The 144,179-nt window shown below is 42.2% G+C and overlaps 3 protein-coding genes across 3 annotated transcripts; 2 read left to right on the top strand and 1 right to left on the bottom strand.

Annotated features, from left to right (window-relative positions):
* Positions 1-29,090: 29,090 nt before the first annotated feature.
* Positions 29,091-44,270, top strand: E2F8 (E2F transcription factor 8; the record flags this gene model as incomplete). Its single annotated transcript, XM_082660101.1, has 13 exons — positions 29,091-29,105; positions 31,511-31,789; positions 32,136-32,292; positions 34,198-34,512; positions 34,732-34,893; positions 36,544-36,681; positions 37,527-37,577; positions 38,174-38,377; positions 38,682-38,769; positions 39,018-39,549; positions 43,087-43,219; positions 43,337-43,731; positions 44,088-44,270. 13 exons carry the CDS (start codon positions 29,091-29,093, stop codon positions 44,268-44,270), a joined length of 2,652 nt encoding a protein of 883 aa, XP_082516227.1.
* Positions 44,271-66,817: 22,547 nt separating this feature from the next.
* On the top strand, positions 66,818-86,482 carry CSRP3 (cysteine and glycine rich protein 3). Its single transcript, XM_082660882.1, has 6 exons — positions 66,818-66,953; positions 75,957-76,096; positions 80,335-80,503; positions 82,229-82,361; positions 84,451-84,544; positions 86,153-86,482. Exons 2-6 carry the CDS (start codon positions 75,985-75,987, stop codon positions 86,227-86,229), a joined length of 585 nt encoding a protein of 194 aa, XP_082517008.1. The 5' UTR covers positions 66,818-66,953; positions 75,957-75,984; the 3' UTR covers positions 86,230-86,482.
* Positions 86,483-94,800: 8,318 nt separating this feature from the next.
* On the bottom strand, positions 94,801-142,903 carry ZDHHC13 (zDHHC palmitoyltransferase 13). Its single transcript, XM_082660488.1, has 17 exons — positions 142,813-142,903; positions 127,918-128,063; positions 125,002-125,124; positions 123,336-123,413; positions 121,931-122,075; positions 120,447-120,511; positions 118,886-119,048; positions 118,525-118,650; positions 115,586-115,719; positions 112,381-112,493; positions 107,476-107,594; positions 106,543-106,605; positions 105,748-105,841; positions 104,024-104,107; positions 100,081-100,238; positions 97,700-97,797; positions 94,801-95,394 (listed from the first exon to the last, which is right to left on the bottom strand). The coding sequence occupies exons 1-17, from the start codon at positions 142,837-142,839 to the stop codon at positions 95,256-95,258; spliced, it is 1,875 nt and encodes a 624-aa protein (XP_082516614.1). The 5' UTR covers positions 142,840-142,903; the 3' UTR covers positions 94,801-95,255.
* Positions 142,904-144,179: the final 1,276 nt, after the last annotated feature.

The raw sequence follows: 144,179 nt of genomic DNA, 5'->3' as shown, positions 1-144,179 counted from the left end.
AGACACAGAGAGCTAGCAAGATGGAAGTCACAGTCTTTTCTGACCTAATCAGAAGTGACATCCCACCACCTGGGCTCTGTTCCCTTTCTCAGAAGCAAGTCTCTAGGCCAGCCACACTCAAGAAGAGTTGGGAATCACACAGGGCTGGGACCACCAGGAGTCACAGCTGTCATGTTCCTTCACACCCCCATCCCAAAGCTAAGCTCCACGACAGCAAGTACCTTATCTGCCTTGTTCACCTCCCTGCCCCAGAGACTGACACATAATAGATGCTCGACATATATTTTTAAATGAATGAATGAGGTAAGCTCTAAGCTCTGTGTTCCCAGCGCTGCACTGTAGAATGCATGCTTGTTAAATGAATGGGTGAATGAATGATCTGAATGTCCCTTGGTGAACACTTGACACTGTCACTATTAAAAATAAATTTAACAGACTGAGTGGCTTAGTGGGTACCATAAACAATTAAGATTTTTTCAGTCCTAATTGCCCATAAATCCTGTTTCCCAACTGTGTGTCCATGAGGCCATTTAGAAGATGCTTCAAGAACTGAGGAGTCCCTCTGGAAGACACGTGGCAAGAGAGCCCACTGCCTCTAGAGAAAGGGACAGAAGGCAGACCTTTACCCTCTTGCCAGGCCGTGGAGGGGGCTCGCGAGAGTTTAAATTTGCGTAATTGTTTCCCCTCCGCTGGCTCCCCTCCCTGCTAGGGCTGATGTCCTGGAGACGCCTTTCCCAGTGACGAGTATATTGTCAACCCAGATAAGATCTGTGCGCCAGGCTGACTGGCAAGCCTCTTAAACCACAAAGAACGCCCCAGGTGAGCAACTTTGGGGACCTGGAGGAGGAGACTGGTAAGAACGTGTTCTCCCCGCCCCCGCCCTGGCTGTTAATTGCAAAGGAGAGTGGCAATAAATTATACTGAAAACAGATGATCACCTCGAGCTGCGTTTATTAAAGAAATAACAAACGGCACGATGCCAGCATGGATGAGCCTCACTGTAGCCAGTGTATTTATTTCACCCAGAAGAAGCCTGTCTGGGCTGCTTTTAAGCCTGATAAACTCATTATGCTAAATTTCAGCCCCCATAGCACTGAGGCTTTTCTATATGTTAATTCATTTTAGTAAATTATTTTGTTTGGCTGAAGGAATGCATGTCTCTATCATTTGATAATTGGGAGGGTTACTCCATGTGATTAATAGGAATCATAAACGAATACTGAGAGTATAATAAAGAGGGTCGTGGGGAGGCGGGAAAGATCCTCCCCCACCCCGTCCCCTCCCTCCTTTTCCTCTCAGAGTTAGGAACTCCGGACTTGGAATAGGAGAGACTGCCTTTCTTCTCCGTCCCCGCCACCCCCCCCAAGATCCAATTCTGATACACAGCATGCTTCTCTCTGGAGCTCTGAAATGTGCCTCTGTGTGTCTGTAGGTAAGAGGAGAGAAAGGGAGAAGTCGAGAGAGGAGCTGGAGAGACACATAAAGACAGAGGCAAGAATTTGAGGGTTATTCCAGGCCAGAGGCTCCCAAATGCCCATCTGCATCCCAACCTATCTCTTCCATGTTGACCAGTGAAGTTTTCACTAGTCCTCAGTGAAATGAGACCTATAAAAACAATGTAGTAGCTTTCCCACCAAGCCAAAATGCACAGCAATTTTAAAAAATTCTGGGATCATCTTTCACATAACTGGAGTGTTAAAAACATCCTTTTGTGACATGAGTATTGGTCATCCTGTTCTCCCTTTCCTTACTTAGAAAACAAAAAACTGGCCAACTCTTTTTTTTTTTTTTTTTGGCACTTTTCATTTAGAAATTGATCAGTCTGTGAAAACCAAGGTCCTAGAACCTCTGCTTTTAGACCAGAGCCTTTCAGCCTCAAGACTTCCAAATCTGATTTTTCTGGGCTATTTCCTTGTTTATTAAGTGGTGAAACTGATTAACCTAGGTATTAATCCAGCAATTCAAAAGTATCACTTAAGCACTACTCTGTGCTATTCTTAGCAGTGATGATAAAGTTGATGGTGCACTTTAACAAATAACTAGTCAATTCCGCTGAAGGAGTGTTAACCCTGTAAATGTGGAGGTTTGCTGTGCGTGACTAAGGCGACGACCACAGTGCCCGGTTCTTGGTAAGGGATCATCGAAGTGTTTGTTGACTGAAGGAAGGAACGTATCAATACCACACGTAGTTAACAGATATAAAGGCTCTTGACATATTCCAATGTTGTTGCTGTCCTTGCTTCTGCCAAGAAATGGACCTTTAGGCCCCACCAGGGCCAGCTGGAAAGCCCTACGTCATCAGTGCCCCCAAGGAGCCTCATCAACTGGCACCCCACTATCATTCCAGACATGCCGGCCACCTGGGGCACCTTGGCTCTTCCCCTCCCTGCCACCCCCAAACCCCAGACCTGCTCCCTGACCCCACCCAGCCTTCTCACTTCTGACCTTTCCCAGCCCTGCCCACCCTCACCTGCTCTGGCCTCGGGGTCCACCGTCCAGCCTCAGGGTTTCCCCCCCCAACGCCCTCACCTACTGGAATCTTCTTCCGGGACCAGGGCACGTGGTTTGGACAAAGGATGTCGGGGCTCTGGCTGCCTCCTGCCATACATGCCTCCTCTCCCCTAGGAAGCCAGTGAATCTAACAAAGTACAAGTCCCGAGGCCTGGCAGGTGCCAGCAAGCTAGGCTGGGATCGTTGTTCCTCCCAAAAGCTAGAGGTTGCATACCCGGAAGCTGCAGAGCAGTAAAAGCTTCCAAACGCATTCATTCACTCAGCAAATAAGTTCAATTTGTTCCTGATAGACACCAGTCACTGTGCGAGGCACTGGGCATACAGCAATGAACAAATAAGCAAAACCCCTGCCCCCATGATGCTTGACTTCTAGCAGACAGACACAAACGCATATACGATATAATGCCAGGGAGTGAACGGTGTCATGAAAATGAAGCAGGACAAGGGGGTAAGGTGGCAGAGAGGGCCTCTCTGGGGAGGTGACATTTGAGACAGAAAGGCATTCCAGGCAGAGGAGAGGGAACAGCAGGTGCAAAGGCCCTGAGGCCCAAGCATGCTGGAATGTTTTAGGAATGGCCAATGTAGTAAGCCCTAGATGGGCTGCAGAGTGGAAAGAGCAAGGATAATGGGCCGCCAGTTCATGTGGCTCTGGTGGACAATTGTGAGGGCTGTGGATTTATTCTGGGTGGTTAGGGAACCAATAAGAAATTTTCTGATCAATCAAAAGCAAGGGGAGGCTGGAGCTAAGGCCTGGCCTGACCAGACACATAGTCATAAAAGAGGCAGCCTGTCTTCAGAGAATTCCTTCCAGCCTCTTCCTCCTCCTTTACCCTCCAGCCTCACCTGACACCCTTCTCACCCACCCCCATGAAGTCTCTTGTTGTCTCTCATTCCCACTTCTCACTTGGTCACCGACCCATCAGCAAACAGTGCTGGAGGTGGGGGGTGACCATCATATGCCAGGCACTGCACCATATCCGAGGTTGGTTATTCAGATAAACAGCCAGAAGAAAACCTGGTTTAGCAGAGACAGTACCAGATGCAGGACCACAGGAGCTGGTTCTAGTCCAGCTTTGCCATGTAATAGCTGTGTGACCTTGCACAAGTTACTTAATCTTTCTGGGCTGTCTCTGTCTTTAAATGGCAACTGTAACCACTGCTCTGCTAACCGCATGTGGTAGTGAGGAGCCGGTGTGACAGTGCTTCAGGTAAACTATGGAGTGATGTACCCTTGTCATCTGCTTATCATGGGGATAATGGAGGATCATTTGTTTTTCTCAGTAAGTCAATCATCAAATATTGGTTTAGAGACTTCTCTGATGTGGGCCAGTCTCTGAGCTAGGCCCTGGAGCTCCATCAGTGAACTAGACAGGCCTGGCCCTGGCCTATGGGGCGTTTACTCAAATAGTATTTGCTTTACAGCTGTGGTCAGTTTATCAGCGCTCAGGGAGCTCTGGGGGACAGTATCCATCCACAGGGTCAGGGTTGGCTAGGGCTCCTCTGAGGAAATGTCTGTGTCACCTCTCTTAAAGACCACATTTGCCATTTTGCAGAGTGGCCCGTGGAACAAATCACCTTTCTCCATAGAAGCGCCCATCCCTGAAGCCCAGCAGTAGACAGCAAGCCAGGCGACCAGGGATTCCGTCCTGGTACCACCATGCCAGGTCAGTTTGTAACTTTGGACACATCCCTTCTGCCCTCTGGGTCTCCAGGTTCCCAGTCAGTCACAGGAAAGGCAGCAGAAGCCAAGTTTTCTTAAACCTTCAGTTGTCCTGGAACCATCCTCATGACTTTTGCCCCATATACCCCTTCCACCTTCAATTCACTTAATTTTATTTAACAGTTACTTATACAGTGTTTAGTATGAGCTGGTAAATGTTCTAAGCGCTCTATAAGTATTAACTCATGTAACCATCCAAACACCCTTAGGAAATGGCTCCTATTTTACAGATAAGGAAGCTGTCGCAGAGTGAAGTCTCCGCCCATCACTCCACAGCCAGTGAGGGTGGAACCGGGAATCCCACCCAGGAAATCTGGCTTCAGAGTTCATGCTCTTAACTATTATAGTATGCTGCTTCTCTAAATAGTTTTTTAAACCAATTCATCTTTATGTCAACTTCTTTTTTAAAAACTTTGTATCGTGGCCATCAATTGAAAAGCTATATGACTTGCCATAAATAGAAGAGACACATTAAAATGCATGGCTAGGGCTTCCCTGGTGGCGCAGTGGTTGAGAGTCCGCCTGCCGATGCAGGGGACACGGGTTCGTGCCCTGGTCCGGGAAGATTCCACATGCTGCAGAGTGGCTGGGCCCATGAGCCATGGCCGCTGAGCCTGCGTGTCCGGAGCCTGTGCTCCGCAACGGGAGAGGCCACAACAGTGAGAGGCCCACGTACCGCAAAAAAAAAAAAAAAAATGTATGGCTATTACATTTAAAACTCAGTATTTCCCCCAATGAGGTATCACCTCACAGCAGTCAGAATGCCCATCATTAAAAAGTCTACAAATAATAAATGCTGGAGAGGGTGTGGAGAAAAGGGAACCCTCTTGCACTGTTGGTGGGAATGTAAATTGATACAGCCACTTTACAGAACAGTATGGAGGTTCCTTTAAAAACTAAAAATAGAGCTACCATATGATCCTGCAATCCCACTGCTGGGCATATATCCGGAGAAAACTAACTCAAAAAGACACATGCGCCCCAATGTTCACTGCAGCACTATTTATAATAGCCAAGACATGGAAGCGACCTAAACGTCCACTGACAGATGAATGGATAAAGAAGAATGTGGTATATAAATCTCTATATATGTACATACAATGGAATGTTACTCAACCATAAAAAAGAATGAAATAATGCCATGTGTAGCAACATGGATGGACCTAGAAATTATCATTCTAAGTGAAGTAAGTCAAACAGAGGAAGACAAGTATCATACGATATCACTTATATACGGAATCTAAAATATGATACAAATGAACTTATTTACAAAACAGAAACAAACTCACAGACATAGAAAACCAACTTATGGTTACCAAGGGGGAAAGTGGGGGGAGTGATGGGAGGGATAAATTAGGAGTTTGGCAGACACAGTATACAAGCTACTGTGTATAAAATAAACAACAAGGGCCTACTGTGTAGAACAGGGAACTATATTCAATATCTTGTAATAAACTATAATGGAAAAGAATATGAAAAAGAATATATACATGTATATATATATATGTGTATAACTGAATCACTTTGCTGTACACCAGAAACTAACACAACATTGTAAATTAACTCTACTTCAATTTTTAAAAACTCAACATTTCTCCATGTGACTCCTAAGATCATCTCAGACCACCAGAGGACACCTAGGAACACCTAGGAGGATGCGCTAACGGCCTTTCCAGAGCCATTACACAGTGATCTTCTGTCACTTCAAGGCACCTGCAGGCTTCCTGGGGAGAAGCTTAGAGGCAGATGGCCTTTCCTCTCTGGCCCCCCTCTCCCGCCCACAGGATGCCACTCAGCCACGCACACTCTGAGGACTTCCAGGGGATTCGAGGCTTTGATGACTCACCTGCCTCCTCCCCCGCACGTGAAGCACCCATTCAGGGGTTGGTGATGCCCCAGCCCGAGGATCCCTTTGCACGCTGCCTTCTCAAAAGACAACCCACTGGAGGTGTGTCCAACCTCCTGCCAGAGTAATGGACAATTCGCCATTGTCCACGCTCCACGGGGACCCTTCAGGGAACGCCAGCCCCAAGTGCAGGTGCAGGGGTAGGCGAGGGTGGGTCCTGCCATTGCTACCTGGGCCCCTGCCAGAGAGGAATTCTCAGGATAATGGGCGTAAACCACACTTCTGCAGCTGCACCACTTTGCAGACCGGTGTTTGTCCCACCACTCATCCCCCTGCCCTGTGCCAGGCTCTTTATTATAAAACAAGGATGTCTTGTATTGACAGTGGAAGGGAAGAAAAGTGGGGAATGGATGGCATGGGACGAAACTGTCCCCCACTGAACAGTTTTCTTTAACTTGGAGTACAAATTCATGCGGGGAAGATATAAAGGTTTGGGGAACCAAATTCTGTGAATGCCAGTGAGCAGGGGGCTTGGAAGCTTGTGGTGCCCCACTGGTCCTCGATCACAGGATGTGGCTGAACCACAGAGGTGAGAGAAGCTGACCTGAAGCCCCCAAAATTAAGTGAGTGTGTGAACTTCGGCAAGGCATTTATTCTCTTTTGGCCTCCGTTTCTTCATCTTCGAAACAGGGATCGTATCCTGGGCCTGCTCAGCTCAAGGGGCCATTGTTGGGACTGAAGGAGATGGTGGCTCAGCACATGTCCCGGGAGAAACAACGCTCCCCGTGGATGTGGGAGGCTGAGAGGACGAGGCGCTAACCACCAGCACCAGCTGACATCTGGTGTCAGGGGCAAAGATGGTCGGTTTCAGGTTCATCCTCTGAATATGAAGGCATGGTCCTGCCCACCTCAGTGTCTGTAATAATTTGTCAAATGGGGCATCGTTTGACCTCTAAGATAACCAGACTTCTCAGGAGGGCAGGATGCCAATGAAATGAAGTCTTGACTTAAGCAGAGTTGAAAATAGGTTCCAACTCCTTGTTTTGTTCTGGAATGAAAGAAAGGTTTGATTCCCATTATAACTAGTTTATCAAGTGAGATTTGACTTGTCGGGGAAGATGGGGGCACGGAGACAACCTTAAATCAGTTCAAATTCCAATAGATGGCAGACACTTGGGTTAAGTTAAGCTTCCAAGCAGGAGGATTGTTTGCCCTGGTTTAGGTTTAGGGTGTGTTACATTTGGGGTTCCCTGGCCTTTTGTAATGGGGTTTGGCTGAGCAAGTGACATTCGTCACACTGTGCTTTTCCAGTATGTTTGCAAGTCACTATCCATTTGGTAGATGACATTCAGATTTGGCTATGACTACTAAGGGAATAAGCTGCAGAACTACTTACCCAGACACACAGAGGGAGCACCCACCCTCTGCTTCATTCATTCACTCACCCATTCATTCATTCACAAACATATATTAAGCTCCCACTGTGCCAGCATTCTCCCTAATGCTAGGAAAATGAAAGTAAGACTTAGTATCTGATCTCAAGAAGCTCATGGTCAGGTGAGGAACAAGCCTGTAGAGAAATATGTTACAATGTAGCATGTCAAGAGTGATGGTCAGAGACTTCCCTGGTGGCCCAGTGGTAAAGAATCCACCTTGCTATGCAGAGGACACGGGTTAGATCCCTGGCCAGGGAACTAAGATCCCACATGCCGCAGGGCAACTAAACCCACATGCCACAACTACTGAGCCTGCGTGCCTCAACGAGAGAGCCCATATGCCGCAAACTACAGAGCCCACACGCTCTGGAACCCACACGCCACAACTACACAGCCCATGCGCCCTGGAGCCTGTGTGCCACAACTAGACAGAAGCCAGCGCACCACAACAAAGAGTCCGTGTGACACAACGAAAGCTCCTACATGCCTCAACAAAGCCCTCACATGCTGCAACTAAGACCCAATGCAGCCAAAATTAAATAAAATAAATAAATAAATAGTAAATCTTTAATCTTTTTTTTTTTTTTTTTTTTTTGCAGTACGCGGGCCTCTCCCGTTGCGGAGCACAGGCTCCGGACACGCAGGCTCAGCAGCCATGGCTCACGGGCCCAGCCGCTCCGCAGCATGTGGGACATGAACCCGTGTCCCCTGCATCGGCAGGCAGACTCTCAACCACTGCGCCACCAGGGAAGCCCAGTAAATCTTTAAAAAAAAAAAAAAAAAAAAAAAAGAGTGATGATCTAGGCCTATGCACGGAGCAGGACAAAGAATCGAAGCAGTGGTGCAGTCCAGAAAGTCTTCATGGAGGAGGTGGCCTCTCGTCTGTACTTTGAAAGATGAGCAGAGGTTCACCAGCTAAAGACACTTACTACATTCTGATTCTTACATATTTACCAGTGCAAGTGTTTATTTCTACACAAGCATGTGTGTGCGAGTGAGCACACATGCAACACAGAATATCCACACAATGAGGTGGGACTTGGTCCGTTCACTGCTACATCCCCAGAACCTAGAACGATGAATGGCAGGTATTTGTCAAATGAATGATAGAAGGACATATTCTAGTCAAAGAGCACAGCATGTTCAAAGTGCGGAACCAAGTTAAAAAGGACAAAGAAGACGGTTTCCATTGATGATGGAAGAGAAATCCTGTAGGCTGGATGGGTAGCTGCTCAAACCAGCGGGCAGAGGGTTTACAAAGGAGGAAGTTACCTGACAAGGAATGTAGGGGACGTAGCTGAGGCTTTCAAAGGGCCATCTTTTTAAGAAGGGTTCAGATTCCCCACCCCACCCTACCCCCACACATACTCGATTTTTGCACTAAATTTGCCTGGAAATTGGCAGGCAGAGAAGGCTGGCACCAGCCATAGGGCAAGTGCATTAACCAGACAGTGAGAAAAACAAAGCAGAGAAAGGACTGTTGACACCAGTTGAATATTTAAGAACAAAGCCAACATGTGCGGAGCTGTTACAGGGTGCTGGGTTTTGTCCTAAGTGATTTTCCTGCACTAACTCATTTGTCCACCTGTGTAATCTATGAGGTAAAGTGTTATTATTATCATCTCCATTATTACCGATGAGGCAGCTGAGGCACAAGTTAAGAAACCGGCCCAAGGTCACCCAGCCAATAGGTTGGTGGTATTTCTTTACTGAGGCATCTGAATGGAAAGCTCTGTTCTAGCCACCTGAGAAGTGCTGTGTCACACAAAGCTGGCTGTGCTACCCCAGGGAAGTTTGGCACAAGGCTTGCTCAGGCCAGGGACGCAATCGATTGTGGTTTCCCTTGACCTGAAGAAAATCCTGTGATAAAAAAAATTCACCATGAAATAATGCCATTTGCAGCAACATGGATGGACCTAGAGATTGTCATACTGAGTGAAGTAAGTCAGACAAAGACAAATATATGATATCGCTTATATGTGCAATCTAATAAAAGGGAACAAATCAACTTCTTTACAAAACAGAAATAGAGTCACAGATGTAGAAAACAAACTTATGGTTACCGGGGGTAAGGGAGGGGGAGGGATAGATTGGGAGATTGGGATTGACATATACACACTACTATATATAAAATAGATGACTAATAAGAACCTACTATATAGCACAGGGAACTCTACCCAATACCCTGTAATGGCCTATACGGGAAAATAATCCAAAAAAGAGTGGATATATGTATAACTGATTCACTTTGCTGTACACCCAAAATTAACACAACATTGTAAATCAACTATACTCCAATAAAAATTAAAAACGAAAAAGTAAATTTTTAAAAATTAAAAAAAAATTTTTTTTCTCTGCCAAAGGAAATATGAGGAAAAAGAAAATTCACCACCTGCAGCCCTGGTCTGGCTTCCTGATCTTGGAAAGCGCTTCCATCCTTCCCTCCTCTCACAAAGGACTCAAAGAAATGTGTCCTAAAATGTGATGAACAGTCACCAAGGGACATTAACAAACTAGGAGAAACTTTCACCCTTGCCGGGAGTTGAAAAACACAAATTAGAATTAGATAGTCTTTTCACCTGTCAAATTAGAAAAGATTTTTTTAAATGATAACATCTAATGCTGGCAGGTATGGAGTAAAACAGGCATTTTTACATCCTGCTGGAACAGTGCACATTGATTGTACTTCTCTGGAGAACAGTTTGGCCGTGTCCAGTCAATTCTTGCTATTCCCTGTAGTTACGTTTTATAAAGTCACCGCGAACACAGAATTACAGTGAATACTGAACCGTAGTTCCTAGGGGGAATACAGGGTTAGGTTACTGGGAGCCTCTGGTCACAACACTTTTGTCAACCAATCGATACGTACCTTGTTTTACATGTGTCTCTATTTAAAAACACCACTTCAATATACTATATATTGTTGATTCGTTAATATTGAACTCACAGCCAACAGCACTATAAGCCAGGCCTGAATGAGGCTCACCAAACACACGTGTTCTCTGTGTAAAGCACATCACAGCCTTCTCGTGCTTACAAACACTAGACAGCACTCTAGCACAACACGTGGGGGACATTTTAAACAGCAAAGTCACCAACAGAAAGCACAGAAAATGCAAAGAGCATGGCCCTGAGAAGACCATGTGAAGGACACTATAGTGTAAGGGAAATGAGGAGGCAGAACATCTCAGCTGGAAACGTGCATGATGGAGACTCAAATTTTTCCACTCCGCGCATGTCAGCAAATGACTGTAAAAGCCCAGCGAGCATTGATTTCGAAGCTGCAAATCAATCTTAGCAAGTAGGTGAATTTGCAAATCCGCGAAAAATGAGGATCCACAGTATCTATTAAGAACCTAAAAAGCTCAGCTGCCTTGAAAAGGACACAGGTGACACAAATACAGACTCGATTTCACAAGTGCCTTCTGACCTGATCCTATTGCAGCTGAAAAAGATCCCTCTGAAACAGAGGTGGGGCCTGACTGGTAAGTACTGTGCATTTCGGGCTGAGAACTGCAGTAAGGAGAATTAAAGGCCCCCCACTTGGATTTGGGGAGGGGCAGCATCACAAAGCCAGGCACAGGCTCCTCTGCCTCCTCACAGACTCTAGGCTCTGTCCTCAGGGAAAAGTTCCCACTAAGGACCAAGCCCTTCTCAAGTCTGTGCCAAACCCATGGTCCTTGTAATGGCCTGGAGATCAAGGCCCCTTCTCCCATTCTGACTTACCTCCTGCCCCCTCTCACTTTGACTTGTTTCTGTCCCACTGGTCTCCTTGCTGTTTACTTCAACGCACCAGGCAGGGTATGATCCCACCTCAGGGCCTTTGCACTTGCTGTCTGCCCCCCCTAGAACTCTTCCTCCCGAGAGTCAATTGGGTCTTTCCCTCACCTCTTTCCTCTCTGCTCAGTGGGGCTTTCTCTGCCTGCCCCCACCCATCTCTCCACTCTCTCTCCCATTTTATTTGTCTTCATAGCTGTTATCATCTGACTTATTCATTTCACTTGTTCATTTATTGTTATCTCTCCCCACAAAAGCTGAGAAAAGGGGGTTTTATCTTTTTTTTAACCCCATATTCCTAAAAGAAGGCCTAGCACATACTAGGCACTCAATAAATATTTGTTGATCAAATGAATGTCAGATACTAGTAGTATAGTAATAGGAATTAACATTTTTGCACCACTCACCGTACTTGGGTGCTTTACACGTTTCTTCATTGGTGTCTCAAAGCTTTAACAGGTGAGCACTCTTTTGCCCATTTTATAAGTGGAAGCACCAAGGCACAGGGAGATAATACACTTCAATTAAGATCAACCAGTTATTGAGATTGGGCTGCAATAAAGGCCAGATTTTTCTAATTCTACAGCTTCTACACCAATGTTTTTCAAACTATCTGTGGTGAAGGACCAGTTGGGTGTTTTTTTTCTCAGTCCATCCCAGACTGATAATAGAAAAATAAAGTGGAAAAAAGTATAAGATACCCTCTGCACTTGGATGGCACAGCAATATTAAAGTTTTAAACACTTGCAGTGTTTGTATTTATCTCACCACAGACTGGTAGAAACAGTTCCACCCAGACGGTACTGAGCAGCTCTGCACGTACACCTAAAGAACCAAATAGTCCTGAGTTTCCAGGTGGCCTGGGGACTGGGGCTGAGACTCCATGAGAAAAGTTCGTAATCCCTTTCCCATGTAGGGAACCTGAAAATTTCACAAATCAACCTTCCTTCATTTGACCCCTGCAGTTCTGTGAGGTGGGAAGTAGCTTTTCTCATCCTCAAGATTCAGGTAAGAAGACCTGCTTTTCCCTCTGCCCAGAAGGCCCCTTCCCTGGGCTCTTCCCTCATCAGCCCTGGCGTCTCGGCTCAGCATCACTTCCTTAGAGCGCCCCCTGGCCAGCCACCCCCTCCAGCCCCACCCCCCACCCCCCACCAGATACCACCTCTGACCCGCTCTGTTAACACACCCTATTTATTTCCAGCACGGTACTCATCACTACCAGAAATTGTCTTTCTTTTTCCAACGTGTTTACTTGTCTACTTTCCCTCTTCCCTCTTCATGAAACTCCAGGAGGGCAGAAACCTCCTCGGTTCATCGGTCTCTCCCTAGTACCTGGCACAGAGTCAGGCTCCCTGAAAAATGTGTTGAAGGAACGCAGTAAAAAAAAAAACAGAGTGGTTAACTAGCTTACCTAAGGTCAAAATCAAGCAAGTGTAGGAGCTGGAAAGCAAATCCATTCAGTCGTTCATCAGATAATGTTTCCGCGTCTCCTCCTGAGTCAGCCATCGGGCTGTGCGCTGGGGTCGCGGTGGTGGGCAAGAGACGCAAAGTCTCTGTCCTACGGGGGCTCACAGGGCTCAATTTCCAAACGCGGTGCTCCTCCTCCCTGCCTTTCTGGCCCTTTCTAGTTTCTTTCACCTGTACCTGCTTTTCTGCCTGCAAACACTTCATCAAGTGTTATCGTGTAAGCAGGGAACTTTTTACACCTGTTTTTGCCAGAAAAAATACATTTGAATTGGAAATAAACAGTGAGTAATTCTTTAGGATAGTATGTCCCATGCAATTACAGGCATACTTATTCTAAGAAATTATTCATTGTTTATCTGAAATTCAAATGTAACTGGATGTTCTGGGGTTTTCCTTCTTTTCTTCCTCTAAATCTGGTAACATGACACATTTTACAGATGAGGAAACTGAGGCTCAGTGAGAACAACTGACATAAGTGACAGGTCACAAGGGCACACAGCCAGTGGGAGAACCAGAACTCGCCTTATCTGCTGTCCAACAATTAGCTACATCCTCATCCTCTCTCAGAGACCCTGTGCTTCTGCGCCCAAGCCAATCCCTGCATAGCTGTCTAAACCCATGCACTGTGAAGGTGATCTTGCAGTTGAGATGTCTCCTTGGCCTCCAGCAAGTTTCTATGTCTATATGTAATCATTTTTAGTAAATCTTTTTCTGATTACAAACATACAGATGGGCAACATGTTCACACAATTTAATACTGCACACCAATGGAAAAGAACCGACTTCTGCTACACAAAACAACAGAACAGATTGGTGAGTTTTTATGTATTTATACACATCAGCTTAAAGAAATAATATTGAACAATAATCCAGACACAAAAGAAGACATCCTGTATGATTCCATATATATATAAAGTAAAAAATTAGGCAAAACTAATCCATGGTGATAGAAGAGTCATTCCTAGCAGGAGAGGGGTTACTGGGAAGGGACCCAAAGGAATGTTGGGGGCTTGGGTAATGTATATCTCGATCTGGGTGGAGATTACTTATGTATATAAATATGTAAATCCAAGCTGTTTGCTTACAATTTACATATTTTCCCTTTGTAGGTTATACTTCAATGAAAAAGTAAATACAAACAAGAACGTTAATAGATGCCCATTGTAAAAACTGAATAAAGTACAAACAAGTATGAAAAAAACAAAACCAAACCATCTGTACTGGGAGAGATCACCACTAACATCTTAGAGCGTATCCTACCAGATCTTTTCCCAGTAGCATTTCCTAAGAAAGGAATTTGGGACCTAAAACCAATCACTGGAGGTGCTAATTTATTTAGGAGCCTGAATTTCCTGGACATGTCTTTCACTTACCCAGAAAGCCGTGAAACGAGTAGATTTAATTTGACCATTTTAGAAGAGCATGGAACAATTAACAGCAAATAAATGGAATTAAAATCAAATTGAATACAGCCTTTCAATGATATGACTTAGAATCTGATTTTAAATACAGTAATGAATATAAAATGAAAGCTTAGCATGTGGAAGGCTAAAGGGCTCTTGAGCGTCCTGTGACCCAGAATGTCACCTACTGGTCACAGTCTGTAATAACATCCCGCCACCCCATTATCTAAATGTATGGCCTTCCTACTGAGAAGCCTCAAAATAATACCTCTTTTTTTTTCTATGAGTTTATATATCTCTCCCAAGAGCTTCCCAGACACATTTGCTTCCATAGTGAATTGCACAGTTCCTAGCACGTAACAGTTTGTTGAATGAATGAACGAAAGGATGGATAGACGGTTGGATGGTGGATGGATGGATAAACAGATGGACATTATTGTGCGTTGTTGTGAAATGAGGAAATAATCTCTGCCCTACCCAGCTCACAGGATTTTTTTGGTTTATTTTGTTTTTAATAAAAATGATTTGATACACAGAGTGAAACGATTACCATAGTCAAGCTAATTAACATATCATCTCACAGTTACCTGTTTGTGATGAGAACACCTGAATTCTATTCTCTTAGCATATCTCCAGTATTCAACACAGCACTGTTAGACTAGCCATCGTGGTCTCTAGACTTATTCATCCCACGTAACTGCAACCTTGTACCCTTTGACCAGTGTCTCCCGATTCCCCCCACCTCCGCACCCCCAGTAACCACCGTTCTACTCTCTCTGTGTTCAACTATTTTAGATTCCACATGTAAGTAAGAGAATGCAATTTGTTTCTTTCCTCAGAGGCTTTTTTGGGAGAGTGAATAAGACAGCCCTTGGGGGAGGCCAGATGAACGTGAGGGATTTTTATGACAACCCAACGCCAGGGGGTGGAGGAGTCCAGTGGTGACCAGAGTGAGCAGTGAGGCTGCAGAGACAGGTACTGCGTGAAAAACAGGAAGCTCAAAGAAATGTGAAATGTCTCGAACCAGATACTCCACAGGCACCTGACAGCTTGTAGCTATTTTCCCTTTCCTCCTCCTCCTTGCAGCCCAGTTCACAAATCCCTGCACAGGACCCGAGGGGCTAAGAGCAGAGATTTGCTCTTTTGGGGGCTCACTCAGAGGGTAGGTAACGTTCAATGTTTGTCTGCTGTCAGTTTTTGAAACAGGCCAGGGTCACTGTGCTTGCGGACGTGAGCTGGCCCGTCAAAGCCCTCCCTGAGTTAAGAAAAGTGGTTTCTGAGCCACTGTCAGGCTGCCTGATGGCAAGGTGCCCATCTGAGCGTGTCCACTGTGACAGCGCTTGACAAGCATCACGCCGGCCTTGCTTTTAGATGCCGCCCAGCGGGGGCTCTGGTCTGCAGAAAGGCAGCCTGATGCAATTGAAAGAGTACGGACAAGAGGTCAGAAGACTGGGCTCAGCCACCTACTACTTAGGTGACCTTGAGCAAGTCTGCTTGCCCTTGCCGGTATATAAAAAGTCTCATTAGGACAGTGTAACAAGATAATGCCTGGGAAAACACTGTAATCTAAAGCACTGGACCCAGGTTAAGGTGTGGCTATTAATAAAACCCTGGATGAACATCATGCCTGAGTGACCTGCATGAGCGCAAACTACAAGTTGTGTCACCTGCATTGATCTGGGCCTGGCTGCTTCTTATGGAATCCAATCCTGTTTCAGCAGCTACATCACAATTATGGCCCACTAACACCTTCCCCCTATTGGCTTTTTTTATATGGGCTGCGCCCCTTGGAGCACCATCCACTCCTTATGTGGGCAATTTTTTGAAACTAAGTGTAAACTTTGTGTTACACATACACTAGGTAAATTTAATCTTATTGCTCTGGTCTACCTATATAAGCTATTAAAATATTTTTAATACTGCTTCGGCTACCTATCTCCCTGCTGACTTGGTGAGAGCCATACATTTCAACAGTGTACAATCCATGCATTTGTTCATTCAATATACATTTACTGAGCACCTGCTATTCTCTAGACACTGTGTTAGGAACCAGGAGATTCAGAGGGTATATCTGATGGAGGGTAGCAAATGCCATAGTAGAGAGTAGGGCATTCCTATTGCTGTCAGCAGCATGGGAAGTTTTCTCAGTTCAGGAGATGTGGCGGAGGCCACTAGCCACTCGCCTCTTCTTTCTGAGCAAACCACTGGACTATATTTTCCAGCCCTGACAATTTGTGGTGCTTCTGCATTAATGACCATATCTTCCTAGGCAGATGAAGAGATGAAGTCCACTGTGACAGGCTTCTAATGGTTTCTTAGAAACTGCAGGTGGCAACAGCTAGCCTGCTTTTATCTGTCTAACCTCTTCACCCCATCCTCATCCCCTCGTTACACACACATTCATTCCACAAATATCGGTAGAGTTCCTACAATGGGCCAGCACTATGTTGGGCACTGCTGCATTCTCTTAAATCCTCTCTGAGTTCAAAAATCTCCACTTTGGGGAGCAGGTGCCTTCTCCATGTGGGTGGATCCCCTTCCTTAGCCCTTTCATCCCAGCCAAAATCAAGGTCTGAGCCTCTGCATCCTCACACCCCCAGCTTGGTATGGCCAGGCTCTGTGTAAATGTGCCAAGAAAGGAAGGAAGGAAGGAAGGGAGGGAGGGAGAGAGGGAGGGAGGGGAGTCAAGTCACTTCTGTCTTCTTGGTCTCTTCATTAGCAGAGCACTGTAGTGAGTAAAACTTGGATGCAGATACAGATCCAGACTTGAGTCCCAGACCTGCGACCAACAAACTTTGTGACTTTAGCAATGGCCTGTAAAACAAGCTGAATAACCCAGAAGACCTTTGAGTTCCCACTCAACTCTAATATTCTGATTCTTTCTATGCTAATCCCGAATTCCTGGATGAATGCTCCTCTCTCTTCTAATCTAGCTTTACAGAGGAATAAAAAAGTTTCCCCAAAGAGGCAGAAGAGAGGGAAGAGTTTCACCAATTTTCCTTATAATGAAATATCTGCTGGCAATAAGCAGTCTGAAGCTAAAAAACAAATGCTAAGTGTTATAACTGCAGAATATCCTAAAATTCTTCCTTGCCCGTAACCTGATTTCTTTTAGGCTCAGCCTAATTCTGTCCAGACTCAGGCTCCATGTTAATTGCCAAGACCGGCTTGAATTATTCATGGAATTTCTACACTGGAATGGTTTTCAAGATGTTCTTTGCAGATGTATTCATCCTTTCACGGCTGCAGGAACTGAGCTGTTTGGATTGGGGAGTTCCTTCACTTTCTTGGGCCTCTGTTTCTTCACCTGTAAACTAGGGAGGCAGTTCCCCCCAGCTCAAGAATGTCTTTGGTTCTGTGGTTGCAGGTGCCTCAGCCAGAGATTCCACATGCAGCTCACAAGCAGCAGCAAACCACAGAGACAGAAAAAAAAAAAAAGAAGGTTGCCATCCGACGATTAAATGCAAAAGGAATTATGCAATTAGCAAAGGACGTTGATCACACAACATGGGAGTCTAATTGCAGCACATGCAAATGTTTGCTAAGTTAGATAAATATGGGTTTGCAGTCACACTGGTGCACAGATTGAGTGGTAAAATTAAGGAAAATATAAAGTTAATTATGAGATGGGAGTGATAAACGTAGTGTATGTGCACTAGGCCCGTTAGGATTATTAACCAAGTAATCAGCACACACCAAAAGCGTTATGAGTCCCAGGCCCATAGTTGGACTACCGTGTACTGGTTACCATGTGTCACAGGACATGGAAAACATGCTTCATTTTTACATAGCACCTGTCACCTGTCACCTGTCACCTAGGGAACCCCAGCACTCAGGTCCATTGGCTCATCAATATGCCCAATGCACATGGCCAAGGTGGGCCAGGCTTCGTGTGCTGGCTCAAAGAAAAGCTGTATCCTGTTGGTTCTCAGACTCTCCTGAACCTGCCGCCAAGTCATAAATATATAAGCCCATGAAGTAGCTCTCACAAGATGTGCATATCAGCCTGCTGGGACCTTTCAGGGATGGGTAAACAGTCCTGGAGAGGCAGCCACAGTGAGAGCCCAGGTTCTAGAGGCAGACAGCTTGGCTTTGAATCCTGCGTCCTTCACTAATTCTTTGACAAACTGGCTCAGTTCACTGTGTCCTGGTTTCCTCATGTCTGTCATGGGTACAATAATATCACCTACCTCTTGGGGTAGCTGCAAGGATTAGAGGAGTTATGACCGATAACAGAACACTGTCTGGCACATAATAGACACTCAGTAAGTGCCTTGTTTCTTACCCTCTGGTTTCCCCTACTCATTAGATCATTCATTCAACCAAGTAAGGGCCCCGTGGGGTGAGGCACTATGCTAATGATAATGACCATGGGGGTGGAGGTGGGGTGGGAGACATACACACACGGGCTCCGCCCTCACATCGGCATTAGGGAGGAAATGTTGGCACACAGATAACTGCAGTGAAGCCACACGTGAGGTGCACTGCTGAAGTGTTATGAAATGCTCGAGGGTGCATCTTTCCTGCAAGGCAGCTGGAGAAAGCTTCACTGAAGACAGGCCACTTTGAGGTAGGCCGTGATGAGATTTTAACAGATGGTAGGCTGGGTGGAAAAATGTGTAACATTCTAGGCAGAGGATATGTCATGGGCAAAGATGCCGAAGTCAGGAAACTCAAGGCAACATCAAGTCATTGCAGGAAGTGATGGGTAAGGCTGGGAAGGAGCTCTGAGGTCAATCGTGGCAGGGGTGGGGTGGGGAGGTCTTGATATCAAGCCCTGAGTATCAACCTCGTCCTGTGAACCATAAAGAGTCCTTGGGACATTTTAAATAAAACATTTTAGGACAAAGCAGTGTTAAAGGAAGATGAACCTGGCAAGGGGAGCAGAAAGGATAGAAAAGGGAAAGGCTGGTGACAATGGGAGCTGGGAGGCTACTGCAATAGTCCAAGTGCACGGTAATGAGGATATGTATGAAAAGAAATGCAAGGGAAGGACAAATTAACAGGACTCAGTGACCAAGAGGATGTGCAAAGCACAGATAGAAAGGAGGAGATAAGAGAAGGTTTTGAACTTGGGGAGCATGGACAGAAAAGGAGGCTTGCTAGTCAAGCCAGGATTCTGATTCCTAGTTCCCCAGCATATTATACCAGTGAAGCTCTACCAGTGGGAAGCAGCATAGAGTAGAAGTTCTGAACATGGTCTTGAGAGCCCACATCCCTGCCCTGCTGCTTGCTAGCTGTGTTACCCTCAGCCAATCACCTCCCAGAGCTTTCCTCATTTGCAAAATAGGGATAAGAGCAACCTACCTCTCAGGTACACGGTGAAGATTAAATGAGATAATGTGCCGATAACGTGAAGCACCTAGAGAGTGTCTGCCCCCCTGGGGACCTCTCAGTAAATGCTGAAAAAAACAAAACCAGGGCCTCAAAGTAGAGACTATCCAAAAAAAAAAAAAAAGCCCTAAGTAACTCTGCACTAAAATTCCCCTGAACATGGTTTGTTCACGCTTTGAGTATTCAGAAGCTCTTTCCAGAACTTGCAGAAACACCAGTACACTATCACTGTGCTGTAGTCCCACAGAAGCATTGGTTGGTACATATTCGGGTCAGAATAAAGATAAACCTAGCTCACTGTACTGATTTGGAGGCGGAAGGAGAGAAAGCAGTGAGCAACAATCCCAGATCCTGCTGATGGAATCAGACCATGAATTTGGGTAACTTTCTCCCGTTTTCATCAAGGACCTCACCATTTCCTTCTCTTGCCTCTCAGGCAATGCCAGCTTTGACACGCTATTTCTGATGTCCTGTGACAAAGGTTATGGAGATGATCCCAGGGGCTGCTGACCAGTCAGTGGGCATGTGTGGACTTCCAAAGCCTGCTGAGACACAGCTGCAGGAACATCCCTGGGCGGGGGGCCAGTGGTGGGAGGCAGGCCTGTCTGAAATGCTTGGTCACACCTGGAGAGCCGCAGAACCAAAGGCAAGGGCGCCAGTAAACCATCCCAGCTCTTGGGGCACTGTTATTCATTCAACAAAAATTCAACATGCAAAAGCAAACTGGTTCTACCAAATGGGCTGCTGGAGTTTGGAAATTCTAGACCTGAATCTTGGCCTGATCCGTTTCATCACAGAGCTGTGAGCTCTGCTCACAGCTAACGTCTTCCTGCAAGCAAAACTGCTCTTCAACCAAACTGCGGTTCGTTTTCCAAAATACCTGGAACCCTCTGAGACGACCTTTCCGGGTCCAGAAAGACAAAAAGACAGCGAGCTATGAAGTGGGGGATTGACCCCACTCTGTCAGACTTCAAAGTCTGTGCTTTTTCCAATTTCCAAGGGAAGCCTAACACCAGCATAAAATTATACAATGTTGGGAGATTTAAGTAATTAAGTCTGCTCTCCCTGTATCACAGGGGAGATAACTACAGTTCAGAGGAGTTGAGTGACTTGTTTAAGATCACATAGCACATAGCAGTTCCTACTGTGGAAATCAATAAGCTAGCAAGAGATCTGATCATATGAATAAGACTATTTCCTTATAATCAAATCACAATTCATGTTTTCAAACATTATTATTTTTACTTATGTTGCTTTGGTTGGTCTCACACAATCAGTGACATATTTATGCTACAAACATTACCAACCCCTTTCAGAGAAGGAAACTGAGGCTTGAAGAGGTAAGTGGTCTACGCTAGGGCACAGAGGTAGAAGGCACCACAGCCAGGGCTAGAGCCGAGTCCTTGTATTCTAAGCCAGTTGGCAAATTCTGTGCCCAGGCCTAGGTGTACAGCCTTTAAGATGTCTGTGTGCTGGGAGCAGAGAGAAAGGAGAACAAAGAGCAGGAGAGGCAATATGTACTAATAGAGCCCATAAACTAGACAGGAAAACTTCAATTATGAGGTACTTATTAATTCTAATAAGAGATAAGAGTATGTTATGTTCGAGCATTTATTTCCTCTTCAAAGTATCTTTCTCAAGCATTTCTGTAAATTATGTCCTAAAAAAAGGCCTCAAGTTGTTATGCTTCCAGGACACTGGACATGCCCCCCTGAAGTTGTGCACTGAACCAGCTGCACCTCCTGCAGGGGGCGGCAGGAGGAAGGGGAAGAGGGTGGGAAGATGCAGACTCTGTTGGTCAAGAGGAATTTCCTGGCCAAACCACCTGGTTACCGGGAATCTTTTTCCCCAGAGTGATTAAACCCCACAAAGAAACAAAAACAAATATTGCTTTGTCTGGATTTGTGTGGGTTACAATAACATGTAATAATAACTGTTATCGAGTACTTACTGTAACGTGCTAAACACTGTGCTAAGCACGTTACAGTACTCGGTAACAGCTATTACCTCATCTAATCCTCACAACAACCCTTCAAGGTGGGTATTTTGATCCCCATTTTAGTGAGGAAGGGAAAGTCAGGCTCAGAGAGGTTAAGTAATGTGCCTAAGGTTACACGGCTGTAATGATGAGGTAGGCTTTGAACCAAGGTCAATTTCACTCCAAAGTCCTAACTTGTATCCACACCCTATCCTCTCTCAAGGAAGAGGACTGACTAGAAGATGCCTCTCCATTCTCCAGACCCCGAGTTTCTCTAAGAGGCGGCCACAGATGCTATGACACAGATAGGACATTATTATCACAAGGATACCAAGATAACCAGTATCTAAAAATTTTGGTTAGCAAATACCTTTCCCTTTTTTAATAAAAAAGTAATGTTTCATATTATTCAAACTAACCTTAAAACAATTATACATTTTTATTCCAAAGACTGAATTTGTAATAAAGTTTAGCTCTATATTTATGTGTTTATTTATTTATTTATTTATTTACTGAAAGAGTTAAACTTTAAAGCTTAGCTCTATTTTAAACACATATGTAGAACTATCCATTTTGTGGGCAGATTCATATGCAATTACTCCAACCACTTTCCATACTGAAAAATACTGTGAGCTTTTATTGAGCATTTGCAATTAAAACTGAGAAGACAGTTATGCACTTCTTTCAGAAGATCCTAAGTATTTTGTCAACAAAATTAACTATGTATGTCCTATCCAATCTCTGTACTATATGATGAGGCAGTGTAGTAAGCCGTTAAACTCTACCATAATATGTCTGGATATCATGGGTATATTAGATCAAGTCAGATCCTGAAAACCATGACTTGAAGGAGAATTCACATGAGCCAGTGAGTTAGAAGAAACGTGTAAGGGGAAGAAGTGGGTTCTTAGAGCGCTTGGTGACTGCCTGTAACCCAGTGGGGGAGATGCCCCCAGCCCAACTTGGCTGATTAAGAGCCTGTTCTGTCTTCCTGGCTCCTGGCTCCAAGACTTGGCAACAGAGAGCCGGCAGAGGTTTAACTAACCCACTTAATCTGACTTCAATGATCATTCCAGAAGAAACCGGGTTGCCTCCAGGGACTCTGAAGCAGCAGTCTGAAAGCCTCAGAGAAGCAGACAACCTGTCCAAATGAAGTCCATGTCCCTGGAAAAGAAAAAGAGAGAGAGAGAGAGAGAAAGAAAGAAAGAAAGAAGGGTGGTGAGTAAGTGAAAGGTTGGTTTTGTCACTGTGATGCGACGGCAGCCGCCAGGTCCTATAGCAGGTGCCCAGAACAGTCCCTAGGCTCAGAGCAAGTGACCCATACACATGAGCTGAAAGAAGGAAAGACCAGAACTTGGGTTCCTAAGGAAGAAAAATACCTACAGAAAACTTAAAAAAAAAAGTACTATAGAGGTAGGACATAGAAAAAAAGACATTTGCTAAACTGAGGGGTGGCAGAGAAGTCTCACATTTACAGGAAAAAAATAAGATGATGGTAGTAATAATAATAGCAGTTAACACTTTGTGCCAGACACTGTTCTACTCCTTGACTGTAAATTCCAGTAGGGCAAGGTCTTTTCCTCTTTCACTCACCTGTACACACCAAGCACCTAATTCAGGGCTTGGGGCCATAGCAGGCATTCAGAATACTCTGTTTTAGTGAATGAATAGATAAAACAGAAGTCATGGGTCGGGGAGGGGGGTGGAAATAGTATTTAGCTAAGTTAAAAAAAAAAAATTTAAAGGATGGTAATTATGAGCTCATTTTTTCTAACATTATTGAGCACCAAGTATGTGCCAGGCATTGAACTTGGCCCTGAAGATAGAGATTAAACGACAAGGTATACTCTGGGCAATTATTTAATCAACCAATACTTATCAAGCCCCTGCTCTGGGCCAGGCATCCAGATGAGCACTGCGGGGAGAGAGATATAAGGGAGTTCCTTTCCCTGCCATCCAGGAGCTCACAGTGGTGTGGGTGGGGTGTGTATAACAAGAGAGGCATACACAGCATTATGATCAGGACAGGGTGTGAGGAACCTGCCTGAAGGGGCCAGCACTGTTACCCTTCCCTACCAGACTTCAAGCAAAGGGTAGCCATCGCTGATCAGGGAGGTTATGGGATTCCTGCATTGACTGGGACTTTCTCAGGTACTAAATTCCTGCCCCCACTCCCAAGAATCTGTATATATTTTCAGTACTCTAGAACCTGGAAAATGGGCTCTTCCAATCCAAGATAAGCGCTAAGCCTACATGATCCTCAGCTCTATGACAATTTTAAGATCAGATGATGCGGTAACGCAATGAGGACAGCACTCAGACTCCAATTCTATAAAAAGGGTCCTCAGTATTTTGTGTTCTGTTATCCCCAAAGCATTTTTAAAACTTAGATGCAATAATTGCTCAATAAATGGCAGCAACTGTTGCCGCGGCAGCTGAGTTCAGGGCTGCAGATATCCGCTCAGGGCTCGGAGCCGAGTGGCGTTCCCCACAGGAAGTCACAGGAGAGCTGGAGCAAACCTCACACACAGCCCAGCAGGCTCTGACCAGTTCTGGCTCCACCGTCAGCACAAGCCACCTCCAGGCTCTCCTACCCTCCTGCACCCCTTGCCGTATCTACCCTCTTTAAACCTTGTCCAAAGTGGACTCAGCATGCTTCATTTTCAGGAAGAGTAACCAACTAGTTAAAAAGCCCAGGGAGGGCTGAGAGCTGGTTGGGAGCAGCTGCAACCTAACCCAGCACATGGCGATCTGTGCCACTGAAAGCTGTAGATGACTCTTTTGTAGTGGTCGTGCCAATGTGTGCTGCAGAAAAAGCACAAGCCCGCACTGCCCCCACTGGGTCAGGAAGTAGAGCGGGTGATAGATAGAAGCACATGGGGGGTGGAGGCAGTGAGAGAGCAAGAGGGAAAGGTCTAGGAGCCCACTGGCTAGAGCAACTTTTTTCTTAGTTCCTTGACCTGCCCTGGTCAGCAGGGAAGAGGCTGCTTTTTTCACACCCCGTGTGTGAGGTTCTGATGATAATGAAAAGGGCCGTGATTCCAAAATCCTGAATGTTACCTTTGAATCTAGACACCTCAGGTGACTCCCATCTTTCCCCATTACCTCTGATATCTTTTTACGTTGTTTAATGCTGAACTTGTTACCCAATATCTCACCCTCCAAGTTGTGCTAGCATAAGGGTAGCAGCAGAGAGTCGAAAGACTGGCCTACTTCAGTGAGACACAGATTATACAACATGGTGAACAAAAGACCAGCAACAAATGCACGAATATTCCCTTGGATTATATAACTGGAAAACATGTCTGATAGCAATACAAGAAAAAAAGATTTCAAATCTGCCCCTTCATCCTTCCTTTTTGGTTGTGCAGTAAACATAAAAGTTTTCAGTTAGTCTTGTGTCTTTCCTTTCCACTCATGCTGAATTTCAAATCAGACACACCATACAGTGTTGAGTAGAATTGTTTTAGCTTGCTTTCTTTTTTCATTTCCTTTACATGAAAGGGTTGTTAAGACTTTAAAACTATATCATTTCCCTCTTAATAGGGCCACTTTTCAACCCAGTCAGTAAACTGGATTATAATTTGCATGTTTCAATAAGACACGACAATTGTCATTAAAACAAGAATTACAGATCCCTCTTTTTCTATATTTTGTTATGTTGGGGGAGGGGTTATGTAGTCAAGAGTGGTCTAATGTGTCACCAACATTGCTTTTATAGGGACTTTCAGAAGCAGTGGAATGGGATATATGAACTGGGAGCAGGTAGACCTGGATTATAATCCTGACTCTATAGCTAACTTGGCTATCACTTAAACCTTTTTGTGCCTCAGTTTTCTTCTCTATAAAATGGGGCGCAACTATCCTGTGAAGGAAGTACGGACTGGCCCAAGCACACTGCAGAACATGGCTTTCAGTGGAAAGCCCTCAGGAGTAAAGAGACTTGGCTTCAAATCCCAGACCAGCCACTTACCCCGAGACCTGGGGTTTGTTACTTAAAAATGTTCTACTTCGGGCTTCCCTGGTGGCACAGCAGTTGAGAGTCCGCCTGCTGATGCAGGGGACACGGGTTCATGCCCCGGTCCAGGAAGATCCCACATGCCACAGAGCAGCTGGGCCCGTGAGCCATGGCCGCTGAGCCTGCGCGTCTGGAGCCTGTGCTCTGCAACGGGAGAGGCCACAAGAGTGAGAGGCCCATGTACCGGAAAAAAAAAAAAAAAAGTTCTACTTCACTTTCTGGATGGTAACTCACAGTTAACACCTGTGCTGAGTATTGAATGAGATGACATCTGTGCAGCCTCACCAAAGGCGGCTGCTCCTTGCATTATTTGCCTTACAGGTACTCGGCACTCAGACCCCTGGGGCATGAATGCCCCCGTAGACCACAGATGTGAACGCGTCAGTCACCGGTTCTGAATACAGTGGCATCAGACCTTCCCTTTAAAGAGGATTCCCGGGTTGTAAAAACTTAAGGTAGGTTGAGCAGAGCTGGACAGGCACACTCCTGTACATGCTGGTGGGAGAGGGGGAACAATCCGTGAAACAGTGGCTAAAGCAGAAGCACCAACTGCCCCCCTTTCGTTGATGTGTATATAAACACACCCTCCTCCGGAAAAGGTGTACCGGGGCTCAGTAAGAACGAGCTGCTCAGTGCTGTCGGGGGTGGGGCCCGGTGGGGCCCTGCCCAGTGACCTCACTTTATTTTAAATCTGAGAGCTCTAGGTGGCCGCTGGCTTCTGCACAGCACCGCGCCCAAGGTCGGCTTTCAGGTGGAAGCGAGTTCTTGAGCGTCACTTGCCTGAAGCCGGGTAGGACCCGCTCCCTGGGTAGCGGAGAGGGAAGGACCGAGACACCACGGCGCTAACCGTTCGGGGCAGCCACCCTGCGCGCCCTGAGGTCGCGTTCAGCGGCAGAAAGAGCCACCGCTCGCCACCGGGACCCCCGGTCCTACGGCCTGTCGCTACAGCACGGCGACCTTAGCCTCAGTATCACTGTATCCCCGCCCTTATATCGCGTCCGGGAATATAAGAATATCCCGCGCTGCAAGTCAGCACTGGGTGATTCGTTGACAAATATAAATAAGTTACACGCTAGAGGATTGCGGCCCCGCGCTTTGCTGGAGCTTAAAAGATGAGAAATTACAAAAGAGGAGGAAGAGCTCAAACCAGTCGATAGATGGGCGCCCTGATCTAGGCGCTGTTGGGCAATAAATGCGGTCCCGCAACTCCAGCACAGGTCCCCAGAAAAGGGAAACGCTTTAAAGCAGAGAACAGCGGAGCAAGACAACGCGGGCGCAAACAACCCAGGCACAGGCAAAGGCAGCGCTGCCGCCCCGGGCCTCGGTTTCCCCGTCTGCAAAACAGGGCGTTGCACTACAGTGTCTCCCAAACCTCCTATTAATCTAGAACTCTGCAATAATCCATGCTGAAGCTGCCCGAGGCTCGGAAACCGGAAAAAGAGGGAAAAGCGAGGGAAGACGACAGGGAGGGGGAAAGGGAGGAGCCGGGAGGAGACCTGGAGAGGGAAGACGGGGGACGCCGGGAACAGGCTTGGCGGGTTTTCAACCTTATTCCTCCTCCTCCCACACCTGCGTTCTCAAGTCTGGGCCGAGACCCCGCGCCCATCAAATCTGATCACCGGTTGGCAAGCTTCTCCCTCCACACCCCAGTTTCTAGAGGCCATGAGCAGATGGTGGGCAACACAATAATGCATGCCATGGGTGGAAGGGGTAATGGTCCTGGCTGGGATCCCCAGGGCAGGTGAGCGGATCTGGGGCTGGGCAGCGGGTGGGATGGACCCAGGCTGGGGATTGCGGAGCGCCCGCGTCCCAACCCGCGTGCCCCGGGCGGACTAAACTTCATTCCCCAACTTTGAGCTAGGGGAGGGGGTGTTTACCAAAAAAAAAAAAAGTTGCTTAACTTTTCCCCCAACTCTGTCGTGGAGGCAGGACCGGAGGGCGGTGCCTGCACCCTGATTCGCCGCCGGCTCCAGTCTGGAGGCTCGGATTGGCGCGCGAGGTCCGGGGCCGGGATGAGCGGGCGTGGGGGAGGGGAGCGGCCCTCCCTGCCCGCGGGATCGGCTCGCGCCGGGAGCGGGTTAATTTCAAATCGGGGGCTTGACTGCTCCTGGACGGTCACGTTCCCTCTGCCCGCCCGCCGGCCCGCCAGTCCCGGTCCCGGCGTTTCCCTCCGGCACCCACCTCTGCGCAGCGTAAGGACCGACTGACTGCCCGACACGCGGGCTCCCGGGCCTGAGCGGGGAAGGGGTGCCGAGGAGTCCCCGCTCAGCTCCCGTCGGCTCCAACCGTGAGGTGAACTGACAGGTCAGCGGGGCGCAGAGGGACGCGGCGCTCGGCCAGCCTGGCACCGGGAGAGGGCTCGGGAAGGCAGCGGCGGCCGTTTCCCGCCTCTCGCTCCTCCCGGGGCCGTGGAGGGAGGAGCTGAGCTCCCGCGCAGAGGGGAGGGGGCGAGCGAGGGGGAGGGGCAGGGATGCTGTGGTTCCGGGCGCGGGTTTGCCCGCGCTCAAGCCCCGCGCTGATAAGGGGCGGCGCCGACCACGGTCCGGCTTTCCGCGCCAAATTTTTAAATCGAAGGCGGAAGGTCCGGACCCGCCCCTGGCGCCGCCAACCAATCGCAGGCCCGCGACCAGCACTCTGATTGGTCGGGAATCGTTGCCCTAGAAACCGCGAGGATGCTGTCCAGGAACTGCCTGGCGGGCGGCGCGCTGAATGGGACCGGTGGGGGGAGGGGCAGTTGGCCTGGCGCTAGGGGAAGTGCGCGGGGCGCGGGAGCCGGTGGCGGCAGGGGGACTGTACCTGGTTGCCTTGCTGAGCAAATGCAGCCTTCCATGGTAGGGTCCAACATTGTGGCGTGAACTAGCCGCCTGAATAGCGAGTACATAGCGCTTTAAGGAAGCCGCATCTGTAAGGAAGTCTTTTTTTTAAAAAGTCTTAATCATAAGGCGCTATTTAAATGCCCAGAATACGTTTGGAGCTTAAGGACTGAATTTGTAAGTTACCTATCAAGCTGTTTCCCAAGACTTTACTGCTGAGCCTATGCACGTGTGTGTCAAGGGAGAAAATCAGACATCTAGATGCAGACTTTTATCCAGATACTTAGGGTTGTGGCTGCTTAGCCTGAACCTGGGCTCATGCTCTGAGTCCCGAGCTCTGATCTGTGAACAGGTGGGTGCTTGTGCTTGCTACAGTCCATTCGGTGGGGTCTGGAGAATGGTTTGCCTTCTCTAAAGGTGGGAGAGGGCTGTCACTGGAAATTCTGTGGGTTGCTTGAAGTCTCATGACAGCAGATCGGTTAGCTGAAGGAATTTACAGGCGTTTGATGGAGTTCTCTGCCCCGTGGGGCTGTCTGTGGTCGGGAATAAAATGTAAATGTAGTTTGTCAGTTTTCTTTAGCCTTTGTTTCAGTAGCCTGTGGCGTCCATGAAGTTATTTTCAACAGACCTACGGCTTTTATTTTTAACTTTTTCTATTTCCTTTTTTCTTTAAGGATATTAAAATTTTTAATTGGACTACCTGGACTACTTGAACCATCAGGATATTGGGAGGAAATCCAGATTTTTCATTTTTAAAGAAACTCTAAATGTATGAGAAATTTACAGAATGGAGAACGAAAAGGTACCTTTTTAGCTTCAATACTCATCCTTGCAGTTTTAAATGCAACATCATCCTGATTTAGCTCCATGATTTTTCAATATCCAATATCTTACTAATGCCGCATCCTTTTTTGGTTATCCTTTTTTGGTTAGCCCCTATAAAAACCCAGAAGGAAGGGAAATTTAATTTTTGAAGATGGGAATATTACCTAGGATTACTCTTTCTAGTTTTTTATGATTTGGTAGAAATTTCAAAGAGATAAAGTAGAGAGAGAAGGTATTTTTAAGAATAATAAAATTTGTTAGTTGCTTTATGATATTTCTGAGGATTCTTGAACAATAGGAATTCAGAAAGGGCATTTGACATGATTTGAGATTGGATTTCCTGTTAAGATCATTTTCTACCAAACCACCAGTCTCTTTTAACTATAGGGGACACTGTCAGTGAGGGGTATCTTGATTGATGTCCAAATACTGATAGGTTAAAAAAAAAATGAAATATGCAAATTTCCTAAAAGTTTTAGATAGTAGTCAAATAAGAGAATTGCTATTGCTTCTGATGGTCAGAGGCAAAGGACAGCAGCCTTGAGAAAAATCCCCTTCTTGGATCAGCACCTCTCAAGTGCACCATCAGGGGAGGGTCCCCCCCTTGGGTCCATCACACTGACTTCCATGTAAGGGTACCATAGTTGGATGGAGGAGATTCAGATTCAAGTCCTGTGTGACCTTGCTCAGCCTGGGTGTCCTCTTCTGTAGAATAGAACTACAGGATTGGATGAAAACACAAATGGAAAAGCACTTGATAAATCCTAAAGAGTCACAGACATATAAAATAGTCCCGTTAATCTTTGTTCCTAAAGTCACTGAAGAATTAGTGAGTCAGGCTTCCCTGGTGCGCAGTGGTTGGGAGTCCGCCTGCCGATGCAGGGGACACGGGTTCGTGCCCCGGTCCGGGAATATCCCACATGCCGCGGAGCGGCTGGGACCGTGAGCCATGGCCGCTGAGCCTGCGCGTCTGGAGCCTGTGCTCCGCAACAGGAGAGGCCACAACAGTGAGAGGCCCGCGTACCGCAAAAAAAAAAAAAAAAAAGAATTAGTGAGTCTCTATTCTTTCGCTTATTGCCATCCTAAGCATTTTCTTATAGATATAGATGTATTCTCAGTGTTTCCATTAAAACAGAACAGTTAATGCACAGCAATGCAAGAGGGGGATTGACTGGTCATTGTACATTGTAAATTGTAGACAAACATCTTTTGTTGCTGTTAATAAAAACATGATAATAAACATCCTAATCAAACTTTTTAAAAATAAAAATAAAATAGATACAGGTGGTAGGAATGTGTGAAGTCACCCGTGGCCAAAAGTAGAAGAAATATAGTCTCCATCAGTCTTAAGTATGAACAGCTATTAATAATGTACCCCCTTGTTTCTCAGTGGCAGTCCAGCCTCTGCTAGGAACCAGCTTTGTGGTCTTAGGTAACTAATTTTACTTCTCTGGGTTCCATTTTCTCCATCTGTAAAGTGAAAAGGTTAAATATTCAAAGAGCAGACTTCTCTGGTCGGAAATGCTGCTCATAGGCACTCTGGATTTTGCTCTCCAGTGGATTTTGCCAGCAAGTCTGACCATATGCTAGCCCTCACCCTTGTTTCCTTGGCTCTCTGACTTTTCTGCATCAGTGGTATTTTATTGAGTAGCCACTGCATGCAGTCATTGTGCTAGATACACAGATGAATGGGACATGGTTTCTGCCGTGGAGACGTTTACTTATTACAGTGTCATAAGTCAAAGTCACTCCGAGGAGTTTGGGATCACTTAAAATTATCAGTCCTATTAAGGGAAGCTAAGTGAAAGGTATACGGGAATGCTCAATCTTTGCAACTCTTCTCTAAATCTAAAGTTATTTCAAAATCAAATTTTTAAAAATTATAAGTCTTGGGCTTCCCTGGTGGCGCAGTGGTTGAGAGTCCGCCTGCCGATGCAGGGGACACGGGTTCGTGCCCCGTTCCGGGAAGATCCCACATGCCACGGAGCGGCTGGGCCCGTGAGCCATGGCCGCTGAGCCTGTGCGTCCGGAGCCTGTGCTCCGCAACGGGAGAGGCCACAACAGTGAGAGGCCCGTGTACTGCAAAAAAAAAAAAAAAAAAAAAAAAATTATGTCTTAAAGTTTTCTTTTTAAATTCTTGGAACATAAGATGAAAAGTTTAAGTCCATGCTTTGTTGAAAAGTTAAAAATGGGAAATTTAGCTATTAGAATGGACAAGTGTCAGTGTGATCATTGGAATATAGTCACTAATTTAATCAACTCGACAACCTCACTAGGCATTTTTTTCTTAGCACTATTCTATTTATACAATTTCTAGAGTCAAAAGCTATCTGATAAATCCTTTTATACAGTGGATTTAATAATTTACTTGTTTTGAACCAGGAAAATCTCTTTTTCGAGCCACATAAAAGGGGACTGGTGAAAACACCTCTGAAAGAATCCACCGCAGCAAATATAGTGTTGGCGGAGATCCAACCTGACTTTGGCCCTTTAACCACACCCACCAAGCCCAAGGAGATCTCCCAGGGAGAACCGTGGACACCAACAGCCAACCTAAAAATGCTAATCAGTGCCGTGAGCCCAGAGATCCGCTACAGAGATCAGAAAAGGGGTTTGTTTGACAACGGAAATGGATTACCTGAGGCCAGAGATTGTTTACATGTAGGTTTTCAGAGGCCTGGGTGGAGACTGGGGGATTTGGGGAGCGGGGGTCGGGGGAGCAGTGTGAAGCTGTTGCAGAAGCACTAGCAGTGTAAAGCATCACCCCCCTCAGAGCCCTGGAGGGGTCTGGACCCCATCAAATACAACCCTGGGAATTCTGAACCTGTGACTTACTTATGAACTTCTTCCCTTTCAGATCTGTCAAGCAATTTATCCTGGCTCCACACCTTTTCTTTCCAATTTTGTAGCTATTGAAGCAAACCATGTGTATAAGTGTTAGTCATTGAGCGCAGATGCCCCCAATAAATCTTTATGAATAAGACATTATTTACATCTTTCTTTGTAGGAACACTTATCTGGAGACGAATATGAGAAATCCCAACCCAGTCGAAAAGAGAAAAGTTTAGGACTGTTGTGTCATAAGTTCTTAGCTCGATATCCCAACTATCCCAACCCTGCTGTGAATAACGACATCTGTCTTGATGAAGTAGCCGAGGAACTTAGTAAGTATGCAAAGAGCTCACCGAAATGGTTAATCATTAAAGGGACTTCATAGACTGACTTCTTCAGACCCACACTCATCTAGCCAGTGTTTGTAATGACACAAGGCCACACAGAAGTTGTCCATCTGTAAAGCCCTATTAATTTAAGAATAACCACATACAGTTTCCAGTCTCAGTTAAGTCTTAAAACAGAAGCAGAAAATCACAATGGAGATTGCTCTGACTGCATTTCGAAAGCTCTGATGCTTTAAAGGGAGGCACCATTGTTCTATGACTTGTTTCATAAACAGCTACAACTCTGAACTTGGGTCTTGTTTCTCACTGGAGCCAGGCTGTGGAATGGTTTCTTCACAGTTTACAATGAGGATCGGCCTCTGGGCATGGGAGCAGGGCTTTAGCCCTCCCTGCCATTCAGCGCTACTCTGAGAACCAGTGCATTTTCTGAATGTTTTGTTTTTGCCAAAAGTTACTGTGTTCCCCTGCCCCCTTTCGCTCCTCTCTTCATGGACTCAAATCTAGTTACAGCTAAAAAGGAGTCTGTGGCAAACTTGGTATACCTTTGGAGTCATGAAAATACGATAATCTGGATCTGTGAAGAGATATACAGGATATTTTAATATCTAGCTATCACCCTGGGAAGAAAGTTTTGTCCTTCTCATACGTGTTTATACATATCAACTTTATTTCATATTTTAAGAATATGCTATTTAGATTCATCTCTTCACATACACTTCATTGTAGCTATGGAGGATGTACCCTTTAATTCAGCAGGTATCTACTGATCACCTATTATGTGCCAGGCAATGTTGTAGCAGCTGGGATGGCATTGGCGAACAGAAAGACAAAATCCCTGCTCCTGTGGAACCTGCTTTCTAGTGGGGTCAATAGATAATATGCAAAGGACATAATAAGTAAGTAATTATGATATATGTTAGAAGGTAATATGTGCTGTGGAAAAAAGAAAATGTAGACCAAGGTAGAGGGGGATTGGAGTGCTAGGGGTGTGCTTTGCAATTTGCAATTTAATTTTAAATGAAGTGGTCAGGTCAGGCCTTGTTAAGAGGGTGACATCCGAGCACGGACTCAAAAGAATCGAGGTGGGGAGCTATGAGGACATCTGGGAGAAGGATTCCAGCCAGAAGGAGCAGCCCAGCACAAAGGCCTCAGGCAGGGGCATATCTGGCAAGTTCCAGGAACAGCAAGGAATCTCAGCACCTTGTACCTATCATATGACAGCCGTGTGTGTGTGTGTGTGTGTGTGTGTGTTGGGAACTAATATAAGAAATGGAGTGTAGGGCTTCCCTGGTGGCGCAGTGGTTGGGAGTCCACCTGCCAATGCAGGGGACACGGGTTCGTGCCCCGGTCCGGGAAGATCCCACATGCCGCGGAGCGGCTGGGCCCGTGAGCCACGGCCGCTGAGCCTGTGCGTCCGGAGCCTGTGCTCCGCAACGGGAGAGGCCACAACAGTGAGAGGCCCGCGTACCGCAAAAAAAAAAAAAGAAATGGAGTGTAGAGTGTGGGATTTAGAGCACTGAAGACTTGATTTTGCCACTTACTGGCTCTGTGCTTTGAGGTGAACAGCTTAGCCAGCCTGAGCCTCTATCTCCTCATCCTTAAAGTGTGGATAATAATGCCTACCTCACAAGTTTAGGGTAAAAATGTCCTAAACCTGTATGGCGCAGTGGAAGCCCTCAATAAATGTCACCTTTCTAATTCATATTAACTATTTGTGCCCTTGGAGAGCAGGGACATGCCTTTCTCATCTTCACACTCTTTGTTGAGCATAAATAAAGTTAATATAATCCAGAACCTACTGTCTAGTAATCCCTGGAAGGAAAAGGTATTCAATTCTATCCACATTACAGAATCTGATCCTAGTAAGGTACAACTGCTCGTTCTTTGCAGATGTTGAGCGCCGACGCATTTACGATATCGTCAACGTCCTAGAGAGTCTGCACATGGTGAGCCGGCTTGCCAAAAACAGATACACTTGGCACGGCCGACACAACCTCAACCAAACCCTTGGGACTCTGAAGAGCGTCGGGGAAGAGAACAAGTACGCCGAGCAGATTATGATGATCAAAAAGAAAGAATATGAACAAGAGTTTGACTTTAGTAAGAGTTACCGTATAGAGGATCCGATCATCAAATCAAACACTGGCCAAAACGGACACCCAGACATGTGTTTTGTCGAACTTCCTGGAGTGGAATTTCGGGCAGGTGAGAGCTGCTGCTGAAAAGCTCAGGCGGCAGCGCACCTCTGGGAGGTCTAAAGAAGAGGTTCCTTAGGGAACCACGCTCAAAGCTTCTGCTGCTTTTAACGTGAAAATGCTGCACATCAGCCATGGGATCAGGTTGTGGTATTTTTAGCCTGGTTACTTTAGAAAGCACTTGTCCCTTCATGAATTTTAATTCTCTAATCCTCTTCCTTCTCCAAAGCCTCTGTAAACAGCCGCAAAGACAAGTCTTTAAGAGTGATGAGCCAGAAATTTGTGATGCTATTTTTGGTGTCAACGCCTCAGATAGTGAGCCTGGAAGTTGCTGCCAAGATTTTAATTGGGGAGGACCATGTGGAAGATTTGGATAAAAGCAAGTTTAAAAGTAAGTGGCACGACTGCCATGGACTTTCGGACCTACTCTTAAATAATAAAATCTCGGTTATTAACTGATTTCTAAATACATTTGTTATATAAACAGATCATATCTAGTTAGGCTTTCGTATCTTCACTTCTCCCCAGAAGCCATGATGATACTGCTTTAGCTGACTTGTGGGATTCAAAGATACGTATATAATTACTCTTATCTGACACTTTGGCTTATACAGTTCCTTAAATGTTACCTCCTTTATTACTGTAACATTGTCTCCATTTTACACATGTAGAATCTGTACTGTCTGAAACCTAAATGAGCAGTAAATTGTAAAGTGGGACTGGAACCCAGGTCTCTGCTCTTTCCACTGCCTCTCATATTTGAGGGTGAAAGTAACTTCTAACACTGTCCCCAGAAGTGACCTGCAGCACAGATGGTTCGCCGTTTTGAAAGTGGTTTTAGCCAGAATATCTGCTCTAAGTTGCAAAGAGACCGTAGATTAGGTCCCTAACACAGCTCTACCCTTGCCTCTAAGAACAGACTTTGCAGGAAGCCCCTCAAAAAGGAGTAGAGAGTGTGGAAGGGAGTGCTCAGCAGACACCTGAGGGCATTAGCGACCTCCAAGTAGGGCATGAGGCTGGCCTGGACATGGGTCATTCGGGGGACCCGGCTGACTTGTGAGGAAGAGCTGCCCCGAGCCACAGCAGAGGCTGGGGGAATGCCTGCGAGCTACCACACAGATCCCTTCCCATCCCTGGGAAGCTGTACTGGTGAAGTATATTAAGAGTATATGAAAGTATATTCAGACATCTCCAGTGTCCCTATAAAGACAAAATGAATAGAGATTAAGGCAATAATGCTGGCAATGGGCTTGGGAGATCTGTCATCTCAAAAAACACATCCCGATACTACCGATGGGCTGCCCGCTTTCTCTGAGCCACCAGTTTTCAGCTCTCCATTTCACTGGTTAGTCACAGCCCTGGAAACTATTCCAGGAACTACAGATGTGTAATTTCCTGAATCCCCAGGGGATTCAGAACCTTCTGGCATGGCCATGAAGAAGGGGCTCAATTTGTAACTTTGTACTGTCAAGCTGAAGTAAAGGCAGACTTTATGTAGCAAAACTTTTCAAGATATGTAAGATTTATAGAATTAACAAATCTCTACTTTTCATATTACATATGGACAGTATGAAAATTTATAAATTTTGATGGGCTATAGAATATTTTATGTTATTAAATAAATCTTTTTATAAACTATCACAAGCAGGAAAGCAATACATTTATCATCGATACTGTATTTCTATTTGTTCATAATCCTGAATCCTCACTAGGAGATGCCCAGCAATGGTAAATTTTTATTAGAAAATCTGTAACATGATTCCCAATAAGGTGATATCGTTGAGTCACTTTTCCTTTTCCAACATGTACTTTTGTCATTTCAAAATTCAGTATCATCAGTAACTGCGTCTTTTCAATATTTAAAACTATTTTTTGTTGTTTTAATTAAAGCAGTGTCCCTAGCATAACTTAAGAGTCGCATTTTTCTCTGACACTGATGGTTAGGATAGCTCTTTGAATGTACATGAAGTCCTTATGAAGCAAAGTCCTTTGATCTTTCATTATTCCATTAAGGGTTGTATATACTTTTTTTCCCCCCCAGCAAAAATTAGGAGGTTGTATGATATAGCTAATGTTCTGAGTAGCCTGGATCTTATCAAGAAAGTTCACGTTACAGAGGAAAGAGGCCGAAAACCAGCTTTTAAATGGACAGGCCCAGAAATCAGTCCAAATCCCAGTGGTATGTATTTGTTTTCTTTCATTCATTGATCCGTTATTTTGAATTAACGCACATTTGGAGATATTCTCCCTTTCCCTTCCTACCCACACTCCCACATGTAAAGAACATATATAAGTGATTGAAATGACAATTAAAGATGAACCGATATGGAAAATTTAGCTCTTGGCTCCGTCAGCAGCCAAGGTCCATAACAACTGCACATCCTGTGCAGGAGGCAGAATCTGTATGTGAAAGGATTTGAGAAAGTTGAAAGCATCACGAAGCATAAGATACTACTGCTGTCATTATTATGCTGCTCAGTGACCGTAACAGAGTCTGTGCACATGGAGAATATGAAGTGAATTCATTCCAGTATCAATATTCTAGTCTCCTTCTCAACTCTGGGATTCTGACATTTTGTGTTCCACCAAGATCCCCACACAGAAGTGCTGGAAAGTGGGAAGAACATGGGCTGTGGAAGCAGAGGGAGGCTTAGGTTCCAGTCCCAGCTCTGATACTTATCAGCCTTGTGGCCTTTGGCAGGTTACTTCTCCAAGACTGTTTCCTCACCCACAAGCGGGAAGAGGTTATTGTGATTTTGGATATAACTACAGAGAGAGGTCCTTTGGTACAGGGATTCACAGTGTAGGCTCTGGGCTAGACTGATCAGGTTCATATCCCAGGCCCACATTCTACAAGCTAAGAGACCGTGAGTCAGTTAATGTATGAAATGTCTCTGAAATGGGGATGCATTTCCGGAGAAGTACCTACCCAAGTTGTAGAGAGTGTCTTAGCCTGTTCAGGCTGCCATAGCAGAGTACCATCAACTGGGTGGCTTATAAGCAACAGACATTTACTTCTCACAGTTCTAGAGGCTAGGAAGTCCAAAATCAAGGCACCAGCAGATTCAGTGTTTGGTGAGGACCCGCTTTCTAGACAGCCGTCTTTTCATTGTAACCTCACGTGGTAGAAGGGACTAGGGAGCTCTGGGGGGTCTCTTTTATAAGAGCACTAATCCTATGCAAGAAGGCTCCACCCTCATGAGCATCTCGCAAAGGCCCCACCTCCCAATACCATCATATTGGGCATTAGGTTTCAGCATATGAATTTGGTGGGTGGGGGAGTGGGGAGGGACACAAACATTCACTCCATAGTAGTGAGGGTCACCATATTTCATCAGATTAAGTCTCCACTGATTCTGAGATGCACAATGTTTTATATATCAATAAGAAAGAAAAAATCAGTAACAGTCACACTATAGCACACCACTGGTTATAAGATACAACAGCTTTCAGAGATGTTAAAGTGTGAAATATTATCTCAGAATTTATTTAATAAGATAAACAAGGTTTTGTAGGTGAAGCCCTTAAAACGGTATCTGGCACATAGTAGGTGCTCTATTAACTATGGCCAGTTTAATTCCTAAAATCATTTTAGAATCACACTCTGACCTCATACCCCAGAAGGAGGCCGAACCAACCGTGTATTAACACACTGCCCTTTCCTGTTTCAGGTCTTGGCCCAGTGCTTCCTTTTGCTCCCTCTGATTTGGAAGGGAGGCGGTCTTCTAAAGAGAACTGTGCCAAAAACCTCTTTTCCGCACGTGGGAAACCAAACTTCACTCGACACCCATCTCTCATCAAACTGGTAAAGAGCATAGAAAGTGATCGGAGAAAGATAAATTCTGCTCCCACTAGCCCTATCAAAACCAACAAAGGTATGTTTACAATCACGTCAGGGCTCTGTTCGGAAGAATTCCTTTTTATCCGACTTTTTAGCTTACTTGATCCCGCGGGACTTGCTAGAGAATTGTTTCAACTTCCATAGTCCCAAACCCACTTGAAGACTAGCTATATATGAATTAAAGGATAAAAAGTGATTTGTGGGGTTTATTGTTTAATTGCTGGGTGATTTGGGGGAGCGGTGCATGTTCCTTTGACCTCAGTGATGTTTCATCTGTGTGAACATGTATTCTTTTGCTTTGACCAATCCTCTCCCCCACCTTCTTTTTATTTTACCAGCTGAGAGTTCTCAGAATTCTGTGCCTTTCCCCAGTAAAATGGCTCAGCTCGCAGCTATTTGCAAAATGCAGTTAGAAGAGCAATCAAGGTAGGCAACGCTCTTTAGTAACAGGATGCATTACTTTACCTGCATCGATAGGATTACTTATTTTACTTTATTTTAAGAATAGGCACTAGCCTTGGCAACTGGTGAGAGAATCTTTTCTATACGGAATCATTACAGAAACTATCTGCTAGTTTCATAAAAGCATAGCTTCGATCTGGGGCAATCTGAAGTGGTAGAACATTTTAGAGAACATGTTTCCATCGTATCATGTTTTAAATCTTGTCTTTTAGTGAACCCAGAAAGAAAGTGAAAGTACAACTGGCAAGATCTGGGCACTGCAAACCAGTGGCCCCTCTGGACCCTCCAGCAAATGCTGAGCTAGAGATGACAGCACCGTCCCTCATCCAGCCCCTGGGGGTGGTCCCCCTCATCCCCAGCCCATTGCCATCGGCAGTGCCCGTGATCCTACCTCAGGCCCCTTCGGGCCCATCATATGCCATCTACCTGCAGCCTGCCCAGGCCCAAACGATGACGCCGCCCCAAGGCCTGAGCCCCACGGTCTGCCCCACCCCCTCTTCTAACGCCACGAGATCAAAAGGTTCCACGGATACCACCACAGAGAATGCAGCCAATGATGCACCGAAGTCCAGTGCCTCCGCCAGGCCTGGAAGCTTGCTGCCAGGGCTAGAGCGACAAGGTACAAAGAACCGAGACAGGGAGCCTGCTGGAGAAAGAGGCTCAAAGAGGGCAAGCATGCTCGAGGACAATGGTTCCAAAAAGAAATTTAAAGAAGACCTAAAAGGACTTGAAAATGTCTCCACAGTAAGTACAGCCTTGAACCAGGCAAAGCTTTAGGAGCTCCCCAGTTGATTAGGAGAGAATCTGGTGGCTTGTGAAATTTACCAGAGCAAACAGCAGTCTCTCAGAAAACAGGGAACTGTTCCTTAGCATCCCATAATCCAAACAAGGCCTCAGACAGCTAATCCCCTTACTGGGATGATGGCAGGGACATTTTTAACCTCTGGAGGAAGGGATTATTTGCTCTCTTTTTAAAGCACTGCGGTGGTTGTCCTTAAGTCCATTTCTCCCGTCACACACTGGAATGCAAACACCTGCCATGAAAGTCTTAAATAATTTACAAGCAGCCGTGACCCCAAATGAATGGATGGACACATAGGGTCCCTTTAACTCCTGCTTTCTGAGTCATTACTTGATGTTTGTTTGATGTCATGTAACTGGCATCCGTTGCCTAGAAGAGAAATTGTTCCCCCTGTTTTTACTTTCTACCTAAAATTTAAACCAAAATTTCCATTTTGTGCAAATAGAAAAATCAAACTTAGCTTGGCTAATTTTAGGTATATTTGATGCATTGGTTTCTAGAGATTTTGATGTTCTAGACAATTTTCTTCCTAGATGGAGTTTTATTCAGGAAGGAATGAACATCTATTGGATGCCTACCCACATACCATACAGCAGAAGTATTAGGCACTTTCACATACATTATCTCGTTTTCCTCCCTTAGGACAATTATATATGAAAGACAGCATCACCAAATAAACAAACACCACTAAACGTGGAAGCAGAAGTTAATCTCTCATTTTGTCCCTGCTGTTAATTCAAGTTATTTTACTTCCCTTCATCTTGTTTTTCCACATCTATAAAGAATTTGTTCTGCCAGTTTTTCCTGATCGTCTATTGGGTGTAAAGAGAATATGCTTTGCATCAAACCTGTGCTCTGGATCAAACCAAACCCAGCACCTGCCTTTGGGGGTGGTTGCTTTTGAGCACTTGCCCCAGGGCCATATTACAGTTTTTGTGAGGTTAAGTGCATTTATTACATGATGTTTTACATAAAGGGGTTTGTGGTCCTTTTAAGGCATCGTAGAAGCTGAAGGGTATTATCTGTAACTGTTATTAAGGAGGCTTTAGAGTTTGTCAAATCTTCCCTAAGGATGGCCTCATGGTAACCATTCAAAACATCCATTATCTTAGCATAGTATCATTTTGCATCTAATGTCCATGCGAGGGGGAAAATCACAAGGCTTTGGCTTGATTCGATTTTCTGGGAGGTCCATAATCTCTTTGAGCCAATGGGTATGATTTAATAATGGTCTCCTATTGCTCACTTAGTTATTCAGGATTAGGGTTTTCACTGGATAGATTTTTCACGTCCCCTGCTTCTTTGTTCATCTCTGACTTCATTTTGACCATTTCTTTTTAGCAGGGACTGAGCAGAACAAAGAAAGTGAGAGATTCATGTGTTAATTCATTCAACAAACATTTACTGAGAATCTACACTTCTAGGGGTGGAGAGAAGACAGTATACAAACAAACATATCAGGTAGTGAATGATAAGAAGTATGGTGAAAATAAAACAGGATAGTGTCATAGGAAGAGGGGTAAGAGTGGTAATGTAGGCTCAATGAGAAGATGTGCAAGTTGAAATATGTCAAATTCTTTCATCCTGCTATTTTAATAGTTCTAATTTTTTTTAAAAAAAAGGAATTGGCATTATAGGTGAAAAAATTTGGCGATGAATATAGTTTGTAGGAAATGGAAGGATAATTATTATTAGAGTACTTTAGGTCTTGCTGGAAAAGAGTTAAACCGGCAACCAGAAAAACTCATACCATGAGAGAGTACGATTAAAGATAGCAAAGAGCAGCTATTTGTAAAACACCTAAATCTACCCCTTGAAAATTCTTTTTTGCTGCAGTCTTTAAGGAACCTACTAGTAAAGATATTGAATAGAACTAAGCATCTAAGAAACAAAATTGAAAGTCTGTGGTACCCTTTAGCATTGTGGATTCTGACCAGACCTATTAACAGCTAGATCAAAGTATAGACTGTTGTTTTGACAATGGCGAGAAGAAAGATCCAGAGGAAGATAAAAGGAGGGCCCCTAGTTTACAAGACCTGCTTTTTCTCTTTTACCAATCCTGCTCCTGGTAAGACTGAGCAGACTTTTCAGGCGGCTCAGCCACCCATGTAGGCTGTCTCTGTTTGGAAAAGTACAGTGATCAGCAGGCATGGTGCAGACACACACAACCCAACACTCTGGCCATTTCGGTTTGGAATGTAACTTTACTCCCTAAAGCTTTTGCTTCATGACAATTGGGCATCTAATACGAATTAATCAGTTCTCTTTTTTATCTGTAATTTTTTTGAACCCTGGTGCCCTGCCCTTTCATTTGTATATTATAAGGGTGTTTGGTATCATTTGAACCTAAAGTACTAGGGGAAAAAAATGTATAGTTGTATAATTCCTTTGCTCTAAATCAGGAGTCAGCAAACTTTTTCTGTAAAGGACCAGATAGTAAATGTTTTTGGCTTTGTGCGCCATATGGTCTCTGTTGCACCTATTCACTCTGCCATTGTTAAAAAAAAAAAAAAAAAAAAGGCTTCCCTGGTGGCGCAGTGGTTGAGAGTCCGCCTGCCGATGCAGGGGACATGGGTTCGTGTCCCGGTCCGGGAAGATCCCACATGCCGCGGAGCGGCTGGGCCCATGAGCCATGGCCGCTGACCCTGCGTGTCCGGAGCCTGTGCTCCACAACGGGAGAGGCCACAACAGTGAGAGGCCCGCGTACCGCAAAAAAAAAAAAAAAAAAAAACAGCCAGGAGGCTGTATTTTTGGCCTATGGTTTGGCATTCCCTTTCTGTAAATCAACATTTCTTAAAGTTTTCCTTAAATACCAATACTACCAAAAATTTAGTTGCTGAATAACCTAGGAAATGTTACATGCTGCCCCCTTGGAGAACAATGCATGCCATCATAAAAGTCCCTTAGAAATTCTGTCATAAAGACCATTTTCCTTTGTTTAATTCAGAATTTCCCAAACATATTTGACTATGATTCGCAGAGTGCCTGCTTGCATCCCATAGGACTAGAGCCCCTCAGAATATTCTTGGGAAATACCATCCCACACAATTCAAGGACAATCAGATAATAACACAGCAGTGCCTTTACGGTGTCCAGCTGCATTAAACTTGTTCTGACAGTACCACATCATACCAAGAAGTCTGGTAGCAGGACTTAGGGCGTCAGTGGTAGGGGTCAGGGGGGATGTGCTGGGTAAATCCTGTCCTTAAGCAGGTTCAGTGCTAGCTTTAGGACACTTCCGAAGACCACAGATGGCATTTAAGAAACACATGGTTTGTATTATTCAGGACAAGCACTGGAATGGGAAGGAGGGCTATTGTCTTCAAAGAGCCATTATAGCTGGCCTGCCCGTGGCCCATACCATTGGCGGCTTTAGTCTGATGAGAGAACCACCAAGGGATACTAGCCCCAGAAGAGGCGCTTGGCCATTTTTCTTCCATATTTGTGTGTAAAATAAACGCTTCCTCCTTGTTTTCTAGACCTTGTTCCCATCAGGATACCTAATCCCTCTTACCCAGTGCTCAACCCTGGGGGCAGAGTCCATTTTGTCTAGTAAAGAAAGCTCAGGTACACTTTCCCCAAACCACAGGATCTACAGCTCCCCGATTGCAGGTGAGTGTACGTAAAACACTGTTCAAATGTGGGTCATTCTCAAGTTCACTCAAGCCTTGTATGCTTCTCGGACAAATGCCTGTGCTTTTAAGATATTTTCCCCCCTTTTCTTTCCAGGTGTTATTCCAGTGACATCATCTGAACTCACTGCTGTTAATTTTCCCTCTTTTCATGTAACACCTTTGAAGCTAATGGTCTCACCAACTTCCGTGGCAGCCGTCCCTGTCGGGAACAGCTCGGCTCTCACTTCGAGCCACCCCGTTCCCGTCCAGAACCCGAGCTCAGCCGTTGTAAACTTCACTCTGCAGCACTTGGGCCTCATCTCCCCTGGTATGCAGGTGTCCGCCAGCCCCGGGCCTGGAACCGTTCCTGTGTCTCCAAGAATAGAGGCTGTTAGTGTCACACCAGAAAATGCAGGCACTCAGCAAGGAAGGGCCACCAAGTACGACGTATCAGTCCTGGGCCAGAACCAAACAAATGGACAATCAGTTGCAGTGACAGGGGCACAACAGGTAAGAGTATTTCCATTTGTTCTTTTCCTTAGGTTATTAAGTCCCCAGTATCAACATCACGGGAGACTCACATTTGCTTTTCTCCTTTGGGAGAGTGACGAGATTAAAGGCCTGCCTTCCTTCCAAACCCAGGAAGAGTGACCAAGGAGTCCATTTTATGGGGTTATCATGAGCTTTTTGTCTCACCTTAGCAAAAATAATTGAGAACATGAAACTCATGCAGGCTCAGCCGGCAGATTTCAGGGCATGCGAGGTTCCCATCATGTGACGTGTCCCTCCAGTCCAGTTTTCTAAGGTTGCCAGGTGTACCTGTCTGCATGGGTTTGACTTTTCTCCATTCTTCTCTTTCCAATCAGCCTGTTCCTGTGACACCCAAAGGGTCCCAATTAGTGGCTGAAAGCTTCTTCCGTACCCCAGGTGGACCAACGAAGCCGAAAGGCTCCTCCTGCGTGGATTCCGACGGTGCTAATAACACCTCCATAGGAACTCTCTTTGTTCCACAGCGAAAACTGGAAGTCTCAACGGAGGATGTCCATTAATTGAGAGATTCGGCCTCGTTTAATCTTCTAGAGTTGTTTAACAGAGATGATATCCTCAGACTGATACGGAGAACACGTTCTCTGAAAATGCTGTAAATACGTTGGGAGTTTACTTAATTTCAAAACAGACACTTGTTTTCATACTTATATATATCCATACACACATAAAATATATATTTGTATTAAGCTAAGTTCAGCCATCAGTCCTACAAAATAAAAGAACTGAGGTATATTAACTTCTGGGGGAAAGAATTCGTTGTTCCAGCTGTGCCTATACTATTATGCCTAGTAACTGTGTTAAAGTTTACTTCCCTTTGAGTGAATCTGTGACAGGCCTAACGCAGCGCTCTCTACAACTTTGCACAAAGAAAACGCTGTGATGTACAATGTTGTATTTTTAAATAGGGCTATAGCTATATTTTTTGTAATTTCTTTCAGCTGTTGTTGCAGTATGTCTTTTTGTAAAGTTCGCAACAATCCTTACTTAATCAAGTCTATGGAAAAATTATTTATAAAATGTATTTTTAATCATAAGTTGTTCAAATTAAAACTTTTCTAAAATGTATTTAACTTTTCATTTGGCCTTTTGGAAGAAAAGGAAAATTTCTCGAGCCTCTGAGGCAAATTCTTAGTACGGAGAATACATCCTGGGTTTCCTTAGATATGCCAAGTTTATTGCCTACGTTCTCCCCCTCTTTTGATCTTCCACATGGCCCCACTTTTACAGAGTGAAAATGGCTTCAGAGAAGCATTGCTTGGCCAAGGACGGCCAGCTTAGTCCCCTGGGCTTTCCACCACGCCCTGGGAGGTTGGAAATGAGAGGTGTGAGTTGGGATGCTCCTGCCCTGGCATGGCACGGCATGGCCAGCATCCACCCTCTTCCGTCCCGTTGTCGACAGAAGAGGGGCTGCAGCTACAGTCCTCTTTCCACACTTTCCAAATGGCCCAGCTCCAAGGGTGGGCAAGTAGCAGTAAGGATTCTAATTTCGTCCACACTCAAGGAACTACCACAGCAAACCCTCCATGAGCTCCAAGAGAAGGAACGAGCTATAATGTGTTAAGTGTGCACCTCCCTGATCCCCTGGTTATGCAACAAATTGTACCTTAAGAATTAACACATGCCTTCCCTTGTCAGGGTCTTAAAGGATCATTGTAATATCTACTTCCTGCTTGTTTCCTATGTGCCAGGCACTGTTACACATTTTAAAGGCATTATCTCTACAAGCTAGGGCGATGAGGTCACCAAGGCTCCCAGAAATTCAAGCAGCAAGTCCAGGGTCACACTGCCAGTGTATGCAAGGACTTAACCCATGTCTTTATCTGTTTATCTGTTCATTACCCATCTGCCTCCAGATGCATGCCCAGCAGCTCTAGCAGGAACCAAGCACATTGTTTCAGGGTAATCTGAGCATTTACAAGCTCAAAGCTTTCAAATATACATGTTTTGTTTGCACAACCAAGTACAGCTAAGAGGCAGATTTGCACGCTGACCTAGAGATCCCTCTTCCTCCACACCACTAGAGAGCCAATATGAACTATTTCCCCCAAAGTTCCTCTGCCTTGTCTTTTATAAACCTACTTGGAGGGCATGTGGATGGTTCCTGATTTAAGAAATGGCTCCTGCCTTTGCTTATAGTATCATTGAGGAAGACAGTATGTACACACAAATAAATGAAAGAAAGTAAATCCATTCAATACAGAGAAGGTAAGTTGCCAGTAGTAGATATAGACTAAAGATACAGTTCAGCGGAGGCTACTACATAATTGCACAGAGAACTGAGAGAAACACCAACCCAGACAGGCAGTCACTGTAGCTCCAAGGAGGTGAATCTCCTGACATCTGCTCCCCGATAGCCAAGCTAGAGAGACTGCAGGCCAGGTTTTGTTCTGCCTCCCTTCTCAGGTCTACACATGGAGAAGTACCTCCCTAGGATGGAGGTTTGGGGAAATCAGATGCACAGAAAGAAAGGAGATGTGTCAGGTTTTGAGACAGCTCTGGGGTTGTCCCACCCAGCTCTGCCACTGGCAGATTCGTAAAGTTGCCCCATAACCCCCACCTCCTGGTGTTCACTCCCTTGTGGATTCCCTTCCCTTGAGTGTGGGTGGGACCTGTGACTTCCTTCTAACCAACAGGACACAGTGAAAGTGATGGGGTGTGTGTGAGTGTGTGTGTACATGATTAAGAGCCTGCCTTTCCCGCTTGGAGGAGTCAGAGTGGCCATGTTTGGGGAGCCCAACAAAGGACCTGTGAGCAGCTGTTGCAGCTGAGGGTGGCCTGCCACCAACAGCCAGCAAGAAACTGAAACACTGAATATGGTGCCAACAGTCTGAGTGAGCTTGCAAGCAGATCTTTCCCCACTTGGACCTCAGATGAGACCACAGCCATGACCTTGACTGCAGCCTTATGAGATTCTAAGCAGAAAACCCAACTAAGCCACTCCCAGACTCCTGACCCACAGAAACTGTGACATAATAAATTTGAGTTGTTTGAAGATGCTAAGTTTGTAGTGATATGGCCATGCGGCAGTAGGTAACTAATACAGCTACATAACCCACTAGTGTTCATAAACGTCTTCTTCCAGTTTGTCTTATTAATGTTCACTGGTTTTATAGGCATTCATAGAAACAAGCATCACTGGCACATGGTAACCCCAAAGGTTTTCATGGGAGAGTGTCCATTTTTAAAGCTGGAAACAACTTTAAAGATGCCAGGTTGTAGCACAGTAGTGGACAAAGTTATCTGCCCAGCACGAAATTTCTTTCCTCAAACTGCCTCCTGAATTTCCTCTTAAGGAATTACTGGGTGGAGCCCAGTGGACTATAACTGGGGGTCCTAGCACATGTCTATCAAGAGTGGGGTTGACATCCAGTCTAAGCCAACCTCACTGGAATTTGATGTTCATTTCATCCTCTCAGTGGCGTTCTTACCATTCTGTTCCCACTGCAAGACTGTTGCTGGCGTTCCTGCTTCCCAGCCTCTGGAAAAGCTATGGCACCTGCCCAAGTTCAAGCCTGATTTTCAGTCACCTGATTCTGTGCACCTCTGCTATCCTTCCAAGAAATTTCCTTTGCTTCAACTTGCCAATCATACCTGTGGCTGGTAACCAAAGGACTCTTAACAAATCACAGAGTGAAACTCAGAGCCAAGGCTTCCCAGTTCCCAGACCAGTTAAATCCCTGTTCCCGGGACCTGATGAAATCCAGCCAATGATTGAATAGAAGAGGCCTTAAGAAATGCTTATCTCACCAGAAAATGCAAGCAACTCACATCTGTTCAAGTGAATGCAACATGCCATTTAAAATACCTAAAAGGGTAATAGCATGGGGAAGAGATGCAAGTAACCCAGGGAACTAGAGCAATAGAATTTGCTGCAGGAAAAAAAAAAAAATTGTTTAAACCCAGCTTTAAAACAAGTTTCCTCAGCCTTTTCCTTTTCAAGCGATTAGGGTTTCTGCAGATAAAGGATAAAGAGATTTTCAGAATTTAAGCAGATAAGCTGTCTGAGCAATCCTATTAATTATATAGAAGAGTGTGGGTTGACTGCAGATTCTTTACTATATTTACCACCGACTGGTAGTTTTCAAATCTTGAGAGCCTGAAACAAGAGGTAAGCTGGAAACAAAAGTGTCATTATTTCAGGTTGAAAAAAAAAAGTATCAACTTTACAGAAGTGATTTTATATCTCAATGTTCTATTGAGGTCATTCAGGTCAATTACTTGCTCAGTTGGATCAGTAACTATTTGGACTTGTCGTGACTGTCAACAATTTGTAGAAAAATAGGTAGGGAATATATTATCAATGTCCTTCAACAGTCAAGTAACTAACTACATTTCTGAAAGTTTGCAAGAGAATCATCCATATTCCATGAGTTAAGCTCTGAGTCTGATTTGCCCTTTATATATTGAATTCTTCTTAAAAAGTATTTATTCTGTAAAATATCTAGGAATACACCTACCTAAGGAGACAAAAGACCTGTATGCAGAAAAGTATAAGACAATGATGAAAGAAATTAAAGATGATACAAATAGATGGAGAGATATACCATGTTCTTGGATTGGAAGAATCAACATTGTGAAAATGACTCTACTACCCAAAGCAATCTACAGGTTCAATGCAATCCCTGTCAAACTACCAATGGCATTTTTCACAGAACTAGAACAAAAAATTTCACAATTTGTATGGAAACGCCAAAGACCCCGAATAGCCAAAGCAATCTTGAGAAAAAAAACGGAGCTGGAGGAATCAGGCTCCCTGACTTCAGACTATACTACAAAGAGCTACAGCAATCAAGACAGTATGGTACTGGCACAAAAACAGAAATATAGATCAATGGAACAGGATAGAAAGCCCAGAGATAAACCCACGTACATATGGTCACCTTATTTTTGATAAAGGAGGCAAGAATATACAATGGAGAAAAGACAGCCTCTTCAATAAGTGGTGCTGGGAAAACTGGACAGCTACATGTAAAAGAATGAAATTAGAACACTTCCTAACACATACACAAAAATAAATTCAAAATGGATTAAAGACCTAAATGTAAGGCCAGACACCATCAAACTGTTAGAGGAAAACATAGGCAGAACATTCTATGACATAAATCACAGCAAGATCCTTTTTGACCCACCTCCTAGAGAAATGGAAATAAAAACAAAAATAAACACATGGGACCTAATGAAACTTAAAAGCTTTTGCACAGCAAAGGAAACCATAAACAAGATGAAAAGACAACCCTCAGAATGGGAGAAAATACTTGCAAATGAAGCAACTGACAAAGGATTAATCTCCAAATTTTACAAGCAGCTCATGCAGCTCAATATCAAAAAAACAAACAACCCAATCCAAAAATGGGCAGAAGACCTAAACAGACATTTCTCCAAAGAAGATATACAGATTGCCAACAGACACATGAAAGAATTCTCAACATCATTAATCATTAGAGAAATGCAAATCAAAACTACAATGAGATACCATCTCACACTAGTCAGAATGGCCATGATCAAAAAATGTACACACAATAAATGCTTGAGAGAGTGTGGAGAAAAGGGAACACTCATGCACTGTTGGTGGGAATGTAAATTGATACAGCCACTATGGAGAACAGTATGGAAGTTCCTTAAAAAACTACAAATAAAATTACCATGTGATCCAGCAATCCCACTACTGGGCATATACCCTGAGAAAACCATAATTCAAAAAGAGTCATGTACCAAAATGTTCATTGAAGCTCTATTTACAATAGCCAGGACATGGAAGCAACCTAAGTGTCCATCAACAGATGAATGGATAAAGAAGATGTGGCACATATATACAATGGAATATTACTCAGCCATAAAAAGGAACGAAACTGAGCTATTTGTAGTGAGGTGGATGGACCTAGGGACTGTCATACAGAGTGAAGTAAGTCAGAAAGAGAAAAACAAACACCATATGCTAACACATATATATGGAATCTAAAAAAAAAAAATGGTCATGAAGAACCTAGGGGCAAGATGGGAATAAAGATGCAGACTTAGTAGAGAATGGACTTGAGGACATGGGGAGGGGGAAGGGTAAGCTGGGACAAGGTGAGAGAGTGGCACGGACATATATACACTACCAAATGTAAAATAGATAGCTAGTGGGAAGCAGCCACATAGCACAGGGAGATCAGCTCGGTGCTTTGTGACCACCTAGAGGGGTGGGATAGGGAGGGTGGGAGGGAGGTGCAAGAGGGAAGAGATATGGGGACATATGTATATGTATAACTGGTTCACTTTGTTATAAAGCAGAAACTAACACAACATTGTAAAGCAATTATACTCCAATAAAGATGTTAAAAAAAAGAAAGTATTTATTCTGGTTCAATCCCAGGTTTTGTCACCAAAAAAAAAAAGCATTTATTCAATTTTTACTATATGCTTAGAACTGTTATGCAAAACAATGCCACTTTTGATAATAAAATATCCTCTGTGTATGAATCTTCTAAAAGTTTATCCTGAATAAAAAATTTTTTAGTTACTACGAATTAAAATCTTTCTAAAATGATAATATACCCTTCCAGTTCCTAAACAGAGTACTCTGAATATAATTTAAACTTTTCTTCATGTTTCAGAAACTCATGAGCACTATTTTATTAAATTCAAATTCAACAAACAAACAATTTAGACCATCTATGATACAGTAATGCCCTCAAGGGCTATTAAGTATGTAGGTCTGTATCCTCCTAAAATTACTGGCTCCAGAATATTATGCTTTCCAAGTTCTGTTTTTAATGGTTTTCTGTCTCCAACTTTGATATCAGCTTCAACTTGCTTCTTCCCTCTAACCTCATGATGAATCTCTCTTCTAACCCAGGAAAACTTAAGGATTCCAGGGGAGCTGATGTCACCACACTCACTTTTATAAACCACTCAACAGATTTCTAACTATTTAAAGAGTGCTCTGTTTCTCTCTTGGGGGATAAAGGCCATGAGCTTCACCTCAGGTGTTTCCCTTGCCAAACAGTGGTCTTTCTCACTGTCCACACAAATCCAAAATTGTTGATACTGGGAATCTGGGGCATGACGGAGTGCCAGGAATGCTGAATTTAAATTATAGCTCTATATTCATGATCAAAATCCACCTTAGCCAATAAGGGCATTTCTACATGGAGACATTTTGAGAAATACTACACGTCCTAGATGTACTAGGGGGAAGGGTGGGACTGGAGAGATAAAAGGAGTCATTTTTATTGAGCATCTACTACTATACCTACTCCAAAACAGTATTATGAGGTGGTTACTATTGGTGCCATTTACAAATGAGGAAGCAAATATGTAGCTTTTCAGAAAGTGTGAGGAGCATGTCCCAATCCCACAGTATGTGTGCAAAGGCAGCACGCACGTGCAGATCAGCCTGGTGACAAAGCTTTTCTGATTCCAGGGCACCACGCCCCACTGCTCCATCACACTAAAGCTATCACACGTTTTCAGACTGTGGTGAAACAGGCTGTTTCCAGATTGTTCATGACAAATGAGAACAGAGCTTCAGGAACATCACTCTCAAGGTATGACAGCTGTTTCTATTTAAGGCTCTCTACCTACAGTGATTAACGCTGTATCAAGTTGCCTAAGCCAGAACACCATTTCACAAAAACCCCTTCGTGTTATGGTTGTGCTTTTGAGTTTTCCAAATGAGGAATGCTTGGCTCCTTGAATTGACTTGTTGGTGCCAGCTCTGGTTCTCCACCTCACCCTTTCAAACCTTCACTATCCCAGCTCCTCCTACAATGGTGTGAGGTCTAATTCCTGTAAAAAAAAAATCCCTGACTTCATAACTCATCGCAGTTCTGCTTCCCTGATTTAACACTGACTATACAATACCGTGCAGCACATTTGAAAGTAAATGGGGCTTGGGGAGCTCCAGAGGTGGCCAGGGGCTGTCTAGTTCCCAGTGCGCAGAGAATAGGATGTGTCAGTAAACTGTGGGTCACTTTATAAGCTGTGGGCCATTTTGGTTGCCAATATTTTAGTAACTGCAAATCCAGGAGCTAAAGCATGTTTAGGTCAAAATGCCCTTTACAAATGCACTGCATGGAACTCAGCCACGGCCCACTCACCGCAGCATCTGACCCAGCTCAGTTACTGAGTTACTCAGTTACTGGAGACTCCCGGGGGCTCCAGGAGACTCCGCAGCCAAGATCTCATCTGCCTCAGCTCAGTCAGATAGAAAATGTGTTTCTTAGGAGCCAACATCTGGCTTCTGGCCCCAGCTCTGACCCCCTAAATAAAGCACATAACCTCTCAGGCCTGGTTTCCTCTTCTATCATTACAGAAGCAAGCTCAAGGAAATGATTTCTGAAGTCCCTTAGAAATAAATTTTTATGAAAAGAAAATTTAAAGTCACTAGCGATTCCTAGCACATAAGCAGAAACAGCACTCAACCAAAAGAAGTTTGTCAAATATATGGGAAAGGGATAATCCTAGGGAGAAAAGGAGACGCTTAATGAAACCACTAATCCTCAGACCCGAGCATACATGGTCTCCCTTCTGGCTAACACCACATAAAGCAGATTTAGAATTTATTGCTGCTTTTAGTGCAAAAAGTTGTCACTTCCATGAAACTAATCTTATAGGTTAGGAGTCCATTCGTTCTTCTGTTGGCTTTAATATCTTGACTTTGCCTATCAGTTCTATATATTTTTTGGTCAGCTCTGTGGCAGCTATGTGGCATCACATAGATGACCTATGTGATCAAGAGCTTAAACATTTGAGGGAAGTGGCTAGGCACCTCACTTAACAAGCAGCTTTCTGAACGGGATATTCTGAATAATATAGAGTCTGAGGATCTCAGGGTTAGAAAGGACCTTGGAGATCATCTCATCCAGGGCTTCTCACACTTCCAGCTTGGACCCTATCTCCGGGCCCCCCCAAAACCGGTGCCAGGTTGGCTACATCAGAAACTCAGAAACATCTTCTACAGTTTCTCGGGTTCCCATCCTCAGAAATGAGTCTAGGGTAGGGTCCTGGAATTTATGTTTTTTTAAGTTTCCCAGTTCATTCAAATTTGTTGCTAGGTTTGAGAATAATGATCTGTAAGAGTGGTCATCCAGTATTTAAATTGTCATTACAAAACTTCTGGTGCTAATCAAGACAGAGTGAACCCATGATAGCCTATCTCTCCCATCGATTATAACTAAAACCTCCAGAGAGAATTCAAAAGCTACTAGCTGAGGACTCCAAAAAGTAAACGATAGCATATAGACTGAGAAGGGAAGTCAAAACCTGAAGCACAACTGGTATGGCAGTGAGATTACTCGGTTTTTCTTACCTTTATCTCTTGGGTTTGATCCGAGGGTGGGCTGAGTCCTGGAGCTGTGCTACAGGTAGAGACAGCAAAAAATCTGAAAGAAACCCCCTTTTCTAGCCAGAGGATCGGGAAAAGGGGCCCTTAAAGCTGAAGAGTATGGGGAGAATCCTTTAATTTTTCTTTCTTTTTTTTTTTTCCTCCCGGGCCTCAATGCCAGTCCCAGTCCTAAAGCTTCACTGTCACGATGGCAGCAGCAGTGGTGTGCGTACCTAAAACTCAAACAACCATCTCTCGGTTTGCACAAATCGGGAAAGAGTCCCAATGGCCTGAAGAGAATGGGAGGGATTCCTATTATTTTTCTCTCTTCTTTCTCTTCATGCTGCCTAGAAGGCACCCCAGGTTCTCAGAAAGTGCATGGGTTAAAATTCTGGGAGAAACAATGGCTTACTAGCCAGAAGACTGCAAAAAAGGGCCCCTGGGAGCCACAGAGAGTCAGGGCAAGTCTAAGGATGAGAAAGCTGGAGAAGCAAATCCCTTAATTCTTTTTATTTTCCTTTTTTTTGGAAATCCCTTCATTCTGACTATGAACAAGCACCAATCTCACTCACTCCTGAGTTATGCATGTACAACACAGACCCAAAAAGAAGAGAAAAAGTTTTGAGACCTAAACTATGATATCAATCACTGCCCAAGTAACAGATAAACAATTGAATGGTGTATGTGTTGGGCAGACAGACAGAGCACGGCAAAAGCTTTGAACTGACATTGCACCCACCACTCTCAGAAGGTAAGATACAACTTGGAATATGAACATAACCAGGCACATTGCCTGCTAAAATAAGCAAGCAAATAAAAATTAATGCTCTCCAGAAGATTTTAATAAGGCCCAGAGCCTCACAGCGTAATATTCAAAATTCCAGAATACAATTCAAAATTACTTGACTTACAAAAAAGCAAAAAACACAGAATAGAGAAAATTGGCCCAATTCTCAAAGGAAAAGAGCACCAACAGATGCCAAACCCAAGACGATCCACATGTTGGAATTAGAGAGTGGCATGGACATATATACCTACCAAATGTAAAATAGATAGCTAGTGGGAAGCAGCCACATAGCACAGGGAGATCAGCTCGGTGCTTTGTGACCACCTGGAGGGGTGGGATAGGGAGGGTGGGAGGGAGACGCGAGAGGGAGGAGATATGGGGATATATGTATACGTATAGCTGATTCACTTTGTTATAAAGCAGAAACTAACACACCATTGTAAAGCAATTATACTCCAATAAAGATGTTAAAAAAAAAGTGACTATTGTAACCATGATCCATGAAGTAAAGGTGGACACTCTTGAAATGAATGGAAATATAGATGTTCTCACCAGAAAAATAGAAACTATAAAGAAGAACAAAGTGGAAATTTCAGACCCGAAAAATACAGTTTCTGAAATAAAGAAAATTCACTGGACTGACTTAATAGCACAAACAAAAATTAACATTCCCCAGAGATTTTAGTAGTGCTCAGAATCAATAGAGAGACCAGAAATGGACCCATGCAAGTATGGTCAATTGATCTGATACAATTTTTTGACAAACGTGCAAAAGAACTTTAATGCAGAAAGAACAGTCATTTCAGCAAGTAGTGACAGAACAGTTAGACAACCGTATACACAAAAGAGTGAACCTCAACATACACCTTATGCCTTATACAAAAATAAACTCAATATGGATAATATGCCTAAATATAAAATGTAAACCTATCAAACATTTATTTTAAAGGAACCATAGGAGAAAATCTTTGTTACTTTGGGTTAGGAAAAGTTCTTAAATACAACCCCAAAAGTTTGCATAATCCATGGAAGACATAATTATTAACCTGGACTCCATCAAAATGAAAATCGTGGAGTCATAAAAGGCTTGAAAAATGTTTAAAAAATGAAAAGAACATCACAGACTGGGCAAAAATATTTGAAAAATCACATAACTGATAAAGAACTTGTATCCAGAATATATAAAGAACTCTCAAAACTCAACAATAAGAAAACAATCCAATTTTTAATAGGCAAAAGATTTGAACAGTCAGTTTACTAAAGAAGATATATTGATGGCACATGAAAAGATTCTCAACATCATTATTCACTGAGGAAATGCAAATTTAAAACACTTATTAGAACAACTAATTAAAATACCATTATTAGAATGACTAAAATTTTTAAATCAAGAAATTGACTATACCAAATGCTGGTAGATATAGAATCTGGAATTCTCATTCACTGCTGATGAGAATGCAAACTGGTACAGACACTTTGGAGAACAATTTGGCAGTTTCTTAAAAAATTAAACATGAACTTACTTTATGACCCAGAAATTCTCCTCTGGTGTATTTACTTCAAAAAATGAAGAGTTATGTTCACACAAAAACCTGTATGCTACTGGTTGTAGAATTAGTAGTTTATTCCTATTCACTCCAAACTGGAAACAACCCAAATATTCTTGGAATTTATCCTACTTGGTGTTCTTTAAGATTCCTAGATCTGTGGTTTGCTGTCTGACATTAATTTTGGGAAGTTCTCAGTCATTATTGCTTCAAATTTTTTTTTTTGTTGCTCCTTTCTCTCTTCTGGTATGTTACACCTTTCATAGTTGTCACACAGTTCTTGGATATTCTGTTCCATTTTTTAAGTCTGTTTTCTCTTTGCTTTAGTTTTGGAAATTTCTGTTAATATGCCCTCGTGCTCACTGATTCTTTCCTCAGTTGTGTCCAGTCTACTAATGAGACCATCAAAGGCATTTTTCATTTCTATTTTGGTATCTTTGATTCCTAGCATTTCTTCTTGATTTTTCCTTGGGATTTCCATCTGTCTGCTTACTTTACCTGTCTGTTCTTCCATGTTGTTTACTTTTTTCCATTAAAACTCTTAGCATATTAACCATAGTTGTTTTAAATTCCTGGACTGACAATTCCAACATTCTTGCCATATCTAAATCTGGCTCTGTCTCTTCAAACTCTGTTTTTTGCCTATTAATATGCCTTGTAATTTTTTGTTGAAAGCTAGATATGAGGTACTGAGTAAAAGAAACCCAGTAATGGTTCCCATGAAGGTCTCTACTTGTGGGTTTCTGCTCCAGTAAATTGTGATTCTCTGTATCCACCTATCTGTCTCTCCAATTTGGGGGGCAGTAGTTTTTCCTGTGGTCTCAATTCTCTGATGGGTATAAGAAGAGTTGTTAATTTTCAGTTTGTTCAGCTTTTAACTTGTTGTTAGAATAGAATCATGACTTCCAAGATCCTTACATGCCATACTGGAAACCAGAAGTCACTTATATATTCTTCAACTGGTTGACAAATGGACATTGTGGTAGATCTATACAATGGAATACTACTCAGCAATAAAAAGAAACAAACCTTGGATGAGTCAACAATACGGATGAATTTCAAATACACTATGCTGAGTGAAACAAACATGATTCAAAAGGCTGGATACTGTATGATTTCATTTACCTGACATTCTGGAAAAGGCAAAACTTTAGGGGTAGAGAACAGGTCAGCAATTGCCAGTGGGTGGGGGGGTGGTGGATTTGACTACAAAGGGGAAGTACAAAATAATTTTGGAGGATGGTAATTATTGTGTATCTTGATTGTTGTGGTAGTTATGTGAGACTACGCATTTGTCAGAATGTATAAAACTATACAATAAAAAGTTCATAAATTTTAAAGAATTTTTAAAAATTGCCATTACAGCACCTCATCTGGGTTGTTTCCAAACTCTGCTTGAAAATTCCCTATGACGGGGAATTTATTCTTTTCAGAGACCACTGATCCTATTAGTACAGAGCTTCCCTATCACTGTGCTGTGAATGGATTACAGGTTGCCAAGATAGTAAACATCTCAGCCCTCAGGCAGGTGGGAGTCATTGGACTACTCTTTTCCACAGTGGGCTGTAAAACTTCTTTCATTTTCTATAATTATCATAAAGTGAAAAAGGATGCACTGTGTTATTAGATGGATTAAAGTTTTTTTATACATTGAAACAATATCAGCCTATCTACAATGTCTATTCTTATTGGTCCTTGTTTTTTCTTGAAACACATTTACTCCCTCTTTATATATATGGCAGTTCATCAGGTATTTGAAGATTTGCTATATGTTTTCCTACTCCCACGATCACCAGTTCGTCTCTGAGTAACTGTGTCTGGTTCCTTGGATCTACAAGGAAAACATTTTTATTGAAGCTGGTCTATGATATCTGCCTTCACACATCCAGCAGAGAATGAATAATACAATCTTTTTTTGCAGACTGAAACTATTACAGGGTCTCATGATCTTCAAGTTTTGTCATCTAACCGTACTGGCTCTAAAGCCTCTAAGAGTTCGTGGAGCACTTTCAAATTCTAGCATTTGGAGACAACTCACTAGAAGGAATTCACAGAATCAAAATGTCACCAAGCAAGTTAACTATAACACAACCACCAGCACCATATCTCAGCATCTATAAAAGGATCCACATCTATAAAAAAGATCCACAGTTGTCACCCCGTATACTTGGCCTCCCTCCAGCACTGTGTCATTCTGTAACTAGAGCTCCTTATTGCCCTGACCCTTTTCTTTCATATACTCATGAGGCAAAACCTTCTCATCTTCCAGGAAATGGGAGACCTTTCTTAGGTTCCAGCTAATCTTCTCAGGAAATTGTTCCTCACTCACAAAACATCTCACCATCTACTTAGCCCACATTCCAGCTGACAGACATTGCCATAACAATACATATACTCAGCGAGAAATAAATTTTATCTCCTGTGGCTTTATGGAAACTTAGTTGAAATCCCTTGGTCTATGACTTCAGATATAGCAAAGTGGATTTAAGAAATTGGATTGAAATCTCCCAACCCCAAGACATCCCCTCAATGGATATTTGAAACACACATTGCAAGTTATAACTCAAATTTGATGACAGATGATTTTTCTAACTTCTGTTTATAACTCCTAAATCAAGGAAATACAAATAAAACAAAGCCTATTTCTATAGGCTAGAAAGAAATTTCTGGATAAGTGAGATTTCTGCTAAACAATTTAAAAGTAGAATTTTGCTTGAATGGATCTATTAAAAATGAGAACAGCTCTGCAGAAGATGCTGAAAAAGAGAATAAGGATACAAGCCGCATTTGCAAAAGACATATCTGATAAAGGACTGTTATCCAAAATATACAAAGAACTCTTAAAACTCAACGATAAGAAAATGAACAACACAAGTAAAAGATGGGCAAAAGACCTCAACAGACACCTCACCACCAAAGATACAAAGATGGCAAATAAACATATGAAAATATGCTCAACATCTTATGTTGTTAGGGAACTGGAAATCAAAACAATAAGATATCACTATACACCTTTTAGAATGGCCAAAATCCAGAAGACTGACAACACCAAATGCTGACAAGGATGTGGAGCAACAAGAACTCTCATTCATTGCTGGTGGGACTATAATACAGTCAATTTGGAAGACGGTTTGGCAGTTTCTTACAAAATTAAACATATTCTTACCATATGCTCCAGCAATTGCACTCCTTACTATCTACCCAAGGGAACTGAAAACTTTTAAAACCTGCACATGGATGTTTATAGCAGTTTTATTCATAATTGCTAAAACTTGGAAGCAACTGAGATGTCCTTCAGTAGATGAATGGCTAAATAAACTGTGGTCCATCCATATTCAGCACTAAAAAGAAATGAGCTATCAAGCCATGAAAAAATATGGAGGAAGCTTAAATGCATATTACAAAGTGAAAGAAGCCAATCAGAAAAGGCTACATGCTGTGTGATTCCAACCATATGACATTCCAGGAAAGGCAGAACTATGGAGGAAATAAAAAGTTTCAGAGGTTAGCGGGGAAAGAGGTTGAATAGACATAGCACAGAGGATTTACAGGGCACTGAAACTACTCTGTATGATAATATGATGATGGGCACATGTCATTATACATTTGTCAAAACTCACAGAATGTAAAACACCTAGAGTGAACCCTAACGTAAACTATGGAATTTGGATGATAATGATGTGTAGTGTAGGTTCATCGATTCCAAAAAATGTACCACTCTATACAGGATACCGACATTGGAAGAGGCTGTGCGTGTATATGGAAATTCTCTGTACCTTGCGCTCAACTCTACTGTGAACCTAAACTTGCTCTAAAAAATAAAGCCTAGTTTTTAAAAAAAATGGGTAGAATAGCATTTCAGAATATTGGAGGGCTTTCAAGTTTCCTGTTACACAAAAGGAAATTGTCACAGCATCTAACAGGTGCCAGGGATACAGCTGCACTCACAACATTGAGGATTTCCGACTCCCTTTGTACCTGTGACGTGTTGTAGAATGCCTTCCCTAAAGACCTGAATTTAAAACTCCATCTCCAAGCATCTTCTCCTTCCTCTCCAAACCATCTTCATGTATGACCTGACCACTTTATTCTCTCCTCCATCTTTGTGAACCCATCAGATCAACTAATCTTTCTGAGGTCTTTTTCTTAGCCTTATGCATGGCCTTTCAACTTTAAAGGGCCAGAGGCGTGATGTTTTGGCAGTAAGGAATTTTTTGTTAGTTGTTTTGCTTTTGTTTTTGTTTTTTACCCTGTATCAGGAACTCTCACTTCATAAAATATTTGGTGCTTTTTCTAATACCTAAATTTTTTTTTTTTTTTGCAGTACGCGGGCCTCTCACCGTTGTGGCCTCTCCCGTTGTGCCACAGGCTCCGGACGCGCAGGCTCAGCGGCCATGGCTCACGGGCCTAGCCACTCTGTGGCATGTGGGATCTTCCCAGACCGGGGCACGAACCCGTGTCCCCTGCATTGGCAGGCGGACTCTCAACCACTGCGCCACCAGGGAAGCCCTCTAATACCTAAATTTTATGTAATGGGGCCACAGTAGGAGAAAAGTGTTTTTATGACGATGTGGAATGTCTGCTCTTGTTACTAAGGGACCATCACACTCAAAGGGAAATAAAGACTTAGTCTTCCTAACTAGAAGATAATAACCTTCAAATTTTACAGTTAGAAGACACCTTTAAAGTCATTTTGTCAAGCATTTTAGTAAAGAAAAAATCAGAAAGGGGGACCAACTTGCCAAAGGGCACACAGCTCAGTCCATCGCAGAGGAAGGACTAGAAACCCAATCTGTTTGTTCCAACCTGGTGCTATTTCCATTTTAGGCATGGCATGAACTTTTTGGTAAAGCCAGTAAAAGGCTTCCAACTATTCAAAAAGTACACCCAATCCTTATTTTAACATTTTAGATGGAGTATGCTTAAATAAGTAATTTCTTCATGCTGATTTTGTGCTTTCTCTTTTGCTCCTTATCTCAGATCTGTTAGGAATTTAGCCCTTTCAAGACCTCTCAGAACCACTCAGTTAGGGACTTCCCTGGTGGTCCAGTGGGTGAGACTCCGGGCTCCCAGTGCAGGGGGCTCCGGTTCCATACCTGGTCGGGGAACTAGATTCCGCATGCACGCCACAACTAAGAAGCCTGCATGCCGCAACAAAGATCCTGTGTGCCGCAACTAAGACCCAATGCAGCCAAATAAATAAATAGTAAATAAAAATGATTATTAAAAAAAACCCACTCAGTTAGATGAATAAATTCAACCAAAAAATTTCAAATGCCTATAGGTACCAACACAGAGGACACAAAGATGAAAAAGATGCTCTCTGTTCCCCTAAGGAGTTCACCATCTCATGAGCCAAAATGACATATGAAAAACCAGTCAAAATTCCTTGAAATGAGGAGTGTGAAAGGAGTGTTTGGGGGCCGGGCAGAGAGTGGTGCGTCCCACCTGGAAAGGGGTGGGTGAGGAGGCCTGCACTGAAGAGGTAGCATCTGAGCAGCTCATGGAAGGCCGAGGAAGATTCCATCGAGGGGGTAGGTTAAGGAGGGGGAGGACATTCCAGGCAGAGGATGGAGCATGAGCAAAGCAGAGAGGCATGAGAGGGCTGGCTATTTTTAGAGAACAGTGATTAGACTGGAGAGGCTGGAAGATAGAATAAAGGAAAGTGGGGCGGTGGGAGGAAAAGTTGGAAAGTTAATTTGGGGCAAGGAGGAGAAACCTGAATGCCATGTCAAAAGTTTTTAGTAAGATCACATAGTAAGGGGGCACTAATGGGGGTCTTTAAGCTGGAAGCTGCCATCGTAAGATCTGTGTTTCGAAAGACAGCTCTGGTAGCAGTGTGAGAGATGGAAGACAGGTGGGGAAAACTCAGCGGGAAGCTTCTGAAAAAGTCTAGGCAAGACATCTGAGCCAGGGCAATAAGAGGAGCAGGGATAAAAAGGACTGGATTCAAAAGAATTTCTGTTGTTGACACAGGTGAACAGTGATAGATGCTAGCCAACCCACGGAAACAGCTCCTAAGATGATCGCATTGATCAGCTTTAGAACCTCCGTGAGTGGATTTGCGTTTGTCAATTTGCCGTCCCCGTGATACCCGCTTAAGGGGTTTGCACTGCTTCAGGCTCCTCCTAGAGGCTTTGTCTTGGCTGAATAGCGAATGTAGAAACAGCCTCGACTGAACCCAAGGGACCACTGATGTAAATAAAGCCCTGCGAATCTCTCAGGGCAAGATGAAGTTGAGTTGGTACTTTGGCTGCAGAGGCACTCTGACCTGTAGTGATTCTCAGACCTAGTGTCCTCTCTCCCAACTATGTAATGCCGACCAGATCACGTGAAACCTCCCTCAGGGCATTGGCTCTGGAGCAGAGCACCTGGTTCAAGTTCTGACTTCACCATTTACTGGCTGTGTGACCTCACCTCTCAAGCCAGGTTCTTCATCTGTAAAAAGGGAATAATAACACCTATATCCCCCCACTGCTTGAGAGAAACAGAGAGAAAGGGACAGAGAGAGGAGAGAGATCACATCTGAGAGAGAATCAAACACTTGATAATGCTTTTAAGCTGAGGGCATTATGTAAGAAATGCTGTCATCGCTGTAATCAGCAAGTGATGTATGGCCATAAGAACAAAGAGGCCAATACAAAAATCTGAATGATGCAAGTACATCAATTATTTGTTTCTCCAAGTCTCACTCCATTTCAGGGGGGACAAATACATACATATATATATATATATATATATATATATATATATATATAATCTCTTGGGGAAAAGGAACCATCTTAGTTCACTGAAGTGTTGCTTTGCTCATTTCTCTGCCTTTCATGGATGGGCCGCATGGCCAGGAGCAACCTTTGAATGGTAGTCTTAAATTAATTCTCTCTTTGAAATAACAGCCAATGACAAAATGTCAGACTACTGGTGCATAGAAATAGTGAAAAGCCCTAGTTACTCCAAGAATGTGGCTGACGTTGAATACATTATAGTCCAATTATGTTTCTTTTCAGAGGGGTTTGGATGAGCAGATGAAAGCTGAGATTCCCAGGCCTGTAAATTCTTCCACAGCATATTCCCTCTTAGTATGGCATGGTTTAGAGCAGTGGTTTCCAAAGTGGAAGGGGGCACCAGCATCCTAGAGAGCATGTGAAATAATACTAGAGCATGAGAAAAAGAATTAGAACTTTTATTACATTTATTTTTATCTTTTTTAGTGCGTAGCATGGAGTGTGTTTTATAGTGTATATTACAGTAATGTTTATAATTTACATATATATATACATACATATGTGTGTTGTGTGTGTATGTGTAAACAAAAATGTTTACCGAGGGGACAGCGGTCAAATGAATTTGGGAATCAATGTTGTAGAAGGGATTTGAAGTTCAATCTGGGTTTGAATTTCCCTGTCTTCTTAGTCATCTGTGTTTCCCAATGACTCTCCAGTTTTTAGTTATCCTAGGAGAACGGAGCGGGTAAAGCAGCGTATTCTAGTCCTGACATTGCCACCAACTCACTGTTGACTTAAGTATGTGGCCTTGGGGTAATTACTTAGCTTTCAAGAACTGTATTTATTTCATTCCTCACTCATACAATGGGTATAATAGTATCTTCTTTACAAAGTCATTGAGAGAATTAAATAGAATAAAGTTTATTCTGATTTGGGTATAAAGACAGTGTTTTAAGGCGTGTGTTTAATATCATCGTCCCTTCTTACTCTCTCGCCTGATCTTCCTTGTGTCCTATGTTTCACAACAGTTGACTCATTTATGGCTATTCTTGGGGAACAATGGGGCAGAAACAGTGGGTTCTAGTCCTAATATTACCATTCACTCACTGTTGAGTGAATACTCAACTAGTATTCATTGAACATGCTGCCATGTGTCCAACACATGCTTAACATTATCTATTCCTGATAGAATTCAAAAGGCATGTGCATCATTTTTCAGATGAAGCCGCTCTATAGCAGTGCTAGTCAACAGAACTTCTGCAATGATGGAAACACGCTATAGCTACGCTGTTCAAGGTGGATGTATGAGCCACAGTGGGTGGTAAGCACTTGGAATATGGCTGCTATGACTGAGGAACCGAATTTTTCATTTCATTTAATTTCAAATAATTTCAATTTAAATAGCCATATGTGACTATTGGCTACTGTATTGGACAGTACAACTGTAGAGATTGCTGAGCTAGCATTCACGTGTAAGGCAAAGCTGAGACTGTCATAGGCTGAATTGTCTTCCCCAAATCGTATGTCGAAGTCCTAACCCCTGGTACCTCAGAATGAGACTGTATTTGAAAATAGGGCCTTTAAAATTAAAATGAGGTCATATGACTGGGCCCTAATCCAATATGACTGGTGACTGGTATCCTTATAAAAAGAGGAGATTAGAACACAGACACACACGGCAGAAGACCATCTGAAAACATGTGAAGAAGATGGCCATCTACAAGCCAAGGAGAGAGGCCTCAGAAGATACCAACCCTGCTGACACCTTGATCTTAGACTGCTAGCTCCAGAATTGTGAGAAAATAAATGTCTGTTGTTTAAGCCACCCAGTGTATGGTATTTGTTACGGCAGTTCTAGCAAACTAATACAAAGACCTTTTCACTTCTAGTTCACTTACAACAGACTTTCTCAATAAATTCATCAAGAATACATTCTATCACTCACAAACACACAAACAACACAATACACAGAGTTACAAAAGTAAGATACAAAAAATATATAAGTAACAGTAGTTGAATGAAGAAAGCAGTAAATTTATAATTAGGGTTTTTTTTGTTATTTTTAAATAGATCTTTATTGGAGTATAATTGCTTCACAATACTGTAATAGTTTCTGTTGTACACCAAAGTGAATCAGCCATATGCATACACATGTTCCCATATCCCCTCCCTCTTGAGTCTCCCTCTCATCCTCCCTATTCCACCCCTCTAGGTCATCGCAAAGCACCGAGCTGATCTCCCTGGGCTATGCTGCTGCTTCCCACTGGCTATTTTACATTCAGTAGTGTATATATGTTGATGTTACTCTCCTTTAGCCCCAACTTCCCCCTCCCACCCCACGTTCTCAAGTCCATTCTCTATGTCTACATCTTTATTCCTGCCCTGCAACTAGGTTCATCAGTACCTGTTTTTTTTTTTTTTTTTAGATTCCATATATATATGTTAGCATACGGTATTTGTTTTTCTCTTTCTGACTTACTTCACTCTGTATGACAAACTCTAGGTTCATCCACCTCACTAAATATAACTCAATTTCATTTCATTTTTTTTAAAGCAATTCTTTATTTACTTATTTATTTGGCTTAGCTGCTCTGCAGCATGTGGGATCTTCCCAGACCAGGGCTCAAACCCATGTCCCCTGCATTGGCAGGTGGATTCTTAACCACTGCTCCACCAGGGAAGTCCCTTGTTTCTTTTTATGGCTGAGTAATATTCCATTGTATATATGTGCCACTTAGTTTCTCATCTCATAGCAAAAATAAAATATGGCTACCAGTTAAATCTATATCTATCTATCTGTGCATAGCTTTTAAATTAGAGGAAGAGGATCATTTCTAAGTCATAAAAGAAAACATGACAAGGAAAACTATTAAATCTAATAAAAGTCCAGAAAAGAAAAAAGAAACATTATTTAAAAAAAAAAAAGATGAAAGGAATAAGCCCATATATATCAAAAATCACAATAAATGTGACTAAAGTATCCTTTTAAAAGGTGACTCAAGTTATGTAAAACCCAAAATATTGTCAGGTGTTAACTCTGGGAAAGAAAGTAGGATTGTGGGAGGGAACTTTTACAATTTACTATAAATATATCTTTATCATTTAGTCTTTCACGATAAAAATGCATTCCTGTATTACTTGTATAATCAGACAACATTTTTTTAAAGGTCAGAAACATTAGAGTCAAACCCAGATTTTCTGGCTCCAGAAATAATTCTACTATACACATTGCATTTCCCCTTAAGGGAACTAAACCCATTCTTTGGGCCTTAACATCTGTACTATAAAATGAAAGTTGTGGGCTACATTTGTGACTTTCAAATTTTGTCTCAAAAAAGTATTTTAGAAGCCACTTTGGGGGTTCCGAGAAAGGCTATGTGAGTAGACCACCTATTCATTATAATAGACCACCTATTTATTTCAAGCAGTGAATTTCCTCTTTTATTTGCTTTATATATCAATGTTCCATTTAAGACTATTTATAGAAAATAGTATTATCATTCTAAAAAAAAGTTTGAAAGCTGCTATCCTGAAAGTTTGAAAGCTGCTATCCTGGAAGACTTCTAAAGTACCTTCTAACTTTAACATTCTAGAATACTCGCCATTTCCCCATTTCTACAACAAATACACTTCTGCATGAAAACATAGACTAGGAAAATCGCATATTAGGTTTTTGCTGTGTTCATATTCGTGAAATTAGCACAACCTTCTTTACAGTTATTTCCATCACTCAACCGCTTTGTGGTTATGTAATGAACAGGCTAATATGGCTGATTGGAAGGGCTGGATTTCATATCCCCCTCGGTTGGGTATTACCTACACCTAACCTCAACAGCTAGGTCAAAACTAGTGGAAACTGCCTTCCCCTAAGAGACAGATAACCTGGATTTTCATCTGGGACCTACCAAGACTCATTGTTTGGCCTTTAGCAAGTTATGTACCTCAGTTTCCTCAGCCATAACATGAAGAATTGGTCTAGTAAATCTCTGAACTTCTTGCCAGCTATCAAATTTTATAATTTATATGAGTCCTTGATGCTTGATCAAAACATATGCGCATTTCAGGCAAAGAGAAATGAGATCTCCAAAAACAATGTGGGTTCAGAGAGACTTACCAAGACTTGTAAATAGGATGCACAGCCGTGTTAAATTCTTAAGCAGAAAAAGATAACAAAGTAACTCAAACCTTTGGAAAGAAAGGTTTTCTTCATAGGATAGCGGGCCATGAAGTGACAGGACCCTAATGATTAACTGACCTTTTTTTCCCAAGCTCCTTTGAAGAGATTATCTAACTATCATTTCAGACAACCATGACTCCTATTTTTAGCTCTGAGTTTTCTTCACGAGCACAGTGACCTGCGTCTCAGAGTTACAAAGGGCTCCCAGATACGGTTCATGATTCATATGCAGGTACCTTGCATTGACTTCCAGGAAGGTTAGGGGGGTAGGAGCCAGGAAAAATGATTTTAGGTGTAAAACCTTTCTTTGCTCTTGTTCCTTTTCCCACCACTTGATCAGAAACGCACACTCCACGAATTGATCCCTTGGCGCCATAGGCGATTGGCAATTAAAACAGAACCCAAGAGATACTGTTCTCCAAGGGCCTCGCAGCTGGTGTGGGCGGGACGACACTCAGGGCTTTGGTCACCGGCTATTTCCAGCCTCTGATAGCAGTTGTGTTACTCATGTCTCATTCACCCTCTCCCCTCGGCCTCCCTCCCCTCCCCTCCGCAGGCCAAGGCTGGTGACAGCCCCCATATATTTAAAGAGGACGTGAGCCCCCTTAGGCAGTTGAGCTGACAGAGACCGCACAGGCAGGTGAGTGGAGCGAAGGGCATCAGGGCTGGGGGTGGGCTGGCCTGGTGGCCAGCTGGGACTCGGAAGGGTCCCGTAGAGCAAGGGTGTGTTTCACGTCCCAAGTACCAGCATCCACTCTGGTTCCGTGTGAGGAGGCTCAAGTTATGCTTGATTCTGGGTGGACCTAGTTGTCTAGAACATTCCTAAAAGGGTGATTAGCATTTGGGGGCTCAAGGAAAATCCACAGAGAATGAGTAAGGGATTATTTTCGGTCTAAAACTATTTCCATTATTCATGGAATAATGTTTCTTATCGTCTTAGTCAAAAGACCTGCATTCTAGTCCTAGGACCACGTAAATGAAAGGATGCGTGACTTTGAGAAAGTTCCTGCCCTCAGGGTCTTGGTCTCCTCTGCAATGATGGATGTGGACGTGGTGACAGTTTTCTAAACTGTAAAGCACTGCACAGTTACAAAGTGGTTGCAATAGATACGATACAGCAGAAGCCAGCTTTCCAATGCGCAAAATACAAGGATTTGTTCTTTTCAAAGGTGTGGGTGAATGACTCATGTCTATATTTCACCTTACCCTGTCTCTCACATAGGTAATACTCAATGGAGTTGTTGATTTAAACTTGATTTTATATCCCAAGGATGTTCAGCAACTGGCTTGCTTTTAATAATTTGAAACTAATCAAAGCAAGACCCAAAACAGACATTGCTGTATTGAAAACCCATTAAAAGCTCTGTTTACCGGGAAGATAATTCCAAGCTGGGGCTGAGGGGTGATTCCCAGTGTTTCCTCTAGGTTTCAGTAAAGGACTTTTTTTTTTTTTTTTTTACATCCCAGTGAATGACAGGCATGAGTGTGACTGATAATAAGAAGTGGTTTTAAACAATAGTCTGAGTGGAGCTGCTGCCTTCAGATCAAAGCCACTGCCTATAATTTCTGTTCCCTTCACTGAGCTGGGGAAGTGACTCCCCAAGAAGGAGGGGTTGGGGAACAGGTCTGAGGAACCTTGTCTCTCTGCAGTACAACTCAATGCAATTCAATGAGCTTGTACTGACCATCTCATGTGTCGGAACTGGTGTGAAGTAGAGGCATCACTAATGCAGGGAAGGTTGGGGATCAACATGGACAGGACAAGAAAATAGGGAAGAGCCTGTGTCCTCAGCTGACTTTTGGGACTGAATCTCAATGCTGGGTACATCCAATTCATTACAATTTATGTAAAACTGCTTTCTGATCCAGAAAATGTCCGGGATTCTTCTGGCTTGGCTTTGGTTCCATTCTGAACAACTCAGTCATTAAAATGAGCCCAGGGGACTTCCCTGTGAGTCCAGTGGTTCAGATGCTGCACTTCCACTGCAGGGACCGTGGGTTCAATCCCTGGTCGGGGAACTAAGATCCCTCACGCCAAACAGCACGGTCAAAAAACATAAAAAAATAAAATGAGCCCTGGCTGTTGGCAGAGCGTACAGCCGACCCTCAGGCTCAGCGCCCTCTCAGCGGGCAGACAGGTGCTCTGCAGCCCCTGCACAAGCCGTCCATTGGAGATGGAGGGGGCAGGCCAGGAGGCGGGGGGAGAGAGAAGGAAAGAGCGAACAGGGTCCTTCAACAGGCAAATTGCCATGGACTTCTTGGAAGAAGTGGAGACAGACTCTCAGTAGAATACAAATTCAGAAATCCTGGGAACTTGAAGAAGGAAATAGGAGAAAGCAAAGAGCATCAGTCATAGAGGCAGTTCAAATTCTAGCTCTGAGCATCACTGCTCTGAGTTTCCATTTCTGAGCAGTAAAATTAAAGTAAGCCCACCTATCCCAAAGGGATTTGTTAGAATCAAATGGGATAAAGTATAAGAAAGTACTTTGTAAGTCTAATAAAACCGTACAAATATTCAAGGCCTTGGAGAAAAGGCACAGGGACAAACCTGATGGGCTGCAGGAGGATTTCCTGCTAAGTACAAATGTGATGATAAAAGTCCAGAGGTCAGAGCAAATAACAAGCTGACCAGGAGTTAGAAGATGATTAATTTGTTTTACAAGAGGAAGGACACAGACAAGGAATATAATACACAGGGAATATAACTCATGAGGCAGGCAAACTTCCAATCATAACTGTGCCACTCAGATGTCTGGGAATACTATATCCAGAGTTGGCCTTCATGGCCAAAGAGAAATGTGATGCCTTCAAATGCGAAAAACTTCAGTTATTCATCACAATGAAGGAATTCAGGAGAAGAGACAATAATTGTCTTATTACTGGGACCAAGGAAGATGGAAGCTTCGGAGCCTCATCACGGGCCTCATCACGGGAAAGCGTAGATCGTGATTTGTTGGTCGTTTACTGCCCTGTGCAAGCTCAGAACAAAATTAGCCTATTTAACTGTCACCAAAAGTCCTGCAAGAAGTCATTCTTCAGAGGAAGTAATGAAAGTTCAAAGAAGCAAAGTAATTACTCAGGATCACACGGCTAGGAAGTGGCAGAGCCAGGATGTAAACCAGGGTGCAACGTGGTCTTAAAAACAATTATAAAGGCCAGGATAGAACAAAGTGAGTTTCTGAGAGTAAAAGTCAGCCACACCTCAGAGATAATTTCAGGAAAGATATAATATGACCTGTGCATTACAGCCTTAGTTTAAGGGGCAGGTGTGTCTACTCTGAATTTTAAAGCGATGAGAGCTGGGTTTATTTCTGTGCTGGGATTAAGCAACCTATCTCCCCAGGCTTTGTGAAAGGGCCTCTGGAAGGGGGACTTCATATATCTGTTCAGAAGCTTAGGAGGAAGCCGCTGACCTTGAATGTCCTACACCGGGGAGCTGAAGGCCATGGTCTCCCTGGGCCACAGTGACTCTGTTTGGGTTCACTGCTTCCCTTCAAAGTCCAGAGCACCAGAGAGGTCAGATGGTGGTAGGCACCAGAGCCGCCAAAGTGAGGAAGCGGGTGTCCCGGGGCACAGGCTCAGGACCCTGCCTGATGTGCCGTCCCTGGTGCCAGGCACCCCGATCCCCCCAAGGAGGCTGACTCTTTCCCTGGCCTGGCTGCATCTGTTCTTGCATACAGCACACTCTCAAGGCTGAGACACAGAGTTGGTTCACACTCTGAAGAGAAGGGCCATGGAGAAGGAGTTGGAAAGATTTACTTGTTTTAAGAAAATGGATTTTAAAACCATTTTGGAGATAAAATAATAACAGTAATAGTGAAAGCAACTAAAATTATTAAACACCTGCTACGTATAAGCATTGATGTGTAATATGTTAGCTATTATTATCTCATTTAACTGAAAACAACCTTCTAAGGCAAGTCTTCTCATTCTCTCTTTATGTGCATGACGACATGGGCTCAAAGATTTTAAGTAATTTGCCCGTGGTTGAACAGATAGTGTTTTTTTGTTTTTGTTTTGCGGTACGCGGGCCTCTCACTGTTGCAGCCTCTCGCGTAGCGGAACACAGGCTCCGGACGCGCAGGCTCAGCGGCCATGGCTCACAGGCCCAGCCGCTCCGCGGCATGTGGGATCCTCCCGGACCGGGGCACGAACCCGTGTCCCCTGCATCAGCAGGCAGACTCTCAACCACTGCGCCACCAGGGAAGCCCCAGATAGTGTTTTTTGAAACCTGGCTTAGTTCTTTCCAAAGCCCTTCTTTCCCCACATCATCTGTTCTACCTGGATTAAGAGACTAGAGAAGAGGCAGTGTTTGAGAGGAGACACTACTGGGCAGCTTTTCTGCAAGGTGAGGTTCTAGTCAGCGATCAGATCCCTAAACCTGTCTCAGGGCTTGAAGGACCCTTGAAGGGGACTTCACTACATTACAGCCACTTGGACACCCATCCCCTGCCAGGCTAAATCAATAGTGAGAAAGAACTCTCCAGCCCCAAAGGAGCCCTTTCCATGTGTGAAGAGCACTGACTCTGAGAAAGTCTTTTATTTTACTGAACTGAATTCCGCCTCCCTCTTTTACTCCCACCCATGAGTATTCTCTCTGTCCCATGGAGAGACAATGGGTCAATCAGATCCCAATTCCCATCAGCTGGGAAGGTTGGTTAATGGAGGTGCTGACCCTTGTGCCCTCTCGAGCGTGTTGTAAGCAGGAACACGGGACACAGAACCAGCTTAAACTGGGGTTTGAATTGTGGTTCTGCCGCTTACTGGTGGTAGGACCTCAGACAAGTCACTTAAGCCCTCTGATCCTCATTTTGCTCATCTGCAAAATGGGGATAACAAAATTTGCTACGCAGGGCTGTTGTATTTAAGGATAGTATGTCTATAGCAACTGATACACAGTAAACAATAAATAGAAGCTAATGTTAACAGAAGAACACAGCTTTGGAGTCAGAGCGACCTAAATTCCAACCTAGCCATGTGACACACACTAGCCACGTGACCTTGGGCAATGTAATTTCCCTGAGATTCCATGTCTCCATCTCTAAAGTGAATGTTGTAAAAGCACCTACCTTGAAGGGTTGTTGTGAAGCTTAAATGAGATTTACCATAGGGCCTGGCCCAAAGGCTGGGCATCAGACGCCATGGCTTTATAACAATATTATTATATTAGTAATAATTGTGATTATCACATAGATTCCAGATATGTGTTTCTATGATCCAAAATCTTTGCCTCAGTCAGTGTAGACAATTTAACTCACTATGTGGAATCAGGCACCTAATAGGACAACCAAATAAACCAACACTGAGATGAAAACAGCATTGTCGCTGGAGGTCTCTGCTCAAAGCCATAGCCTAAGGTTCCCTCCCTGGTTCTTTAATGGACCCCTAACAAAGAAAGAACAGAATCACTGAGCACCCATTTTATCTACACCACCCACTTTTGCCCTAAGGTATCACCTTTCAGCTCCACAGTTGGTAGTTTAAAAAAAGAAAAACAGAGTGTTGGATTAGGAAGAATGTGCCCAAGTTACACAGTACAGTTATACTTTTAAAAATTCAGACTGATACGTGACAACTTAGAGTTGTGGCAGAACTCATTAGCTCTTACGTTTTATAACATTCTGCGGTTTACAAAGTGATTTTACTCACACGAACAGCTACCGTCCTCCCAGCAATAGTGAAATAGATGGGACTAGGACGCCTGTTTTATAGAGAGGATATTGAAGTTCAGAGAGCCTGCATGGTTTTCTCAGATCACGCAGCTTTGCAGAGGCAAGACAGAACTAGAACTGTGGCCTCCTGCATCTGGTTTACAGCCTTCTCCAGCCCCTACTATAGCACATTCCCAGTATAATCTCTTCCACAGCACTACTCCTTACGAAATCCACCCAGGTAAGTCTCTCACTGGGATCTGGTATCTAAAAGTCTGGAGTCCACCCTCTCCCTAGTTGACATCACGGGGTCCTGCATTCCGTTTCATCCTCCTAAATTCGACTGTCCCCCCTTTCAGTCCTGACACACGACTTTGTGACAACACAGCCATCTCTGGGACTGGCCCAGGGAGTAGTGCCAGGTGATGTGATGGAGACTGTGATCCAGGTGACAAATGGGGCTGAGTGACGGGCAAGCCTATATTTGGTGTCCCACCTTCAATGACCCTTGCCTGTGTCAGGCAACGCTGATAAACAAATGGCCCACCCCTTGGTATCTTGCCTGCGTAAACTCGCATTCCAGGCCTGGCTAGGGGAGTGTTGAGACACAGGAATTCCAAAGCAATGCAGGAGGCTGAGAAGGTTAGATATGTAAGCCAGGACCTATGTGTGCTTTCAAATCATAGTGACTTAATTAGCAGATCGGTGCTATTTGAGTAAACTGAAATAAAGTGAAGAACAATGACTTACCTTTGAACAGCTTCTCAGTGCTGCTTTGAATTCCATCATCTTTCCATGAGCTTCACAGTGATCCTGTGAGGAAAGTGCAGGACATAATCGTCATTTTTGACCCACGTTAAGGCCGCAGGGTCAAGATTAGAACCTGTGTCTTCCAATTCAGGATGCTTTACAACACACGCTGCCTTTTGGCCTTTGAGCATCTGAAGAAGAAATCAGAGACGTCGTCTGTGTTAGGCCCCCATAGCTACATTTCCATCTTTAGAAGTGCAACTGAGCACCTGTTTAATTGAATGCTTATGGATTTCTATTTTGAGTTTCAAGTCCTGATAAATGTACGTCAGATATTTATGGTCACTTAATAACAACCTGTGCCAGGCTCCATTACCTTGTGAAAAAGCTATTATCTGTAATCTTATACGCACTTTGGAAAGTATCATGTGTGGACAATTGCTGAATACACACACACACACACACACACACACACACACATACACACACACACACACACACACACACACACACCCCTAAGAAGCATATCTCTTTCCCATTAACTTGCAGGACATGCCAATGAAATCTCCATTGAAGATTTGAAATGAGAAATTTGACCTGGGGTTGTTTTCATTGAAAATTTTCACATCATTAATTTCACAAGTGTCACTGTCGCATTCCTGGATATATACTGCATTTCTCCTCTATTTTACATTATGTTGAAACTCAGGACCAAAATGAACACGAAGAAAATTATGATTCTACCCTTTTCCAAAAAAACATACCATCTTTAGTCAGAGAAGGGTGGATCTTGGAAAAAGAAGTTGGGTAAAAAATTACCCCCAAATGTCACTTTTTATGCCTCATCTTGTTTGTACATGAGATGGCAATCTTGAAAATCTATTCTGCCCCTGAAAGTAAAAAATAAACAATTTGGGCTCTTTTAGGGCATATTAAGTTCTCCATGCCTTTCTGTGTGCTCTTTTCTCTGCCTGAAATATCCTTTTCCCTTTTCTCTATCTGGTGAACTCTTATTCACCCTTCAAAACCCCATTTAGATGTGATGTTTTCTGTGATCCTCCAACAACTCACTGCTTTCCTCCCCAATCTTAATGTCGGTAGCCATGCCCTCCTTTGAGTTTGCATAGCACTTCTCATAAGCCTCTTTTCTGGTACAGAGTATTCTGGTTCCTGCCTATCTTTCTCACTAGAATGTAGGCTTCTCAAGGCTAGGGGACAGGACACAAATTACCTATTTTTATAAGCTTTCCTCTCCTTCATTCCTCACCGAGTAATTAGTGCAGTGTCTGACACATGATAGGTAGGTAGTAAATGCATGGTGATTAAATGAATAAATGAGTAAATGAATGCAGACTTGATCCCAAGCCTTTCAATTCAAAATCCATTACGCTTCCCATTAAACTAAGCAATCTGAACTATAGAAATAGTAGCACTAAATGTTTCCTTTTTAAAAAACTTATTTCCTAAGATTTTACTGAATAAAAAGAAGAACCTGCTTCTCTGAGAAGGGTAGGATGTTCCTGGCTAACCTAACCTGCTTTTGGAAGCAGGAAAATCTCCTTGCAGGACATTTAGGTGGAGCGTTTCCCTTTGGTCCTAGTATCGGTTTCCATGGTCTGTTTGCTATTTACCTTCTTTTTCTTAGCAAAACCTGTCTTTCTTACGAGGCTGGGAGACACAATCCAGACCAGGTGACCCAGGAGGCTTAGTGTTAATTGCCAACTATTATAAGAAGGTGACTAGCTTCCCAGAAGGGAAAGAGAAGGTCAGAGGCAGCCACTTGGAATTGTCTGATAGTGCTTGGTGTCAATGACAAGATGAACACCAGGCTTCTTAGAAACCAAAGGATCTCAGAGAAAATTCAGCCCCCCTGGGACTGGCAGGATTTCAGATTTCACTGAGTACTGATGACTTATTTTAGTTCCGCTCTGGGGAAACTGAAAACTGGATTCATACTTACAGACAGACACAGAGGAAAGAGAAAAAAGTTTCTTGATGTCCCTCCTTGCCTAGTATCTCTCAAACATAATTCTCTAGTGGGGAGACAAGGATGGCCTGGGGCTGGCTATCAGCAGCTTCTGGCGGCAGAGGGTGCTTGAAGGTGTGCAAGGACCTGCAGGAGCATCACCTGTCCCTGTGAGCTCTGACGAGTACCTTCCTGCACATCCTCTGAACTCCACTGTGAAGCAACAAGGAAAAGAATGACCCTCTTCATATCATAGGTGGGAAAACAGAGGTAAACAGAAGCTCTGAAGTTCATCTCGATGCACATGGCAAGTTGCTGGTAGCCCCGAAAGCAGGAGGAGGCTTCCAAACCACTGATCTAGTGCAGTGCCAACATAGCTCATTGCCTGGGCAATGATATTTCTTAAAAAGGAATGAATGGATAGATGAAATAAATCTGAATAGAGTTTTTATATATTATGTATTTTTATCAGCAAGATGAGCCAAGGCTTTGCTAACCGAAGGGTGGTGCCCTCCTAGCAGCAACAGCCCTGCCTGGAGTCTTAGAAGTGCAGAATTTCCTGCCTCTCCCCAGATCTACCAAACCAGAATCTGCCTCTTAACAAGACCCAAGGTGACTCAAGAAGCGCTGAGCTAGATAAGAATACCATTTTCATAGGTTATTCCCACTTCTGATGGAATAATTTTTAAAACCTTAGGTGGAAGAAAATAACAATACTGAATATTTGCATACAATTTCAGATACACAAAACTAGCTTATCCATTCCTTCTAAGGACCCTGTGAGGTACACAGGAGCAGGGGCTATTGAAATTTAACAAAAGAGGAAACTGAGTCCCCAAGTGGTAAAGTGACTTGCTCAGAGCTTGCTCTGAGTGTCTGAGCTTATCCAGTGACTTACACACAATAACCATTTGCTGAAGGAATGAATGAACCACCAACAAACTGGGGCTGGATCCTGGCCTTCAGACCACAGCACTACTAGGGATTGGTTCACTCTTTTTTTTTTAAATTTTTATTGGAGTATAGTTGATTTACAGTTTTGTGTTACTTTCTGCTGTACAGCAAAGTGAATCAGTTATACATATACATATATCCACTCTTTTTTAGATTCTTTTCCCATTTAGGCCATTACAGCGTACTGAGTAGAGTTCCCTGTGCTATACAGTAGGTCCTTATTAGTTACCTATTTTATATATATTAGTGTGTATATGTCGATTGGGATTGGCTCACTCTGGAGGTTGCCTAAATTTAGGGTATTTGCTTTATGTCCTGTTAGACTTGACCTTGACCAGAGAGTCTTCGAGATGCCAAACTGGGGCGGAGGAGCGAAATGCGGAGCCTGCGGAAAGACCGTCTACCATGCGGAAGAAATCCAGTGCAACGGAAGGAGTTTCCACAAGACCTGTTTCCACTGCAGTGAGTTGGGTGAACGCCATGACGGCCCCTCAGCACTTCGAAGTTCACACTTAGTCACAGATACTGTGTATCAGTAGTTCTCAGAGTATGGTCTGGGGACCAGCAACATCAGCATCCCCTGGGAACTTGTTAGGAGTATCACTTTGGGGCCCCACCTACAGAAGGGATGGTGCTCTCCTGAGCACCCCCTCTCCAACCACTTGTCCAGCTCAGAGGCCGTTTCCCTGAAGCTCAAAGTCAGAACAAGCTCCCAGTGGTGAAAACTTGACCCAGTGGCGACATTTACAAAGTGTGACTTGACAGAGTAAGAAAGCCATCACTTATCTGCAGCCAGGATGGACTTGGCTTGATGTGCTGTCCCCACAGGCCAGCGGTCACTGAAGCCAGCTGCAACTGGTCTTTCCTAAGAAAGAACCTGTGTCAGGCTGGGGGGCAACAGATGACAATTCTGGAAGCGTCGGAAAGGGAAGCGTTTGGGGCACCATCAACTTGACAAGGGGAATCTTTACCGTCCCCTGCTGGACACAGTTTCACAAACGTCAAAACTAGGGGGGCATTTAAAACCCCGTGGTCCACCTGGGAGTCAGGCTCTACCCAACTCACGTGACTTTGGACAAGTCATTTCTCGTCTCTAAGCCTGGGTCACTGGCATCTGCAGCAGAGCCAGGAGCAGAGTCTGTACCTTCAGATTCCCAGTCCAGTCTCTTCAACACGACTGCATTCTAGAGTTTCCTAGCAGCTTAATCCTATTTTAGGAGAGCAGTTCTGTCTTGGCCACTTGCCTTCTTTGCTCCCCTCCAGTAGGTCTGGCTTAAGGGTTAGCTTTACTGGACATTTCGCAGACGCGCGCTCCCCAACCCTTCGTGACCCATCCGCCCCCATGTTTCAGCCCAGCAGCCGCAAGGCATCACGTTGCCTCAAGCTGTTTCAAACAGAACTTCAAGGGTTGGGCTCCATCTGTTAGGGCATGGAGACACTTCATCCTCCAGAAATAGTAGCACTTTCTCTGCTGCAGGAGTTTCCATTATCCCTTACCTCCCACAACAAACATAACTGTCACCAAGCAATAGGGGGAAACTGCTGTGAGTGATTGGGTGTGTGGATTTACTAATGTTTTAGGTTTTAATGATGCGTAATTCTTTTTAAGCCATCATACACATTCATCAGGTTCACCACTATCATCACAATGATCCAGAGTCACTGCTCAAGAGAGTTCATTCCATAACCCTCTGGCTCTTGTCCAAATATAGTTAGTGCTCTTTAAAAAGAGTGGGGGAAAGGAATATTGGAAAGAACGCTGGAGTTGGAGTGAAAATGACTAGGGTTTGAGTATGGGCTCTACCATGCACTTTAACTGTGTGACCTTGGGTAAGTCACCATTGTGAGCCTCAATTTCCCCATTTATAAAATAGAGATAGTTATACCTGCCACACAAGTTGATGTAAGAAGAAAGCTGGGTTTCTTCATCTGAGATCCAGTTTTCTAGGCCTTTATTCTCCTTTCATCAACTTGGATGTCTGAGTGGGTACAGGCAACGGTGGGGATGCTTTCCATGGCGAGGGGTGTCTTGTTTTCCCAGGCAGCAGGAGGATGCCCTGTTTAACGGAGCCATGGAAGAACGATGTGAGCATTTGCTGCTGCATCCCTTTCAACCCCTGGATATTCTCCTTAGAACCTGTGGGTGGGATGGGGGTCTGAGCAGTACAGGTTTCTGCAGTGGTGGACAGAAGGATCCTGGAGAGGAGCGTGATTTTCTGTAGTATCGTCACAACAGTGGTCTGTCCACAGGTCAACCTGTAGTTGCTGGAAATAGAGTTCAGAGAGGCAGAGTCTACCTTAGTTTGTCTCCTGGCCAGTGTTCTCCAAACTTCTATACTAATCTTAACCCCCCTACCAGTGCTGTCCAAAAGATATATAATGCAAACCACATATGGAAACTTAAATTTTCTAGTAAACTTATTTTTTAAAATGTGAAAAGGAACAGGTGAAATTAATTTTAAAACATTTAACCCAATATATCAAAAAATTGTAATTTCAACATGTCACCAATATACACATTATAACATCATGTGGCGGGTGAGTGGCTATGGTATTACACAGCACAGCTCTGCTGTGCCTGTGTGTGTGAAAGCTAGTCAGAAGCCAGGGAGTGGCTATAGAATTGGCCAGGACAAGACAAGGTATAGGCAGTCCTGGAATGATGGGAATGAGCACTGGAGTAGGAGTCAAAGGACCTGAGGCCAGTCATGGCTCTGCAATTTACCACTGTATAATCGTGGACAAGTCACTGATCTTCATTCACACATGCATGCATGCATGCATTCATTCATTCATTCACTCAACAAATGTTTACGGAGGACTAACTCTGGGCTAGGCTCTGTGCTACATTCTGGGGATATTAAAACTGTTTTGCCCTCAAAGAACTCAGAGTATAGAACACAAATGAATAGTCAACAAGTTGTTCTGAAAAAAAAAAAAACAAAGAAAACCAAGTTGTTCTGGAGATTAGTAACTGACAGCTACAGGAAGGGCAGAGACAGGTATATACCTTACATGCTCAAATATAAGGCAAATTCCTCCCAAAATTATTCCTCATAAAAAGGGTTTGCCTTGGCTTCAGAGTCTTATAAAGTCTCTCATGCTACAGGACAGTCTCTCAATTACTCCATTTATTTAAACGGTTTTTAATAGAAATTCTTACAAACAATATTGACATAATTATTTAATGAACTCCCATACGCCTGTTTCCCCAGCCACATAACCATCAACCTCTGGCCAATCCTACCTCATCTACAACCTTATCTTCTTCTCCCACTCTTGTATTCAATAACACTTTTTTAAAAAAAAAAATAAATAACCACTTGAGAAAGGCATATTAGCCTGAAACAACCTCATTCAAAGCTGGATGGCTTATAGAGATCACTTGACGGAACTGCTTTTTTAAAAAGGAGAAAATAAATTGAATGGCCATATATTATTATTCCTGTGGATATATGACCTCACCATTACAAGCACTAAGTAGCACCCTAAACAATCTTTAAGGATCATCATTACAAAGCGACATAGCAAGGTATTAGGCTGTGGAGATCCTACATACTTTTTAATGCTGCCCTAATATTATTGCTAATAGGTACTTCTTGCTGAGATACAATTTCCAGGTGACAGCCTCCTTCTCAGGTAAACAGGGCTGCCTCTAAAAGACACAGACAGAAGTAGGGATGAGCTGCTCTGGAGAGCTGAGTCAGCTGCCTCAGAAAGACACTGTTGAGAAGGGAGATGCTGATGTTGAAGATGCAGAGGAATAATTTGGATACAATTGTTTCCTGAATTTGTGTCAGATTAGAAAAAAGTAACATCTCCAAATCCATATATTGTTGATCTATATTATTAAATTAAATGTTACAAGCAGATATTTGACACTTTCATTTATATCCTTAAACGTTTATTTATTCAAGTTGGCAAAAATTTTTCTATTAATAGAAAAATCTAATTAATAGAAGATTTTCTATTAATCTTCTCTTTGGAAAAATAGGGGATTGTCTTACATACTATGTATAATGTATATACACAACATGTGTATAATAACTATACTAGGGTAAAGTATGGGGGGTACTTTACATTAGGTGATACAGTAACCAAGGGGCTTGAGCCAATATAAGCCTAACAGCAGGTCTTCATTGCCTCCCCTGCTTCCAAAAGTGGATCAAAAGAAGTCTCGGCCATAATTACCTCCTTGAATATCAAAGTGCTTTTCAAAATCCATTTTAAGTAGAGAAACTGCTCAATGCTGATTCTGATATGATTAAGAAAAAAATAAGTTCCTCCCCTGCCTCAGCCCCTCACCCCCTACTCACGCACACACAAATACACTCACACTTCCCGATGTCATTTGTGGTGAGACACTCAGGAGTGCATGTTGTCCCCATTCAGGGACAATATTCTTAGCTGGTCCAAGACCACACACCAGGTTCCAGTCCTGGCCTCCACCTCTTTCTAGCTGGGTACCACTGAAAACATTACTTCCCTTCTCTGTGCTCCAATTTCCTCATCTGTGAAACAGGACTGCCTTGGAATCTACGACTCAGGACAGATGCTCTGGTCAGGAATCAAAGTTGTGTTCTTGGCTGGTGGGGGGGGCCCTTGTGCTGAGTCCCTTGGCCCCAGTCAGGGTATTGGGGGTGCAGGGAAGGCGGGGAGGAATCTCAATGCTAACCCCCTGACCATCCTTTCCTCAACAGTGGCCTGCAGGAAGGCTCTGGACAGCACCACAGTGGCAGCTCACGAGTCAGAGATCTACTGTAAGGTCTGCTACGGGCGCAAGTACGGCCCCAAGGGGATCGGGTATGGGCAAGGTGCCGGCTGCCTCAGCACGGACACGGGTGAACACCTGGGCCTCCAGTTCCAACAGTGAGTTACTGTCCCGCTTCTCCCAGCCCGTAGAGCCCCAGCTATCAGGACAGTTCATTCTGTTCCCATGGCAACGTTTTCTGGAAGTGGGAGAATGGACTCTATTGCTGACTTGCCAACAATAGGAATACTCAGTCTGACCAAGTTCTAACAATGTGTCATCACTCCGAAGAAGACTCTCTTTAAATTATCTGCCTTTCAAAAGGGCAATTACTTTTACACCATGGCTCTTGGTTTGCATGTCAAGAGAAAACCCAGAATGTACAGATGTTCTATTGTTTGACCTTCGCAAAACTGCATGGAGTCTCTTTTCTTCCTCGTTGAGCATTTTTTGTGTAAATCACATAAATATGGCAGGGACGCAATGGCCATCCTCTGTGTGCTTGTCACTGAAAGATTTCTTCCCTTGGGTTGTAAGATAACTAACGTGTGCATCGCAGTGGGGAGTGGCTCTGTGGGGATGGGCCGTGCCTCAGAAGTAGACAATTATAACTTTCTGTAGGTCTCCCGTGCTGCCTGTTGCCAGTACAATGTTGAGGTTTCCCCAACATTATCCTAGGGAAGCCAGGATTTCACACTGTGCCACCTCCATCTACCAGTCTGCTCTACTTGATGATCAGGCTGACCTCCAGTCCAAAACTGAATATATACACTGACAGTCACTGGCCTGCAGCTGCTGCCTGGCCAGCTGGTACCCGGGCTCAGCTCTGTGGCGGGACTGGCAGAAAGGCCCAGCCCAACTGAGGCAGTGTCCCCCAGAGAATAGTGAGAGCATCTGAAGAGTCATCTGGTCCCTTCCAAAGAGAGTAGCCCATGGTAGAGCCTGGAAAACTGCAGGGATGTGTGATTAGTCATATAAATTTTTCTCACTACTCAAGCCCAACTGAAGATGCTATTTTAAAAAGAAAGATGATACCAGCTGCATTCTCTGTCTCACATTACCCAAAGCTCACTCTTCTACGTTAGGGCTTTCCTGTGGTGCTGCACAGCCAGGAAGAGTCTGGAGACCTGGGTTTCATCCCAGCTCCACCAGTTATGAGCTGCTAACCTTGGGCACTTACCCCTCTGGCCCATGCTCTCCTCCAGCTAGCCCTGCCTCCTTTAGAGGGTTATGGTGAGGCTCAAACGATAAACGTACAAGGAAACGCCAAAAGATACGGAATCACAGGGTTATTATTGTGCCTCTTTCTTAGACTTTGCTCTCAAGAGGACAGGGGACCTTTGGATGCAGGGTGACAATTTGAACTGTGATAAGCATCAGCTCATTGGACTATGGTTTGTTTAGTATCAACTGTCAAGATCCCATCTTGCCCTGTAATATTTTTACTCATTTTGGAAAGCAGACCCGTGGGTTTCAAGATGGTATAGAAAACCCTAAACGAACAATCACAGCAATATAACAACAAGACAAGGGTAATTATACAAGCTAACATATGTGGAACACTTGTGAAGTGCTTTACAACAGAAAGGAAAGAGGTAAGTGAATTCCGGCTAACATTCCTCAGCCCTTACAACAGGCCAGGGAGGCACTGTTCTAAGTGCTTTACTCATGTGGCCTCATTTAACCTTCTCAACAACCTATGAGGAAGGTACTTTGACTATCCCCACTTTCCAGATGAGGCATCTAAGGCACAGAGAAGTTAAGTAACTTGCTGAAAGTCACACAGCTAGTACCGTTTGCCAAGGGAAGTCTATAGGTTTCATTCATTTGTCAATTTCCACCAGGTCCCCAAAGCCAGCACGCTCTGCCACCACCAGCAACCCTTCCAAGTTCACTTCGAAGTTCGGAGAGTCGGAGAAGTGCCCTCGATGCAGAAAGTCAGTCTATGCTGCTGAGAAGGTGATGGGAGGTGGCAAGGTAAGGACTTCTATATGAGTCAGATGGGATGCTGGGAGGAATGAGAGAAGAAAGTAGGAACTGAGGGCGGGTGGAGGCCAGACCCTCCTTAGCTCCCAGGAACCACTTAGGAGCCACCCATCCTTACCCACTTTCCTGGGCTGTGACTGTCACCCTGCAGTGCCCTAGGAAACTGGAACTGGTGGATGGAATTCGATGCAATAAGCGTTAACCCACTAGGGGGAGGCACCCAGCTAGGAGCTCTGGAGAAACAAAGGCACACAGGCTCCCCTATCCTGTGTCCACAGTCCTTCCAGAAAAGTGTCAGCCCTGGGAGCTGTCACCACTGCATAACTCAGCCTGATATTGGCATCACACTGATGCACACAGCAAACACCCCACAGCAGTGAGAAGCATCCTCGCTCACAAATGTCCTGGCAATAGGGAAAGTCATCTGATGTCTGAGACAGTAACACACACTTGTCTACAAGCTCCAGTTTCAGGCCTGAAGCCAAGGTGTTCACCAAAGGATCTGAGCCTGAAGAAAGACAAAAATCCTGTTTATACTAAGTAGGGGGAGGAAGCCCACAGAGAGTGTCTGACTCCAAATATAGGCACAGTCTCCACCCCAGGACAGGCCATTTAAATACAGGTGAGGACCCCGGGCTGTGCCTAGAAGACACGCAGATAAGAAAGCAGACAGTCTTCTGGATGATCCAAGTCACACAACTCTCTTCCATCAGAAATACAGGAAGAGTATCAAAAAGGCTACAAATAATAAACGCTGGAGAGGGTGTGGAGAAAATGGATCCCTCCTACACTGCTGGGAGGAACGTAAACTGGTGCAGCCACTACAGAGAACAGTATGGAGGTTCCTTAAAAAACTATAAATAGAGTTACCATATGATCCAGCAATCCCATTCCTGAGTATGTGTCTGGAAAAGATGAAAATTCTAAGTCAAAAAGATACATGCACCCCAATGTTCATAGCAGCACTATTTACAATAGCCAAGACATGGAAGCAACCTAAATGTCCATCAACAGAGGAATGGATAAAGAATGTGGTGTATAGGGACTTCCCTGGTAGTCCGGTGGTTAAGACTCCATGCTTTCACTGCAGGGGGTGCAGGTTTAAGCCCTGGTCAAGGAACTAAGATCCCACATGCCACACAGTGTGGCCAAAAAAAATTTAAAAAAAGAATGTGGTGTATATAAATGTGTGTGTGCTATATACATGTGTGTGCTATATATACCACACACACACACACACACACAGTGGAATATTACTCAGCCATCAAAAGAATGAAATAATGCCATTTACAGCAACATGGACGGACCTAGAGATGATCGTACTAAGTAAGTCAGACAAAGACAAATATCATATGATATCACTTATAGTGGAATCTAAAAAAATGATACAAATGAAATTATTTACAAAACAGAAATAGAGTCACAGATATAGAAAACAAACTTATGGTTACCAAAAGGGAAGTGGGGGGGTGGATAAATTAGGAGCTGGGGGTTAACGTATACACACGTTAAACATCAAGGACCTACCTACTGTATATCACAGGGAACTATATTCAGTATCTTGTAATAACCTATAATGAAAAAGAATCTGAAAAAGTATATATATATATATATCACTTTGCTGTACACCCAAAACTACTACAACATTGTAAATCAACTATACTTCAATTAAAAACAAATACACAAAGAATTAAAATGAAGTTGAATTCCCTGGATGATTGCCCATTTCTTCACCTTTTTTCTTTTTTCATTTTATATTCAATATGTTACCCACTGCCTCAAGTCCAAGTTCCCCTCTCTTCAGTATTTTGGATCTTCTAGAAATGGGAAGCCCTATTCTATTTAGTCTGTTCTGAAGGAATACATATGGAAATCACCTTGATCTATTCGTTTTTAGGGGTCCTAAGAGTCGCTGGCCAAGCCCGTAGCCAGAATAATTATTCCGGGGGCCAATTACGTGGGTGAACTGTTAAGACAAGGGCATGCCTTTACATGCTGCTGGTCAGGGGACTTAACACGGAAATAAATGCCCTGCCTGCCCTACTAAATATCCACCTGCCTGTTCTCCTGTGCCCTGCAGCCTTGGCACAAGACCTGTTTTCGCTGTGCTATCTGTGGGAAGAGTCTAGAGTCCACGAACGTTACTGACAAAGATGGGGAACTTTATTGCAAAGGTGAGTGGTTCCAGAGAAGACTCTCTTGAGATGTTTTCCCAGGGAGGGTTCTTGGCAGGGGAAGTTGTGTTCCTGCCGAGAGGCTTGTGTCTGCCCGGAGGCATGGCTTCTCAGCCTGAGCCAGGTTTGAGCTCACAGGATGGGGAGCAAAGCCACCTAAGGGAAAGTAACCTCCCGCCTGACCCAGCTCTGATCCCCTCCATAGGGACATCTGGGGGGACCTGATACTTACAGATGCCCAGTGGTTCCTGAGCACCTGGGGGGATAGAGGACAAGGAGGAAGCAGTGTCCTGACTGGCCTTGGAAGAGGCCTTAGGTCTGGACAAAAACATCACATTTCCTTTCAAAAACCTGAACACTCTGTCCATTTGACTGGCAGATAAGGGTGACAGCATTGCGGGGTGCACGGATGAACTGTGTTCTGCCTCTCCTGAATTTATCAAGACACATCTATCTCCTTCCTCCCTCCCTCCCTTCCTTCTTTCCCAGCCCCCTTCCTTCCCTCCCTTGCTCTCTCCCTCCTTCCTTTCTGACATTTCTGTTTCTGACGTTGCACATCACTTCATGATCACAGAAAGCGAACTGACAAGCTGGTTTCCCTTCTGGTCCTCACAGCTCTGCCCCTAACTGCCTCCATCATCCCTTTGTCTTGCAGAGAGGCAATAGAGGCTTAGCTCCTTCCTGATGCTACAAAGAATAAGGGACGCTTTAGGGCCAGGGCAATGTGTCCTCACCCTCAGAGCCTCTCCCAGGCCTTTTCTGTTTCTCAGCGGGGTCCTCCCACCCTTTCACTCAATCATGGTGCCTCAGGATCCCCAAATGTGTGTAAGAGTTGGGGAGAGGCAAGGGGGAGGACGCTACTAATCAAGACTGTAGGTGGTCCAGCTTCTCCCAGGATGAGACAGGATGGAAACTGATGCACTATCTGACAGGGGCTGCCTTCTTCTGGCAGTAGAGGGTACAGAGGGTTCTCAGCATTCACAGGCTATAAAATTCTAAAATGTTGCCACAGCCAGTAGGGAGATCAACCTATAGAGAAGTAATTGCATTCTCAAGTGGTACGAGCTCTAGGAGAGGATGCTACACAATGCAGGGCGCAAAAAGGGGCAAGTGATTGGCTGGGGGTGTCGGGAAAGCTTCTTAGAAGAGAAGCTTCCTCTGGGCCTTGAAGGGTGAACGTGGGTTTGGGAGGGGGCGTTCCAGGAACAAGGAGCAGTGAGTGCAAAGGCACCAAGGCCAGGCCATCATGGCTCGTTCCAGGAACTGCAAGCAGTTTTGTGTATCTGAAGGGCAGGCAGGGAGGCGGAGGCGGAGGCGGAGGCGGAAGCAGGAGGGGATGAGGCTGGGCAGGCAGTCGGCAGCCAGATTATGTTGACTCAAATGAGAAAATGTCTCTGAACACAACTAGGGAAGTGCAAAGAAGTATAAACAGTTTTATTAGCAGATCTAAAATAAATACAGTTCAATGTGTTTGAAAGTTAACTTACAAACACATTTGTCAAAAGGATGCCTCTCCCAGGTAAAAGGACTGTGCTCAGACAGAGGGAACTGAAATGATGGTGCTGACCAACCCCTTCTCTCCCCTGTCCTCTTCTCTCTCGTTCACAGTTTGCTATGCCAAAAATTTTGGCCCTACAGGTATTGGGTTTGGGGGCCTTACACATCAAGTGGAAAAGAAAGAGTGAAAAGTGCACCGTTTCTCAGGTCTCTCATCGGCCTAAAGCACTTGCCAAGTATCCTACCCAGATGGAAACCCCTCCCCAAACATCCTTTTGTTGGTAGTTGGACAGTGTTTCTCTTCAGAAGTGATCACAGTCTTTACCTGAAGTTAGAAGAGATCTTTGGAAGAAAATTATTAAAAGTCTAATCCGTAACAAATGCTTTATTATTTACGATACTTGGGGTGGGAGAGGCCATAAATAAAAGTTTAAGTGGTAACTTCTACGTCTCTGGATCTTTTCTTTCAAATAGGGGGAAATTTTCAAAAAAACAGAGAGATAGTTTAAAAAAAAATTGTGCAGAGGATGTAACGAATTTTGGTGTCAGCTGTGGAAAGAGTGAGGAGGAGGAGGAAGCCACGGGCAAAGGGAAGGCGTCTCCTAGAATCTGTTGGCTAAGCTTCTTTCTAGTTAGCGCTAATGGAGAAGAAAACAGGGGGTCCCGGAGGAAACAGACAACATGGTAGCAAATTCTCAAAGGAAAATCAAACTAATAAAACTGTTGACGAGCTGATCCTTCTGTCCGTATCATGGGCTTTGCAATATTACACATTTCGTGAAAACTCAGAAATGGCAACAAAACGTGGAGTTTGCTTCTGTGTTATAAACAACATGAGGATGATCTCCTTTTATTCTGGGACAATTCCCTAAGGTTTAGCAATTGTCTTAAAACTTCTCCTCCATCAGATTGCCTGACTCACGAATGAAACGCAGCCAATTAAAAATGTCTTCCTCTGCCTCCTCGGCGAGATCTCAACGGCTCAAGCGTGTGTATTTTCTCGCCTCTGCTTTTAACAACCACAGCATTTCTCCCACCACCATGCACTTCTCCATTATTTGCAGAAAATGAGAGCAAACGAAAATCTACTGACAAAAATTGTGAAACACTTGACTAAACCGTGGCTTTTTCTAGCTCCAAGTCCCAAAAAGGTGTTCTTTAAAATGAGCGTTTATTCAGGGTTGCTTACTTGCTGTCATGGACAAGGCCTTGCACTGACTTCATTATTTATCTATCTATCTATTTTTTGATGCTCAAAATGCAATTACATTTAATCATTTTCTCTCTCTGATTGGCATTAATAGAATGGTTCAGAAAAAAACAACAACAAAAAAACAGCTGGCAGAGGTTGTGTCCCATCCCACTTTCAAAGAGATAATATACAAATATGCTTTACTTGCCTAGAGACTCTCGCTGGGGTAATTCAGCCACTGAGTTCCACTCAAACGGCCTGAGGATGGAAATATTGTACATTCCACATCTCTGGGGAAGGAAGCCTAGGACAACGTATTTTTAATTTGTAAACCTTTTCCCAGAGCTATATAAGAGATCCCATCATTGTCGATCGAACAATTAATAACACCAGGGATGAAATGAATTAACTAAACCAAACCCCCTTTAACCTGCACTGACTTTAAAAGCAATATGCTACCTTGGCCCTTCACTAGGAAGTCCCCCACACTAGGGACTTCCAGGCTTGCTGAGGGGTAAGATACATGTGAAATGACTACCAGACAGTGCAACCTATTCCTCCTCTGCAGTTCAGTTACCAGCCCCACTTACCACACACCCAGGAGACAAGCAAAAAACTTCAGTCATCCTTAGCTCTGCCCTCTCCCACATCCCCCCTTGCCTCATTCCCCAAGCCTCCCTGATTCTGACTCCTCCACGCCCACTCTTCGGTATGTGTATCAATCGGCTACGGCTGCCATAACAGAGTACCATGGAATAGGTGGCTTAAACAACACAAATCGTTTTTTCACAGTTCCGGAGCCTAGAAATCTGAGATTAAGGTGTCAGCAGGGTTGCTGTCTTCTGAAGTCTCTCCTTGGCTGGTAGATGGCTGCCTTCTCCCTGTGTCTTCACATGGTCTTCCCTTTCTGTATGTGTGTGTGTTGTAATTACCTCTTCTTATAAGGACACGAGTCATCCTGGATTAGGGACCACCTGAATCACCTCGTTTTAACTTAATTATCTCTGTAATACCCTATCTCCAATTATAGTCACATTCTGAGATACTGGGGGTTAGGACTTGGACATAGGAGTTTGGGGGTATGGGGGGCACAGTTCTGCCCATAACAATATGTCATATAAGGACTTTCACGAATTGGTCTTGGACTTAACCCATTCAACTTAGCTTTAGACAATCTCTTCCATACAAGCCCCAGCTACATTCAAAGACCTGAAGCTTTCCAAATACTACAAGTACCCTCACCCCATCATGCTTTTGTGAACGCTATTTTTTTGCCTGGAATGTCAGGAAGATGGAACCTCCTCCCAACTCCTTAGCCTGGTGAACCCCTAGTAATCAAGTCACAGGTCAAATGCCATCTCCTCTGCAAAATCTATTCCTGAACTACCTGAGGAGAATTAATCCACCTCTGTATTCTCATAGCCAGTACATAATTAACACAGCACTTATCTCATTGCATTAAATTTTTAAACCCCCATCTGCCTCCTTGTTAGAATGTGACACACTTGTATTCACAGTGCTCGAAAAATAGTAGGCACTTAATAAACATTTGTGGAGTGAGTGAAGGGGGAGAGACTGTAGGCTGGACTAAACGCAAATTCTACTAGAATATAAAAGAAGGGATTATTATATACGGGAGTGGAGGGGCTTGGAAATGAAAAACAAAACAAAGAACCTTATTGTGGTTCAGCAGTGTCTGTGTTTCTCCTCTGCTTCCTGGGCACACTCTTCTACTGCATTTCCCAGCCTCCCTACCAGTGACCAGGACACATGCTGAGTTGGCCAATGGAGGCCCGGCCCCCTAGACCCCCAGAAAAGTCTCCACTCTCTCTTTGCACATCTGTGGATACAGAAGGCCCAGTGGACACTGAGGCCCTAGGAAATGGTGGAGCCATTAATTGGGAAGGAGCGTGGGTCCCTGCATGGAAGAACACCTGCTAATTCTAAATGGACTGTGACAAGAAGGAGAAATAAGTCTGATGTTGTGTTAGGTCACCGAGATTTGGGGGATGTTTACTATCGTGTTAACTTCCTTGACTAACGTGCACCTGAAATAGTGGATGTGCTGCATCCAAGAGAGCTGCTATCAGTGTCCATCCCGTTCATTTAAGTCGCAGGGAGCAGCATCAGGATTTTGCCTACTGTTTGTGAGATCAATTCAAATGTGTGCTCTCCAATGTGACGATACAGGCATTTGGGAAAAGGAATGAAGTTACGGCATGGTGATACGAGTCACACGACTGGGCTTGCTTTGACTTTAAAACAAAACAGAAACAAAGCCCTGCTATTACCTCCAAGCTACTGCCTTCTCCCCTCTCCTTTCAGAGCCAAACTGTAAGACTAGGTCCCATTTATTCCTTAGCACCTCGGCATCTGGCTTCCGATCCCCCCATGCCGCCACACCGCCGCACCTCCTGAGCACAAACTCTCCGGTCTCTCCTCAGTTGCTCTTCTCAGCCCTGCCTTCACTCCTGACCACTGCTTTCTCTCTGAAATTAGTTCCTCTCCTTGAATTCTATGACTCCGTCTCCCGACTGCCCTCATACCCAACCTCCTCCCAGCCCCCTCCCTTTCCTCTCCAGCTCCCTAGATCCATGTTCCATAAGGTCACATTCCTGCCCTTCTCCTCTCTCACTTTTTTTTTGTTTGCATTGGTTTTCATCTTTGGTCTATTTTTAGAATTGATCTTCCCATTTGGGGAGGGGAACTCCCTTTTCATTTTCATCTCATTTTTCTAGGTGTCTCCTGTGACAATCTCATCCCTGTGCCGGTGACTCCCATCCATGCCCTGGCCTCCTTCCAGCTGTCTTAACTGTTCCACTGGATAGCTTTAAGTATCTCAAACAGGCCCCAACTACCAAACTCACCACCCAGTCTCTCCACACTGTTTCCTTTACTTCTCAGAACAGCACCACCGCCCCCTCATTCACTGGGTTCAACACTGCAAAGCCATCCTTGACTCCTCCTCTGCCTCAGTCAGCAACGGGGCCTGCCCTTCCCTCCTGTGCCTTCACTACTGGTTGCCTAGACCACAACTAAAAGTTTACCTCTAACATTTTTTATCTGTCAGGGTCCAGTCAGAAAAACAGAAATCACACTAGTTTTGTTTTTTAAGAGAGAAAATAATAGAGGAAATTGGTGCTAAAATTTTTGAAAAAGTAACAAGGGACACACTGACTTAACACAGAGATACAAACTGCAGCAAGTAGCTACACCACCCCTGGGGCTGGGGAAACAAAGAGAAGAGATGGGGGTATCCTCATTTACATGCCTCAAGGACAGCTCTCCGGGGGGCTAGGAGTCAGACCTCTGAGGAGAGCGCCCTGCCTAACTGCTGGTGCTTCTAAGGGGCACCATGGAGCTGATCTAGGGAAATAGCTGGACACTGATTCCAACTGTCATTGTCGGGGTGAAGGGCCATTGTTTGAAGAGCACTGAGGGGAACAGCTGGCAAGTAGGATGGAGTAAGTCCCTTCTCCCCTCCTGCTTCCAGTCTACTGGCAGAATTTAACGGAAAGTCGGCTGACAAGGAGACTGTAATTTTCGGAGTCCTAGCCCAGACACACAACGCAGAGTAGAAGGGGAAGATGTGGCACATTTCCCTACCACTAGCTTCTCTCTCTCTGGTCAATTTTCCAAAGATTTCTGAATAGCCAGCATTTATTGAGCCCTTACTATGTGCCAATTCTAAGCACTTTCAATGTATGAACTCATCTAATCCTCTTAACAGCACCTGGAGGTGTATACACCCCACAATATTACCCACAATACAAATAAGGAAACGGAGGCACCAGAAAGCTAACTCGTGTGCCCAGAGATGAAAGTAGCTTATAACGGACATATCCAGGATGCATACCCAGGGTGCCTTTCACACCTACATATACCCGAGGGAAAAGCCACAATAGGATAATGGGAGTGCAATTCCCAAAGTAAGTGATTCTCAAACTGTAGCACATACATGTAAGAGCATCTGGGGAACCTGACAAAATTCAGACTCCAGGACTCTCTTCTGAGAGACTGATTCAAAAGGTCTGAGATGAGAAATTTGAATTGCAAACACATTATCCCTGGACACCACCCTCCACACCCACCCCCCAGCCCCTGATTCTGATGTGAATGGTCTGTGGACCACAATTTGAGAACACTAACTTGGCAGGGGTTGGTGAGAAAACAAGAGGATATAACTTGAAAAAGTCCACTTGCCCCCAGACTGAGAATCAGCCTTCAACACAACTCTGATCACATCGTGTTCTGCTTAAAATCTCTCAATTCCACTCAACAGACTTATTCAGCAGATTCATGCAAATATTTATTGAACACATACTACGCGTTAGACAGTATTTTAGGTGCTTGGGATACATCAGTGAACAGAACAAAGATCCCTCATGGACCTTATAATCTGACAGGATGGAGAGGGAGACAGTATGCAGTAGACAATAAATAAATCACACAGTATGTCAGAAGGTGGTTAAGTGCTATGGGGGAAAAGGTAGCGTAGGGTAAAGAAGAGGAAAAGGGCAAGAAAAGGATGTTACGGGCTTCCCTGGTGGCGCAGTGGTTGAGAGTCCGCCTGCCGATGCAGGGGACACGGTTCATGCCCCGGTCCGGGAAGATCCCACATGCCACGGAGTGGCTGGGCCCGTGAGTCATGGCCGCTGAGCCTGTGCGTCCGGAGCCTGTGCTCCGCAACGGGAGAGGCCACAACAGTGAGAGGCCCGCATACAGCAAAAAAAAAAAAAAAAAAGAAAGAAACGGATGTTACAACTTCCAAAATGTGGATGAGGGTAGGCCTCATTGAGAAACCGACATTTCAAAGAAAGCTGTGAGGAAAGGCACTATGGATTTCTGGGGTTACAGCAGTCTAGGCAGAGAGAACAGGCAGGGAAAGGTCTGAGGCAGAAGCATGCCTGGGAGGTATGTGGGATCAGCAAGGCGAAAAGCAAGAGAAGCGGTCAGATCCTATAGGGTCCTGCAGGCTACTGTCAGGGCTTCGGCTCTTCCTCTGGTGAAATGAAGAGCCACTGGAGGGTTCCTGAGCCCAGGAGTGACGTCATTCAATCTGCTTTGTACGAGGATCACCCCACTGCTTGTAACAGGGTGAGGGTAGAAGCAAGGAGACCAAATAAGAAAGCTGTAGTAATCCAGGCAAGAAGCGCTGGTAACTCAGGACTACAGCAGCAATGGTGGCCAAAAGGATTCAATTCTGGATATATTTTGAAGACAGAGCCAGTAGGATTTCTCAAAGAAATGAATCTGTGGTATTACGAGAAAAAGTAAGTTATCAAGAAAAGATTCTAAGGTTTTGGCCTGAGTAATGGAAAGGATGGAGTTTCTGATCAACTGATATGGGGAACACTGAGGGTAGGGAACAGGGTTGTGTATTTTTTATTCATTTACTTTAAAATGTATTGTATGTTTTATTTTTAATCGATTTTTAAAATCTATGTTTTATTTGTGCACATGGGGCTAGGGTAGAAATCAGAAGTTCAGTTTCAATTTGGACAAGTTAAATTTAATATGTCTATAGATGTTTAAGTGGGTATGTCAAGTACACAGTCTGGAGTTTGAGAAGGAAGTCCGAACTGGAGTTAACAACCTGGTGCGTTTGGGCACATAGATGGTATACGTCACTACACAATCCGATGAGATTATAAAGGAAGAGGAAGTGAGTTTAGATAAAGGGCAAGAAGATCAAGGAGTCGCCTCTGGGACATTCCACAATTAAATGGTAGGGGCGGCGGAAAAACAGCAAAGGAGATGTTAGGCTCTCAAGAGCAACCAGCGAGAGGAGGAGGAAACTCAGGGGTGCTCTCCTGGAGGCCAGGTGAGGAAAGTATATTAAGGAAGCACCTGTCAGATGCTGCTGGTGGGTTCTGTACGATGGACTTGGAGCTGACACGCAATTTAGCAACACAGAAGACACCGGTGTGCTTGACAAGAGCAGTTTCCATGAGGTGCTGGAGGTGAAAGCCTGACTGCAGATGGGTTAGGAGGAGGATGGGAGAGAGGACTTGGAGATATTGACAAGGTTTTCAAGAACTTTTACCTACAAGGGTAAAGAAATAGTTCCTTATTGCTCACTTTAATCTTACAGTTCCTTCCCTTAACATCGTTCAATGCCCCTGGTGATCTAGCCCCCGTCCACCTTTCCAACTTATTAACCAAGCTCCCCACTTCCAACATCCTATAGACCCAGGCTGTCATTGTTCTGACTATACTTTAGACTTTCCCGTTGTCTTTACTCATAGAGTTCTCTCCATCTGAATGCCTTTCACTTCCAACTCCCCATTTCCAAACTCAGTATCACTGAAAACCCTTTCTAATGCCCTATCATCCATAAACACTTCCTTGATTACACCCACCGAGGCTCTCCCCAACCTCTAAACTCTAACCGTATTTAATTTGCACCCCTCTTATAGCTTTTAGTATTTTCTACATTATACTATAGTTTCATGTATCCTAGCTTCCCCTCTAGACTGTAAATGCCATGATTAGTATGCCCAATTAAATGTTTTATGGCCTGCAACACCTAGCATGATGCTCCATAAATATTTGTGGAATAATTTAAAAATGAATGAAATGTGCTTTCCATGTTACATATCAATTAGGTGTGCTGCAATACAGTGGCTCTGGGAATTTGAATTTTAAACAAGTGAGCCCCAGGCCCCTGCCCTGTCCCTGTGACTCTGATCTAACTGGTCTATGGACCACAATTTGAGAATATTTACTTGGCGGGTGTTGGTGGGAAAGGAAGGGAGAGAGAAAAAGTCCTTCTGTCCCTTAAATGAGAATCAGTCTTCAAGCCACAATTGTGATCACATCATGTACTGCTTTAAAACCCTGCATTCATACAACAAATTCATTCAAATATTTATTGAACACATACGTGTCAGGTGGTATTCTAGGAGGCTGGGACCTCAGAGTGGGTAGCCCACTTGGTATCCATTTGACCTTGAAGAAAATACAAACTTCTTTAGGCTTTAGTTTCCTTATCTCAAAGCCTCTGTAGAAAAAAGGAGAACAGGTCTTTGAGGAACTGAAAGGTCTATGCCATTAGAGTACAAACTGTGGTCCAAAACAAGATGGTAAACAAAATAGGCGCTATCATTCAGGGCCAGCTGGACATGATAAGAATTTTAGCGCAATGGGAACCTAAGGAGGGGTTTTCAGCGGGAAGGTGCCATGCATGTCTAGGGGCGCGCACACACACACACACACACACACACACACGCGCGCGCACACACACACACACACACACACACACACGAGTTCAAGTTGAATTAGCATTTCTTCCAGAACAAAGAAAATGAGCAATTACAATCACACCAGTCGAATGTTTTAGGGGTACTAAGTAAAAATTGTAATTAATCTTTAAGATTTCCCGTTCAATTTTCTAAGCAAAACGGAAAACAAAATTAAATCTTGTTATTGCTACTAACAGTGATCTCAGCTCATTCCTGGGATTTGGGAATTTTTCTTCACATCCTATATATACCTTTTCTCAATTTAAGATTCAAGAAGTGTCAAGTGTCAGAAACTAAGTCTCAACTACAAAAAAAAATTTTTATTAAGCGTGAAAGCAAAACAGGTACATCTATTTAAATATTTTTTTACATATTTATAGATAAAACAAAGACAAATAATTTATCAAAAATTACAAGTTTAAAGAATAATACTATTTTGAAACAGCCAATAAAAGTATCTGAAAATACCACATTTTCTCCGTAATTGGTGAATATTATCTCCAAAAAAAAAAAAAAAAGGAACTTGCATTTTCTTGTGAAAAATATAAAAGTTTTTTTTTTTAGATGTCTGCCAAGATTGTTCAGAAACAGTCCATCTTACTAAGTCTGAAAAAGTGTAAGCCTTTCTCGAGAACTTCTGTTTTTACCAAATGCTTTAAAAACCACCTGTGTTTTCCTTTGGGATTAGGTGAACTCTAAATCTTCACTGCACTTGCAGACCACAGGGCATCAACATAAATACAAACAAATCAGAGTGAGAGCTGTGGGTTGCTTTTCTTCACACTGAGCGAAGAACCTTCTCCTTAGCTGGGTGAAAGACCATGGTGTACTGTGACGTCCAGTCTACTGCACAGGGCTTGACCAAGCCAAAGCAGCCACACTGAAAGAAATCCGCGAGGTTCTGTGTGAACCCAAGGCTGCCAAGAAAGAAAGAGAACACGTCTTACTACATTTCCTGTTAGCATTTGACAAACATTCATTCAAACATAAACATTCACTGAGAATTTACAGTATACATCCTTCCAAGATCCTGCAGCAATCTAGAGGTGAATCAGACAGTTCTTGAATTTATGGCCCTTAAAACTGAAGCCCAGTTCCATTTCTGGACCTGAATCCCTATTTTGAGATTCCCTGGCTTGTGCCCAGCAACTCAAGTTCATTTTGGGTCCCCACTCACTAGAACAGTCACTGCCACCATTAAGTTTCTTTCTTTCCATTCCCACTGCTCTAATTCAGACTTGGACTATCTCAAAGGACAGACAGGCCAGAAAAACTATGATCAACAAGATGGGATTCTTCGAATTCTAAGAAACTCTAAATGGTGTCTCTGTCTCAATTCCTTCTAATTCATCCTACATACTGGAGACTGGTCCTCCAAACACCTGATATATTCATAGCCCCTAACCTCCCAGTCAAAACCCTTTAACAACATTCCTCTGCCCAGAGGCTCAAAGCCAAATCCCTCATCTTTGTACTCACAGCCCTATACACTAAAGCCCAGGACTCCTCGGGTATTGATGCTCCAAACTCATCTTTTGTTATAGCTACTCTGGCTTTATTTCTCCCATGATCACAACTGCATGGGCCATTCTTCTACCCTGGAACCCACACTCCCCTACTCTTCCATCAGGTAACACCCTTATCCTTTTAAGCCCTACCAGTTCTCAAGGCCTAGGTCAAGGCCCACTTCCCCTTTGGAGCCTTCCTGACTACATATCTTCAGCATCATTTTTTCCTCCATTAAATTCCTGAATGCTACTGTCTGTTCCAGTTATCATGAATATTCATTTTTAGGCATATGCCCCATCTTTCAAGTGCCTAACCCAACGTCTTAAACACATCGGAACACATCTGTGTGTGAGGATGCATGTGCCACTGCTGCTGGTTACTGAGAGTGGTCAAGAAACTTCCAAGGCTTCTAAGAAGGTAGCTTCCCAGGCAGGGGGTTGCCCACACGGAACTGATGGGGTGGAAGCAGGGAGGCATGCTGGGGACCGACAGGGCCCAGTTCAAGAGCTGGCTAGTGAGTAAAAGTAACTTAGGGGAAGACAATAAGACAAATCTTTGGAAGCTAGTTTCAAAGTGGCTCCAAGGCTTTACCTTTAGTTCCTCCAGTAATGCTGCCATGTCTTAGCAATTCCCCAAAACGCCCCAACTCTCTCACCTCTGGCCCTTTATTCAGACACTTCTCCAGGGCTCGGGATGCCCTTCCTTCCTGCTCCCCACCCCACACCTTTCAAGGCTCAGCTTAAAATTCCACCTCTGTCACAAAGAGGTCCGTACTTCGGTGGAGTAAATATTCCTCCGGTTAAGTCACTGAGAAAGGGATTTTATTATCACTGCCAGTCTGAAACAATCATCACAAGCTTAACACGACTCTCTACACTCCATCACTTTGGCCGTCTCTTCCCAATTAAGTCAATTTCTCTCCTCTAAACACACATCATAGTCATATCCCAGGCTCTGATTTCCTTGTCTAACAGCCTAACAGTTTCATCTTGTACCGTGAGTGTGCTTTAAAATAGACTGCTCATGAGATATGCCGTGAGCAGGCAAATCCCTAGAGGGCACTGGGTCACCTCTGCAGCGCTCTCAGCCTCCAAGATCCCGACATATCTGACAGGAAGATAAGCTTCAAACCCTGATCTCTCATCTCATAAGATGACGGCAATCCTACAAACACTCTCATTTTCAGCTGGGGACAGGTTTTACACAACCAGTGCTCTGGGGAAAACATATCCCAAACCTGAAAAAGTAACTCTTCCCTGACACAGGTGGGCACTTTAAACATCGAGCTAAAAGAATTACTGGTGATAGAAAGTCAGGTTGAAAATCCTGGCAAAGCTCACAATCTAACGCTTTCTACAGAGAGCCCCGTGGCTGGCTTTCTCAGCCACGTGCTTAGTTATCTCACGCTGACTTCATGCCAGCAATATGCAACCTTGTGACCATGTGGCTTGACTGAAGAGATCTCCCATCTTGGCAAAACTTCAAAGTCACTTACTGTTTGTGCTGAGTCCAGCAGACTAAATCTTACCACCTTGGGGCTCATGACCTTACCACTCATCTCCTGTCACTGAGGCTTCCAAGAAAGAAGAGGTTCAACTCCGTCAGCCAGTTAGAGGATGGCAGCAGGGCTGTGGGTGGTGACACTAGGTCGGGAAACCAATGGCGAGGCCAGCACCTTCCACCGGCTCAGTGGGCAGAATAGGTCCCACTTACTTGTATGGGGTCCTCCTGAGGGACAATGTCTGTTTCATGTGCCTGCTCTGCTTCAGCAGGCTGGTTCTCTCATGAGAGGTCAGGCCCAGAAAAGCAATCTGAAAATGAAGGTGGGAAGGTACATGAAAAACACTACCACATCGAGGCTCATCACTCTTGGCATCGCATCACAGGACACTGGCAAACATTCAGTTCTCCCCTAAAGGCAACATCACCTGGACTGCTAACCAATGATCACGGTGAGGGCAAGGACAGAGCAGCTCAAAACAAGACTCCTATGTAAATCCAGTAGCTGGGCAATTCTTTTTTTTTTTATTGTCTGACTTTTATTAACCTTCAAGAAAGCAGAGTGCATTGACTCAGTCGTGAAATGATTGCTTTAGTAATTCAAGCTGTGGCTTACGGCCATGTTTAGACTCTCAACACATTCAGCATTCAACTTCCAGGTGAATCAAACAACATAAGGTCAGCATTAATGCAATTATCTCAACCTCTATACGCTTCTTAGTATCTCTTTGAAAAGGGCCAAATAAAAAAGTTAATCTGAAGTGAAGAACATTTAAATCCATAAATTTGGGGAAGTGTAAGAATTAAGGTAACTTTAAAAACTCTCAAATCATTAAAACCAGTATTTTTCACTAAGCTATCTCACCTAATCCTCAAAATAATTCAAACATCAAGTTCCTTACCTGTAAGACAGAGATTATCACAGCATCCTCATCGGATTCTCTAAGGATTTGTGATAAGATATTTAAAATGATTCAGTGCACAGGCTGACAGAGATGAAGTAACTGGTCCAAGGCCACACAGCTTAGAAAGTGGCAGAACTGGGGCGGACACCTCAGTCAGTGTGAGAATAAAGCCCACGGTCCTTGCCAGCCATCTATATGCTCAGTCTGACTCCCTACGGTCAAAACCATGACTCACCTGAGCACTCAGGAAACGAAAGGCTTTAAATAACTGGACTGTCTTGTTTATTAAGAAAACAACTTTACTCTGAATTCCTGTTTTTGAAAACTATCCAAAATTTTGAGTCCACTCTCCTGCCTCAGAGAGTATAAACAAACTTTCTTTTAAAAAGTAAAGATATTATAGCCTCAAATGTACTTATTCTAAGAGTCCAGGAAAGAAGAAAGAGAATTAGAACTGATGTCCCAAATCTTAGGTTCTGCTTCTAACTCCACCTCTGACTGAGCCCTATGGCCATAAGCAAGGCGCTCAACATCTCTTAGGTTTAGTTTTCTCATCCATAAAATGGAAACACGACTTTGGCACAGACTCCATCTCAAATGTCTGTGAGGCCATTGACGGGAAAGTGCTTTGGAATACGTAAAGCATATATAAATATGAGGTATTACAAATGATTATAATATTAATAATCATTGATGCTAATATCCATTCTTACTGCCTGAGTCTGTAGATGTCAGACAGGAGACTAGGACAGGTATTATTCAGAAACCTCAGTTCAGCCAGTATTATTAGCTTAATTCCTTTCCTTAGCCTTTTCCCCCCTTTTTCTTACTTTATTTTTTATTATTATTGCAGAATTGGTTACTCTCCCATAAAAATGGAATACATCTTGCTTTTGCTGAGTAATGCTCTAATGATCTGAGCTCTGGCAATAACCAGCTCAGATGATCACGGCTGTCTATTCCACGGGGGCAGGCCGTAGCAACAATGAGAATGAGGTTATGCTCGTAAGCGAAGGCAGGCAGCAGGGAGGGGACAGGAGCGTCACAGAAAGCTGAAGGTGGTGGCTACTGCCCCAGAGCGTGAGCTTTCTAACGGTCACGACCTACTCTGCAAGCGTAATTACCATGTCTGTTGGTTAGTGATACATCTTTCATTTCTTCCCCACTTCCATCCACTTAAGTACTGCATAATAAGAAGGATAACAAACAGGGCTGGGAAAAGTGAGGGAACATAATCATCTCGCATTTGCACAATGCTTTACAGTTCATACCATGCTTTCATACGCCATATAATTTAATTATATGATGGAAAAACCCCTTGAAATGAACTGTCAGAAGACCTAAGTTTCCAGTTCTGATTTTGCCACTCACTGGGTGACCTTGAGCAATTCAATTCACCTCTCTGTACCTCTATCTGTAAAAGAGGTCAGATTAGATAAATCCTAGGGCTACACTAACACCTTATTACTCTAACCTTTAAACCACCCTGCGAGAGTAGACAGGCATTATTATCCCCATTTTACAGACAAGGAAACTGAAATTCGGGAGTCAAATGACATGCCCAGACCCACAGAGTAAGTGACAGAAGTGGAACTCAAGTCTAAGTCTTCTGATTTGAAATTCTAGTCTTTCTATCTCACTATGGGGTATTGGAAATTTTACTCAAAGGCATTATAAGAAGATAAATACCTGAAAGAGCTGAGTTAGTAATAAAAATGTTGACCATGAGAAATGGAAAGTTGCTAACGTGAAGATATATACGACCCAAGGGGAACAGGCCACGATCTGATTGAGGTAGGTCCACAGTCCATCTGCTTTGAATGTTGTGACACAATGATTTGACCAATCTGTGAATTCACAAAAAAGGAACCCATTATTTAAAAAGGCAACAAACTAGTGATCATTCCTCAAGAAGATAAAAATCACTGCAGTTCTGTTTAGGGAGAAGAGAAAGTAAGACATGATGGCACAGATCAGAACTCAACTTTAAGATTTTATCTTCCAAATAAATGTCAGCTCAACAAAGATTAAAAAAAAAAGATACCTCACTGTTAAGGCCATGATAATACTGCATTGGTAGTTGGCAATGAGGGAATAAAAGCAAAAAAGGTCTATAAAATCATCACTAAAATTAGCATATTCAGTATAAAATACACTGGCCAGAAGTTAATTGTTCAAGGACTTGATAACTGGGAATGATTATATATTTAATAAACATTTGTCCTAGAAAATTCTCTATCGTATCCATGTCACAGCAAGATAAGGGTCTATTACAGAACAGAATATAAACTCTTACTAAGGGTTCAGATCAACAGGCCATTCCTGTGGGCACAAGAAATCCTATAAGCACCTAGATACCACTGGACCACAGCCTACAGCATGCAGTTACTGGGTGTACTTCTGCACCGGGACCATAATTAATCCTGCAGGGGTAGAAAAGCCAGGTGAGAGAACTCATGAGTCAGACACCCCTAGGAAAAGAACAGAGAACAAGATTCATATGGTCGCAGCTCAGTTTTTCCCCAGGAACATCTATTTACATGCCAATCAAAAGTGAGGCCTTCACTATGGTCTTCATGATATTGACCCCCTAACCACAGCCAAGAGCAGCAGTAAGAACACAGGTAGGAAGCAGCAGAAATAAGGGAACAGATCTTCAAGGTTATGTAAAACCAATGACTTTAAACAGGCATCATGAGCATTCATAAAGGACAAGGAAATAAGAATTGTGTAGATTTGCACCTTGAGGTTTCATAAATGCCTCTGACAATTTGATAAGTAGTTTCAGACATTTTCCCAAAGCAGCACTTAAGAGCTCCTGGGACAGGAAGAAAATGAGTCCATGACTTAACTATCAACTGTCTGTCCATTTTTTCTTTTTGAGTCTCATTTGATTTCCAACGATCTTTCATGAATATATGCCAGAAGAATTCTAAGGGCAATCATCATAGAGTAACAATCAAGGTAAAAAAACTTAAGGTAAATTACACTTTCTTTAGAGCTTCTCATTAGGACTGCAAAGAAAGATGCATTCCATGTACCTGACATAACAAAAAAAAGAATATCATTTCCAACAGCAGGCAGAGGAAACAGCTGCTGAGTGGGAAAGGGTATCTACTTTCTTTCAGCTTATGGATTTCTACTGCTCCCTTCTGGGAATTTTTTTGATAACACAGCATGACTTTGAATGGAAATTTTCATAGGACTGATTTCAGATTTATCAAAGATATGGCTGCAAATGGCCACATACATTATGTTATGCAATATAACACTTTAATATGTACTAACAATACATTCTTATCAGGTGGTCACTGGCTAATGATAGGGAACGCATATTGCTCCAGGTCAATCATTTTCATCTTCAAACAACTCTGACAGTTACAATGTTCTTTCTAACAATGATCTAAAATCTTTCTCCCTGTAACTTGCGGGATGCTGACACTTTGAGTGACTTACTGTCCACCCTGAAAACAGACCTCACAAAAGGGGAAATGCATGGAGGCTGCACAGAGTCAGAGTAGCTGGAACCGGATCCCACGAGGAGGATGAGGGTGCACAGCAGCATTCTGGCACCAGGAGCGTTAATGAGAAACAAAGGAGGTGGGATGACAATGAGGCCTCATTAGAAAAATGGAGCACAAGTTCGTTTTTGCCGTCTGTGAAATAACGATAAATGACAGGATGCGTGCATTCGGTGTAAAGAAATACTGTCAGAATATAAATGGGATAAAAGTAACAAAACATGTTCAGCTAGTCTATACAGCTGTTAGTAAATGTAAGGTGGGACTGTTCCTAAGAAACAAAAAAACGTGATACAAAAATTGGTTCAGAGCCAGAGAATAAAGACAAAGAGGAGGGAAGAACCAAACGCATGTAATAAGGAAGCAACTTGGAAAGAATGAATGTGATGGAAAATTACTTCTGTCCTTATCAATACAGTTGTATGCTGGACATAGCCACCACACAAAGATGACTATTTTTAGTGAAGAGAGAGAATGGGGAGAGACAAGAGTGGTGTAAAATCTGGCTCCTCTCCCCGAGGATCAAGTCCAAGGGACAAGTTGGTCCATGGGCCAGCTTAAAAAGGTTTTCCAGGAATATGCTTTATTCTCAGGCCTTAAAAAGGCAGCTCTTTCGACAGAAAGCAGCGCTGTCAAAAAAATCTTTTATTTCTTACACCACAGGACATAATCTAAGAGGTTTTAAAATTTCAATGCTTAGGACTTCTGATGGCCTTTGACAAGAACTGAGATCAGGGATCACAACCTTCTGACTTAGGTCCATTTGAGATGGTGGCAGTTACAGTGAGCTACGAAAGCACTCCCTAGTGATCAGAGACACCAAAGGTGTCTGGTACGGAGAAGGGCTGACAAGGTAACTGAGACCCCCTCCATGCCTACGGCAGGGCTAAAAATAGATCATTTCGTAGATTTTAATTAACAATCTCTAAACATGAAACCCTAAACAAAACAAAACTTGTAATACTGGATGTTTCTGGAGAAGAGATCTGGGAGGCTGGGGACAGCACAGGAGGAACTGTCTTTCAAAAACTAAACAAAGTTTAAATTAGAGAAAGCCAGTGGGTGAGTGGGGTGGGGAGTGTAAGGTGCGGTGGGACTTGGGATGCTAAGGGGAAAAGAAAAATTGTAGGAAAAAACTTTCCACGTCTTCCTGAATCATTTCAGATTTTAGCTCAAGCAACAAACTAGTATTATTCTACTGGCAAAATCTAAGACTTAAGCATGAATACAACAGGAGGGTGGATGGAAACAGATCAGTAGCGAAGCCTCTGCCTCTAGATCCAAATTCTCCTAAAACCTTCAGAATAAATGAATAATAAACAGTTAAACAAATAAAGTCAAAATAAACTACAAGCACAGTGTTTCTGGTTAGGTAACCTATTCCAAGGTCTGAAAAGCATAGTCATGCAATTCTTAAGAGCTAACCAAAATCCTCCCTGCTTCAATTTAAACCCTGTTCTTAGTCACTCACCTTGGAACAGCTCAACGTCACTCCCTACATGAGACCCCCTCAACGCCCTTCTGCACTGCTGATGAAAAGTTATTTGCCTTTCTCAGGGATGCAGAATAAGTGAGCTAGTGTTTTCTTCCAAGTTATTATTTCCGACCTTTCGATCATTGTTACTGTTTTCCCATCAGTTCTAAGTTGTGACTTGACATCTGTCAAATGGCATGAGCTTTCAGTTTTGTTCCTTAATTACTGTGACCACCTCCACCTCCCTCCCACAACCTCTCTAGCACCAACGTTTTTTTTTTCCTAGCTTATTTACTTATCACTTCCCTTGCTTTGTACTTGAACACCTACCTGATTTTTACTCATTTCACTGGGGGATAAATCTGCACTTACCTTAAATCAATCTCTATTTCTGACCACTTCTCAAATTTATCAAGGTCACTTTAGAGTAGAATCTCTTCCAAACTACCGACAACTAACCTCTTCTAGCACTTCCTGCAGCTTCCCAATGCTGAGAGAGTCTCAGAGACATTTGTTTCGTTTTTATTAGGGTATGGTTTATAGTCATCCAGCCGGAATGTGAGATACAAGAGTTTACAAGAAAAAGTATATGTGAGTGCAGGTGCATAAGTTTGCTATAAGAAAAATTTATACTTACAGATGAAAGATTCATATATAATCCAGTCACACACGATGGAAAGGAAAAATAAGAAGAATATGTAATAATGATGGTTGCCAAAACCTACATCAAAAAGAAAAACATGTTTAATACTTTCTTCCAATGATTTTCCAGATCAAGACCTTATTAAACCACTTCCCTGTCAAAAGCCTTCACCAAAGTAAAAAAGAAATAAGCAGTTGTTTTGCTTTTAAATACCATTAAACCCAAACCAAACAGCTCTGATATGTCATGTTCAATTGTCCATGTTCACTAAACTAATATTTATTCATTACCTACCTAAAAGAAGACACTTCTTTTTTGGATAGAGCAAATACAGCTCTAGGATGGCCTATACAGCATTGGAGGGAGGGGAGGAGGCAGGATTTGGGGCAAGTCATACCCTGTCTCTTCCTTCCTTCCGTGTAATAAGTTTATATAAGTACAACTTCTGGACATCAAGTACTGACTTAATCAGGGGAACAGAGAAAACAAATCTGAGGGGCAACAGATATATTGCAGGAGACTGACACAGCAAAAGAGGGGCAACCTGCGGCCTGAGAAAGGCCTACAGAAGCAAAGAAGGGGTGAGGGGGCCGGGCAACCAAGCTCCACTCTTGCACACGCTGCCCCCTTGATGCTGGAGACGGCAGCATTTTGATGCTGATGACACAAAAGCTCCTTAGCCACCATCACATTCCCACCTCCTCCTGAGGTAGCAAAGCCCAGCAGAAGGAGCAACACCCACTGGAATCAGGAGACCCAGATTTACGAACGACAAGCTGTGTGACTACAGGTACATCATTTAACTTCTCTGATTCAGTGTCCTCACTTTTAATATGGGGAAAACCTCTCTTCTGTCTACTTCACAGGCCTGTGGCAACCAAACAGGATGATATATACGAAAACACTACGTAAACGCAATGTGATAAAAATATGTGGCCTCATCCCATTGTTTTCCCACTGCCATTCAAAGGTGCCTGCTATAATGCCAATCATCTCATCTCTATGGTGGGATGGGGTACACGAAGCCCAGAAGCCCAGGAATTCTCTCTTCACCTGTTCTCTAGGAACAGTGGAGAACATCAAAATGCACCAAGGAAAGCTGCCTGAGCTGAGGCAGCCTTTTGTTCATCAAGATTATACATGCATAGCCTCCCCTGAAGACCCGTGACCATAGTTCCTCTGAAGTTCCTCATAATAAAGCCCTGGCTTTTACTGTGACGGCTCGGAGGAAACCCAGGGCTTCAGATCAGAACACTGCCTGGGTGGAAGGCAATCCCCAGACCCCTGCCATCTCTGGTTCTAGCACCTACCTGAGCCTTAGAGGCAAGTAGAGAAGGTGAATAAAAGGGACAAGACACAAAATATGGAAAAGACATGGTATCTAGAGTGGAAGACTGGCACTACTAAAGTGATCTCAAGCAAATAATTTAACCTTTAATATTTTTTCAACTCTAAAATGGAGGTAATAATACCAACCTCTGATGTTCAAAAAGGATACTATATATGAAGGTACTTTATACATGTTAAAATACTATACAAATGACATTAATTATTATTATTAACATCAAGAGTCAGTGTTCCAAAGGTGTTAGACCACAAAGCTGATTCTCTGACAAGCAAGAGTGGACCCCTTACATGCTTTCCACTTTTTCTGAGTCACACACATAACTAAAGAGAGCTGAACTTCAAAATGGTAAATGGAAACTTGAGCCTCTCACCGATGCACCGTCCAGTCCACAGGCAATGTTGATCATACCGAGCCACACAGGAGTCGCACACATGGCAGTGGAGTGACCGTAATGGCTTCCTTATCTAAGTGGACAATTAAGAGAGATCTAAGCAAAAATCAGAATCTCAAAGCGGTAACAAATCAAAAGCAAAATCTTATTCCTAAATTATAACGACATTGGCACAAATAATCCTACATCGATCATCAATTCACTTAGAGGCTCTGGGATGCCTTATTACTATTTACATCCACATGTCTAATTAGGCCATCACTAAAAGGGATTTGAATTCCAGAGCTTACTGACACTGACTAAGGGGAAAAGAGGCAGCACCACACAGCAGAATGAGCCCTGGACTAAGAAAAAGGGAACCGAGTTACACTTCTGGTTCTGCCAATAATTTAGGGAAAGTTACTTCCTCCCTTTAGGCTATGAATCTTCAGTTGCTAAATCAAAGGTTTCATTAAGTGGTTTCTAGGGTCATCATGAGCCTCTGACTCCAAGTTAGTTCTAACATATGCTTCATGGCAGGGAAAAGCAAAGAAAACACACAAAGAGATTTAACCACAGGCAACTTCAAGAGATTACAAACATCATTCTCCCACATGTTCAAGGCAGAAGACTGTTCTGACAGTAATGCAAAATTTTAAAAAACAAATTTTACACCTGGTAAAAAGAAAGGTGTATAAATATACCATGAAGATTTGAGAAATGCTTACATGAGCAATGTAACCAAGAATTTGCTTTTACGATGGGAAAAAAATTATAAAGAAAAGACTCACTCACAAGACATGATGTACAAAATGTTCTGAAATCCAGACAGCCGGTCTCTGCAAGGGTGATGATATTCTGAAAGACATCAAGTTTGACCTTACGTTTGCGTTTTGTTGGGGAATGGATGATGCATGGTTACATACCATTCTCACAGCTCTCTCTTCAAACTGAGGTAGCTAGAAAAGCAACTTAGAAGACTTGCCACCATATCATTCTGTGCTTGAAATATGTGACTTTTCAAGGCTGCATTTTCAACCATAGCCAATAAATTAGAATGCACAAAAATTACACCCCCCCTTTTCTCCATGAATGGCAATGATTTTTCAGTTATAATATGCTATAGAAAAATAAATACATACATTATACACTCATAAAAAAGGAACAAAAACCACCTACACATCAGAACTGATGGTTATAAGCACCAAAGGCAGTCTTTCAGGAACACTGGCTTTAGGTAACATAGAAGACAACAGTCTCCCCAACTTCTAAACATTCACGAGCAATGGAAGACACATCATGTCATCTGACAATTTCATGTCTGAGGAAGAGAAGGGGCCTCTTCTCAGCCAGTAAGGAGAAGGACTCTCCTTGACCCCTGCCTAGATACCCTCCATGTACTTAATGGGGGAATTTAAACTGTATGATCATTATCTAAGTATTACTATAAAGAAGTAGGCGCTCACATCTACTGACAGAAATTATACCTGAAAAAGTCCCAGTGGGATATTACTGTAATAAAAAATAAAAATATTTTTTAAACTTTCATATAAATAAATGACAGTGGAGAAATCTGTTTGTTGATTTTAATCATCCCACATTTACAGTGCATCTATTAGGTCCCAGGCACTAGAGACATAGGCACGACAAAAACCAACATGGTCGTGACCCTCTGTAGTTTCCATACCCTCCTATAAAAAAATCAGTAACATTACAGAGAAAGCTCACCATCTTCCTTTCTTCTTCGGAAGCCTTAGTGAAGCCTGGATCAGTTGCCCAAGTCTTGTAGAAAAAGTAGAGGAAGGCTACTAGGCTGAGAATGAAAACGAAATAGAAAATGGTGCCTGCTAAATGTTAAAGCAAAGTTAAGGAACATATCAGACTTCCAGTAAGGACAGCCTAATTATGATGAAAGAAAATTTCATCACTGGTGCCTAAGAGTCTCTTCTCTCTGCATTCTAGCCTCACCTTCCCTTACGTACACATATCCCTACCCTCAAACCTGGCCCCATTCTATGCTCTAATCCTGTAGGAATTTGCTCACAGTTGGCTAATAATTAATCTCTTCTCATTAGTTGAAACTCATAAAATATTGATAGGAATAGTTATAATATATGAAGAACCTCCTAAAAATTGAAAAACCTTCCAGATCCAAATAAATTAATATCTAAACGGTGTAACTGTGGCTCTCCTGTGCACATCTAAAACAGTATTTTCTGATCATTTTAACAAAATTAGTCAAAGAAACAAACCACTGAATTCAGAGAGGCCAACTAAAACTATTTCCCTATATATTAAATTAATGCCAGCAAAGATTTCCTACTGGAAAGTTTTCATAACTTAATCCTTGTAACTGTATTAGGCTGAGTTAATTCAGAAACAAATTGCTCTCCTTGCAAAGAGATTACAAATCAGATACTATTTGGAAAGGCAGATATTACGGATAAGTTAAGATAAAGTGTTTCAAGGATAAACATTACCCACTTTGAAGTGTTTTTGAAATGGTACAAATTCTTTGTATAAAAAAGTAAAACTCTGCCCCAGGGAAAGACAAATGAATGTGCAATAATAAACCGATACTGCCAGTAGTAAACCAGTTCTCCTTGCCCAATTAAAATCACTATATTGACATAGTAACTGTATCTGCCTTCCAAGGTGTTGCCAAGATGTTCTTGTGCTAAACTTCAGAGTGGAAAAGGTGGCCATAAAATAAAATTCTGAACGCTTGCTATTCAAAGTGTGGTCCATGGGTCCCACAGTAATGGCTTTACCTGGAATCTTGCTACAAGGGCAGAATTCCAGACCTCACCCCAGACCTGCAGAAGCAGACTCTGGATTTTAACAAGATCCCTAGAGGATGCACATGCACATTATAGTTTGAGAAGCACTGCTCTAGCCCACAAAAAACAACACAACCACATCTGGTTCAGGTAGGCAGGAACGAATCCTGTTGGTTTAGTTTATCTGTTTATCTGCAGATGGGCCTGGCTTTAAGAAAGATAGGATCCAAAAAAGTTGTGTGAAACTGAAATTTAATTCCCATAAAATCCTGATCAACACACATGACACAGTCTCAAAAACACATTCAGTTTAATCACATGATAATCTCATGTGTATTGACTGGACCAAATTTTGGGCTCTTATTCTGAATAACTTTCAAAACCAATCCCAGGAGAATCAATGGATTTTTCTCCTTCCAAGTAACCTGAATTGCACTACATTCCCTCACATAAAAGCCAAACATTCCTTGCTTCCATGTCCTTGCTTTGTGTGGTTCATTGCCCTCAAGTGCTCCCTACTTCACCCCATCTACTTCTAAAACCACATTTTTGGGACGTCCGAGTCCTAACTGCCTTCAAGACCTAACTTAAAATCCTCCTTCCCCCTTTAGGTCTTTCCAGATTCCCTATGGGAAAGGATTCTCTCCCTTCCCTGAACCTAAGAATGCTTATTCTACAGCACTTAGCCCTTAGGTCATAGTTGTTTGTAGACATCGCAGCCTCACCAGTTAGCTTGTGACCCTTTTGCAGTTAAAAAGTTTCTCAAAGTGGTTCTAAAATCTGCCTTTTTATAACTTGGACTAACTGGTTTTCATTCTTTAGCTCCTTTATTTCTACACTGTAGATCTACACTATAGGTGTCCTATAGATAGACCCTATAGAAGCTGCTTCCCCATTTGTTCAATAATTATTGAGTGCTCATTCTATACAGTGCACTGGCTTCCAAATGACAGACTTCCAAACACCTGAAATTGGAAGGCAGCGCTCACACCTCCAGGATAAGCAGCAACAGCATTCCTCCTACAACACGCTCTCCTGGGTATGTTCCTGCTTTGTTCCTGCTCTCTTTTAAAAGAACACATCTCAGCTGTGTCCTGACCAGGGCAGAAGACAGTGAGATTGCTGATGTCTTTTCCTTGGACACTCACATCGTCCTTATATACTGGCTTCCTTGAAAGCTGCATCACTACCCATGCTGGGTTTTTAGTCAAAGCTCCTGGTTCTTTTTCACTTGACCGGAACCTATGTCATTCCCGAAACAATGCGCACTTGTACACGTTGATCCTCTGAAACCCAGCATTAGGGGCTTCACATATTTATCCTTCTGAATTAAGTAACTCAGCTAGAGACAGAATCACAAATGTAACGTTCAGTGGTTCGCCATCTCTTTCCTGAATCCTCATCTTACTTCCAAACTCATTAGTTAGGTCCTCTCTCCTCTCAAACCTGCCTCATAAAAGATAAACACATTATTTGCTGAACATATAAAAGGCACCAGAAGAAACTGCTCATCTGAGGAGCTAACCTAGAGCTGCTCTTAAAATTAATCCCAACATGTAGCCTTCCACACAGATTTTATTCATAAGAGCAATTAATAATAATAATAAAATAACAGGTATTCTTTACAGAATGGGGACTATGCTCAGCACCTTACAGACATCCTAGCGCAGTAGTCCTTGCAGCTGCCCCATGAACTTGCTACTGTTATCTCCAATTTACAGAAAAACAGAGACTCAGTGAAATTATTTGCCCAATGGTACATAACTAGTAAGAAAAAAAAGCCTCAACTCCAATTCATTCTGTCTGATTCCAAAGACCACACTCTTTCCACAGTTTCCCAGACTCTCTTCCCACGATGGGCAAGGCAGCTGTGGGAGTGGAAGCCCCATGCAATCCACACTTGGCAACACGGCTAGTCTACACTCTCAGGCTGGGTCTTTCCAGGGTAGCGCCTCAGTGCACACCCGAGGCGGTTCTAACAGCATTTACCATTCAGCCTGAAAACCACTGATCTGATGGCGCCACCTACTGACCGACCTGCCCTCACCAGCAGTGGCCTCACACGGGTGCTTAGAACAAACGGCTTCATGCTGTACGTGTGAGTAAAATACCTTCCTGTCAACTCCAACATCTTAAGATTCTGTCCAGCTACGGAAATCAAAACAGTTCTTCTGATATAATGACATCTTCACAAATATTGAACAGCAGTAAACTCAAATGAATACGAAGCTGAATACTAACTAAATACCTCTGTAATTGAGGTTTTCAAACTACAGTGCAGTAACATGTTTGTTAATACTAATGCTGCAAACTTGAAATAATTCAATGTAAAAACTATCACATTTTAGGTACAAAATTTGGAATAGTGTGAGTTTCTCACATTTTAAAAATTCATCAAGAAACACAATTTTTAAACTGTGCTTACTCCACTGCATGTGAGTTGGTATATAAAAGTATCAGCCAGCCCTTTCAGTACCATGTCAACTACAATAGGATTTACCAGCCTTGGGACTCCTACAAGTGATAAAGTATTTTTGTATCACATTATGATATCATCCAAGCCTTTATTAAGTGGTGGTAATAAGGCTAGTGCTTAAAAAGCTGCTCTCAAATCAATAATTATGAGACAAAGGTTAGATGTAATAAAATCTTTTGAAAAAAGTCAAATGCCCTCCGTAGTATGCTGTGCCATTCATTTAGATTAAAGGAATCTGAAAAATATGAGAGCTAATGCTCAGAAATAAAAAGCATCCTTAAAGTAAAAACATGCTATATAGTGAGGGGAGATGCACTCTGAGAACTCATATGCCTCTCTCACTTTACATTTATTCCTATGAAAAAGTATTCTTGACCTGAGCGTATGCACCTCTCTCATAAACAGTATTCTTTCTTTTCAAGTGTGTCACTACTAGAAAGAGAAATAACATAGAGCTAAAGGAATACGCTTAAAGGTACATGTCTATCTACCATACCCCTTCTTCCCTTACCCTGTAAGGAAAACAAGACTTTAATGTCTTCCTAGGGTCCTTCGAAGGGGAAAAAGGAGCCTGGAAAGAGGTGGGAACATCAAAAATTGGAGAAAATGCCTCTTTCCCAATGGGAGCTATAAGTAACTATAAAGTAAGAAGTAACCCCTATCCCCACTTCTAGGTGACTAGACTTGGCCTGGGCCCTGCTCCTCAAGTGATAAACCTATCCCTTAGATGAGATTTTTTAAGCTACGGGCTGCCATCCATTAGTAGGTCATGAAAGAAATAAATGGGCTATGACCAGCACTTGTTAAAAAGGAAATAGAATAGGATAAAACAACAAAATATCAGAGTAAAGCACATATTCAGATTATTGCTTTCTGAAACATTTTTCACATATGTTTTGGGTGGCAATGCAAATTTATTTATACTGTGTACTGAAAATCACTGCCTTAGATAATAACACTGCACTGACCATTGCTGAGGAGGACATATTTCCTCCAGTATTCTTCCCATGCAGGAGACCTTGGTACCCAGAAGATTTATTCATCACCTATAACTGCTGACCAAGTTAAAAGAACCATCGGACCTTGAAGAGAATCTCAAGGCAATACAACAAATTTTTATGGATCTAAATAAAACAGTAATTCATTATATTGTTTCCTTCCTATGAGTAATCAATACTAGACACCTGCTGTTTCCATAGTGTACTCTGAGATCATTTCCAGAATTCAGTAGATTTCCAACATTAAACATCTTCAACCAGGACCATTAAATGAATATAAATTTGACTTACTTTCCCTGGATCTCTTCTAGTAGCTAAATTTCTAACAATGGCATTAGTAATTTTTAAAAGCAAAATGAGATATGCATTTAAATGTAACCTGGAAGGATATCAGGAACAAATAAGATGAACCAAGTCACAAATATCCAAAAAATGGAACTCAGCAAAAAGACTGTTGGTAAGTACATAAGGCTCTTATACCCGACCAAGAACCTACAAGAAAAAAAAGGATAAAGTATTAGTGAAAATAAGCTCGAATCATATTAATTTTAGCTCTAAATCCCCTTAAGTAATAATAGTAATAATAATGATGCCCTCACATAACAACAACAGCTTTCACTGAGTGCTGTGCGCCACTTTCCATGTGGTAACAGAGTTACACACCATCATCACCCCATTTTACATGTGAGAAAACTGAAGCACCGGGACCTCATAAAGTGAATGTTCTAGTTCCCACAATTAACTGATAGATTATTCCATTCCCAGTAACTTTACACTTTCAAATCTTTTTTACTTCTATTGCAACATATATTTGTATTTCTTTCTTTTCTGGCATATCATATTTTCAAATACTCCAAAATGCAAAAATATAAGTCCTTGGAGATTCACCTTCGCATTTAACAAGCTTTCTTCTAGAGGCTAGCAGTGTGTTTCTGAAACATACAGATGCACACAACCTTGAGCACTTTCATCCCACAAACAGCTTGCAAAGCAGACCCTCGATGTAAGAAGACACATAAAGGCTAACGGTGACACTAGTCATCAAACACCAACCGTCTCGCTTGGGTCAAAAGCAACTTGGAAGTCCACATATAACTTACTCAAACGTTTAATATTGTTGTTTCAAATGAAAAAATCTGTCTTTTACAATAAATACTCGATATAGTAAATCAGTGCATGAATAGAGTTTACCTGGATCTACTTTAAAATTTATACCAGAAAAAAAAAAGGGTGATGGTAGATATTAAAGGGTTTTTAAAAAGCTATCAAGATCATAAACACAATTATGATAAAATAATATCTGACAACAACTAAAGATCCCAAACCTCAGGTCTCCAGTATGCTGCCAGAATAGGCCAAACAGCGCCCATGTAATCTCCACGGCATGGCTTGTCTGAGATTTTGCAGCAAAATATGTTTGACCTAATTAAGTGGTGCAGTGAACCACCTAGTTTGTAACAGCCTGCTACTATGACCTGTCTACTTCTAACAGGTATCTCATAGCAGCCTGGATCAATAAGCAACCTCCCGTGGAGCCTAATAACAGTGGAAGTTTACAGCTGCTTACCTCCGTGAAATTGGGACTCTATAGAGTGGGAGAAATAAAAGCAGTTACCATATGAATTTCTCTCCTGTTTGAATAGTGTACATATGCTAAGCCTAGCATACGAAGCCCTCAGCTCGCAAACAAAAGTTTCCATATGCATTTTTTGTAATGTGAGTTTCTATTAAAACAAACAAAATCTCAAATGCCCCTATCCTAGGTGAGTAGATATAGCCAGCCTTTGCTTTCTCTCTGGAAAAAAGAAAAAGTGATGATTGTAATTTGGCTTAAAATTTATCTGAAGACCAAGTCAACCCAATTAGTGGAAAATAAATGAATATCTCTAACTTATAAGTTTTCTGAATAGCAGACAATTTTAGGCATTTTGCTATTTTTCAGAAATTTGAACTTTTATTTAACATTTAAATTCATTTCCAGCCTACTGTCCTGCTCTTGAGTGATTAAGAGGTAAAATTCCTCTAATGCTTTGTTTTTTGTTATAACAAAAGCAACTCATGCTTATTCTACAAAACGCTGGTAATCAAAAGAAGGACACAGAAATACTCATAATCGCACCCTGAAGAGAGCAACACAGCACTTCCTTCCAGATTCTCTTTTATGGATCATCATCCTTACATTTTCCTTTCAGTGACTGAAATGTTCAACAGGAGAGACAAGTGTCCTGCTTGTATGAGCCTTACATTCCAGGAAACAGTGATTAAGTGCCATGAAGAAAATACAATGGGGTGATGCAGTACAGTCAGTCAGGCATGGCCTCGCTGAGGAGGGGACGCTGGAACTGAGGCCTGACTGACGTCTCCCGCTATGCAACAATATGGTATCAGAACCCTTCAGACAGAGACACAAGCAAGAGCCAAGGCCAAAGGTGGGAATGAGCTTGACGTGTTTTAGAAACAGAAAGAAGGATGGAGGGCAGTGAAGGGAAGAGATGATGTCAGAGGGGAGGGAATGAATTACATAATACCTCACAGGCAAGGAGTTTGGATGTCATTCTGAGAACAAGGAAAAGCCACTTGAGGGCTTTACACAAGGAGAAAAGACAGAAACTGGTTTGCCTTTTTAAAAGACCACCCTGATTGCCAAGTGAGGAGGAACTACAGCGGGTAAGAGATGGAATCAGGAGACCAGTTGGGAGGCTTGGTCTAGGGTGCCAGCTGAGGAGAGGCAGAGAGCAGACCAGAGAGCAGGAAGGACTTGGTAATGTGCTGAGTGGGGGAAGTGAGGAGAAAGGAAGAACAGAGGAGGACAGTAATCCAAGGATGGTACCCCTTATTCATGTGAGGAACTGGGTGCCATTCTACTGGGAAAGGGAGGTGAGAAGAAGAGATTGGGGTGTGACATGATTATTGAGTACCGTGTCGGCCACTGTTTAACCATTGTATTTGTATTAACGATGAAGCAGGCATTGTCACAATTTTCATCCTCATTTTACAGATGAAGAAATCGAGGCACAGAGAGGTAAACCAACTGGCTCAAGGTCAGACTGTTATGTGGTAAAGCTTGACTTGAACCCAGGCAATCTTTATATATATCATGTATGAATATTTTCCTAAAAATAGAACCATACCATAGTTACTATTTTATAACTTCCTGTGATTTAATTAGGTTGTTTCAACTAAAAAACATTAAGAGCAAAAGTAACTAGTTTACTAGTTTAGATTTAGAATCTAGATTTAGAATAGGAAAAAACAAAATTTCTGAAAAATGGGCAAAAATGCTTCAAGATGCAAAACAGTTACAAAAATCTCCCCATTATTCACTGAGATTAACAATTCAAAAAGTGAGCTAGGATATTTATTTTCCACCAATTGTCAATGCAGTTAAATTACTGGATTGACCAATTTGCTTTCAGTCAAATCATATGCCAGCAAAGCTCTTCCCTCCCACCCTGAGGATGTTTCTACGTGACAAGTAATATGCACAGTTCAATAAAAATCTGCAACTCCAGCTAATCAGCAATAGAAATAAGCACTCAAATTGGAAATGCTATAACCAGCCTTGCAGAGATTAATATACACACCTTGGAAACAAAGATGTCAGAAAAAACAATACTATTAGAAGAAATCCTTTTAAAAGCCAAGAATCTGAACTGAAGTCCAATATGTATCCAACAGCCCACATGGTAATCACAGAAAGCATCATCAGCAGGAAGAGCTATTAAGAGATTCAGAATTTTAGAACTTTATGGATTTTACCACCTAAGTATCTAATAATAATTAGTTCAATAGAAAAACTACTTCCTAAATATACGGTAACAATTAATACAACAGCAGAACACAGAATTTTTCTTCAAAATTGCAGATTGATAAATCTGAAGTTTGAGAAATTACAAACCTTGGAAACAATCTTTTTTTTTTTTTGGAAACAATCTTTTAAAAGCCTTACATTAATAAAACGTTGCTTAAACATGTTTTGTTTTGCTTTCTTCCACTCCAAGAAACGGTGATCTTTTAAGAAAAGTGTTGATGATAGCTGACATTTAAAAAAATAATTTCTTTCAAACAGTATTATATGTCAGAAAGCATAAAGCAAGACAAAAAGACCACACAAAAATCAACACACCCAAGATTCAACGAAGAGAGTATAAGAGTTCCAACCTGGGCACTGGATGGTGCCATCCCCTGATAAAGAAGGTTAGAAGGAACAAGTCTGGATTGCGTTTAGGGCACATGGAACTGTAGATGCCTATGGACGTCTAGCAGATAGCCAGGAGTCAGTCAGAAAAGCAGGCCTACCACACAGGAGAAAACCTGGTGTTCATCAGTATACAGGTGGGAAAACCAGGAATGAAGAGCATCCTGAGGACTGTGTGCAGGTAGAAAGGGGCAGAATCTTGGCCGTTGGAAACACTCAAGGGTCAAAAAGGTAAGTCCCAAAAGGTAAGTAAGTAGAGTGATCAGTATGACCAGAAAGGCAGGACGAGAACCAGAAGAAAGGTTCCAGTGAAGCCAGGGGAGAGAGCTTCAAGAAGGGAGTAGTTCTCAGTGTCAAATGTCACATGGAGGCCAAAGACTTAAACATATCCTCAGGATGCTAATAATTCGGGTTTATTCTGAAAAGTTAAGAGAATGAAGCGTCTACAAACCAACAGTGTGGCTATCTGCATTGAAGCCAGGCACCACATCTGTACAATGCAATCCCTTAAGTGCAACATACATGACCTTGGAAGTAAGCAGGGCTCATGCGACAGCAAAGGGAGAAAATATATTCTGCCCTATCTTCTTCAACCTTTACTTCCCTGAGCCACGTTCTGAGGACGGATAATTTCAAATGATATGAAATCTTTAATATGCTTCCAATTCTAATTTGCATGATAACACAAAATGTGCAAGTCTAGATATCTTTTTAAAAAAGGTAAACTTGGAATCTACAAGCAACATAATCTCAGTACAGAAATAACAATTAAATGTGGATCTCAAAATTTTAATCCCAGATACAGTACTCACAGATGAGCCACACTATTTCCTCATTCAACAAATATTCCAGTGTGTACCATATGCTAGGCACTGTTCCAGGCACTTAGGGGCACATCGATGAATTTAAGGTCTTTCTCTCAACGGGGCCTAAATTCTAGACAGACAAATGTACTAACTGAATTTTATAGTATATAAAAAGCTGGATGGAAACCAATGTAAGGACTTCGGCTTTTTTTTTTTTTTTTTTTGCGGTACGTGGGCCTCTCACTGTTGTGGCCTCTCCCATTGCGGAGCACAGGCTTCGGATGCGCAGGCTCAGCAGCCATGGCTCACGGGCCCAGCTGCTCTGTGGCATGTGGGATCTTACCGGACCGGGGCACGAACCCGTGTCCCCTGCATTGGCAGGCGGACTCACAACCACTGTGCCACCAGGGAAGCCCGACTTTGGCTTTTATTCTGGGAGAAAGCGGGAGACATCATAGGATTCTGAGCAGATGAATGATAGTATCTGACTTACATTTTAAGATTCACCTGGCTGCTCTGTTGAGAAGAGACTAGAGGTGAGTAGAGGCAGGGAGATGTCAGACAGCTGCAGAAATCCACATGAAAGATAACGGTGGCTGGACCAAAATGCCATGGTAAAATGGTAAGTAGGGTCAGATTCTGGATATATACTGAGGGCAGAACTAGCCAATACGTTTTCCTGACGGACTGGATACGTGATTTGACAGAGAAAAGGCAAAGATAACTGGAGAGTGGGAGTTGCCACCTACTGAGATGGGGAAAGCTGTAGATGGAACAGTTAGGGACAGTGGGGAGGAGAGATCAGGAGCTCAGTTTTGGATGTTATGTTGATGATGCCTATTGGACGGTCAACTGGACGAATCAAGGTAGCTGGATATACAAGTATGGAAAGGTCTGAACTAGAGATAACTTTGGGAGTTGTCAACATAGAGAGGGCATTTAAAGCCATGGAAGTTCATGAAATCACCAAGAGAATGACTAGAAAGAACAGGGCACTCTACCAATAAAGGGGGGGAGAGAGCAGAGGAGATGGCAAAGGAGACTGAGGAGTAACCGTTACTTCTTTTTCTCTCCCTCCACATACCTAAATGCAAAATTGGTGTAGTATTCATGATGACCCTCTGCATAGAAATCCCATGCCTATTAATCTAGAGTCATCCTGAAGGTATAATTACTAATTATTATTCGATAAGACGATGTTATCATATATGAAAACGTTAAATAGTGAAATCAATTCAATACCCCATTTTAATAATTTTAATTATATTCTCTATTACAACTTAGATTTTCCTGGCCATTCGTGGAGCTTTGGAGCCATCTAGATAAGGACCAACAATAAATTGCCAATAAAAGTGCCAAATTTCCAACTGTGGGTTATGGGATGTGTGGGAAAGATATAATCAGCAGATATAATGCAGCACTAGGCCAGCTCCCTGGTTTCCCCTGATGCCTTAAAAAACAAAAACAAATGAACAAAACAGTTCTTATAGCCCCCAGAATAGGCCCCGAATGAAAGTACCTCGCACTTCTGCAGCCACCTCCAAAGTCTGAAATTTTTGTTGGCTCGCATTTTGGCCTCTGATTTTAGCATATGAATAATGAGCCGATTTTTGTTTTGCGCAGCCATATCAAGAGGGGTTTCTCCCTAAAAAAAAAAGTTCAATTATATTTTTGATATATCAATACCATAGATGCTAAACATTTTTAAAAACTCACCAGAATCACAGATTCACTGTATTTATTCCAAGGGTAGCCAACTATTATTGTTTATACTTATCTCGTGGTAACTGAAAACATATGTATAGCTTATCTTTATGTTAATTTATCAGTCTTCTAACTCAAGATATAATAAATTAAGGGAGATAAACACCTGGTCATACCTTAACATTTCGGATATCCAGGCTAGCACCAGCTTCCAAGAGTTTATCAACGGCATTAACATTTCCTGCGGCAACTGCCCAGTGAAGTGGAGTGTTTTGGTGTATTTTGTCAACTACATTGAGAGAGGGATTAAACTTTAAGAGAAATCCAGTTGGTTCTGACCTGTCTCAAAACAATAAAACACCAAGAGATATTAGACAGCTGAATGATTTGAAGGGTAAATGTAAACAATGAAACTGTTTGCTAACGTATCAATGAACCAATCAGTAAGTATTCTGAAAACTGAGGAACTTCTCTGTGCAGAGTTCCATTCTAGGTGCTAATACTGGAGAGTTCCCGCCCCAAGAGACATCTATTAAGTGATAGTCTGCTATATAATGTAATTTTAACATCAATACTGTGGGATAACAGCTTTTGTTTTTCAAATTTTTACTTTCATGTTGCTGTTCTATTGGTTAACATTTTTTTTACACTTAACTTCGGCCAACATTAAATGCTATGTTATTTATCCAATTAAAAAATTAAATGTACAACATTATATTTGAGGAGATAAACCAAAGCTAACCTCACATTCTCCCTCCAACCAATTACTGCATAAAGTGGTATAAATAATGTCCTAAAATATTTGTTTATCATAGAAAGTTATGGATTTGAAAGCAGAATTCAATGAAATATTTTTACTTTATCGTCAACACCTTCCCTTCTTTTATGACTACTCAAGAGATTCCTTTAATAAAACAATATTCTACCTTACTTATTCTATCAAGATTTTTAAACATTATACCTGACTTTACAGTTACCAGCAATGACAAAATGCTTTCTGACAAAATTCTACCCCAGCCCCACCTCTACATGAGCTAAAAGGAAATGGCATCAGAACTAACTCAGTTCCTAGGGGAGACATCTTAAGTAAAGCAGAATCAGAAATTAAGTACAACGTAGGAAACAAAACTGATACAGGGCAAACTGTAGCACGTATTTGAATAGAAGAATAACAGAAGTTGGACAATATGGTGATCAATAATCACAAGTGATGATCAATAATCACAATATGGTGATCAATAATCACAAAAACTTAAATATGTAAATAACTGATATGAACATATAAACATACTATTTTCATAGATCAGTTATAATTAATATTTTCAGAGCAGTCAACAATGTCAGAGAACCTCAAAATTTATTGTTTTCTGGAAAGTCTATTTCTCAACTACATTTCAAATTATGAGAGCATTTAAACCTGTAGCCATTCTTGAAAAATGTAAACTAAGAAATGTACGTCATGTTAATAAGTATATGCTGTGGAATCTCTACCTGTTCTGTAAGGAAATATTTTTTCTTATTAGTAGCTTTCAAACTTTTCCCCAAAGCTACCAGAAAACAGAAAATTTACTTCAATGGTGCTTTTCTAACTACAACTATATTAAAAGTCCATATCACAGTCACAAGATGGAAAATCTTACTTTCTTCCTCAGAATGCTGTGTCATCTCACAAAGACTAAGATACTTAAATTGCTGGATCAAGAGTCAGAATAAGGCAATTCAATTAAACTCACTTACCCAAGTACTTTGTGAGCTGATAACATGAGAGGTGTCTGCCCATTTACATCTGTCATATTCACACTCTGTTCAAAAAGAAGAGTCAATCAGCCTAATTGTAAACAAAGTCAAGATTCTGTCTCCTCTCTTAGTAGAAGTATCTCTTTAATACATTCAATACCACTAGTGTGTCTATAAGAAGGATTCAAATATCATTTGAATAAAAAAATGTTCTGCTTCACATCCATAGGGTTAAAATCCATTGATCCCTACAAAACTTTTTAAAGGGAAAATCTGAATATATGATTTTAAATGTCGTACGCTGTGAGTGGAAGAGAGCTAAGGGAAAGAGAAAAATGTTGATAAACACCATCAAATATGAGACAGTAGAGACCTTAGAAGTCACTTAGTTTAGACTTTAACCGAAACATTAATTCATACTACCCCCTCTTACACAAAGTCATCCAGTCTCTACTTAAAAACTTCCAGTAATAGTGAACTCTTGATCTTCTGAGGCAACTTGCAATTTTGAACTTATGTTTCAAAAAGTAAAATATGAGAAGTTCTTTTTTATTTTCTAGAATATAGAAAAAAAGGGAAATCATACCTCCAAGAGGATATGTTTCTTTTAATAAAATGGACCCAGATTTGAGGTATATGATACCTCAACCAAGCCAAAAAAAAAAAGTCAATTACTGAATATTCTAATGGGCCTTGGAGGAATAAGCCCAAAGAGAAGCAGAAAAGATGACTCGTCATACAGCTTTCCAAAATGAGACCCAGGAAGTTATAATTATTCTACTTGAGTTGAAGAGAGAGTGCTTATTTGAGTCTAAGAGAAAGTGCTTATTTGAAGAGAACACAATCATCCCAACAGCATTTGTGCAAACATGTTTCCACGCCTGTTACAGACGAGACTACTGATATATAAACTACTTGCTACCAGAAAGCATATCCCAGGCAAGTAGGGCTGACAGTGAAACTCCCACCGCCAGCAACCTATAATTTAACCAGTGCCATAAATGGATGCCACTTAAGGCAAGCCATTTTTCATGGATTTACTTTAGGGAACAATAAGAAACATACATTCAAATTGGTCTCCACTGGACTTAAATAATGCAAGCAAATGATGGGTTAATTTAGTGATCTGACTACCATTTCCACATTCAATCAGAAGAAAAATACAGGCTTTGAAGTCATGTTTTTGAAAAACTCTGCAAATTACTTGGGATCATAAGGAAAACTATTATAGGCTTACAAGTTTCAGAAACATCTATTATATGTTACTGAGCTAAATGACCTATCCTTTTTGCTCCAGTGAAGCTGGAAAAGCAGTATTCAATAGCTAGACTTACTGAGGCTAGTATTTGAATATTTGGATATCTGTAACTTCTACTTTAAAAATGAGGACAGAAAAAAAAAATGAGGACAGACTACTAGTAATCATCCTCTGAATCCCTTCAGATTTACAACAGCTGGAGTACAAGAAACATTTCAAAACATACCTGTCCTTTTGAGATGAGATATGCTATAATGGGCATGTGTTGAAATAACACTGCCAGGTGGATGCTGCTGAATCCCTCTCCATCGATAAGAGTGGGGTCTGCACCATACTGCAGTAATAATATGACCATAGGTAAATGCCCTTGTCTGGAAAGAAAGGACAAAAATTATACTGTATTCTGTCGCACAAAAAAGAGAAAAATTCAGGGAGAAACCAATGTTCCTAAGACACGAAGGATTTTGGTTAGATTTAAAGAGTACTGCCTAACAATACACAGATTTTTAAAACACTGGAGATTCTCTAAATGTCTTTTACATAGATGCTCCAAACTTAGAACTATCTGGACGGTCCTTCTTGAGTGCAGGTAATAAACTTAATAACCTCCCAATCTACCTTAAATCTTATGTGTAAGATTACTACCATGTGTAAATAATTTTACATAACTAATGATAAAAATGGAAATTAAAAACCACTTAGACTTTACTGCTGCTATTTTAAAAACAAAAAATAATCATGAAGCAGATATGCCACAGCATAACATTCACAGACTGCAGGTATACTGTGATACTCTTTTTCTTAGGAACTACGTATTTCTCTTTGAATACGGCTCATTTCTCTGTAAAGCACTGTACCTCAGTAGCTTAACAGGGGGATGAGCTAACCCCAGATTCCTCAAAATCCTTGGCTATGAAAAAAAAAAAAAAAAAAAATCCTTGGCTATGGAGAAAAGATTCAATTCCTTGCCTTAAATGAACAATTATTTACTTCACTTTCAGGTTCATATCAATCCCACCAACCACAGAAAGAATGGAGTTAAAATGAAAGATGAAGAAGTTTTTAAGTATCCGCACAGACACTTACTAACTTCAGCTTCAGATGCCAACACATACGAGAGAAAAGAACTGATTGAGTTTACACTCACTGAACTACCACTTTTATCCATGTGATCAAATATTAAACATATTTATTTTGATTATAAAATATAATACAAATATTTGAGGTTGAGCATCATAGTGGAGCCCCAAATTAAACACAAAAACATCATCTCTGGAAACTCTTTAAAACTGTAATTTATTTATTTATTTTTGAATGAAGGGGTAAAAAGGAAAGAAAGCCTTGCAAATGGTCTGTAACTGCAATTTTCAATATGGACTACTAGTCATATACAGCTATTTAAATTCAAATTAGTTAAAATTAATTAAAATTATAAATTCCATTCCTTAACTGCATTAGCCACATTTTGCATTTCATGTATGGCTAGTGGCTACCTTACTGGACAGCACAGAATAGAACATTTCCATCATCACAGAAAATTCTACTGGAAAGTGCTGGTCTGTAATATTCAGAAAATGAGTAAGTCACTTTTGATTCTGAACAGCAATTTCAGTATTTAAAGAAACCTTTACCTGATGGCCCAGTGAAGAGGAGTTGAATTTAAATCTCCGCCCAACTGGTCTACCACAGCACCTTTCGAAATATAAAACCTGTTAAAAGCAGACATAAATGAAAATAAGATTTAAAACTTAAAATTCATACTAAGAAAGAAAACATCAATTTTTCTTAGTAATAAATGTATTAGAAAACAAAAATTATAATAATACCCCTCCCTAAAAACACTCAGATCTACAGAGGTCTGAAAGATTCACACAACAGCATCAAACAGATCCCTGGTGAAATATTCTCATCATGTTAAGTAGTTACTCCTGCTGTCATGAGCATTCCATGACAACTATACACCAAACACATAATAACTACTCTCTGCATATTCTAACCACCACAACACTCTTGGAATGGTTTATATTCAAAAAAGGTTTCTATGACAAATATTCTACTTAACTGGCAAGAAGAAAGGTAAAACTATGTCACTGCTAACAGTTTAAAATTAGAATTACTATGTGGGAATGAATTCTAAACAGTAGGTAGCAAAAATTAATTCAAAATCCTTTTGGAGGAGTTAAGACATTTTGAGCATTTCACTCTCTATTTTGGGGGCACAGATGGGATACACTGTATAAAGTGAAACTATAAAGTAAAGAGACTTATTTTCTTCAGCAGTTTACAGGCATTAGTCTCGTTATTTCAAAGTTGTGCTTCATATATATTATCTAAACAATACACCAGTTTATTTCCACAGAAAAGGAGTTTGCTTGTGAGTATATCTGTATATCTGTTTATTCTAAACTTTAGTATATTTCTACTTTTTTAAACCTCAAGGATTTTAAGTACGTATAATACAAAACATATACACATTCACACACATACACATTTTACATGCTAAGGTATAAAACAAAGAAAAAACAAAAACAATGGGTAGGCAGTAGTGCTTTATGAAAGGGAACTATTTTATACAATCCCACACATGCCTACTTTAAAATGTATTCCATATTTAATTTTGTTTTTAAAGTTAAATTATTCCCCTACCTAACCATTCCTCCTGGCGTTATTACAACATAAAATATTTCAGTGATTCTTCTAAACTAGATGAAACTATCTGTTCTATCCTGGAAAATGTGTTATGCTTTCCCTTTTCAAAAAGTGTTCAATTTCATTGCCTGAACTCTATCTTTATGATGGGTCTCTGTGGCGCTCTCTCTCTCTCTCTCTGGCTGCATTGGGTCTTCGTTGCTGCGCGCGGGCTTTCTCTAGTTGTGGCGAGTGGGGCCTACTCTTCGTTGCAGTGCGTGGGCTTCTCATTGCAGTGGCTTCTCCTGTTGTAGGGCACGGGCTCTAGGCACGCGGGATTCAGTAGTTGTGGCTCACGGGCTCTAGAGCACAGGCTCAGCAGTTGTGACGCACGGGCTTAGTTGCTCCGCAGCATGTGGGACCTTCCCAGACCAGGGCTCGAACCCCTGTCCCCTGCATTGGCAGGTGGATTCTTAACCACTGTGCCACCAGGGATGTCCCCTGTGGCTTTATTTTTAATTTTCCTTTTTGGGCCAGTGAGAGTCCTGCTCCAGACGATCTCTGAGGTCCTTTTCAATACTATGATAACCAATGTGCATGGCACAAAGTTTCAAATATTCATTTACAGTAAAGGATTAGAGACGGTTCAACTAATATATCCCATCTTACTTTACAAGATCCAGCCTGTTGTTAATAGCAGCCCAATGAAGAAGCGACACATTTTCTTTGTCTGGTTGCCTGACATCATATCCTGCTTCCACCAACTCTTTACATCGTTCAAAAATCCCATATCTGAAATAAGAAAATGCATAATTGATACCATTAAAATAATTTCAAATATCAAAATTTCTTCCTTTTACCATGTCTTTATCCCATCTGTCTTTCAGCCAACATAGAAATACAATAATTAACAAAGATATGCACAAAGAGGACAGATTATAAAGCCAAACAACAAAAGTAAACCTGGCTATTGAACGATCAGATTAATCCATTTGGAGCTGAACTTGATTTTCTTAAATAAACTTTAACATTCACATTTGCCCTCTTTCAATAAATTTCATTTGATTTTCCACCAGGAATGCACCAGGAATACATGGTGTTGATTCTGTATGACAATCTTATCCCTGAATCAAACAAAGTCCAAGCAATGACCTCACAATAAGGGAGAGAGACTAAAAGCAAACTTGGAATGGGATAAATTCAACAATAAAATATGCACACAGTATAGGTATAGAAAAGGAAGGAATGATTAGCCCTTCCTGAAGGAGATGGAACCTGATATACAAGCTATGTTTTATAGGGTGAAGGGAAGACATTTCAGGCAGAAGGAATAGCATGTACGAAAACCAGAGATATAAAACTGCGTGGATGTTTGGTGAAATATAAGCAATTTAGCACCACAGAAGCATCAGCATAAGAAAGGCAATGGCAAGAGATGAGGCTAGGAGAGGTAAGCAAAGACTGCATGAACCTTCTCTGCCATGCTTTGAAATTTAGACTTTATAGTGCAAGGGGAAGCCACTGAAGGTTTTAAAGAGGAAAGCACTCAGATTTTGGGCTGTAAGAAAGATCACATTAGTGGCAGTTTGGAAGCTAATTCAAGGCCAAGACTGAGAGACCAGTTTAGAGGATCTTACAATAGAGACAGGAGAGCAGCAATGGGAGCCTGAAGAAAAAGAGGCAACAGGAATGTAAAAGGAGGGACAGACTGAAGGGATATTTAAGAGAGTTATTTAACTGACTCACTATCAGAATGAAAAACAGGAGAGAAATACCTCCTTTTTAATGCTAAAATAATTTAAAAAATCGTTCATTAGCACTATTTCTTTTCCACAGAAACTATTAAGACCCACCAGACCATTTAGCACTTTCTCTGAAACTTACTTCTATTTAGAGGGAACTGAAAGTTCCGATATGTCTTCAAGGGTCAAAATCAAACAAAATGGCAGAATTGTCTCTACTTCCTACACTGTTAAATAACCTCTGCCTCACCAAAACGTGTGTGTGCACCTGTCTGTCTGTCTTTATGGCATTTTTTAAAAGATGGAGGTACCCATTTGACAATGCTAAGTGAAAATATTAATAAGAGAATGAATTGTTGATAATGATACATATGTATTGGGGTGGCCAAAAAGTTTGTACGATGTTACAGAAAAACCCGAATGAACTTTCTGACCCAATATTTATATTCTCCATCTTTTAAATATCAACTTTAACATTTTACTGGAAAAGAAATACTCCCTTTACATAAGAAATATAAAGGGTACACAATAATTAGGATTTTGGTGGTTTAGAAAATACAAAAACACCTATCCTAGCTAGCTCTCTTTCACCCTTCCCAAATACTACCTAAATATATTCTCACAACCACTTAAAGTCCAAGACCTGAAGAAAATTTGGGGAAATATACATAATGTGAGTTTTTATTGATATTCCCTGTGAACATAACCTAATTTCTCACACTTATCATTACAGAGCTTTATTGGTTGCAGAGAAACATTTAAATGTTTCCATTCTAATTAAAGCAAATATCTATTTACCTTAAGACCACTCTCATATTCATATGAATATAATAATACAAACAATATCAAACAATATTCACCTAATGTAGTGGTTCCCAGAGCCTCCAGAGTTCATATAAATTAGTAATTAGAATATTCAAATAATTGTCAATAACTTTTTAACTAACATAAGCAATACATGAGTCTACATTAAAGCCAAACAGGTTAACTAATCACCAAACATCTTTGCTTTTGACAGAAATTATATCAAGTTAGTATAGTAACATTAGTTTCTTTCATGCAGATTAGAAGCTCTGATGGGCAGGCTTATATTTGAGTACTAAGAAAATGGATTACTAATTAACATAATCTGAGAGATAAAATATTTCAAAATATATTCAATGGCAAGAGGTGGGGTAGATGTTAACAGTCAATGAGATCCACAAGGGTGAAAACGTTGGAAATGGTTTAATGCAAAAACCCACAAATGGAGATCTTAAGGGGAAACTTTCAAAACATATTTCATTTTCAGTGCAAGCAAAATAACCGACTATAGTTTCAAGTGGTCAGAAAACCTACTTCAATTATACTGACTTTTTTCTAGTGCACCCAGAAAAATAGGTACATGGAAAGTACTCAATAAATAAATGTTTAAACCACACACCAATGTGTGAGTTGATATTTTTCTATCCCATCTTCATATTTAGGTTGTAGTACATTTTAAAAGATTCAGATTTGTGTTTCAAACTCAGAGTCTAGTTTTAGTGTCATTTAAAACCATTCATTCAATCAACAAACATTTATTGGGCATTTAATAGAAGACAGCAACTGTGTAAAAGTACTGGGGTTACAAAGATGAAAAAGACATGCTTTTGCTCAGAAGTTGCTCACAATCTAATGGGAGAGACTAATAATAAACAGCTAAGGTGTACTGTATTAAATGCTCTGATGTTGGTATGACAAACATACTATCACTGGAGAATGAAGGGAGGAAGGTGTACACTGGAGTGCCATGAACCACACATGCGTCATTATAACAATTCAACAGAACCTAAGGATAAAACAAAACATTGGGAAGACTTACTGAGTAGCTTTTACAATGTCACAGTTACTAGAATCCTCTATAAGAGGAAGAGCTTCTCTCGCCTTGGCAAGTTCTTTGTTTTCATGTGCACAGACTTCGTGTCGACCAAATCCTGGAGGGTGGGGGCTGTGGCTGTGATTCCTGCACTGAAGAGTAAGAGTAATTTGACAAGGCTCAGTAAGAGAATTAATGTCACATTCAATTACATCATGAAGCACTTGGTACTATCAACAATATCTATTAATTAAAAGATTATTTTTCAGTATTAGAGGTATATCTTACAGAAGATTTTCATTTTAATTCTACCCACTAGGATTAGATGCTTAATATTAGAAAATTCCAAATTATATATTTTGTCATAAAACAAAGGTCATCTGCAAAGGCACCAATGGCTTTTGCTACTTGTAGTAGGTGGAGGGTCATGGGTATTGACAGTAGGCCTCTGCTTCAGGGAGTCGTGGTAGACACACCCTAAGGATATCTCCCAATGAATCAAGTTCTTGAATATGTATAACTGGAGTCCCAGAAGAGGAAGAGGAAATAGTTTTAAATATTTGACTAAAGAATAGACAAAAATCTTCCAAATTTGGTGAAAATTATAAACACACAGCTCCTACAAGCTCAACAAACCCAAGCAGAACCAACCTCATAATATTACACCAAGGCATATAATAATCACTTGAAACCAATGATAAAAAGAGCAGCCGAAGGAAAAAGACATATTATGTTCAAGAAAACAAAGATAAGAATGAATTCAGACTTCTTATCAGTAAGTACCAGCCAGAAGACAAAAGCAAAAAAAGCTGAAAGAAAAAACTAAACCTGGAAACACCGACAAAAATATTCTCGAAAAATAGGGGTGAAATATACACTTTTTTCAAACAAACAAAAGCTAAGAAAACTGCCAACAGACCTAATGCTACAAGAAATGATACAGGACGTTCTTCAGGCTAAAGGAAAATAATACCAGATGGAAATCTGAACCAATACAAAGGAATAAAGAGTGATAGAACTACATGGGTAAATATGTATAATTATGTGGGTAAATGTAACACACTTTTTTACATTTTTTAATTCCTTGATGATAACAGAGAAACAGAAATATACTGTTATAAGAGATGTTATAATAGTATTTGCAGAAAGACAGTGATAAGTTAATGTGTATAATGTTAACCCAAGAGCAATCTCTAAACAAATAAAACAAAGTCATATAATAAGCCAACAGCAGAGATAAAATAAAACACTTAAAAGACACTCAATTAATATTCTTTTAAATGCAGGAAAAGTAGGGAAAAAATGAACAAAAACAGACAAGGAAAAAACATACAAGATAATATATTTATACTTAACTATATTGATAATCACATTAAATACAAATGGTCTAAAGAAAACCAAATGAAAGAGTTTGTTAGATTGGATTTTAAAAAAAAATTTTTTTTTTCAAAAAAACTACATATTGTCTACAAGAAACCTACTTTAAATATAAAAACATACATAAGTTAAAAGTAAAAGGACAGAAAAATATATACCATGCATAAAGGAATACTAAGCATAAGGAATGTAGTGCTTATATTAGTATAAGACAAAGTAGACATCCGCACAAGAAATATTACCAGAGATGAGGAGGGACACTGCAAAATATTAAAGAAGCCAATTTATTAAGAAGCATAACAGGGACTTCCTGGTGGTCCAGTGGTAAAGAATCTGCCTTCCAATTAAGGGGACATGGGTTCGATCCCTGGTCAGGAAACTAAAATCCCACATTCTGCAGGGCAACCAAGCCCACGCGCCACAACTACTGAGCTCGCGCATCTCAAAGAGAGAGCCCACATGCCACAAACTACAGAGCCCATGTGCTCTGGAGCCACAACTAAAGAGAAAACCTGCACGCCACAACTAGAGAGAAGCCCACGTGCCGCGATGAAGATCCTGCATGCCACAACTAAGACCCGATGCAGCCAGAAAAATAAAGAAAATAAATAAATACACAAATTTTTAAGTGACTTAAGGAAAAAAAGACATAACAATCTTAAATACATATGCACCCAAAAGGAACTTTAAAATTCATGAAGCAAAAAAGAAAAATAGAAAGATTCACAATTAAAGTTGAATATTTTAATACTTCTTTCAGCAACTGATGGAATGAGTAAACAGAAAACCATACTGCATAGAGAAGAGGAGAGAAATCAGAAAAGGACAGAGAACACTTAACACTATCCACCAACTGGATCCAGCTGACATTTTCATAAAATTACATCCAACAAGAGAAAAGATATTGTTTCAAGTACACATTTAACACTCAGCAAGACAGATAATACATTGGGCCATAAAACAAGCCTCAACAAACTTAAATGGGTTGAATTCATACAGAGTATATTCTCTGACCACAAATGGAATTAAATTAAAAATCAAGAGATTACTACAAGCAACTATGTGCCAATAAAATGGACCACCTGGAAGAAATGGACAAATTCTTAGAAAACTACAACCCTCCAAGACCGAACCAGGAAAAAAACAGAAAATATGAACATACCTATCACAAGCACTGAAAGTGAAACTGTGAATAGAAATCTTCCAACAAACAAAAGTCCAGGATGAGACGGCTTCACAGGTGAATTCTATCAAAGAGAAGAGCTAACACCTACCCTTCCCAAACTCTTCCAAAATGTAGCGGAGGGAGGAACACTCCCAAACTCATTCTACGAGGCCACCATCACCCTGAGACCAAAACCAGACAAAGGTGTCACAAAAAAAGAAAACTACAGGCCAATATCACTGATTAACATAGATGCAAAAATTCTTAATAAAATACTAGCAAACAGAATCCAGCAGCACATTAAAAGGATCATACGCCATGATCAAGTGGGGTTTAACCCAGCAATGCAAGGATTCTTCAATATACACAAATCAATCAATGTGATACACCATATTAACAAACTGAAGGATAAAAGCCATATGATCAACTCAATAGATGCAGAAAAAGCTTTTGACAAAATTCAACTCCCATTTATGATAAAAACTCTCCAGAAAGTAGGCATAGAGGGAACCTACATCAACATAATAGAGGCCAAATATGACAAACCCACAGCCAACATCATTCTCAATGGTGAAAAACTGAAACCATTTCCTCTAAGATCAGGAAAAAGTCAAGGTTGCCCACTCTCACCACTAGTATTCAAAATAGTTTTTGGAAGTTTTAGCCATGGCAATCAGAGAAGAAAAAGAAATAAAAGTAACCCAAATTGGAAAAGAAGTAAAACTGTCACTGTTTGCAGATGACATGATACTATACATAGAGAATCCTAAAGATGCTACCAGAAAACTACTAGAGCTAATCAATGAACCTGGTAAAGTAGCAGGATACAAAAGTAATGCACAGAAATCTTTTGCATTCCTATACACTAAGGACAAAAAATATGAAAGAGAAATTAAAGAAACACTCCCATTTACCACTGCAACAAAAAGAATAAAATAGCTAGGAATAAACCTACCTAGGGAGACAAAAGACCTGTATGCAGGAAACTATAAGACACTGATGAAAGAAGTTAAAGATGACACCAACAGATGGAGAGATATACCATGTTCTCGGATTGGAAGAATCAATATTGTGAAAATGACTATATTCCCCAAAGCAATCTACAGATTCAATGCAATCCCTATCAAACTATCACTGGCATTTTTCACAGAACTAGAACAAAAAATTTCACAATTTGTATGGAATCACAAAGGACCCCAAACAGCCAAAGCAATCTTGAGAAAGAAAAACGGAGCTGGAGGAATCAGGCTCCCTGAATTCAGACTATACTACAAAGCTACAGTAATCAAGACAGTATGGTACTGGCACAAAAACAGAAATATAGATCAATGGAACAGGATAGAAAGCCCAGAGGTAAACCCATGCACATACAGTCACCTTATCTTTGATAAAGGAGGCAAGAATATACAATGGAGAAAAGACAGCCTCTTCAATAAGTGGTGCTGGGAAAACTGGACAGCTACATGTAAAAGAATGAAATTAGAACACTCCCTAACACCATACACAAAAATAAACTCAAAATGGATTAAAGACCTAAACGTAAGGCCAGACACTATCAAACTCTTAGAGGAAAACACAGGCAGAACACTCTATGACATAAATCACAGCAAGATCCTTTTTGACCCACCTCCTAGAGAAATGGAAATAAAAAAAAAATTTAAAAATGGGACCTAATGAAACAAGCTTTTGCATAGCAAAGGAAACCATAAACAAGACCAAAAGACAACCCTCAGAATGGGAGAAAATATCTGCAAACAAAGGAACTGACAAAGGATTAATCTCCAAAATATACAAGCAGCTCATGCAGCTCAATATCAAAAAAACAAAAAACCGAATCCAAAAATGGGCAGATCTAAATAGACATTTCTCCAAAGAAGACATACAGATTGCCAACAAACACATGAAAGGATGCTCAACATCACAAATCATTAGAGAAATGCAAATCAAAACCACTATGAGGTATCACTTCACACTGGTCAGAATGGCCATCATCAAAAAATCTACACACAATAAATGCTGAAGACGGTGTGGAGCAAAGGGAACCCTCTTGCACTGTTGGTGGGAATGTAAATTGTCCTCCCTATGGAGAACAATATGGAGTTTCCTTGAAAAACTAAAAGTAGAACTACCATACGACCCAGCAATCCCACTACTGGGCATATACCCTGAGAAAACCATAATTCAAAAAGAGTCACATACCACAATGTTCACTGCAGCTCTATTTACAATAGCCAGGACATGGAAGCAGCCTATGTGTCCATCGACAGATGAATGGATAAAGAAGACGTGGCACATATATACAATGGAATATTACTCAGCCATAAAAAGAAATGAAATTGAGTTATTTGTAGTGAGGCAGATGGACCTAGCGTCTGTCATACAGAGTGAAGTAAGTCAGAAAGAGAAAAATAAATACCGTATGCTAACGTATATATATGGAATCTAAAAAAAAAGAGGTTCTGATGAACCTAGGAGCAAGACAGGAATAAAGACGCAGACGTAGAGAATGGACTTGAGGACACGGGGAGGGGGAAGGGAAGCTAGGACGAAGTGAAAGAGTAGCACTGGTATATATACACTGCCAAATGTAAAATAGATAGCTAGTGGGAAGCAGCTGCATCACACAGGGAGATCAGCTCGGTGCTTTGTGACCACCTAGAGGGGTGGGATAGGGAGGGTGGGAGGGAGGTGCAAGAGCAAAGGGATATGGGGATAAATGTATAAATATAGCTGATTCACTTTGTTATACAGCAGAAACTAACACAACATTGTAAAGCAATTATACTCCAATAAAGATGTTTTAAAAAATCAATAACCAAACGATACGTGGAATATTCTCAGATATTTGGAAACAAAACAACACTTTTCTAAATAGAGTGAATTTTTAGCTTTAAATGCTTATAATAGGAAAAAAGAAGAAACTAAAATAAATGATCTAAGCTTTCATCTTAAGGATCTAGAGAAAAAAAAAATTAAATCCCAAGTAGACAGAATGAAGGAAACAATAAAGATAGGGAAATCCATGAAATATAAAAAAGAAAAAAATGCATAAAATCACTGAAACCAAAAGCTGGTTCTTTGGAAAGAATAAATCAATAAAATTGATAAAGCTCTAGTCAGACTGATCAAGAAAAAAGATGTCAATGACAAATAGCAAGTTTAAAAAAGGGGACATCATTATAAGATTCTGCAAATATTAAAAGGGTAATAAGGGGCTTCTGTGAACATCTTTATGCCACTAAATTCAACAACCTAGGTGAAATGCATAAAATATCTCGAAAGACACAAGTTATCAAAATGGACTTAAAAAGAAATGAGTAGCACTCTATCTATTAAAGAAATTGAGTTCATAATTTTAAAACTTCCCATTAAACAAAACAAAACAACTCCAGGCCCACATGACTTTTAACTGGCAAAGTCTATGAAAACACTCAAGGAAGAAATGATACCAACTCCTTCAGAATACAGAGGGACTGCTTCCCAGCTCATTTTAGAAGGCAGCATTATCCTGATACTAAAAGCAACAGACATAAGCAGTAAAGAAAACTATAGACTCAATATCCTTCATGAACACAGATGAAAAGATCCTAAATGAAATATTAGCAGAACTGTATTCAGTAATATATAAAAAGGATAATATACATTACAACCAAGCTTAAACATTTCAAAAGAAATCAGTGCAATTCACCATATTAACAAAATAAATATACTCACTTCAGTAGAATAAGCATTTGACAGAATTCAACACCCATGTATGATAAAAACTCTTAGCACACTAGGGAAAGAAGGGAACTTCCTCAACCTAATCAGGAGCATTTTTTAAAAATCTACAGCTACCATACAGTCAACGGTAAAAGACTGAATGCTTGAACTCTAAAGACTGAAACAAAGCAAGGATGCCCACTATCACCACTTCTAATCAACAATGTACTGAAGTCCTAGACACAATAACAGAGTAAGGGAAAGAAAAATGCATACAGATTAGAAAAGAAGCAAATCTACCTTTATTTGCAGACAGCATGATCCTGTACACAGAGAATCCTCAGGAATCTTTTTTAAAATTTATAATAGCATCAAAAATATAAAACACTTAAGATTTTATACTGTATCCAGCATTTTTAGTTGCATTTAAGGTGGAGGTTCACATCAAATACCTAGCAAATCATTCCTAGAGATCAAAACTGGCTATTTTATAATCCCATCTTGTTCTTTACCATAAAGTTGTTACCTGGCTTTTATCCACCTTATTCACCACAACTGTCTCTCTGACCAACTTTTCATTGTTTTAAGAAAATTCTCAAAGGATGAATACACATTAAGAACAGAAAATTGAAGATACTTGAAATGATGTGACTACATCAATTCTCCAGGAATTCCAAAAAAGATTTAACAAATAGTAGTTTTATTGCAGTAAGTCCATAACCCCTCAACAGGTTACTCTGAAGGAGCAAATCCTTTTGTTCTAAGTTACCTTACAGTTAAATTGACTTTTTGGTATATAGTTCTGTAAATTGTAACCACTACCACCATCAGGATCCAGAACGGTTCCAACACCTCAAAAACCTCCCTCAGGATACTCCTTTTTAGCCACACCCTCTCCCTACCTCAACTCCTGGCAACCACAGACATGTCCTTCATCACTAGTTTTACCTTTCCCAGAATGTCATACAATGGAATTAGACAGAATATAATCTTCTAAGACTGGCTTCTTTCACTCAGCATAATGCTGTATGTTATTAATAGTTCCTTCCTTGCTATAAAGTATTCCATTATATGTATGTATCACCGTTTATCCATTCAAACTCACGTGGGTTGTTTCCAGCTTTTGGCAATTATAAATGGAGCTGTATAAACATTCATTTTGTGTGAACATATGTTCTTGCTTCTCTAAGAGTGAGACTGCTTGGCCCTCTGGTAAGTTGATGTTAAGTTTATAAGAAATGGCCGAACTGTTTTCCAGAGTAGCTGTACCACTCTGCATTGCCATTAGCAACGTATGAGAGCTCCAATTGCTCTGCATCCTCTCTGGCGCTTGATGCTGTCAGTATAATAGATGTGTAGTAGTGTCTCATCATGGTCTCAATCTGCATATCCCTAATGGCTAATGGGGCTGAGTGTCATTTCATGTGCTATTTGCTATCTGTTTATCTTCTTTGGTGAATTGTCTAAGTCTTTTTACCCATTTTTAATTAGGCTATTTATTTTCTCATTGCTAAGTTTTGAGAGTTCCTTATATTACACATGCTAGACAAAAGTCCTTTGTCAGATATGTGATTTGTAAACTTGTTCTCCCAGTCTGTAGCTTACCTTCCCATTTCTTACATCTCTTTCATAGAACAAAAATTTTTAATTTTGATGAAGTATAATGTATCAGTTTTTTTCTTTTATGGATCATGCTTCAGGTGTCACCTCTAAGAACTGTCTTGGGACTACAACTCCTCTGTTCAGAGAGGAAGTCCTCCTGCCTCAGAGTTTCAGTGCCTGTGCTGCCAGGAGTCCACTTTCCTGCTCCTTGAACCTGAACTAGAGGGCTTCTCCAGAAGTGCTCTCTCTCTGCAGGGATGCTCACTTCCAGGGTTCAAGTCCAGGGAGAGGGCGGTGGAAGAGAGGAGGGGACTCAGATGGGAAAAAGGTAAATTAGTTCCTGGTTCAGTGGTTTTCTGAATTCTGGTTTTTTCCCCCACCCTACCTGCTAAAATTTTCTTTTGGGAATCCTTAAATAGCTTTCTATCTAGTGCATTCAGTGGGACAGACAGGGTGGAGTGTGCTTTACTCCATCTTACCCAGAGCTAGAACCACAAATGCTTATTTGAATACATAAGTTCCGATTTATCTGGTAAATTCAACCTCACTGCATGACACTCTTATTTTACACACACAAACACACACACACACTCACACAGCTAAATAATAAACATATAGGTAGTTAGATTAAAACATAAATAAGAATGTTACTTTTCACCATATCACAGTAACTATAATTACATCTAACTGGAAGAAGACAAGGGGTCAAGGAAAGAGCTGAATATACTATACTCAGAATTTCTCCAGCGTCAATAAACAGCAGATGTAGCTAAAATTGACAGAGAAATCAGTCTGCTTTTCATATAAAACTTAGACTTTTTAAATTATAAAATTTTAAAACTTTCAGTTTAAAACACCAGCAATACCAAAGTGAATAAAGAGTTGATAATCTGGACTCTTTCCCTTCCAATCTTGTACCAACAGAGATACTATTATTAACAGTTTGGTGTATCCTTCCTCACTATGTGTATATACTTTAACATATATAACATTACACAGGATACATAGGTTTTTATCATTTTCTTCTTATATTTAACAAAATTTATCCCCAAACATGGGATCCAGTTATATAATTATTCATCAACTTGCCTGTCTCACCTAACAATATATCATGTACAGTGCTGCAGGTCAGTAACAAGTAATAGTTGAATACTATTCCACTGTATAGACCTAGCATAATTTATTCAACCATTTCCCTATTGTTAGACATGCAGGTTGATTTCAGCATTCACTCTCTAAACAACCCTATAATTAACATCCTGTACATTCTATAACACTGATTCCCCAACACAGGACTGCTGGGTCAAAAAATATGTGTATTTTAAACATAAACAGATACTGACCTTCCCTAATTCACACTCCCAACAGGCAAGTATGTAAGTGTTCTTTTTCCCTACAAACTTCCTAACTGAATATTATCAATCTTTTTACAATCTTGCCAATCTGATGGCTAAAAAAAAACGGCATCTTGTTTTGCATTTGCATGCCCCTAGTTACTAATGAATCTGAGTTTGATTGTTTGTTCTTTATTGGCTCTCATACTTTCTCTTTTGTGGGTTGCCTTTTCATAGTCTACTGTTTTTCTAGTGGATTGTATATCAGTTTCCATTTATATATTAGGAAGATCAAGACTTTGTTTATATACAGACTTTTCATCACAAATAAATGTCACATATTATACAGATACAAATTTATTGCTTCTCATTATGCTTTAAGGCATTAAGGACATCAGCTTCACTTTTCATGCAGAAAGTTGAGGTGGATTACACATTTCAATGTAAAGAGCATGTATTTATTCAGCAATTAATTACTGTGTATTTATGATGTGCAAAGCATTATGCTAGGAAAACAGAAGATGTGGGTACGTATCCTCCAGGAGTTTAAGTCTAATTGGGCAGCTAAGTCAGAGACAAAGAGCGTAAAGTGATAATGGAAGCAATATGTGATTAAATGGCAAAAATGGGTGACAAAGACGAGAGAACAAGAGGTACTTTCTGTTCACGTCATCATTTTTTGTCCAAATCCAGATCAGAGTAAAACCTAAAAATGATTATATAAACTCAAAGCCTGTTTTCAAAGTCAATGGTCTCCAAAGTGAGGCAAGTGCACTCAAGGCCAACCACTCAGTGACCCATTCGGTAACGGAAGAAAATGTTAAAGCTGTTATAATGACTTTTCCTTTAAAAAAAAAAAAAAAGAGGGGAACCTACAAAAATTTATACATTTGGCTTCTTTAAGATTTATGAATTCTGGGGGCTTCCCTGGTGGCGCAGTGGTTAAGAATCCGCCTGCCAACGCAGGGGATACCGGTTAGAGTCCTGCTCCAGGAAGATCCCACATGCCGTGGAGCAACTAAGCCCCTGCGCCACAACTACTGGGCCTGCACTCTAGAGCCCACGAGCCACAACTACCGAGCCCACGTGCCACAACTACTGAAGCCCACGCGCCTAGAGCCCGAGCTCCACAACAACAGAAGCCACCGCAATGAGAAGCCCACGCACCGCAACAAAGAGTACCCCCTGCTCGCCACAACTAGAGAAAAGACCACGCAGCAACAAAGACCCAACACAGCCAAAAATAAATAAATTAAATAAATGAATTTATGTAAAAAAAAAGATTTATGAATTCGTAGCCCTCGCAGCCTCACTTAATCTGTATATCAAGTAGGTCACTCCTCATGGTTTGTTTACAAGGTAACTTGGGGACAGAGTAAAAGTCCACACCCAGAGGGGTTACAGTGGGATCTTCAACATTTTGCAGTATACATCAGGCTAAGTAATTTTCAAGGTATAGTATCTCATTTTAACTACTTACTAATTTTAAAGTTACCCCTCCCAAAATGAGCAAGTGGCTTAAACTGATTACTACTACCAAGAAGCCACGAACTGAAATAATAACGATAGTAAAAGTACAAGCAAACAAGAAAATGGCAGAGCTGACACTTCTCATAGCAGGTGCTCTTTACTGGCCACATAAAGTAGAAACAAAGACAATCTAAGCTGATGTAACAAAAAGCCAGCCTCCCTCCAAAAAAAATTACAAATTATCAAGAAGGCTGATTTGAAGCAGACTTACATTTACTATCTTTAATTCAAAACCTTACCATGAGTATATACTAAGCTATTCACTCATGAATACAATTTAGAAACACATTGTCAAATCCTACAATAACATGCCCCATGACAATATGAATTTAGAGACTGGCTCCTTTCCCCAACCCCCAGGTACATCAAACAGAGGGGAGCTGAACTTTTTAAGTCCCAGCCAACCACATGACACGGAATCATCCCCATTAACACATAAGTTAGAGTGATCAATGGCCAACCATGGACAACAAACTGCAGTCAGTGGTACCTGGATGATTTGGACTGCACAGCTGGCGGCCTGAGCTCCCAGCCAGCTTGCAGTGCACGTGCCACTCATCATTCCCTTAATCTCACAACACATGACATTTTACAAAAATGAACATTTCAAATCCTACTTGTCACACTGCGGTTTTACTCTAGGGGTGCAAGCTCAACACTGCTTTACTGATAGGAGTGCATGACCAAAAAAGCTTAGCGGCCACAGCTCTAAGCTATGTCCTGTGCTCTAGGTATCACTCCCTCCCAGGATTCTGCCATAAGAGCTACAGGTGAGAAAGGAGATGACCTGCTTTGGGAGAGGTTACCTTCAGAGACAGTCGCATAAAAATGTTTAAGGAAAACAACCATACATTCCCATCACAAAGATTAAAGCAAAGTTTGTCATGATACTATATCCTTCTTAGAAATTACTCTCTGGTTATCAAGAAAATGTTTTTCTAAGTACTCTCTAGTTGTTTCATTTTACCATGGTGAAAGGTAAACTCCTTGAGAACAAGGCCCAAGTCTCAGATTTCAGGCGGCTGTATGATGGTGGCTAATCATCTACCCGATTTTTGGCTTCAGTTTCTACATTTGTAAAATGAAAGGAGCAGGTCAATATAGCTATACAGTTCTTTCCAAATCCATGTTGTATGGTTCTAAGAGGAGCTGTTACAGTAGTCATTATTGACATGTGTACTGGTAAAGGCATCACCGCATAAACAAACACCCTTTGTGGCAGTGGAAGCGTAACTGATGTATGGCTGCCTACAATGTTAAGGTAACAGAATAGACCAAGCAAATTCTTAAGACACCAGCAAACTCATAAGAGTTTTATTAGTGACTGCTTCACTAATAAAATACCACAGAAGTGATGCTCTGCCAGCTTGCAGGTTCAGGCCTCAGAAACTGGCAGCTTCCTCTTTCTGTCTCTTGAAATGCTCACTCTTGGAACCCAGCTACCATGCTGTCCAGAGGCCCAGGCCACATGTAGGTGTCCCTGCTCAAAGTCAGCATCAACCACCAGACATGTGAGTGAGGGAACCATCAGATGTTACCAGCCCCAGCTAGCAAGTCATCCCAGGTGACAAGTCTTTCCAGCAGAGGCTCCGGACATGGTGGAGCAGAAACAAACCATCCCTGCTTTGCCCTGGCCAAAGTCCTGACGCACAGTCCATGAGCATGACAATGGCTGGTTTACACCACTATGATTTGGGATGGTTACACAGCAATAGATGACTGGAACATACTTAAGATATAAGAGATATTTCTCCCATGGAGATATCTTAAATCCAATTATATTTTCTAAATAGTAAATAAGTACTGTTAATTAATTTAAGAGAAAACCAAGATCTAGAAAACCATATTTAAACTCTGATGAGGGTCAAAATCCTGACAGATTATCAAATAAAACAAAGAGAGAAACAGAGATCTGACAGCCATTAAAATTTCTCATGGCATTAACAGAAGCATTCTGTATTAACAGAGCTAAGTATCCAAGCTCATTCACTGGACAATTATTTACAGAGTATGTTAATGGTATTGAAAGCCGAGAAGAAATATAAAGGAAGGAAGGAGGTTAAGGAATGTTGCTGGTAGTGGTGGTGATGGGGAAGGCCTACCACATTGAGGTGACGATTGTGTCAAGACCTTACAAAGGTGGGGGGGGTAAGCCATGTGGTTATATGAAGAAAGAGTTCTCCAGATAGAGCGAATACTAAGTGCAAAGGCCTTGGGGCCAGCATAGCTGTGGTTGATTGAGCAAGCAAGAAAGTAGTAAAAAATGAGGTCAGAGAGGAAAACTGGGGGCCAGACAGTTCTGGCAAAAACCTATCAGCTGGAATCAGGGGAACCAAATTCAACCAGAGCAGGAATGTTTTTATCTGTTTTGTTCACTGATTTATCTCCAGCACCTGTAACAGTGCTTAACACCTGGTAGAATGAATGAAGTCTTGGCTCTCTCAGCAGCTATTTGACTTTTAACAACTGACTCCAATTTTTTTTTTTTTTTATGGCCACATCACACGGCTTGCAGGATCTTAGTTCCCCGACCAGGGATTGAACCCGGGCCACAGCAGTGAAAGCACTGAGTCCTAACCACTGGACCACCAGGGATCTCCATGACTCCAGTTTTTTGAACCTCAATTCTTATCTCTAAAACTGGAATAATAATCCCTCCCCACCTCACAGGGTCACAGTGAGGAATAACAATAAGGAAGTATTTTTCAAACTGTAGAGCATCTTATATAGGTAAAATCTATTGCTATTATTGAAAAAGTTAATACCAATAATTATTAACAACAACAATGATCTCTCTACCTTGGCCCATTTAATTTCAACCCCTGAATCATTCTCTCCCTCCATCTGGCAGGGAATTCGGGCAGGGCAATCTTCCCTGCAGAACAAGGTAATGAACTTTAAGCACTTGAAGGCTTTTGTAAATGAGTGGCAGTAATTAAGGTATGATCATTACTGCTACCAACGTTTCCCTGAAACTCTGAGGGGAAAAAAACAAACAACAAATGAGACATAGTTTCCATGTGAAGATTCTACACCCTTTTGTAATATATGGTCTGCTTGCAAACCTTTTTTATTCTATCAAAATGCAAGAACACCCGACAGCTTCCCCACCTGTCTTGTTCCTCACTTAAACCTACATCAGATTGCTGAAAGCAGGAAGGGAAAGGGGGAGTGTGAGGGAACACTCAATATGCGAAAGACTTTTTTTTAGAGGCCAACTAACCCAATCATCTCAAACTGCTTGAATCCCACTAGGGACAGAAAATCTACTACCTAATTCACTCCAGCTGCTGGAGAGAACTTCGGTTTTCTCATCTGTAAATGGGGATGATATCTCCTTCTTAAGGATGCTTCAATTCTGGAATTAAATAATGCATATAAAAGCACTTGGCATATGCTAAGAACTCACTAAACATTGGCTGAATCTGAATATTTTTCATGTATTCAACAAAAATTAAGTAAACAGCTATAATATGCCAGTCGGGACCATAAGCAAAAAGGACAAAAATCTAGTTTTCTTGGAGCTAACATATATCTCCTGTAACTTTCCCCACTGGCCCCTTCTGTTTTCTGAAACTACATCTGGCTTCTAGTACGACCTCCTCCACAGAACAGAGTCCTTTGGGATTTTGCAGATAGCTATCACGTACCTCCCTTTCCTGCCACCGCCCCCCCCCCCCCCCCGCCTTTCTCCAGCCTAAACAAACAGCCTCAAATCTTTCAAAGAGTAAGCAAGGATGTGGAAACGAGAGCTAAAACAGGGCTGGGAGGAGCGAAGGCGGGTTCCCAGACGCCCCGGCCGAAAAAGAAATGATTAGAACCTCATAGACTCCAGGCCAATGTCAAAACGGGCTGGTCCAACTCAGGTGTGTCACCTGACACCTCTCCCAGGAACGCCACCCTCCCCTCCCAGGGCCCGCATGGGTCCCTGCCGGGCACGGGGCGCCCCGGACCGCAGATGGATGGAGGGCCGGTATGGCACTCATCCCTGTCCTTGCCTTTTCTTCCCGTTCGCCTCGGAGAGAATTCCCTGCATCATTCTCGGTGTTTCCAGGCTTCCTCCTCCCTGGACCCGGCCCCTCTGCCCCCGGAGGCCCCTCTGGGAGCTACCTAACACCCATGCCCTCCCTCTCTCCACAGCCGCGGCCGCCCTCCGAGCCCCCGGGACAGCCTGCGCCCAACCGCACTCACCTGCGAGCCCAGTCCCGGCCCCTCCATCTCCGCAGTGGCGGCGGCGACTCGGCAAAGTGGCGGCAGCTGCCCGCTGGCCAGCCTGTCTGGAGCCGCCTCCACTCTCACTTCCTGCTCGTGGCCCCGCCTCCACCGCGGCTGCCGCTCGAGCCCTGAGCCGTCAATCGGCATCGAGAGAGCCAATCCCTGCCTTCTCCTCGGCTGGGGGCGGGACTTTCGCGCCCCCAGAGAAGCTAGCTGGGAGTAGCCAGTCGGAGGCTCAGTCCCCGAGCCACCCGCGCCGGGCGGTAACAGTCGCTGGCCGAGACTGTGCACTGCTCGCCCAGGTAGGTGTCCACCGGTCCGCATGCTTCATCCTGCCCCTCGTACAGGTCCAGGATCGGGCTGTTATTCCAACATCAACCACCATCTACCGAGTGCACATCCGGACTTGGCTGCGTAATAGCTAGATGACCTTGTGAAAGTCTCTTACTTTACCTCCATTTTCCTCATCTGTGAAATGGAGAAAATAAGGGTACCTACTTCACAGAATTGTCAGAAGGATTAAATGAGAAAAAGCATGTAAAGCCCCTTAGCCAATGTTTGACGTAAGAAGGAATCAATAAATGTTAACTATTAAAACATTTGCCACTGTCTGTTCCTGTGATCTTGGGCAAGTCCCTTTCACCATCTGGGGTTCTGTTTCCTCACACAAAACAGAAAATATATGAGTTCCACCGCTCAGACTAGAGGAGTATTGGGCAAGAGCCCCCCATCTACACTCTCCACGCCGTTTTTTGGGCTGCCCTGAAAAAGGTGGCATCTAAGCTCTGTTCAGCTTGAAGGACAGCTATGAAGCTAGGAGAAAGCTTGGTTCCTGCCCTTGGGGAGTCCAGTGGGCCAATGGGGCTCTCCTACCTCAGCCCCCAGAAAATACTGGAGCTTTTTCTAGCCCACCATTTAATACAGTCTTTGCAATTATTCCTTAATGTATCTGTTGCCAAAGCAAACCTTTGGAAGTTAAATTGGAAAAGAATTGAAAACATTATGACTCCCTTATTCTATTAAAATAGTTCTAAATCATAAAATAAATGTCTAGAAATTGAACAAAGTGCTTGTTTTTCCTATGATAAATACTTCAGTACAATATAATTGTAAATTTGTATTGTTATTGTTATAGTACCCCTGCCTATTGGGCACACCCAGCCCTGAGTTGCCCCAAAAGCCCTACACCTTCAAGGGTGGGACCTTATTGTATCCACCTGTGAACTTCCAGTGCCTGGCACAGCACTGGGACATAAAAAAAATGCTACAATTTTACTGAGTGGATGCACAGATGGATAGGTGTGTCATCAACTTCTATGATGGAAGGAAGGACAAACTGAGTG

This window comes from Grampus griseus, assembly GCF_964374135.1.
Source record: "Grampus griseus genome assembly, chromosome: 8".
NCBI lineage: Eukaryota > Metazoa > Chordata > Mammalia > Artiodactyla > Delphinidae > Grampus > Grampus griseus.
The sequence above is the reverse complement of the archived record's forward strand: the minus strand, read 5'-3'. Positions and strand labels throughout refer to the sequence as shown.

Bases quoted from the DNA above. Each gene is read 5' to 3' on its own strand.
- ZDHHC13 (XM_082660488.1), bottom strand. From the start codon at position 142,839: ATGGAGGGGCCGGGACTGGGCTCGCAG. The intron at 118,651-118,885 runs GTATGACCAGGT...TTTTTTTTTTAG, and splicing joins TGGATATCCGAAATGTTAAG to GGAGAAACCCCTCTTGATAT. The intron at 115,720-118,524 runs GTACTTTCATTC...ATCTCTTAATAG, and splicing joins GGTGGCTGCAGAAGTGCGAG to CTCTTCCTGCTGATGATGCT.
- CSRP3 (XM_082660882.1), top strand. From the start codon at position 75,985: ATGCCAAACTGGGGCGGAGGAGCGAAATGCGGAGCCTGCGGAAAGACC. The intron at 80,504-82,228 runs GTGAGTTACTGT...AATTTCCACCAG, and splicing joins CTGGGCCTCCAGTTCCAACA to GTCCCCAAAGCCAGCACGCT. The intron at 84,545-86,152 runs GTGAGTGGTTCC...TCTCGTTCACAG, and splicing joins TGGGGAACTTTATTGCAAAG to TTTGCTATGCCAAAAATTTT.